At 42.9% G+C, this 144,179-nt stretch overlaps 1 protein-coding gene across 1 annotated transcript; it reads left to right on the top strand.

The window, feature by feature from the left end:
• The first annotated feature begins 27,055 nt into the window (after positions 1-27,055).
• FNDC1 (fibronectin type III domain containing 1) lies at positions 27,056-128,723 on the top strand. The gene is made up of 23 exons (XM_058534059.1): positions 27,056-27,212; positions 53,454-53,672; positions 56,019-56,105; positions 56,537-56,605; positions 72,823-73,029; positions 79,135-79,233; positions 80,810-80,927; positions 82,812-82,999; positions 83,711-83,818; positions 86,697-86,885; positions 88,111-90,819; positions 92,600-92,700; positions 94,971-95,082; positions 96,021-96,425; positions 102,886-102,954; positions 104,356-104,499; positions 106,522-106,752; positions 113,395-113,503; positions 119,235-119,314; positions 122,418-122,447; positions 123,421-123,582; positions 124,935-125,057; positions 127,993-128,723. Exons 1-23 carry the CDS (start codon positions 27,104-27,106, stop codon positions 128,106-128,108), a joined length of 5,784 nt encoding a protein of 1,927 aa, XP_058390042.1. The 5' UTR covers positions 27,056-27,103; the 3' UTR covers positions 128,109-128,723.
• The last annotated feature ends 15,456 nt before the right edge of the window (positions 128,724-144,179 follow it).

The raw sequence follows: 144,179 nt of genomic DNA, 5'->3' as shown, positions 1-144,179 counted from the left end.
TCAATAAATGAAAATGAAGAGAAAATAATAAAAAGAGAAAATCTCTCTTGTTTAAGTAAAAGAGTGAATTTGTATTAGTTGCACACCTATCATATGCGTAGCTGGGTTGAACTATTTCATCTTTGGGACCCACAGGAAGAAAACAATGGTACATACACTATTGTCCCAAGCTCTTTGATGATAGCAAAGAGGCGGCTGTTTCCACGTCGCTCATCTTTACCGTGATGGCTCTCTATTTCCCTCTGGTGGCAGATCCGTGCACTGCAATTGATGTTTCTGAGGTTCCGTTGAGGTTAGATTTGAACAGAATGGACTGTTGAAGCTTGAAGCGTCCTTTAGCGGTTTTTGATTCCAGTATTTCTGAAGCTGGAGTATTGTGACAGATTCTGAAAAGCCTCCGAATTCTCTACAAGATTAAAAATGAGTGTGAATTTTGGTGATAATCTAAAATATAAGCATATTCTGGGTAAGGTGGCTGTCCACTTTCTAATTGAGCACTGACCTGCAATTCTGTTTTCTCATTCACGTTGTGTTTATGGTCAGGCTGGTGCCAAGTATTACTACTTCAGTTGCCAAGGGAGGCCCAGTGAGGTTTAGGCTCCCTGTACCAATACAGGTTTTGCAGTTTGAGAACCGCATGCAGCATACTACAGTATCAGCAAGCCCTGTGCAAAAGGCCTGTGGTCTCAGTACCACACTGGGAGGTGAGGGGAGGTGTAGTTCAGAGACGTGACATTCTCTCTCTCATGTTAGTTTTTCCAGTTGAGTTCTATTGACCTGTAGTGTTATCATTTATTTTTAAAATGTTTTTAAAATGTGTTTTGGTGATACTTAAGCGCTGTAAGCCTGAATAGTTCACACCTTATTTCATAATTGTGTATATTGATGTGTTATTACAGTAACAATGAAGTCATCCAACCGTAGAGGTCTGCAAATTTTCCCTTTAAAAGTGGTCCAGATGTTGCACGTGCTGAGATGCTGCAACTGAGGCCCAGCTGAGTGATGTCATTTTCCCAGCATCACGCAGTTAGTTGATGGCAGAACCAGAAATGCCCACCAGAGATGAAGCTTCCAGGCTCGCAGTCCTGTGTTCTCGCCACCGTGCCACCTGAAGTACCTGGATCTGAAAAGTCTATTTGGATATAAACTCTGCTCTTCGCTTCACTTGGTCAGTGGAGACCTGATCTATAATCATTCAAAAAAAATAGACATTGCAGTATGTTACTCCTTTTCATGCTGATTCAAGACTAACTGTATTTCACATTGTTCATTGCACTCTTCTTAGCACCATAAGAAGTATAACATGCGGTTCTTGCCCAAGAATAGCTTATAATTAAACTTGGAGGAAAGATGTCCATGGAATTTTTAAATAATTGATGATAGTGCCTTACCTTGGTAAGGCATCAAATGAGTGGTAGACTGTCACCTTTTGTCCACTTGCCACGCATTTCTCACCACTGTTTTCCTTCCCTGCACCCCAGCAGTCACCTTTCTGTAGAGTCTCCTCGGAGATCGAGAATGACGCCCGGTCCCCCTTGGTACCTCCGGTGCCTCTGCCGAGGGCTCTGCCCCCCCCCCGCCCCCGTCTTCCGGCAGTGGCCTGGGGGGGAGGTCTACATGTGGGACTGTGGCAGACTGGCCTCCGGTAGGAGTTCCGTCTCTGACCAACACACTGCTCATGAGGTCTTAGCGCCTGAGAGGCTCCTCGGAAAGAATCCAGGTCCCTGTGGTTGAAGGTCTCCTTCCGTCAGCAGTTTCTCTGCCATCGGCACAGCCCAGTTCATCTGGCTGGAAAAGCGGCAAGCTGCCACTGTGGTTGGCCAGTGGCCCCTGTCACCAGTGGGGCTACCTGTGCCAAAAGCACTGATACCACAGATGCGTGTGTGCGTGCACGAGTGTGCACCAATGTGCGCATGTGTGTGTGTGTCTGCGTGTGCACACACGTGCATTTGGATGCATAGGGGGCGTGGCTGGCTTCCAGACACTGTAGGGAGTGGAGAAGCCCTGGGTGAAGTTTGGCTTTTTAAAACAGTGAGTGGTGCTCTGTGGGGGAGCCCAAGTCTGGGGTATTCCTGACTCAGTTTGGACTCTCCAACCAAAATCCCCAAACCCACAGGTGTGGTCTTTCCTAATTCCAGGCTAATTAGCTATAAATCCAGTGAGCGTCCTTTGTAGGTGTGGCCCTATATCTCTAGAGCCTACGGATAAAGGTTCTGTATCTATAACAGAAGGAAATATGTAAGTAAACGTTACAGTTTGAGACAACTAGGATGGTCTCTGTTCCTTTCACATGCAAATTATTAATTCATCCCCAAACAGGAGCATTTTATTATTTCTTACCATTCTGGGTGGGCTAGGCTACTTGGGCTGAGGTTGACAGTGGGACGATGTCATCTCTCATCCTCTGGCAGGCTGGCCTGGGCTTCTTTACACAGTACCTGTCACTTTTGCTGATGTCCCATGGGCCAAGACATGTCACACGGCCGAGCCTAGCTTCAAGGGGGGTGGGGAATAGATTCCATCTCTGGGGCAGGGGGGGCAGGGAGGAGCCTTAAAGTCACCTCTCAAAGGGCGTGTGCTGAGGGTTTGAGGATTTTTGGGGAATCTCCCCCAGACCCAAAGAGCAAAGATGAAGACCCTGTCCCAACCCTCACAGGATTCAGAGTCTGCGTGCCCAGGCAGAGGGGTTATACAGTCCCCATGAGCCAGTGTCAGAGTTGAGTAAGGCCAACAGTGGCCTGCAGTGGGCCCCCGCGGTGGGCGGAGGCCATCGACGGGCTGCACAGGGAAGGTGACTCTGCAAGCCCGTGCCAATGACCCCAGAGGCAGGGCAGGTCTGCTGTCCCCAGCAGCTGCACAGAGCATGAGGCATCTGGGATGCAGGAAGGGGGCTGAGGTGGAGCCTGGCATGGGGCAAGGAGGAGAGGTGGCAGATGAGGCCTCCAATTACAGCGAATTTGACAATATTACAGAAAGGATGGGACCCCATTACTATTATTTCTAGTCAGTCTCACATTCCTGCTCAGGTGACTAGAAATTTTACTTATAATAGCGCTAGCAAGTTTACAGGAAATTTGTACCACTCTTTTTTTTTGGCATTTATTTGTGCAAGTGACACAGTAGAATGTAAAATATGTGGATAAATTTATACTACTGTTCTAAGGATGATTTATTGAATCCTTTTTCAATTTCCGGTGCATGTTGATATTTCTGTGGGCGTTACCTTTCTTATCCCAATTATATGGACAAAGAGAAAACACATTTAAAAATTTGCAGCTGTAGTGGTTGCAACTTCAGCTTTTTGGGTTAAATTTGGCACAAAGATTCTGGCAACATAAAGAGCTGAAATTCCTGGAGATGTATTTATGGTGGCCTGCAGCCACTGTAGCAGAAATGGAATTTCGTTTGAGGTTGAAAAAAGGCTTGAGGATTTATGGAAGTGCAAATTGCCTGGGTATCGCCATAAAGCGGTGTGAAGTATAATCGGGGCCCCAGGTGATGAGGGGTGCCGGGCGGCTGCTCTGTTTTGCTCTCTGCTCCTAAGTGACACAGCCTCTGTGAAAAGCTCCCCTCTTCTTTCCCACTTCCTTTCATTCCCTCTTCCTTCCACTCTCTTCAATTTCCCTCTGGATTCCTTTCCCTCTCTTCTTTCTTGCTTTACCCTAAAAGAGGAAGTAGCCGTTTCTGCATCCTTGTGAGTCCAGTCAGTAAACTCTGAATAGAGTCGTGATGAGACCTGCCCTGCGGTCCAGCTGGGATAGGAAAAATTTTGGGCTACTTTTCCAGAGGGGCAGGCAGGATTTCCCCTCAGGAGACAAAGAGAAAATGAAAGAAGATGGATTAGAAACGGGAGTTTTTAATATAGTCTTTTTCACTGTTGCATTCCCCTCCCGCCTGAGGCCCCCGGCATCTAGGCGTCTATTCCAGGATTTGGCACTGAGTGAGGGGAAGAGGGAGAAAGAAACCTGAGGCAAGGCAGTTCCCTCCTTCTTAAAGCTTCTGTTTGAGGGAGACAGAAAGAGGAGAGGGAAGAGGAGACAGAGAGAGAGAAAGAGAATGAGGGGGAGAACAGAGGGAAGGAGGGAGGGTGTGGGGAGATGCTGGCATAGGAGTAAGGGGTTCTGACATGTGCTCCAGCACGGCACTTTACATGTGGAACTAGGGCTATATAATTTGGGAAGGAGATTTGCAAAATATCTACTCAACTAAGCACACAGAAGCATTAGTACAAGGATGTTCATTGCAGCATGGTTTATAATAGTGAAATGTTAGAAACACTCATATATTCAATAATAAGGCAGTAGTTAAAAATTATGGTTTTTCTTCCAATAGAATACTATGCAGACATTAAAACAATGCAGTAGACCTCTACCTATTGACATTAAAGATATCCATGATGTATTTTTAAATTAAAAAAGCACTTTGCAAAACTTTACAGAACAACACGTCTAGTATGATTTTTTTGTAAAAAAATCATTATATGTATATGAACATAATTATATGTTCATATATGTTCATCCCAAAAAAATCTGGGATGACATGCACTAAAATGTTAACTGTGACTTTTTTCTCAGTGGTAGGATTTGAGGACACGCTACATTCTTCTTTAATTCCTTTCTGTATGTCCTGACATTTTAAAGTAATGAACACGAAAATTTTGGGAGTCAGGAAATCGTTAAAGGTATTGTCATTTTGAAAATAAAAACCCACCCTGTGTATTGCCTCAGTAAGGTTAAGTTTTCTGAGAAACTTAATTTTAAGTTAGTAATTAGAACTTTTTCTTGTGTACTTTTTCCCTTTCTATACCATGAGCTTAAACTCATGTACTTGGTTTTCTAAATCAGTGGTTCTCAAACTTCAGTACGCACCAGAATTGCCTGGAGGCTTGTGAATGCAACTTGCTGGGCCACACCCAGAGTTTCTGCCTCAATTGGTCTGGGGTGGGGCCCGAGAGCTTGCATTTCCAACAAGCTCCCAGGTTAGGCTGATGCAGAACCACGCTTACACTTTTTGAGAACCATTGTTCTAAATAAGGAAAAAGTCGCTTCCAAGTTAGAAGTAATGATCTCCTTTCCAACTTTTCCGAATTTTCTAGAATGTGCTCCTTTAAAAATATCATATACAAAATATTATAAAAGAATTCCTGAATTTTTATGAGACCATTTTTTCCTGAGTCTATATAACACATCTGTATGAATAAATATTATATACATACTACCTCCAAATACCAGTAAATTGAATTTCAGATAATACCAATTCTCTACTGTGTGTTCTAGTACATGCCAACTGATGTTTTGTGTATGTTGACAACTGCTATTTGCACTGTGTGATATTTTTACAGCTCTATTTGATAAATTCTTGGCCTGAAGCCATTGCTCAAAGGTCACACTATTGCTGACGTTACGCATTAAAGAATCTCAGAGAACCAGAGGAATGCAGACACTTGTTTGAAGTTTTTTAAAAAATTTTCTTCTCTTTGCTCTGTTTGCCTTGCGTGTACAGCCAGTGAATCTTGGCCTGCAACAGCGTCCATTCCCCTCAGAACTTGCCTCACCTGTCGGGTCAGTAGGGGGCGCTGTACTGGTCAGTGCCCAGCCTCTGCTCAGATTCCCTTGGACACTTTCTCACCATGTCTGTGTGCTCCTTGCCCCTTTTAAATGGACTGCCCTTGGGCTATGGGAGCAGCATAGCCCAAACACCTAGCTCCGCGGTTCCCTTGGGGACAGCCCTGAGATGTAATTTATCCTCCAGCTTCCTCCGTGGGATCAGGCTGCAGGTACCCTCTGTGGGGCTTTGGCTTGAGACTGGCCCTTGCTGGGCTCCTTGTTCTTGCCTTCCTTACTTCCCTCTTCGCCCTGGGAGCACTGCTTTCATAATCAACACAACATCTGCACATGAATCTCCATCACATGGTCGCTACTGGGGAATTCTGACTTAAAGCATGGGTCCTATGTATGGTGAAAGCCATCAGACATACCTAAATATATGCAATCTACACAGGATTATTATCAACAATAAAAATGTACCAGTGGGTACTCTGCTGACCAGTAAGGACATATAGAGAGATGAGGCACAGTTGATGTCCTGGAGGGAATCAAAATCTTCTTTGGGAGATGTAAAACATGTGGAACAAAGTTTAATAATACATGGGGCAGGATATTATTTGAGATGTATTAGCCCATATTTTCATCTTCAGGTCATTCTTTGTCATCCTCTCCCTCCCATCAGAGGGGTGCTGGAGCAGCCAAATGGTCCTTGTGTCCTAAGTGTGACACAGAAGTCACAGGAAGACCCACCAGTGTGAAGGATAGTGTGGTCAGGAACATGAGATGTCTCAGTGGGGAGTCGTGTGAACAGATGAAATAGGGGCCAGGTGGCAGCTTCCCAAAGGCTCTGCGCCCTCAAAGCTTCCTAGAAGTTAGACACCACTAACAAGCATCTAAGACAGGAGAGGGAGACCTTGAGTTGACTGAGTTACGTTTCTCCTCAACTTGGCAGGATGGATGTCAAAAGAGAAATCCAGTTAGGTACACAAAACAAGGACTGAGATCCATACCCACTACCGACACAGGGATGAGCGCCAAGTGTGGGTTGCGGATGGCAGCCCTATGGCATTGAGCATACAAAACTTTTATGGGTTCAGGGAGGCCCTGCAATGCGTGTGTCTTCTTGTATAAAATCTCTAACATCTTAGACCTCCAGGGAAGTAAAAGAGTTGGTTAAACCAACGAAGAAGAAAATCCTTTTGCAAAATCACACCCTCATTTCATGCATTGCTTTGACTTGCTTTACTTGTAAGCTTGCCCAAGGTCAAGTAATCCCCAATTCAAGGCTGGTTAGAGCTAATCAGAAGAGTTTTGTTTAACAAAGCAGATGGAGGTTAGCCCTTTAACAATAAAACATTCAAGGGATTTCATTTTTGTGAACACAAATGCATCATATTTACTGAGTCCCTAATCTGGCCCAGAGCTGAGGTGGCCCTTTGACCTCTTCAAGATAAACAAGGATGGTTGTTTATTGCGGCTAGTTCCTGCTCCTTCTGTTTCCTTCATGGTAACTCTTGGAGTGAAAGATGGGTATGCCAGATCCTTGCTCCTTAAGGGACTTCCGTGTATCAGTTTCTTTTCCTATTTGTAATATGGGGAGGATTATTTGCCTTGCCAATCATCAAGGCAATAGAAAATACATGAATCCTTTGAAAGACTTTGGCTTGTACAGAGTATGACCTGAGAAAAACCAATGTTTTTATGATAGATAATGTTGACAAGCCCCTTGTATCAGTCAGGATTTGATCAGAGAAGCAGAACCTCTAGGGGGAGATAAATATATCTCCCTGTCTGTCTATTTATCATCTGTCGTCTATCTACAGGTAAAGAGTATTTATCAGGAGGATTACTTTGAAAAGGTATAACACCATTTGTTCTGGGTACCAACCCTGCTTCCTAGGGGTGGGAGCATAGGGAGATTCCCCCTTTATCTCAAGTCAATAGAAGCATTAATAGGGCTGTTCCAAATGCAGGGACTAGCATCTGACCCACAGCTGAGAACGTAAAGAAGAGGCTTTTCCTCTCAGCCCAAGGCAGCTGGGTAGAGTGTACCTGGACGCACTGGAGCTAGTCATGCATGCAGAGATGGCAGGTGGGGCGGGGGATTTAAACTAATTAAAATCAAGTTTAGAATTTTTATTATTATACAGCATTAGACATTTTTAGTTACTGAATTGACACCATGTTTATGACCTAAAGCAATCACAGGATTTGTTTATTACCCATGAGTTCACAGAAGGCTTGACACTGCCAAAGTTTTCTCCCTGAGGCAGAGGAGGAAATTTCCTACTTAAAGGAACAGAGGAAGACAAAAATAAAGAGGTTTTGTTATTAGATATAATGAGTCTTTCCTGTTCCATAAACATCTTTTAAACTTTTACAAGACCATTACCGTACTTGACATACTCTTCCGAAACTTCCTTTTGTTATCTACTGCTAGATATCAGAGATCTTCCCATGTCGGTACAGCCTCACTCCATCGATTTTAGTGGCTGCCTAGAATTCCGCAGTATGGATGTACAATACTTTATTTAACTACTTTCTTATTGATGGGCATTTCTATTATTTTTATTATTTACCATTAAGAGTAACATTGCAAAAACCTTGTTCACCACCTATGTGACACAGATGAATAGATTCTCTGTGTGTTGTGAAACTGCTGTTGCAAAGAGAATGACTATGTGTTGCTTTCATCTATGTATCCTCCATTCTCTTTCTCTCTGATAATAGCACCTCCACTTTCCTTTGGGGAAATGGAGATATAATAAGAAAACATCTCTAATTGTTGTCTTGTGCTGTTATTTTAAAGAACAAATACAATGGGGCCGGTGCTTGCCCTGCCTGAGAAGAGAGCTGCACATCACGTCCTCTTGTGTGGATGTCATGTATCCCAGCTAAGGGTTGGGTCATGTGACCCAACTAAGGGGAGTCAGGTGACCCAACTAAGCCAATCAGATGCTCCCTCCCAAGAACTTGAATCTTGAACAGAGTGATGCAAAAATGGAAAATGGTTGGAGATGAATTGTCCTGATAAGGATGGCTTAAAGACGCTGGCCAAATGTTTCTGCTCTAGAGCTCTCCTGAGTCCTATTTTTCCTGAGACCTTGTTAGTCAGGCTTTTCTTCAATCCAGTGAAATACTTATTCTTCTAATTCTTCTTTTTTTTTTTTTAACTCTTCTTTTTTTTTTTGAGGAAGATTGGCCCTGAGCTAACATCTGTTGCCAATCTTCCTCTTTTTTTGCTTGAGGAAGATTAGCCCTGAGCTAACATCTGTATCCATCTTCCTCCACTTTGTATGTGGGTCGCTGCCACAGCATGGCTGACGAGTGTATAGGTCTGCGCCTAGGATCTGAACTCAAAAACCTGGGCCGCCGAAGTGGAGCGTGTGGAACTTGAACCACTCGGCTATGGCGTTGGCCTGTAACTCTTCTTTTTTAATTGAATCTAGCCTGAGTGTGTCTCTATTGTTTGTCAATGATACAAAGAATATGTGCATTTAACATTTTGACAAATACCTCTGGCTGCCTTCTAATTGGAGGTAGCAGTTTAAACTTCCCCCAACAATTGGAAGCTTCTGGGCTTCATTTTATTTCAGTTTGCTTTAAACAGTTCTGTGGTATTATGCACAGAGATTCTCCTTTTATTCAATTTTCCTAATACAATGCCACTCTGATTTCCTGATGGAGTGATTCTATTTCTAAACGAGTGAAATATTTGCCACAGTGGGTTGACCAACAAATAACTCCCTTATTATTGCTAGAATACAACTGGCTTGTATTAACTTGCCAGAGGTATAGTTGATGAAATGGCCCAGTGTCAAATTAATTTTATTTATAAGTGAGTGATTCACAGGGATATGAGCCACGAACTTGGACTCTAAGTATTTCAAAACTGAGTATTCTCACACTATCACCTTAGCAACTATAAATAATGATGTAATCGTCAAATACCAGCAAGAAGAACGGTCAAGTCTGCTACAAAAAGTTCCTTTAATTAACCTCATTTGCCAATTACTTTATTCTTACTTTCAATAGGTATTAGAAAAACCAGCTGTAGAAGTAGAACAATTTGTGATTTGAATTAAAGACATATGAAAAAAAGCTTGGATTCTCCCACTGGGCAAATACCATTATTAAAAGGAATACATGTAGGGTCACTGCCTTGTGTGAAGAGAAATGTCCAGAAGATTTATGGAAAATGGGAACCAAAAACAAAGGTAAATGATCATACGCATTCAATCACCAAGAATCGTGTGTACCATGGAGAGTATGGAGAAATGAAATCATGTTCACCACCAACTTTTTGAAACATTTCCTACAGCACGAAGAAGAGAAAAAACGTACACGTTTGGTTCTTCTCTCCTCTTCTCACTCCATCTATTTTTGTTGCAACTTAAGGAAGAATAGAAAATGTCCAGAGGAGAGAGAATTATAATGCTGGACCAGGGGCTTCGCAAGGTTTTGCATAAGAGCAGGAGTGCTCTTCAAAATACTTGACAGCCAGTATGGTAATGTATGTTAATGTAAACTAATGTGTAAAGCAAAATTAAATCCATTGCCACTATGCATTTTATAGGATCTTAGAAAGGAAGATTACTTAAGTAAATAAAGTTGTGTTGTTTTGTTACTAAGATACTTGGAAAAGATTGCCTTTCACGTGCCAAGGAGTGCAACCGACAGCAGGAGAAATTGCCAAGTGCCTGAAATAGATAAAGGCTGGTTGCCAGAGCCTGCAGTATAGCAGGCTGATGAGAGTGGACGTCTTGTGCTTCTCATATTTCACAATTAAGGATGGTGTTTGCTGTATGTAGGTCCTTTATAGATACTATTCATCAGTTTATGGAATCTCCTTTGTGTTTTAAGTTTCTTAAGAATTTTTTTTTTAACATAAAGTGATGTTGAATTGTATCTAATACTTTTTATGAGTCAAATGAGAAGACCATATGGTTTTTCTCCTCTAATCTGTTACTGTGGTAAATTACATTTAATGTTAAACCTCCTCTGAATTCCTGGGATAGAGCAAATTTGGACAAGATATATTTTCGTTTTTATACTTGGCTTGATTCAGTTTGTTAATGTTGTTGAGGATTTTTGTATCCATGTTTCCAGTTAGATTGTCTGTAATTTTCTTTCATCATACTGTCTTTGTCTAGTTTTGGCATCAAGGCTATATTATTTGCCAATTACTTTATTCTTACTTTTAATATGTATTAGAAAAACCAGCTGTAGAAGTAGAACAATTTGTGATTTGAATTAAAGGCATATGAAAAAAAGTTCAGATTCTCCAACTGGGCAAATACTATCACTAGAAGGGATACATGTAGGGTCACTGCCTTGTGTGAAGAGAAATGTCCAGGTGATTTATGGAAAATGGGAACCATAAATAAAGATAACTGATTGCGAGAATTCAATCACCAAGAATTGTGTGTGCCAGGGAGAGTATGGTATTAGAATACTATTCTAATGAGGTAGGTAGTAGAATGCTACTGAGGGAGTAATTCCTCATTTTCTATCTTCTAGGAGATTGGAACAATTTTTCTTTGAAAGTTATGTAGAATTTGCTCATAAAATTGGCTGGGCCTGCTGTTTTCTCCATGGAAATATTTTTAACTTCTGATTAAATTTCTTAAATGATTGCAGGACCATTCAGGCATTCTCTTTCTTCTTGAGTCAAGTTTAGTAAGTTATAATTTTTCTTGAATTAATTTATTTCATATGCATTCTCAAATTTGTTAACATAATATTTATGAGCAGATGAAGTAATTATGAGTATATAAAACAATTATGATAATTTATATTTTCTTTTCCCTTTAATATCTGTTTTTTGTAGTTGTGTCTTTTAAAAAATTTTCTATTACTCTTGATTTGTGCCTTCTTTCCTTTTTTCTCGATAAATCTGACTAAAGATGTGATTATTATATTAGTGTTTTCTAAGAACCAATTTCTTTTATTTGCATTTACTCTCTGTTGTACCTCTGTGTGCCTTTTCGTTAATGCGTGTTCATATCTTTATTATCGCCTTCCTTTTCCTTTAAAGAGTTTATTCTTGTGTTTTTCTCCTAATTTCTTAATTAGACGGTCAGCTTATTTTCAATGTGATAATTTTTTTTTTTTTTGTGAGGAAGATCAGCCCTGAGTTAACATGCATGCCAATCCTCCTCTTTTTGCTGAGGAAGACTGGCCCTGGGCTAACATCTGTGCCCATCTTTCTCCACTTTATATGGGATGCCACCACAGCATGGCCTGACAAGTGGTGCATCAGTGCATGCCCGGGATCTGAACCCGGGCCGCCAGCAGTGGAGCATGCGCACTTAACCACTATGCCATGGGGCCAGACCCTCAATGTTATAATTTTAAATACAAGTGTTTAAGGCTATATATATTTTTTTCTCACATATAAATATTTAAGGCTATATATATTCCACTTTTGCCACATCATACAAGGTATGATTTGTACATGATTTATTATTGTTAAATAATTATTATTGAATATTATTATTCAGTTCTGAGCATTTTAAAATTTCAGTTATGATTTTGTCTATATTTAATTTCCAAAAATATATTTTAAAAAGTTATTTTTGATTTTGAGTTCTGACTTCATTGCATTATGGTAAGGGAACGTGGTCTGTATGATATTTATTTTTTTAAAAATTGGATATGACTTCTTTATAGCCTAATTCATGGCCAATTTTTAAACATGTTCCATGTGTGCTCAAGAATAATGTGTATTATATATATTAAATCAAGCTTGATAATTGTATGGTTCAAATTTTCTACGGCTTTACTCCTTTATCTGATTTATCTACCCACAAATGAGGAAGGAATGTTGAAATCTTCCCTTCTGCTACTTTAGAAGCTATACATTCTATATTTTTTAGTTGTTATTCTTAAAATTTTGTCATATGTAATTAAAAAAAAATCCAAATTTAATTTTCCAACCTCCTTCCTGAACAATACAAGTTCATTTTAACCATCTTAACAATGGTTACTGCAATTAGATTTCATTCTTTTCTCATCCAGTATTTCAGTTGTCTTCTCCTTTAACTCCATGATTAGACATTATTTTTATTATATTATACAATTGGTGTTTGTTTAGATTTACCTACATATTTCCAAATTTCTTTGCTCATCATTCCTCTTTGCATCTCAGATCATTATTCTGAGGTCATTCTTTTCTTCCTAAAGTACTTTTAGAAAGTTCCTGTAGGAAAGGTCTGTAGGTAGTGAATACTCTCAAATTTTATCTATCTGAAAATGTCTTTATTTTATTTAATTCTTGAAAGATAAATTTGCTGGGCACACAATTCTAGATTTGCAGTTATTTTCTCTCAAAGTCTGAAGATATTATTCTACCATCTTCAACCTCCTGTTGTTGAGAAGACTGCTGTTTAACTTAGTGCTTTCGAGGTGTTCTCTCACTTATTTCTGGCTGCTTTTAATCATCTCTTTACCTTCTGTGTTCTCAATATCACTACAGTGTACTTAGGTGTGGATTTCTTTGTACTTATCCAGCTTATTATTTGTTGTGCTTCCTATATCAGTGGATTTATATCTTTCATGAATTCTCAACCGTTATGTCTTTGAAGATTACTTCTTCTCTATTCTGTCTATTCTTTTCTTCTGGACTCTTTTTTTCATGTCTTTTTCTTTCTTTATATTTTCCATCTCCTTGTATCTCCATGCTACAGTCTTGGTAATTTCTTCTGACCAGTCTTCCCATTCTCTCATTTTCTCTTCTGCCATGTATAATCTACAATTTAACCATTCACTTGGCTTTTAATATCCATGGTAATATTTTTCATTTATAAGTTATTTTGGCTGTTGTTCAAACCATCATTTGTTTTTATTCTATTTTTATTTCTTTAAACATATCACGTATAATTATTTTATATTTTGAATCTAATAATTCTAATATCTAAAGCACTTGGGAGCCCAAATTTCATTTCTGTTGACTCTTCTCATAGTATTTGTTTCTCTGGGGGTATATGATCTCATATTTGATTGATCTCAAACTGTGGAAATCCTGAGGTTTTGTGTTTGTTCTGCCAGAGACAGACAATGTCTCTGGCCTAGGACCTTCAGGAGCCCAAGTTGATGTAGGGTTGGGGGCACTCAGATTCAATCTCTGCTTTGTGGTAAGCCCAAAGATTAATCATGGGGCCCCTTAAAAGCCCCATTCCCACCACACATACCACAAACCACGTTCTGTGGATTCTACCTCATGGTATTCTGTCTATGAATTCATCTCTCTGCTGAAGCACTCATTCAGGCCCTTCTGGCCTCTCACCTGGGCTATTTCAGTAGCCTCCTAACCGCCTCTCTGCCTTGATTCCTTCCCCATCCAATCAACTCTGCAACTGGCTACCTGATTAATCTTTCACGAGCACAATTCTGATTTTTATAGTGTTAATCCCTTAGGCTTGTATAGCTTGTCTCTTTTTTGAAAATACTGTCACTAGGTTATCTCACTTGTACTTCACAGTAACTTTGTGAAAAACAGCTGATATGCTTTCCTGATCAACAGCTTCCTTTTCCCTCCAGAGTAAATCCCCAGTCCTGCCTTTATGTCCTTCTATTACTAGCTCTATCCTACCTATAACACCGTGACACCTGCTAATCCTGCAGTCCAGCCAACCCGAGCTTCTCAAAGCTCTCCTTTTCCTTCCTCTCATTGGTCCCTCTGGTGAGAATGTCCTGTCATCTGTTTCTACTGACATCTTTCCTTCAAGGTCTGGCTCAAATGCTGACTCTTCCAAGACACCTTTCCTTTGCCTCTTCAGCTGAACATTCTCTGTCTCTTGTGCATTAAGGAGTACACACACAAACACACACACACAGATACATGGAGACAGAGACACACAAACACAGACACATACACAGACACATGCAGGCACAGACACACACAGGCACAGACACACACACACACACACATACACACCTGCAGACACAGACACACATATAGACACACACAAACACACAGTCACACACACACATAGACACACACAGACACAGACACACACGCACACACATGGACAGACAGACAGACACACACAGATCCTTCCCTCAGGAGTTACTCTCTTTGTATTTTGTCTCAGAGTCCCTTTCTCTCTCTTTCCCACTACTCTGAAGCTGCTTTTTTAGGTCAGGTTCTGTTTCATCTTTGTAGCCAATCCTCTGTTTTATCCACTCCAACCCCATCTTTAATAATTCTTCAATATAAAGGTGAAATGTCTTTACAGGATCCTACGTACTGTAAAGACAGCACAGTGGAGACATCCCTGAGAAGACTGTGGTGGTCATAACTGCGCGATGACACCCAGGGGCTCCATGAAGGCTTTCTCGAGGGAGGTTGAGACTGGAAGTGGCATGTGCTCAGTGAATGATTTCAGGGGACTTAACTCTGAAGAGCTAAGAGGCCAAAAAGGCATTCTATGGACTTGTATTTTATACGGAAAAGAGGGGAAAGAAAACCCCAGAGATACAATGGTGAATGAATGATTCAATCTTGAATGAATGAATGGAGCCCAGGGTGGTAGCAGCATCTGCGTTCAGAGGGGCATCAGAGCAAAGGCAGGGGGTAGATGGTGAGGGGGAGTGGGCCCTCAGTCCACCTGACAGAGGATTGTGCTTATCAAGGAGACTCTCCCCCCTCCAGTGAGAACCCTGGAAGTCTCTCTTCCTGGAGAACTTGAAACAGTCAGCTGATTTTGTGGCTGAGCAGTTTCAAGTTTTCCTTGTGATATTTGAAACGTTGTATATTTTCTTTCTTGCAGACGGTTATAACAAGACGTCTTGCTTATAAAAATACACTCCGATGACATTTTCACGATGACATTTTCACGTTAGGTTCTACAACCCAAGATAACAAGTGCCTACAGAGAATACCCAGCTTGATTAATTAGCCTGGTTTAGCAGTTTGCTGACTATCACAATACGCAGAGACCACATTTTTATTGCTACATTTGAACCTCTATTTGATACAAAGTTTATTAAAACATGCAGAGAAATCACACATTAAAGTGAATGATACATGTTTGGAACTTGTGCTTTACTGCTACCAAAATATCATTCTTCTGAAAGATCATTCCAGACTGTGTCTTACTCATGTCTGTGCCTTCAGTATTTATCATAGTGCTTGACATCTAGTAAGTATTATAAATCATCTCATGCAGACCATAAGTGTTAAAGGAATTTTGCAGGCAAAAATTCTTTGAGGGTGTAGATGGGAAAGGCTTCCAGGAGGAGGTGGCATAAGATTTGAATACATGCTGCAAAAACAATTGTTGGAGTGAACTGATTAGGTGAAGGGAAAATGGGTGGGAGCCTTCCAGGTTAAGGGAGGTGTGTGAGAGAGCTCAGAGGAGGGGTGGCCTAGTGAAGCAGTGACGGGGGAAACCCTGCATCACTTCCATCCACAGAATACTGCACAGGGGCCCCATTAAACGCAATGAGGCTGCAAATGGAATCCGTCCTGGATGGGCCACTGCGTAGAATTTATGAGCTGCAATATACGTCATATTTTATAAGCACACAAGGAGTATACGTGCCATAAAAGCAAACCAGAAGGTCATAATCTAGTTTTAAAACATGCTCAGGGACACAGGATAGTGAGAACCACTGACAGACGGCACCAGAGGCAACGGCATAAATAAGAGGAGAAGGCAGTGGGGGGTAGGATGTCGTGTTCTATAATCCTGTAGAGCAGGCATTCTGGGGCAGCATGGCCTCAGCTGGACCAAAAGTGAGTGAGCTTGGAGTAAAGATTCAATGATCTGCACCTCCTGGTATTCATGCCTTCGTGTAGTCCCCTCTCATGTTGAATCAAGGCTGGTCTATGCCACCAGCAGAAGATGATGGAAGTGGTTGTGGATGACTTCTGAGGCTGGTCGTGAAAGGCATTACTGCTTCTGCCTTGGACTCCTGCATTGCCTGCTCCATGGAATGCCAACTGCCATGCTCTGAGGACACTCTGCTCTGTGGGAGGCCCAGAAGGAGAGGAACTGAGGCCCCCATCCAATAGCCAGCATGAACTTCCAGCCACATGAGTGAGTCCCCTTGGAAGTGGGTCCTCCAGCCCCAGTCAAACCTTCAGGTGACAGCAGCCCGAGCCAACATTCTGACTGCAACTCACAAGAGACCTCCAGCTAGAACTGTCCAACCAAGCTGCTTCCGAATGCCTGACCCACAGAATCTGTGAAGGATAATCTATGAGAACTGCTTTAAACCACTAACATTTGGAATAACTGGAACACAATCCTTCTGGAAAAAAAAAATACAAAAAACAAACCTGTCACATCCTTGGGTAATCACTCAGTCATGCACTAGAGGAGAAGGAGATCATCGGAAAGTGTCCCTCATTCTGTGCCTTTCTAATATGACAGTGGTGGTCAAGGTCATCACTGAGTCACGTGAGTCCGGGGACTCCTCCCTGGCAGCAGTGGTTAATGTTGCATTTACCAAACCAGTTGCACCATCTAATTAGGGAAATTAGTGTCTGCAAATCCCAGGGCACTCAATATCTATCTGTTGAATGAACGAAAGAGACAACAAACAGGGTTTGCCACCAATTAGTGAAAAACACTGAATTTGTTACAAAGTTACCTGCTACTCATTCCTTCCCCACCTTGGAAACAATAAATGAGTATATTGTTGCAAATTACTGGACTCACTGCCCGGGTGGTCCAGAATGGGAAATCTAGCATTTTTTTTTTTATTGATGTTTTAATGGTTTCTAACATTGTGAAATTTTGGGTTGTACATTTTTGTTTGTCCATCACCCCATATATGACTCCCTTCACCCCTTGTGCCCACCCCCCACCCCCACTTCCCGGGTAACCACAGTCCAGTTTTCTCTGTCCATGTGTTGGTTTATATTCCACATATGAGTGAGATCATACAGTGTTTGTCTTTCTCTTTCTGGCTTATTTCACTTAACATAATACGCTCCAGGCCCATCCATGTTGTTGCAAATGGGACGATTTTGTCTTTTTTTATGGCTGAGTAGTATTCCATTGTATATATATACCACATTTTCTTAATCCAATCGTCAGTCGAGGGACACTTAGGTTGCTTCCACTTCTTGGCTATGGTGAATAATGCTGCAATGAACATAGGGGTGCATAAGCCTCTTTGGATTGTTGATTTCAGGTGCGTTGGATAGATTCCCAGTAATGGGATGGCTGGATCATAGGGCATCTCTATTTTTAATTCTTTGAGGAATCTCCATACCGTTTTCCATAGAGGCTGCACCAATTTGCATTCCCACCAGCTGTGTATGAGGGTTCCTGTTTCTCCACATCCTCTCCAACATTTGTTGTTTTTTGTCTTGGTGATTATAGCCATTCTAACGGGCGTGAGGTGGTATCTTAGTGTTGTTTTGATTTGCATTTCCCTGATGATTAGTGATGTTGAGCATCTTTTCATGTGCCTATTGGCCATCTGTATATCTTCCTTGGAGAAGTGTCTGTTCATTTCCTCTGCCCATTTTTTGATTGGGTTGTTTGTTTTTTTGTTGTTCAATTGTGTGAGTTCTTTATATATTATGGAGATCAACCCCTTGTCAGATGTATGTTTTGCAAATATTCTCTCCCAGCTGGTTGGTTGTTTGTTCATCTTGATTCTGGTTTCATTTGTCTTATAAAAGCTATTTAGTCTGATAAAGTCCCACTTGTTTATTTTTTCTTTAGTTTCCCTAGTCTGGGAAGGCATGTCATCCGAAAAGATTCCTTTAAAACCAATGTCAAATAGTGTGTTGCCTATATTTTCTTCTATGAGTTTTATAGTTTCAGGTCTCACCTTCAGGTCTTTGATCCATTTTGAGTTAATTTTTGTGAATGGCGATAGCACATGGTCCACTTTCATTCTTTTGCATGTGGCTGTCCAGTTTTCCCAACACCATTTATTGAAGAGACTTTCCTTTCTCCATTGCATGTTCTTAGCACCTTTGTCGAAAATTAGCTGTCCGTATATGTGTGGTTTTATTTCTGGGCTTTCAATTCTGTTCCATTGATCTGTGTGTCTGTTTTTGTACCAGTACCATGCTGTTTTGATTACTATTGCTTTGTAGTATGTTTTGAAGTCAGGGATTGTGATGCCTCCTGCTTTGTTCTTTTTCTTTAGGATTTCTTTAGCTATTCGGGGTCTTTTGTTGCCCCATATAAATTTTAGTATTCTTTTTTCTATTTCTGTGAAGAATGTCATTGGGATTCTGATTGGGATTGCATTGAATCTGTAGATTGCTTTAGGTAATATAGACATTTTAACTATGTTTATTCTTCCAATCCACGTGCATGGGATAAGAAATCTAGCATTTTTAAGTTGTGTTTGTGAGCCACCCCTGATGGCCTAGTGGTTAAAGTTCAGCTTGCTCTGCTTCATTGGCCCGAGTTGAGTTCTCAGGTGTGGAATCACACCACTCGTCTGTCGGTAGCCATGCTGTGGTGGCAGCTCACATAGAAGAATTAGAAGGACCCACAACTAGAATATACAACTATGTACTGATGCTTTGGGGAGGGAAAAAAAAAAAAGAGAGAGAGGAAGATTGGCAACAGATGTTAGCTCAGGGTGATTCTTTCCCAGCAAAAAAAAAAAAAAAAGAAAAAAAAGAAAAGAATCACCATTAAATTGTGTTTGCTGGAGTGTCTCTTGGTCTGAGGATATCTGCTCTGCGGTTCATTGAATCACTGGTTACGCATCGAGGGTGTTCAACACAGTCAGGGTCTGGGTGGGAGTGGAGTGGCAGCAGGGAAGAGGTCCAAGCTGACACTTCCTTCTTGCAGAGGCCAATTCTCTCAAGCTTGCATTACTGAGTACAGAATGTCCTTCAGCCACTCATGCACGCCTACGTGCACTCAACAAATGTCTGCTGTGTGCCTATATGAGTCAGGTCCTATGCTGGGTCCTGGGCTACAGGGTGAGCAAAGCAGACATGGTCTCTGCCCATGTGGAGCTTACAGTCCAGCTGTGGTCACGCACAATGAATAAGCACACAGGTGAATGCAAAAATGCAACCATGAGAAGGATGCAAACAAAAGTTGTACGGTGCTCTGAGTGGGGACAGAGGTGGGATTTTACCAGCTCAGAGGTCAGGGGATACTTTATATGAGCTGAGCTATGAAGGATAGGAAGGAAGGCAGAAAGAAAGAGGGGAGAGGATCAGCTGATGCAAAAGCCCTGTGGGACGAGGCAGCATGGTGACTTTGACTGAAAGATGGTGCTGGAGCACACGGTTACTGCTGCTAGGACTGTGGATGATCTACTGAGATTAGAGAGGGAGAGGAGAAAGGGCTCCGACTGCACAGGAGATGGAGGAGGGATGGTGGGAGACACAGAAGAGGAGCCAGGACAGTAGTGGGTGTCGGGAGCAAAGGGAAGAGTGCTTCCAGAACAAGGAAGAAGTCGTGGGGCTGAATGCAGCTGAGCGGTCACAGAAGTATGGCTGAAGCAGGAACAGAGAAATAACAACACTTCCCAAAACGGAGGTAGCCTAGAGAACAGCTTAAGTACACTTTTTTATTTCAAGAGCATCATCTAAACAATTACTAAGTATAATTCGTGAGTTCTATTAGAGAAGCACACGGATTTGACTGGGACAAAATTATAGAATGTTTCTCCCTGGATGCCAGTTTTTGTGCAGATGCTAAAGGAGGTGGGGAAATTGACTTGCTTTGCTTCTCAGATGTGGCCTGAGAGAATTGGTTATAATGCTGGTGCAGAAAATGGTGACTTTTCTAAAGTCAGGAAGTTCTAAGCAAAAATGAAAGAGGCCCTAGTCCTAAATGCCTCCCTGCCAATATTTTGTTGCTGCTAATTCATTGGAGAATTATTCTTTCCACTGGCCTATAATGCAAAGAGCACTGAGTTTGCAAACAGAGTATCAGGATTTGTCTCTTGGCTCTGACACTTACTAACTGGACAGACATGGGCTGGGCACATAACCTCAGTTTCTACTTCTGTAAAATGGGCATAATAATGTGTCTTCCTCCTTCGTGGTTCATGAGGATGAATGAGATCATGCTTTGTGAATGGAAAAGCACCACACACTTACACATAAGAGTACCTGAAGCCTCATCAGTCGCTCACATCTCAGCTGGGAGGAGGTGATCAGATCCTTCCTCAAAAGAAGGTTTGATGCGTGATGGGTGGGGATGATAGAGTGTCAAAGGGTACTGTGTGCCTGGGTAAATGGTATGAGAGCGGAATGCCACCAGCAGGGAAGGGGCTGGGGGTCACCGAGACATACTGTCCTTTTCATCACCTTCTCCAGGGCTGGTCACGCTGGGCAGCATGTTGCTACCAGCCAGAGGTGGGTGTTCTTTGGGAGAGAAGGATCCTGCTGGGCACCAGCATCTTGCTGGGCCTTTTTGTAGCTTGCCTGCAGGCAGCCCACTGGCTGCTGGTGGCAAATGCCATTTCATAGGTGACCACAGGTCTGTGCCCCCTAATATAGGCCAGCTACGAACTAGGAGCTCATTAAAGGCTTACTGAATAAATAATTAGTTTCCCCATTTCTAGCATGAGTGGCTGTCCACCCGCATGGGGTCTGAGGTGTGTGGCTGGAGTGGCACACTCCACGCACAGCAGCCCTGTGCCCCGTGTCTCTGTAGTACCCCCCAACCTGCGGCCGTGTTCTGCTCTCGATGGGAGGCGGGGTCAGGCAAACGCAGGCTGGAAGGCTTCCAGACATGTGTTTTCCTAGCATAATGCCCGGGCCAACTTCTCAAACTGCCAACTGCAGCTCGAAGACCATGCATTTTGAGGTCTTGTTCCACCGCGACTTACTAACGTCTTCTCCCTAAACTGGGTTCTTTTAATTCCACAAGGTTAGAGTGAATGCACCCCGATGTCTCTCTACAGATAGTAAACCTAGGGTTAAAACTTCCTTGGGGGAGAAAATAAAACAAGGTAAGGGAAGAGATAGGCAACACTTATAACAATTCCTGTAAGTTTCATGGCCTAAATATCACAGCACTCTGGATTATAATTTTCTCTTGGCTTGTTTCTCTCTTCCTTTGATCCTAACATGTTACTTGACACAAAAATAGGTGTTCAACAAAGATCCTGTGGAGGAATAGATTAATGAATGATTTCTTTCGATATAACCCAAGCCCTCTGCCCACTGACAAGCGGTAGATGCTAGAACTGGCATATGCACTGCTTCCATTTGCAGTATGAGTGTCTTCTGACTTGGTCCACTAGACACACTAGGGCCACTTAGGACACAGGTCTGTGGGCTTTTATATCACAGCAATAGAAACATTCTCAATTAGGATCCTTAACAATTCCTAGGCCAGGTTGGGTATCTGACATCTTAATCCTTTATGTTTCCTAATCCCCAGGATATTTGTACAGAAGAGAACTTGCCTTGGCACTGCCTTGCAGCAGAAACAAATTAGAACTTGTGTGCAGAGGAAGCATGTTTCAGGCAACGATGGATTTACGGCAGTTTTTTTAAGGAGCCTGATTTCTTTCCGGCACCTTCCAAACCCCGAGAAGATGAATGATGCAATATTGAGGTCTGGTGTAACTGCTTGCTAAGAAGGGTCGCTCACCATTTGGTGATAAGGAGGAGTCTCTGATAAATCTGTATTGGCCATGGGACATGTAAAATGGACTTTTACTTCTACTTTCTGCCTGGACCCTGAGGCCTTTATTGAAAACCTGATAGAGGACGTTCGGAGGTGCCATAGGGCCATGGAAAAAGATGTGCACTTGGAGTCAGATGGCTTGGGCTGGACCCTCACCCTCACCGGTCACCGGTGTGGGTTGGACAAGCCACACAACGTCTCGAAGGCTTGGTTTGCTCTCTGTAGAATCAGAGTAGTGCTTCTAAGGTTGTCGTGGGAATCAGAACAAAATGGATACTGCTTGAGAAAAGTTCGGTAATGGGGCCACCCTGGTGGCCTAGTGGTTAAGCTCGGCATACTCCAATTCAGTGGCCCGGGTTCGGTTCCCGGGTGCAGACCTACACCACTTGTCAGCAGCCATGCTGTGGGGGCTCACATACAAAACAGGGGAAGATTGGCAACAGAGTGAATCTCCCTCAGCAAAAAAAAAAAAAAAAGTTCGGTAAAGCATTATTTTATGTTATTGTCGGTTAGAAGCAATCTCTATCTTTTTCTCCCGTGTCAAGGTGAAATCTACTGGCTCATCTCCATTTTTTTTTTTCTTTTCCCTTTCCCCTCTCTTTATGGAGTCCTAGAGAATGATGTTTTCCTCCAGATTTGTTGTGCCTGAATTAATGATCTCCCCCAGTCACTCCAAGCACGGTGGATACTCTCTCTTGCTTTCATTCTCCTTCTATAAGGTTGAGTGCACATCACCATTGTGTAATGGGTATAGTATAACATCCTGCTGCTGCCACAGTATAGAAATCTATTCAAATGTGGTGCTTTAAGAGGAATTAAAGAGCCACGTGAGCCAAACTGAAGCCTGAACAAGATTTGATGTCAGATGACGGTATGATTCACGCACCCTCAAAACTCCACTGCAGTTTGTTCTGGATGGTTGTTTGAACTTGGTTTCCATTTACCCACATGAAACATGAGAGTAGCATTTTACTGTACCCCACTACATAGGAATGCCATGACAACGTGCATGGAGAGTGTTGAACTCTTTGAATGTATGGGCATTTAAAAAATAACTAGAACCAGAGATAGCGGATGTGAACACAGATGGATTTGTAAAGCTAGAAATAAACCAGAGAAATAAGTTGGAGGCAGGCTAGGAAAGGATGACGTTTAAATAGCTGATGGTCTGCCTAGCCCAAGAGGGACATCCACTCTGTTTTTTTTTTTTTTTTTTTTTTTTTGTGAGGAGATCAGCCCTGAGCTAACATCCGCCAATCTTCCTCTTTTTTTTTTTTTTTTTTCCCGCTGAGGAAGACGGCCCTGGGCTAACATCGGTGCCCATCTTCCTCCACTTTATATGGGACGCCGCCACAGCATGGCTTACCAAGCAGTGCGTCGGTGCGCGCCCGGGATCCGAACCAGCGAACCCCGGGCCGCCGCAGCGGAGCGCGCGCGCACTTAACCGCTTGCGCCACCAGGCCGGCCCCCACTCTGTTTTGTTTTGATAAAGAAAATAGAAGCAGCAACCAGGAGCTTGAAAAATTATGTTAAAAAACAGTAAAGTCTATTAAGACAATAGTAACGATAGACTGGACTAAAAATTGATTAGAAGGACGAAAACTTCCAAGTGCTTGTATTTTCAGATGATGCCATTCAGGACAGATGATTTTGACTCTTAGGTCAGGTTTTTTGAGGTTTTTTTAGATTTAAAAAAATCTAAAAATAATGAGACCCTTGAGGTTTCTTTTAGGACTTTTTAAATTAAACACACTCTCAAATTTGTAATCAAATCAGAATCTGGGCTCATAAATGTTAGTAATTTCATTTAATATCTAACGGCCCATGGCTGATTATCTGATCTAGCCATCAAAACTCTAGAGTGAGAGGTACTTTTGCATCGTACTTCACTCTGAAATGTCCACATAAGAAAGTTGCTCTAATAGGTAACATACTGGGGAGATAGGAGCATGCACACGCATTTCAGGAGGAAGGAAGGAAATCTCCCTCTGATGAGCTGTCACTGTGAGCTTCTACAGATTATGTCATAGGATAATTGTATTAAAATTAAATGGAAGAGGGAAATCCTGAAATTACAGAAGTCCCGATGGAGGGTTAATGACCAGGGTAAGAACAGTGTGACTTTGTATATTGCCAAGTCTCTTTCTCTTCCCCCCCCCCGCATCCAATTAGTCAGAAAATCATCCCACCCGTACCTTCACACTGTGCCCAGAGTCTCACCAGTTCTCATCCCCTCCATGGCTATGCTTGTGGTTCACGCACCGTGTTCTCTCACCTGGGTCCTAAGAGCCTGCTTACTAGTCTCCCTGCTTCCAGCAGCTCGGCGTGCAAATCTTGGCGTGTCACTCATCTGAGCAGAATCCTCCAGTGTCTCCCACATTCTGTTCAGAATAGGGCTAAGTCCTTACTGTGGCCTGTCAGATCTTCACCACCGCCTTTCCTCATTTCTATTCACTTATCTCCTGCTAAGTTCAATCACAGCTGCTTCTAGTCACTGATCCCCAGTGCCCAGAGCAGAGTCGGGCATGGAGTGGCTACACAAGAAATATTTGTTGAATGAATGAATGAATGGCAATTAACCGATCAGCATTTCCTGGAAGTTACTATGTGCTTGGTACAGTCTTTTGGGTGGCAGATTGGAAATAAAGGTAAATCTTGATTCTCCTCTTAAGGACAGGGAAATGCACTGGTCAGGACTCTGGTTACATGGGCTAGAAATCCCATTCCAACTTAGCAAAATGGAATTTGTTGTCTCCTGGGATCAATCTTTGGGAAGGGCAGGGCTGGAGCTGGGGCCCAGGACGTGCACACCTGCACGACTCTCTCCCTGTTCCGTTGTTCTCCACGTGTTGGCTTCATTCTCTCCAGATGGTGTTCCTTGAGGCTGGAGCCGGAGAACACAGGCCCTCTTGGCTACTACATCAGTTTCCTGTGGCTGCCGTAACAAATTACCACAAACTAGGGAGCTTAAAACCACAGAAATTTATTTTCTCACAGTTCTGGAGGCCCAAAGCCTGAAATTACTTCCACTGGATTGAAATCAAGGTGCCCCCCAGGCTGTGCACCCCACACTGGCTCTAGGGGAGAATCTGCTCCTTGCTGCTTCTAGCTTCTTGTGGCTGCATCACCTCCATCTCCGCCTCTGCACACACGTTGTCTTCTTATCTGTGTATGTCAAATCTCCTTTTCCTCCTTCTTATAAGGATGCAGGAGATGGCAGTTAGGACCCACTCAGATAATCCAGGATAGTGTCTCCATCTCAAGATGCTTAATTTAATCACATCTGCACAGATTCCCCCCCTCCCCCACCCCCCCATTTAAGGTAACATTCTGAGGTTCCAGGGATTAGGACGTGGACATCTTTTGGGGAGGCATATTTCAGCCTACCACAGCTACCATCTTTCAACATCCATGAACGACCTGAGAAAGAAGAGAAGACTTTTCCAGCAGCTCCAGTTGCAAAAGTCCTGACTCTGACCGGGCTTGGGCCACTGGGGATCCTTGGACCAACTGGAGTAGGGAAGAGGGTGGTTGGGAGGGGACAGGCCCCACTGGAGCCATTTGGTTGGAGTGAGGGACGGGGCTACTATTCCCCAAAGAAGAGCAGGGTGGGGAGGCTGCTGGGCAGACGAAATCACAGCTCCATTAAAGGGCGTGTGGGGAAACACTGCAACATTCGGAGTGAGGTAAGAAAGTGTGTATTTAAACATTACAATACTTGCAAACGACACGCGCTCTGGGAGCTCCCAGAGCTTGCAAGATGCATGAAGAACGAACCCTCATTGGGAACCGGGAGGAAGGTTTCCCAAAGGAAGGCTGTAGGATTACGCCTTTCCTGGACGCTCATTGTGCAAGACGCGCCAGCCAGGGTTTAAGGCATAGATGTGTTGTCGTTTTATTTCAGAAAAGAGATACTGTATTTCTCTTTTTCATCAGTCTACAATTCATTTAACAATCCTTTCCTCTCTGCAGAATGACACAAATCTGGTCAACTTTTGGGCCAGATGGAAGCTCACGTTAGGTTGTGAGCTTCAGCCCGATCAGCTCTGCGAAGAAACTGCTCCGCCGCCAGTAGCACCTGGCGCAGGCGTCCTTGTCGCCTCCAGGGGCGCTTCCAGTCCGCCTGGAGCGTCGGCGAGGCTTCCAAGACCAGGAGCTGACCGCAAACAGGTGGGAATCCGGAATAGAGAGACCCTAAGCAGTGTTAACATCACATAAACTGGAGGAAGCCAGGCCGGTCAAGTCGTTAGCCTGGACTCTCCGCGTACTTAACGACGGTTTCCTCTGAAACTAGCCATGCTCTCCACAGAAATGACAGCCAGGAGCAGCGGAGTCTAAGGACACTAACACCCCTCTCCCGGGCGCGCGGGTGGGGGAAGGCCGGGCTGAGCCGCAGGAACCACCGCGATGTGCAGATAGAAGTTAAGGGGCCTGGCTCCGGTCCCCGACGTTGAAACCAGAGGTATTTATGTAAGGGGACATAGGGTATTCCTGGGCTTGGCAACCATTGGACGCGATGGGCCATTTCCCGAGCCAGAAAATGAGAGAGGTTAGACACGGGAGGAACTTCTCAGGCTACTTCGCCGCGGACAGCAGTGACCAAATGTTCCGAACCGCCAAGTGGGGTTCCGGGGCTCTCGGGGCACCCTGAGCCGGGGCCCCGCGCCCCGCCCGCCTCGGCCCCCGCTGCCCCCGCCGCCCCCGCCGCTCCATGCCCCCGCCGCCGGCAGGGGGCGCCCATGCTCGGCTAAAAGGCGCGGCCGGCGGCCGGCGGCCTCAGTGCGGAGCGCGGCGGCCGGTGCGCGGGCCGTGAGCTATCGGCGCGGGGCCGGAGTGCGGCGGGCACGGCGCAGAGCGCGCAAACCCACACGGACGGCGGGATCCGACGGCGGCGCCTCCGCGCTCCCCGACTCCGGCCCAGCGCCCACTGGCCACCCGCCCCGCCCAGCGCGCCGCGCACCCGGGCTCCCGATGGCGCCCGAGGCCGGGGCTCCCCCGCGCGCGCGGCGCCCGCTGCCCTGGGCGGCGCTGCTGCTCCTGGCCGCGCTGCTGCCCGTCGTCTCCTCGGCGGGGGCTCCAGGTACGCGCAGCCCGGGGCTCGGCTGCCCGGCCCTCCGCGCCGCTTCTCTGTCCACCTTCTGTGCACCACCCACCCCGCCTGTCGCTCCGGGGACCGTCGCCCCGCTCTGTGTTGGCTGCGTGTCGTGTCACTAACCTGTGCGTCCTCATCGCTCGCAGGTCGGGGCGCGGAGGGGCAGCTAGGGACGCAGGGTCTGGGTACTTGGCGCCCGCGCGCGGGAGGCGGGCGCGAGGACACCGTTGGTGCCAGGGGAACCCCAGCGCCCTCGGTTTCAACTTTGCCGTCGAACGCCCCGGAGTCGGGATACTGGAGCAGTCTAACTTCCCGGGGAGATTCAGGCAAAGGAGGGAAAAAAAAAAAAAAAAAGGAAAAGAAAAGCGACCTCTAGGCGTTGCGGCGGGGGTGGGGGTGATGTTTTCCTATGACCAGAATTTCTCCGTGGGCATCCTTCTTTCCTCCAGTTCACCTGCCCCGAAGCAGGGATGCCTGCTGGAGGGCAGCCCTCGGGAGACCAGAAGGGAGGCAGAGAGGCAGGATTCTTCTAGAAGCGCACAGGGAAAAGCTGCGAGCTGCCGCGGGGCGGTCGGGTACCCCTGTGCCCAAGGAGAAGCCGTGCTCTCCCGGAGGCCGGTGCATCCCGGCGGGAACTTTGTCTTGAGAGGAGCAAGAGGGAAGTGGGAGAGTCGGCTCGGGAGAAGCTAGGCTGAGGCTGGAGACGGGGACGGATACTTTCTTTGAGGGCTGAAATGTGAGCAATGCTTTCCAGAAAATGCCAGCTTGCTGTTGTCAGATTTCTTGTATGCTTCCCGCACAGGGAGACAAGTTTGTGGTGGTTTTTCATCCCAAAGCCTTTGGCGGCCCTTGTTCCCACCTCCTGTGCAGGCATTTTCACACTTGAAACTGTGAGGCTTTTATTTATATCATCGACTTGTCGGAATCCAAGAAGTCCACATTTTTGTTGATACTGTTAACTCCCAGCTGGGTTATAAAAATTCAAATGAGATTCCAGTGAAGGCTACTTGCTGTATGATGCTATTTAGTGTTTTTATTGCCATCTTACTATGAGGGAAAGGGGGAAAAGTTGGGGGTCACATTGCCATGTGGCTCTTTTTTGTGGGAACATCATACATAATGCTTGCTCAGGTTTACACTAAGCGCCCAGATGCCGAATGCCACTTTTTCACAAAAGGCAGTGCCAGTTGTAGGTTTTGTTTTCTTCTCTGTTAGCGATCTCTAGGAAAGCATTCATGGAATATTTTGTACAGTTCTTAACAAGAATAAAACTATTTTTAAACCGTTCAATTTCCCCACCTACAACTCGTGGCTTTTTTTTTTTCCTTCCAAGTTAAAATTTTCTGATTGTTGAAAGAGTTTTTGTTCCCCAAACGGACTAAAACTGGAAGCAATGCTGAGCTGGCTTTGTGACGATTACAGTTTTATTCTGTTAGATTCCACTGCCACCTGCCCGGTGGGTTAATTTGAGCACATCTGGACTTAGGGATGTTTGTGATAGCTCCCGGAATCCTGCCGGGTTCCGCACTCCTCCTTGTCTTGCCTTCTGCTCTGTAAATCACTGAGCTGTGGAATGTTGGAGCTGGAACGCTTGCTGGCACTTCTCTCTACTCTGGTGACGTGGGACTTGCAGTAAAATGATGACCAGACTAGAAATGGACAAAGGAGGTGAAGCACATTTTGAAATGAATGTCTACTGCATTTAAACGAAATAATAGAAGGAAAGAAACAGACATAACCTGCAGATAGCTCTCTGTGCTGTGAAAGAAATCATGGGGCACATGATTGATTTCATCTGTTCCTCCAAAGGCTTCCTGTCTGTCTTGTTGTACATAGCTACAGTCACCGCTCCGGAATTGTATTCTTGGTCTGACGGCAAGGCCGTGGGCACACTGCTCCCTCTCTGGCTGAATAAATGCATGGGCCAGCAAACTGCTTGAGTCAGGCCCTCCCCTGCCCCCTAACCCTTTGGAGCCAGAATCGCTGTAATGAAGTCACTCAGAACCACATTCATAGTGGCAGACCACCACAGCTCAGAGGGACTTTCCTTAAAACAGAGGTAATTTGCAGGGCGTGCTGAAGGTCTTAAATAAACCCTTCAACTTGGTGGTCAAGTTGAAACATGAAACAAAATAAACAAGTGATGCCCCCCCATCCATTCCTACCATAAACCACTATGAAACCATTGAAATTATGATGGCGCGTGCCAGTCTGATAGGCTACATTTTTCTAACAACATGTGGGGACACACACTCACATACATTTATAGCGGTAATCTTAGGGTGGTTGTGGGTGATTTTAATTTTTTCTTTAAAGACCCTTTCAGGGGGCCGGCCCCGTGGCTTAGCAGTTAAGTGTGCGCCCTCTGCTACTGGCGGCCCGGGTTCGGATCCCGGGCGCGCACCGACGCACCGCTGCTCCGGCCATGCTGAGGCCGCGTCCCACATACAGCAACTAGAAGGATGTGCAACTATGACATACAACTATCTACTGGGGCTTTGGGGAAAAAAAAAAAAGAAGGAGGATTGGCAATAGATGTTAGCTCAGAGCCGGTCTTCCTCAGCAAAAAGAGGAGGATTAGCATGGATGTTAGCTCAGGGCTGATCTTCCTCACACAAAAAAAAAAAAAAAGACCCTTTCAGGGAATCCACAAGGTCAAAACTATTTTCAAAGTAATGCTAAGATACTGTTTGCCTTTGTCACCATGTTGACATTTGCAGCGAGAGTGCAAAATCTTGGTGGGTAAAACTTCTGGTTCTTTAGCAAGAATCAGGGCACTGGCACCATAATGAACTAGTGGTCATTGAATTTTTTGGGCCTTTGAAGTTAAGATATGCCAGTTTCAATTAAGAATGTCCTTGGTTCAACAGTAAAAATTATTATATTTTACCAATCTCTGCCGTTGAATGCGTGTCTTTTTAATGTTCTGTGTGAAGACATGAGAAAGGCACATAAACTTCTACCCACATTCAACAGTAATCCTGGGGAAAAGCACTTGTGTGGTAGTTTGAGCTGTGACGTGGACTAGCTGCTTTTTTCATGGAACATCTTCACCAGAAAGAATGACTATAGACGAACTAGTTATTCTGACCTGGGAATTTCGCTGACATCTTCTCAAAAATGAACCAAGAGGGCCCACCCTTTGTAAAATAACTTCAGTATACGCTAGTATACTGTCTCGCTGTGATAAAATTTGAGATTTCAAGTGAAAATTAGAATTGTGCCAAGTCATCTCCAGCAGCGTAAGCTTGAAAGTTGCCCAATACTTAAAATTTTTTCTCACAAGATCAGTGGTGATATAAATGAATGTGATTTTAAAATACTGCATTATAAAATGTGTCAACATTTAGATAATCTGCATAACCAAGTGAACCAGTAAGTCCAAGTGACCGATGCAGAGGGTTACAAAATCTTGCCTGGCTAAAAGATCCAGCCAGAATGCAAGGTAGCCCAATGGATCCTTAATGTAACAAAATATGAAAAATTCTTTATGTGGTTTCAGATTTTACATTGTAATCAACCTGCTACTTGATGAGTTTTGGTGTAGTATCAAAGCTCCATAAGGCTATTAAAATACTTTTTCAACTATGTGCCTGTGTGAGGCCAGATTTTCTTCAGGTACTTCAACCAAAACAACCCACGGCAATAGACTGAAGGCACAAGCGGGGAGGAGATCTCGCTCTCTTCTGTTGAAGAGATTTGCCAAAATGCAAAATGATGGCACTCTTCTCGCTATTGCTTTTTGTTTTGGAAAAGTTATTTTCCATAAACTCCAGTTTTTTATGTCAATGTGTCATGGTTTACTACTGCTATTTTAAAATGAATTAATAAATACATAGTTTAACCTCTTCCTAGTTTTAATTTCTGGTCAGTAGATGTCAATAGAAAAAACCCACATAAATGTAATCTCTGTGGATCCTCATCAACTTAAGAGTAGAAAGGAATCAGAGAACATAAAGTTTGATAACCACTGGCATGTAGACGGGCAGTAGGTTCAACATCAAGATGCCCGGGTTTGAGTCTCAGTGCTGTCATTCACCCGCTGTGTGGCCTTGGGCCAGTTAGTCAATCTCCACTAGACCAAGCGAATGGAAAGAGTCCTTCCATCTCACAAGAGCTTTCCTGTGACCCAGTCCACCTCCAGCTCTGAGAGTTTCCCTCCTACTTCTGCCCTCTTTGAGAGGAGGAGATGAATATACCCTTTCCTTTTATCTTGTGCATTGGAGCCCAGTCAGATGAAAGAACTCTTTTATTCATCAACTGAGCACACAGTTCATTACTATGGAATTAGAGGTTGTAATAAAATGGCAGAGTGACAATTCACGCCCCTGGAAAGTTATCACCGGATAGTGCCAGAGCATTATCAACATGTCTTACCAAGGCCACTCATATCTCTGTTTAAGTCATAAAAGCCATTCCCTGAAAACAGGCGGGGGGGGGTTGAGGAGTAGAGGGGTATATTAGTTTCCTGTGGCTGTTGTAACAAATCACCACCAACTTAGTGGCTTAAAACAACACCAATTTATTATCTTACAGTTCTCGAGGCCAGAAGTCCGCAGTGGGTCTCACTGGGCTAAAATCAAGGGCTGTGCTTCTTCTGCAGGTTCTAGGGGAGAATCTGGTCCCTGCCCTTTTCAGCTTCTAGGGGCGCCTGTGTTCCTCGGTTCGTGGACCCTTCCAGCAATCGCATCACTCTGCTTTCCTCCTCACATCACCTTCGCTGACTCTGACCGTCCTGTCTCCTCCTTTCACTTACAAGGACCCTTGTGATTACATTGGATCCACTGGCACAGTCCAGGATAATCTCTCCATCTGCAGATCCTTAACTTAATCACATCTGCAAAATCTTCTTTGCCGTGCGAGGTCACGTACTCACAGGTTCTGGGGATTGGGATGTGCACGTCTTTGGGGGCTGCTATGCTGCTACTGCAAAAGATGAGGGTGGGGGTGGGGGGACCCTAGACGCAAACATTTCAGGAAGGTCCTCACCACCCTTCACCAGTTAAGATGCAGGCCTGTCTTCATTGTTCCCCATGGAACTTAGGGATTTTTTGGGTTATAATTAAACCTCCTGTCAGGAGCTTTTATTTCAGTTAGAAAATATAGAGGTCAGTATTTAAAAGTATAATAATAAAGGAGAGAAAAGAATATATATGTATGTGTATTTATTTGTTAATATATAGACTATTTATGTTAGGATACATCCGAAACTGAAATCTTGGGTGCTGCCTTTGGGGAGAACTGGGTACCTGGGGGCAGGGATGGATATTGTTTCATTAGTTCTTTTACCAATTTTAGTAGACACATATTAGAGCATTTGGAGTCAGAGAGGCATTGGTTATACATGTGAGCTAACATCCTCTTTTCCTTCCTTCCAGAAGTTATTCTTGTCTTAGTTACAAAGAATATGAATTTAATTCAATTCTGGGGAATTGTGTTACTATTATTATTTTATTAAGGCATATTCCTCAATATGGAGCAGATGGTTAAAATTTAGAAGTTCTGAATAAGGAATGTTTGTGCCACTGAGTATTGGATGACGTCACGTGGAAGACGCATTTTTCTCCCCGTTCCTTTTCCGCTCTCAGCCCCGCGGGCGGCCGCGCTTGCGCTCCGCGGCCCGTAGAGGGCGCTCCTGGCCTGCCCGCGGCGTTTCCGGCGCCCGCCGGCCGCTTGCCTTCCCGCCCCAGGAGCTGTGGCTGCATAGAGATAAGAAAATTAGGACAAACGTTCAGTTTTCTGCTTTGGTGTTCCCTTAGTGTTTGCCTTTTTGCAATTTTGCTGTTCTTTGGAGCTTCCTTCATATATGAAGTCAGGAAAGGCAAACGACTCGTTAAGAGTGGAAGCGACTCCATGTTGGTAATTTTCAACTGATCATTGGTGAGAAAGCACTTTGAAGCCTAAACCTCAGCTGGAGTCTTAGCAAATTCTAAGGCAGATTTATAAACGTAGCAAAATAATTGGAGAGCTGTCAGTGTTGGTTACTCACATTTTTCTACTGTGGTCCTTGTATGTGGAGGAAATGATTAAGTGACACTATCATCATAATCTATAAAGTACAATCTACATCATTCTGTTTTCATCTTTATGAGTTCTTAGGTGTGCATTTTCGTTTCCTGTTAATAATAACTGGTAGTTAAAAGTGCCACAGAGTTAACTGTTTCCCCGTGTGTCATTTCCTTTAATTTTCACAGCAACCTTGTGAAGTTGGTGGAATCCTCATCTTACTATGAGGGACCCGGGTTCAGAGGGATTAACTCATTTTCCCAGAGTCAGTAAGCTAGTAGGTGGTAGTCCCGGGATTTGGACCCCAATCTTCTGGATGCAAATCCCATGTTCTGCCTGCAGCATATCCTGGCTCCCGTTGGTTTGGAGGTTTCCTTTATTTCTTTTGTTTCCTTCTTTAGGTCAGGGTGGGAGCCGGCACCGCCATTTCTGATTTGCTAGGATGCCCGTCTCAGTCTACACTCGGATACCATCGCTGTGGGCTGTTGAGAAATGATCTGTCACACACCAAAGCGTGTTGAACTCGAGTAGGGTTTAACTTAAGATGAAGTTGCTGCGAATCGTGTTCCCTGTTACAAATATATTTGGCATTTGGATATCAGCAAGATCCTCTCTGTGGGAAGTGCCCTTTATGAGTGGGTCCTGTTAAAACTTGCCCTTGAGGCCAGTGCTGTGCATCTAGTTTGTTCCACAGACCCTTCAATGTTTAATGCAGTGGTTGGTTCCCTGTGAATGTTTGATCCTTACAATGGAATTCACAACCTCGAACCTGTCAGCCTTGTATTTTAACCAGAAGACTCCCGCAATTCAAGTTTGTTTACAGCGGACCATTTAAATCAAGGAATGATGCTGAGAAATGTTAGTTGCTAACCTGTGGGGTTGCCAGATCCCTCCCTCTCATCGAGGTGGAGAGACTGGAATAGTAATGACATTAAAGTGGTTTGAACTTCTCAGAAGAAACGTGTCATTTAAATGCTGGGGTTTGTCTTTAGGGATTATCTTGTAGTGTCATCTCTTCCTCCACTTCTCTAGCGCTGACCCGGTTGCTGATTTGCACTGCCTGACCTTGGGCAGACTCTTCAGGCCTGAGTTTTCTCATCTGCAGAATGAGGGGACTGGACTATAGACATGGCGGTGGGCCCCGTCCAGCTCGAACTTTGTGTGGCTCTCTATTTGAAGGCCATCCATTCATTCATTCATTCAGTCAGTCAGCAAATGTTAGTGTGTGTCAGATGCAGAGATACAAAGTCCCATAAACACAGTGCCCATGTGAGAGAATGCACAGGCAGGGGCGGGGGTGGGGGACGAGGATACAGATAGTGTGGTACATGTTAGGACAGTCCCTGGGGATAATCAGCCTGCAAGGTCCAGGACAACCATATCTGAGCTGGGTTCTGAAGAGGGAGTGGGCGTCAGTTAGAGAAGGAAGGCAAGGAAGGACATTTCAGGTGGAGGAACAGACCACGCTGCACATGAGAAGGTGTGGAGGCAAGAAGCATTGTGGCGCAGAAACATGAGTGTTCTGGGTGGCTCTTGCAAAATGGTTCCCTGGAGGAATGGTGGCATGCAGGGTTGGAGGGGTCAGCAGAAGCCAGCTCAGGAAAGTCCTGGAGTTTGACCATAATCCAAAAAACCTATGGCCATTGAAGGAGTGTCCACGGTGCAGCACGTCACTGGGTCTGCGGGATCTTGCACCGGCAGCCGAGTGGAGGACGGCACTGGAGTCGGGCCAGGTGGGGCAGTTGATGCTTCCATTCATTGTGGTTGGGCATTCTTTTACATCTGCTTATTTATCTGGGGCTTTGGGAGTTTCTTCATTATAATATAGACCAAGCTGACAGCTCCTAACTACTGTCTTTACCTTCAGTCCTATCTGACGTGACTCGTAGGTTCTAGAACAATGTCATTTTGGAACGGGTTCCAGGGTACCCGGAGTCTCATGCATTCACCTGTGGGCAGATTGGTAGGCTTTAGTGAAGGCAGTCGGGTCCTCTGCCATGGAGGGGAAGGCTGCCTCAGTGGCACAGTCTCATGAGGGCAGTGCCGTCTCATCGTCAGAGTGGGTTTTTTTTTTCAGTTAATGTATTGTGGTCATATTGGTTTATAACATTGTGAAATTTCAGGTGTACATTATTATTTATCAGTTTCTGTATAGACTGCCCCGTGCTCACCACCAATAGTCTAATTTTTATCCGTCACCATATATATGTGCCCCTTTACCCCTTTCACCCACCCTCAAACCCCCTTCCCCTCTGGTAACCACTTATCTGTTCCCTTTATCTATGTGTTAGTTTATCTTCAGCATATGAGTGAAGTCATGCAATGTTTGTCTTTCTCTGTCTGGCTTATTTTGCTTGACATCATACCTTTAAGGTCCATCCATGTTTTTGCAAATGGGACGATTTTGTCTTTTTTTATGGCTGAGTAGTATTCCATTGTATATATATACCACATCTTCTTTATCCGTTTGTCAGTCAATGGGCACTTGCTTCCACATCTTGGCTATTGTAAATAATGCTGCGATGAACACAAGGGTGCATAGATCTCTTTGAATTGTTGATTTCAAGTTCTTTGGATAAATACCCAGTAGTGGGATAGCTGGATCATATGGTATTTCTATTTTTAACTTTTGAGGAATCTCCGTACTGTTTTCTCGCAGTGTTTTATAGAATAACGTTCCCCTGCAGAGAAGGCCCAGCCTTTCCGGACCAGTGGTGGCACAGCTGTGTAGCCGTCACTGTGATGCTTCCGCTCAGCAAACGGAGAGGTCAGGTGTGCCTCTCACACAGAAGGCGGGTGGTGTGTTGTGTTTCATGCGGCTCAGTTTCAAAGAATGCTTTAAGTGATCATTTATCAGGAGTCTCCTGTCATGTGACTTTTTCCCAAGCATAAAGGTCGGGGTTTTAGACTTCACTATTGGCATAAAGACTATTTTTTAATCGTTTTTAAAAGTTTTTAGTTTTTTAGTAGATTCACAAGCAATTGGAAGAAATAACGCCGAGATCCCACGTGCCCTTCACACAGTTTCTCCCACAGTAACATCTTGCTTAGCTGTGGGTGCAGGCTCCCAGTCCGGAATCTGACGTGGGCACAATCCAACGTGTGTGTGTATGTGTGTGTGTTTCTATGTAATTTTATCACGTGTGTAGATTGTGCGACCACCACAGTCGAGATACAGAATGTTCCATCAGAGGGATCCTCGTGCTGCTCGTTTATAGAAACATTCACCTTCCTTCTTCTCCTCCACCTCAATCCTTGGCAACCGCTGATCCATTCTCCATCTCTATAATTTTGTCATTGAAGAATGTTATATACATGGAGTTGTACAATATGTAACCTTTTGAGATTGGTAAAAGCCTATTTTTCAAGAGTATTTATTTTTGCCATTTCTGCTTGAGATCATTACAGTTAGCGTGCAGGTGTGTGATTTGGCAAAGCAGGGAAGTATGGCTACTGCCCTGGTCCAAGCCTCCTTACCTGGATTATTGCAATCACCTCACTGGTCTCCTTGCTCCTGCCCTCTCACCTACACTCTATTCTCAAAGCAGCAGCCGTGGTGATTCTCACGATGCATGAAGTCACAGAACCTTCCAATAGCTCATCATCTCTCTCAGATAAAAACCAAAATCCTAACATGTTTTCGAGGCTGCACATGGTCATCTTCAACACCATGCCTTCCCTCACTATCAGCTGCAGTCCCCGGGCCTCCTTGCTCGTTCTCTAATGTGGTAGGCACCTTCCACCCCAGTGCCTTTGCACTTACTGTTTCCTTTGCCTGAACAATTTTCTGTATACATCTATGGATTGATCCCTCACCATCTTTAGGTTCTTCATGCAACATCACCTTCACCTGAGGCCTTAGCTGACCACTTGCCACCATTATAACAGTGTAATCCTATCCCTCCCCCAGCACATCTTATCCTGGCTTCATTTTTCCCCACAACCTTTATCACCACCTGCTAGTTTGCGTATTTCACTTTTGTGTTTGATAATTGTTTGTCTTCCTCCACTGGAATGTAAGCCCCATGAGGGCGGGGCATTTTGTGAGTTTTCTTCACTGAAGTCTCCTCATTGCCTAGAATGCTGCCTGCAAATAGTAGATGCTAAGTACGTATTTGCTGAATGATTGGATGTGCTTTCTTTGATATTAATTACATATGATAGACATTAAATGCATTTGTCTATGTTGACCTGACACCAGCAGGATATGTGGGCGTGGTGAGTGTGGGACAGTCCCCTGCGTCCCTCTCACGCTAACCCTGTGGGGTCAACACATGAGTTTTGAAGAGCATTGGCCTGTGTTGGAAGTCGGGTCTTCAGCTGGAGTGAAGAGTTATGCTTACATGGTGTACGAGTTTCCTAGTGCTGCTGTAACAAAGGACCACAGACTGGGTGGCTTTAAACAACAGGAATTTATTCTCTCATAGTTCTGGAGACTAGAAATCCAAAATCTGTAGGGCAGAGTCATACTCCATCTGAAGGCTCTAGAGAAGACTCCTTGCTTGTCTCTTCTTAGCTTCTGGTGGTTTCCGACAATCCTTGCTGTGTCTTGGCTTGTAGACGCGTCACTCCAGTCTCTGTCTCCGTTGTCACGTGGCATTCTCCCTGTGTGTCCTCTTATAAGGACACTGGTCATATTTGATTAAGGCCAACCCTAATCAAGCATGACCTCATCTTAACTTGATTACATCTGCAAAGACCCTATTTCCAAATCACATTCACAGGTACTGGGGGTTAGGACTCAACATATCTTTTTGAGGGACACAATTCAACCCACAGCACATGGTATGCCTACCAACATGATTCCTTTTCAGTAGGTGAAAGAATTCATGCAGCTTCCAACACTGGGCCATAGTTGAGATGTGGGAAGACGTGAGTCACTGTGTTGCATTGTGTGTGTTGAACTGTCAACCCAGAGTTCCAAAGACCTACGCACATTCAGTGGGCCTGATTCATAGAGCAAGCCTGGCTAGGTCTTTCATTCATAAAGTAAGTAATTAAGTAATTAACTCAGATCTTCTATAGGCTCTGAGGCAGAGGCAACAAAGACTTAATAATAAAGAAGTTGGGATTGATATAACAATAAATAATGATATGGAATGTGATAAGTGTAGCAATATAGGATCATCTAGGACTTTCTAATCAACGTCTACTTGCCAGATATGGTGTTAAGTTCTGAATGTTTCTACATTGATGCACATAGAATTGTCAGATCAGCAAGAGAAATCACCAAATTTGTCTGCGGATTTTGCCTGGAGAGCGCGCCTTGATGTGGATCCAATCTACATTTTTCCCCTATTCAGTAAAATCTGGGAGGCACCACTGTCTTTCTTTTATCTAGTTTGTGTTCTCTAGTTGAGACTTCCAGGTGATGAGATGAAGCGGCCTTGCCCTCCCACTGGATGTCGGACTCTCTTTGACGTTTGTGTTATGGAAAGCCGCCATGTTCTCTTTCTGCTGTAACACGTGGCCTGGCCCTGCTCTGTTTTTTAATACCATTTTCCACCCCACTCAACAATTTCCCTCTATTGTTTTCTGATAGACTGGGAGAATTGAAGCATCTTCTTGTGGTGAATAACTCTCAGAATCCACGTGTACCTACAGATATCCCAGCAAACCACAGCCAAAGGGAAGAGAAAGGAGGGGCAGAGAACACCAAGCTCCTTGACTTCCCTGAGACCTGGGCTGCTTATTTTACAGGCTAATCTGATTTAAATGTAAATGAGATTTTGACTCTAACACCTAGGGAGGAAGAGGTCTGGGAGAGGAGACACAGGCTATGGTCTGAGCAGATTGCATGTCTCTCTTGTGCAACAGGAGAGTTTTGACTTGGGGTCTCTGGGATGAGTTCCATAGGGTCCACTGATGCTCTGAAATTGTAATGAGTTTTCATTTCAGGAAGCCATTCAGAGCATTCTGAGGGGTGAAGGGTAGGCTCGGGTAGAGTCGCAGAGAGGGCTTGATTAAATGGCCTCTTAGAATTCAAGTCGTAGAGGGCAGTGGCCAGTGCTTCCACACATGTGAGAAATCTCTAGCCAAGGCCCTCCATGAATCCCACCAATGCCATACTTTGTTCTCTGCTCACTCTAGCTTGAGGAGGACTTCTTTTCCTCACCCTTCTGAGCCCTGATAATGTTTGTTATTGGTATAGCACTCAGCTGATATTAAATGTCTGATATCCTAACTCTCCTTTTCATGTGCCAATATAGTGCTTCCCTTGGGAGCCTGGAGACCATTGCCTTTCTTATGGATCTGTGAATTAATTCACTTATAGTCCCCGGGCAGCGCCTTGCTGGTAACTGCGTCACCCAATGAGCAACCCCTTCCTAGACATTTACCTTTGAAGGTGGGGAAATGTGTTGGAATCTGAGTAGAACTACTTAGTCATGGAAAGTATTGAAGACCATTTTAGACACACAGTCGATAGGCCGATTGAGGAGGGGAAGTTGGATCAGATTACCCAAGCTTCCTTTCAACTTTCAAGATTTAAAAATTCTAAGTCAAAGTGTATTTCCCAAGATTGAGGAAAATGAGGACTCCAAGCCCAGTCCTGCTGTGTGAGGAAGGAGAACTGGCCGGGAGCCCAGGGTCCGGGAATCCTGCGGGGTCATCTTCTGTTGGGTGTTAAGGACATCAGCCCTTCCGATGCTCTTCTTCCTACTACCGTCTCTCACATTTGTTGAGTGCTTTGTGATTTTCTTTCACGTTTTATTCTGACATCAATCCTTTGAGGGTAGCTGTAGAAAAGGAACTGATTAAGTTCGATATTTGCAGAGAGAGACTTTAGTGGCCTATTTGCTTTGTTTGGGGGCCTTGAATGGGAGTGGATGTGTCCTAATTACAAGGGGAGAAAAATGGACTCTTCTCAGCCTTTATTTCACTGGACACTGATGGACATTCCCTTCTACCTGAAAATCTCTCCATTCCTGTCTTCCCTGAGGCAACTTGTTTCCTGGCTCTCCTCTTTATCACCGGTATTTCAGACTTAAAAGGTCTTCTCCCAGCCATCCTTCAGACACCTGTGGTCTTCAGGTCCCCCTGGAGATGTCCTGTAGACAGTTGGGCACAATGGAGCTCAGAGAAAAAGCCAGGGCTGGAGTTATGAATTTGGGGGCCATCAGCATATGGACAGTATCTGCAATCATGGGAGTAGATGTGCTAACTTATGGAGACCGACAGAGGGAGGGCATGCAGGGAAGAGGGAGGCCAGAGGCTGGGCTCTGAAGCACTCTAACCTTTGAGTTCTGGCAAAGGGGGGGGAGCTGGCAAGGGAGACCAGTGATGTGGAAGAGAAACCAGGGAGTATGGTGTCCCAGAAGGAGGAGACTCTGGGGTCAGGGAAGACGGGAGAAGAGGTGCTTCCAGGAGGAGCAGCGCTCAGCTGATGTGGAAGTAAAGTAAGTCGAGGGCCGAGAGATGAGGATTTGGTAACATGGAGCCCTCGTGGCATTGACAAGAGCTCGTTCAGTGCAATGAGCTCATGTAGCCTTGTGAATTCAGCTTCCACTGATGGCTTTCAGTTTTAGACCTTTGGTCCTGATTTCTCTCCTGCCAACATTTATCCCTTTTAGTTATGATTACAGCTGAGAGGGAACAAAGCATAGCAGAAAGAGCGTGGTCTCTGGTTTTGGATGGGTCTGGGTTTGACCACCATCATTTACTAGCTGTGTGCCCTTGGCCAGTCACTGAACTTTCTAAGACTCAGTTTCCTCATTTATAAAAATGGGGATACCAAAGCACAGTTCACAGGGTTTTTATGCAGGCTCAAGAGCTAGTAGTTATGATAATGTATAATAATTACAAGATAACTCTTTTAATCACCTCTGGATCCCCAGTGCCTAGGTCAGAATCTGACACATAGTAGGTACTCAATGAATACCTGTTGCAGAAGTAAATTATGGCTGAGACTCGGTAGGTATACAACAATTGTTCATTTCCTTTCTTCTCCTTTACATCTCTATGTAATTTTTCTTTATCACAAATGGCCCCACTGCAAAACTTAAATTCTTTGCTCATTAGGTGTTGTGCATTTTTTCCTCTCCATTGATAGATTATTTGCCTATGCCCGTTTGTAACCACTAAGTGATTATCTGAAATATTAAATATTAAAAAATAGTTTAAAAAGTGATTATCAATTGCAATCTGGGTTGTCAGTGGTTCCATGTGGTAGCTGGCTTCTGGTCATGTCTGCCTCCTTTACCCTGTTTCCTACCTACCTCTCCATAACATTTACTAGGCCTGACTTCTAAGGGTATTTTTCAGGGAGCTTTCTGAGTAAGATGAGTGGTGATTTCAGCGACAGTAATGCCCAAGTATTTAACATAGCTAGACAATGACTTTCACATTTTGGGAAAAGGAATGAATTTTCAGGGAGTTTTTTTTGGCTGGCATATCCAGCAGTTTATAGTAGGCTGAATTTAAGCTGGACCAGCTAACAATGGTTATTCTTTAAGAAACTATTTCTCAGTTGCGAATTGAATTTGAAGAATGTGCAAAAGATCCCACAAAAACCTGGAAAGCACTGGGTTTTAGTAGGGTCTCTGATGCCGGTCAACAGCAGGCGTGAATCCTGTATTCCCTTCCCATCCTTAGGCATTTTCTCTTTAGGGTTCCTTGTTTTCTTATTGTTGTTATAAGTAAATATATCTATGGACTCCCTTCAATTCCATGTCTCTAAACTATTCTGGAAAGTGGTTTAGATGGGGAAGAATTCTTGTTTTTTCTCTGGAACAGTAAATTGTAGCTTTTGCTTACATAGGTTCCTGAATAAAATGGCCAAGAGCTTTAAATCCTAATGATCAAATTCTGCCAGCTCTGCTGGTTAAGTTCTCTCTAATTTCTGGCTGCATCATTTTCTGGACAGATGTACGTACTCAAGTCCATGACATCCTGACAAATAAAGCATTGACACTGTCAAAATTAAGTTCCCAGAATGGATCCCTTAAAAACAACAAACAGAAAGAGATTAAAGTTGGAACAAAGCAACTCGCATTTAGAAATCAAGAGAAAAAGTGACTTGATTTTATGGATCCAGAAGTGATGATATCAGGTGGCAATGGAGTGGGCTGCTGATAACACAATATCTGATGAACAGGTAAAGGAACTGTTTCTCTCACCAACCAATAAACTGGGGAGCAGAGAGGCTATCAGGGACCCAGGGTCTTTTTATTTTTCGATTCTGCCATCCCTAGCCAGGTCCTCATTCTTGGCTTGTCACTTCATGTTCCAAGATGGCTGCTGAACCTCTAGGTATCATGTTGACATCCCGGGGGGGAAACAAGGAGGAAGATACAAAACGCCAAAAGCACATGACAGCAAATCCTGACCCCTTTACAGTGCTTTCCTGGAAGTGGCAGCAGTAACTTCCTCATATGTCTCATTGGCTAGAATTGATCACATGACCACCCTAGCTGCAAGAGAAGTGGAAGGGTCATGAATATTTAGTATCCCAGCTTCCATTGTAGAAGAAAGCAAGGGAGGAAGAAGAAGCTGGAAAGGATTCTTGGGCACCCAACTCACAGTATCTGCCACAACAGTTCTGAATTCAGTGCAAGCTGCTGAAATGTTATAAACTGGTTGGGAAACTTGACTTGAATGGCACTAATAAAAATTCAACTTAAAATGTCTCAGAAAACATCTTGAAAGAGCAGGCAGATTCATTTTAAGAGTATCTTTTTGGGCTTGAGAATTTGATTATAGTTTTGCCACTTGCTCTTTGTTTTGAAAAGAATTCCTTGCTCCTTCATTTTATTGTCCGTTTTTGTATTTTTATGCTTTGTAGATCCTTCCCAAGTTAGAGGAGGTGGGAAGGAAAGAAAGAAGGTAATTAAGGGGACTAATGTGAGGTAAACTATATTAACAAATATTCTGTCTTTCTCTCTTCACCAGTTTCCTCCCAAATATAAATAAACAAACAACCTAGAATCTAGAACAGTCTAGGCAAACTTTGTCTGAAGGGAGCCATTAACCCTTTGGTTAAAGGCTGATGAAAGCATTTGAATGACAGTCTTTGTTTACCAGCATCACAGGATTGTGGCTGCACTGAGAGTGCAAGTGGCCTTGGGTGGGAGGTTGGGGGTCAACTCCTGAGGAGAAGGGGCAAAGGAGAGGAATCACTGTCCGTGGAGCATCTGGGCTCTTTCCTTGGGAAGTCCCCATGTGCTGGCTGGAGGCTGGTGGCTTCAGGTGTGACCAGCTTATGTGCAGCATCCAGGGGGAACAGTTTACTGAAGCCAAGTGTGAGGATCACCTCTTTTCCTGACACATGGCCACCTGAAATGCCCAACGTGGAGAATCCTTGCACAGGGACGGATGAGGGTGGTGGTGGTGCTGACATCTGAATAGGATAGAAATGGACTCAGACAAACTCTACTTAAAGATTAGCCAGTGGCTCCAATTTTTAGATTTGGATGGCTTCACCATTTGGCTTCTTTGAGCTGATGGAGAAAAAATGTGATTCACAATTGTATTCAGTGACCATCTAGTGCCCTTATCAGCACATTGGCATGTATGCATGTGATTTTGGCCTTATTGTCTGAATAAAATGATGCTTTGTTGTTATCAAAATACTGGAAAATGCCCGAGGGACCAGGGACAGCTGCAGGGAACTCAGGTTTAGCGGAGGCCGAGGGAGAGGCGAGCAGGAGCGTACTGGGAGCCCAGTGGTCCCGCTGGCCCCTCTGTTCATTAGGAAATGCTGAGAGTGATGGGCTCAATCGCTGAGAGTGACGGGTGCTCCAGCCACATGCGAGAGCAGCCAGGGGCATTTCAAGTCTCTTAGCTTCTCACTCTACTCGAGTACACCCTCATCAGGTAAATATGACAGGACACTTTGGGTTTGGGGGTACAATCCAATAAGTCACTGTGACATTGGGAAGTTGATTGGGTTTTGAGGCATGTGAACATGTCAACCAGGGATCAAGTCTGGGGAGCTCTGGCTGCCTTGCTCTCCCAAGGGACCCAGGACATCTGCTTGCCTTAGAGTTTCTGATGTGAGGACAGCGCTGTGTGACTTCTCTGTGGTGGGGTCAAAGTTTCTGTTTGCAAAGCTCTTTAGCTCCCTGGAGTGTTTTTTGAGTTTAAAGGCTCCAAAGACCTACAGTTTGGTTTCATTTTTTATACAGTTATTCCTAGAGAACCATGCCAACGGTGGAAAACACTTTTATTGAACCCCGTGCATATTGTGAAATGTCAGAAGAGCAGCCAGGCCATTATTTTAATACACAGACTGTGTCCACCCAACCCCAGCCTTCCAGGTGGAAACTGCAATCCAACCTTCTGTAAATTTTACTAGAATGTATCAGTTTTACTTCACACAGTTGCAAAACAACCTGTACTTTCTCTGTTGTTTTTTTGGAGGCAAGGGTCATAATTATTTGGCAAATATAATTCCAACATCCATTTGAAAAATTATTTACAACTCAGCCATTTCAGTGTTTTGCCCGCATGTTGCCAACCATCTGGATGTTTCCACATTTCTGAATATTCCTGTACTGTGTGGTGTTATGGACAATAGCTGCATTTTCCCACCTTTTCTCGGAATCGTAGCCTCAAAATTGTATATCACGTTGATTCCTGCTCCCAAGCTATACTGCGATTTTAGTATGTCCTAACCTTTTCTGGCTTATCGACTGGGTTTTTGGTCAAACACCCGTGGTTACACTGAGATCTGTGTTTTCTTCATTTCAGAGTCTGGGAAATATTTGGCGGTTTCCAGTGGAAAGTAAAACTTGAATTTCAAACAAAGATGAAGTGGGGAGACTTACATAAACATGAAGGTTTTGTTGTATTAAAGAGCAATCCTTGGTATACTTAAGAAATAATTTTAGCATTTTTGGGGTTTTAAGGGACTGGTTTATTTCAAAAGCCTGTAACATTCCTTTGGGGGTTTTCTTCTTAACCAAGGTTGTCCGTTCCTGCTCCCAGGCGTTGGCTGCCAGGCTGGGTGGGCTGCACGGAGCACTCAGCTGGGAACGGCAGCCATTCCTCGGCTGATAGTTGCCTGAATTTCTTTGGGTGTGTCTGCTCTGGCAGCCTGTTGTGACCAAATGTACTGGCTGCCGGGGTAGCTTCAAAAGTTATTTTTGACTTTCATAGAAGATCTTGATTAATAGTCTCTTCATCCATCAGAGTCTGATGGCAAAAACCCAACTTGAACTAATTTAAATCCCAGAATTCATTGGCTTGCGGAGCCGTACACTAGGAAGCGCAGGGACTGAGCTGGCCTTAGGGATGCCTGGAACCAGGGCTCTAACTGCCCCCAGACTCTCTTTCCATCTGTGGTCTCTTCACCACATGACAGCGAGAGCCGGTGACCAGCAATTCCAGGATTCTCCCATCACAGCCTCATGACCAGAAAGCAAAGGCGGTGCCCAGTGTCCAGCTTCAGTTAGAACAATTCTGATGAAGTCTCCTGGACTGGCTGGGGTCAGAGGTTACCAGAAGAACTGGGGAAGGCCTCACTGGGTAGACAAAATAATACGTGTCCTTTACACAGCACGTTTTGGATTCGCTGCCTTATAGAGATTTGAGAGTCTTGCAACTCTTTAAGAATTTAGAGTCTGGGAGACTTTGGATTCAATTACTTTTACTTCAGGGAATCCTGAAGAATCTATACCAATTCTAGTGAAAGATGGCAGAGACTTCCGTTGCTGAGGAAATCCTGACCCCATCTGGGCATTTGAATGAATCTCCTCTGGCTGAAGCTAAACAGAATAAGAAGTAAGAAAGGAAAGAATTGTGGGCTTCAATTTCTTTAGATTTTAAGTTATAAGACCTAGAAGGCTTCACTCTTAGACTTTAAATTTTCCCTGGGAATTTTGTAATAGAAGGGACTTATACTGAAATGGGGACATTTTTATACTACTGGCATTGTATTATCAGAATATCTTTATGCTGTCATTTCGTCTCATTACCTAAACTGGTGGGCTATTTGGGACAGCATGAGCTGAGCAAAATTTGGGATTGGAATAGGACAGGTCAGGAGTGGGTTTTCAGCCGTGAGGTCAACATGGCTTTGAGTTGGCTAAAGAATGAGCCTTCCTCATTTCAGAGCCCTTTGGAGATGGGTGTGGGATCCCTACCTGTAACCCCAGGAGGATACACGGCTGGACAGTGAGTAGTACTGGGGGAGATTCCTGAAGGTGGGCAAATGGTCCTGATCCTTGCCTTGAAGAGGCAGGCGCAGCTTGACCTCAGGTTGATGGTCATGCCCAGTGGGGTCAGGGAACAACCTGCATGTTAAAGGGACTTCCACTTTCTTCTCCTCATGTTTTGCTTCTGGCATCTGGCCTCATCCCATACTCCCTCCCCTCCACGAGGCAAGCTGTACCTGAGGGGTGAATGGAAGAGCCCAGTCTCCATGGGTCTACTTTCTCTACCTGGTGGCGTTAACGAATTAGAAGACACAGACAGTGAGTCTCCGCTTGCACTCCGCACCCCACCTGTGAGGCAGCGGTCCTGAGGTGGCGTGCTCTGCAGGCTCAGCTCTCCCTTCTGTGTTCACCCGAGGGTCAAGATTGGAGAGTGGAGGGGGGACAGGAAGCATGATGGTGATCACCATGAGATCCACCTTCTCCAGTTCAGCCTTATCAGTAATAAACATGACAGTTCCATTTCTGACTCCTTTATCTATTTTCTCAAATTAGTTTTGAACTCAGATGTTCATAATGAGCACTTCTGTGCCCCATGCTTCAAATTCAGGAACAGCTGCTTCATATATTTAGTAAGATAAAATAAAATTGATATGCAATTTATTATTTATCAGCTCAATAGAAATATGTAGGCCCTTTTATATTGCTTGTCCAAATAGATCCCCTTTGCTATTTAAGATATAATTTAAGAGTCTATGAATTGTGTAGCACAGTATAATCATGAGTTTTGAGATCCAAATCTATTTTTCAAATTTGATTTTCAAATCAAATCAAACTGATATTTAATTACTTGGATAATTTTCTTCAGTAAGCACACAGTAGAAAAATCAAAGAAGAAATAATATTTATTTTTCTTGAACCTATTGCATCCGTTATGGCCTCGGAAAATATTTGGTTCTGCCTGTTCAACATTTTATTAGCGGATTTTCCGACCTCAGCTGTGTGTTCTGGCTTCATTGTTTGCCATGATTATGTACTCTGTTCAGTGCAATCACAGAAATTAAAAGATTTAAGTGTGTTTATGAGCTGATGTCTTATTTCTAGATGGTAGGTTGACTGTAAATCAAACAGAGCATTCATTCATTCATCTAATATTTATTGAATTCTGACTACATGCCAAAACTTTCAGTGACATAGCATATTTGACTAAAATCAGTCAACTTCAAGAGTTATAATGGAACAAAGGCAAAGGAAGCATGCCAAGGAGGAGGAGGTTCCTTTTTTGTTTCTTCCTCGGTTAATTGTGCTCTCATAACTTCTCTCTCTCTCTCACATCAACCATCCACCTGTCATCCTTTCTATTTTTGCCTATCTGGATAATATAATGAAGTAACTGTAGGTTATTTTTAAAAAGTTAAACAAAGCAAACAAGCAAAAACAACACTTTAGATCCAGAAAGATTCAGTTACTATCTTGAATCACAGTGTTCTAAGCATAATTTCTCCATGAAGTGTGTCATTTTTGGATTACTTTTACCATTGATTCATTTTATTAACTGATTTTGAACTTCCCTTACTTTTCTTCCGAGACATAGCCCTTGACAGAATTTCCTTTCTAGGAGTATATTTATTTTCGTCTATTGTGGATACGCCTGTGCACTTAAGGAGGGGTGGTGATGTCTGAACCAAGATCGTGAGCAGTAAGCTCGTTTGGAACTCACATGGGACTATCAAACAGTCACTAGGGACTCTTGGTTTGGAATGGTTAGGCCAGAGCGAGATGTGTGAAAGTCGTCAGTTTTGCTAGTAGTTGAAGCCTGTATAGCATCCCACATGTCCCTCCCCAAAGCCATCCTTGGATGGATCTTCCTTACTTCTTTGGAGCCCAGGCCAGTTTTTTCAGAGCCTTTAGGTCTCTCAGTGAAGGGAGGGAGGTCTGGAGGCGGGATGTGAGTCCTCCAACAGATTTGTATGTAAAGCCTTCAGCGGCTGGGGTAGCTCTCATTCTGGTTCTTCTTCAGACTTGGGCATTCATCTAGACCTGTAGACCTTCCTCATGAACCCAGACTCCCACAGGAGTCTTAGAATTGAAATAGGACATTGGGAAGTTGTTTGGATCAGCAACTGAAGGGTTTCTCCTGGAGTTAAAGTAGAGGTCACCGACTGGCCACTGATGGACTGAGTCTGGCCAGCTGATGTGTGTGTGTGTGATTCCTCACATAGTGTTTTTTAAAAGTCGAATTACCAACTGGTATAAAATTGGGAGATTTCACACAAAAATCAGAATTTATAGCTTTGTAGAAAACCCCCCAGAATATCAGACAGTATGGGGCCTGAATTACTTTTTGTCAATAGGTGCCTGAAACTAAATTGTGCCTTTAGATGGAATGTACACTCCTTAATATGTCTTCAAATAATTGCTTGATCTTCCTGGTCCTCGGAGTGTTTGGGTTGGAGACCTTGGTGGACCTCATTAGTCTAAACCCTCCTTACATCTTTTTCTTCAATCTGTTAGCCATTTAAGTGAGCACTGAGTGTGTGGTTGGTACCCAGTGCCAAGTGAGTTGCCAGGAAGCGGCATGTGAGGTATTATACCCTTGTCCATGATGCTGAGTGGCCGCACACATGTTGGTCAGGCCAGGCTGGCTCTGGGGACCTGGCTCTGGATCCAGGCTTCCTGATGGTGTTTGTCAGCACTGGAGAATCCCTTGAGGCCACTCTGCAGAAGCTGAAGACCCTCCAAGGACAGACATTGCAGAGCCCTTGGAATCTTGGTATCTATCCTTGAGCAGACGTGGATCCATACTTGGACCCTTGAACCAAACTTGGCCTTCTAGGGCTCTCTTAGAAAGACCTGGAGTTTGGAGCTATACCAAAGTAACAACTCCAGGTGCTGACTGTGCCCTTATTTTCCATTCCCAGACAGACCAATAGAGGTCTTGTGGGAGCCATGGCATGAAAATGCCTAGCCTGGCTGTTGCCAGGTATCTGAAAGATCACCAAAATATTTTGCCACTTAGTACCTGGAAAATCACTCTTGAATTTGGATAAAGTTTGCTGGTATGAGCTATGGAAGTGACTTTGAGTCAAAGCAGACTCTACTGGCTTTCTTCTCTGTCTGGAGCACCTTACCATCTGTCTCCATCAAAAGACAGCTTTGAATGGGGAGTGATGGGGAAGGACACAGACAGGAAATTCTTTTCGCTTAAACTAAACCCTTAGGCTGCAACTTAAAAGCTCATTTTGCATCCTGTGCAGATGAGAAAACAGCTTGTCATGGCCCTAACCTGGCATGCATGCTCTGTGAGTTTCCCTCCCAATGTTCCGTCTATTGGGCTGTATAATTCCTGTTGTATTGACTTTGGGTTTGTCCTTTTTCTATTTAGAGAGGCAGTTCATGGGATATGTAGCTTTGAAGAATGTACCCAGTATCATCTTTATTAGATGAAAATACTGAAACTGTTACAAAAGGTTTTCATTTATCTAGCAGAGAGGATGGTCTGTCCTAAGTTAAGAACACAAAAATAAATAAGGAACCACTTTGTCATAGTTCTTCTTTATCAGAATGCTGATCCTACGACACAAGACCCAGAATACAGTCTGCAGAACCTGAAATGAATTTCATACTCTTTATGCTTTTACTTTTCATTTAAGGAATGAAGTCATGAGACCTACAGAACGATGATCAGGGATAGAACAAACTGGTGTGTTTCTAGCCCCAAGAACTAGCTTTCTGTCAAGGAATCCAAGTTCACACACATTGATGTGTGCCTACCTGGAGCAGGTGTTCCTTAGATAGAGGCTGATTTGATGGATTCACTCAGAGCTCAGACAATGGGGGGTCAGGGGTGGGGCTGGAATATCAAACAAGATTGCCTTTCCTTTAGCCATCCTGGTGTTCTTTTTGTTCCAATTCTTTCTGAGCGAGGCGTGGATGCTGTTCACTATGAAGCATCAAAAACGACAGCAGTTTTAAATATCAAAGTTGATGAGAATCCAGAGGATGAGAATATCTCCTAATCAAGTCACTGTAGTGTTCTGTTTAATTGGCCCAATTTGCGTGTTGGGGGGTCGGGTGGGAGGAGAAGGTTGTAGTATATTGGCCTAAGGACTTTGGAGAACCTTGAATTCAGGACTGATCTTATGAGGAGATTGACCCTAAGGCTACCTTGAAGGTATGATTTCAGGGACTTTGTGTTCAAAAATGACCTTCATTAGGTAACTCTAAGGCTGAAAATGTCGCTGTTGGAAAGTCATTCTTCTGGTTTAAGGTTTTGTTGTCAGAATGCAAATATCCCTGAGAGCACATCATTCACTTATTTGTTCCTTCCAGAGAGTGGGAGGATGAAGACAGCCAGTAGGAGATAAAGTGGGACTGCGGGTGGGGCAGAAGTGGCCCCCAGAGAGGAAACGGCATGGGGGTGGGGTGTAGATGCTGGAGGAAGCAGTAAACACAACCATGGAGGCCTCATAAATTGTCTTAGGAGAGTAGTGGCTCCTAAATTAATTAATTTTCAATGGACGTGGTCAAGGGTCATTTATGAGCAGGGATGGATTCTGAGGGTCCGTGAGCCGTGGGAAGAGCCTGGCTTCGGAGTTAAACAAAGCAGGGTTTGCATTTGCCTCCAGTACTGGTGCAGCTGTGTGACTCTGGGCAGCTCTCCTAACCTCTCTGCTCCAGGCCTTGCTTTCCTCATCTGGATTAGGGAGGGAGTGAATAACACCTCCCAGGTTGGGTGTGTTATGAGCATCATGTGATGTAAGTTTAAGTACTTAGAGCAGTGTGGGCAGATGGTAGGCATTCTGTAAGCCCCCTTTTCCTGTCTATTTCACTCTCCCATTTTTTATACTTGAGAGTAGATATACATGATATGGCCTTTTCCTTAACATACAAACGCTGGCACAGGCAATTACTGAGTTGAGACACATGTTTCATGGTACTCAGTCATTGGCAAGAGGAGAACAAACAAACCCATGCATGGCCACACTTGGAAACTGATTGCATAAGCAGAATGCAATGACATTCGTTAGGTTTTGGCAACCAGAGGTACTTGCCCCTTGCCTTTCTTTACTTTGTTCATCTGATTGGCTCTCCTTGAAGGTTTTGAGTGTTTCCCTTTATGCTGGGCTGATGCAACCATTTGAACGTGGATTCTCATGTGAATTAGGAATTATTCTATGCTCCGTCCAAGGTGGATGCAAGGCAAAGCAGGGAAGAACAGTGAGTATGTTTATAAACTGTTCCACTTTTTAGATATCAGTAAATCATTTTCAGGCCTAGGCCGCTGTGTCTTAATTGAATTGACAGTGCCCAGCAGAAAATGGGGTGGTATTTTGGTTTCACAGGCTCTCATTTCAGACTGACTGTCCAGGATGGAACTTTTCTTGAGGGAGTTTTGGAATCAAACTGAAGAAAAGCTTTATTCACATATTCATTCATTCATTCATTCGTTTTCTTCCTGGGGAGAATCGCCCAACCATGAGCTTCCCTTTGCACATTTGGAGACCTTGCTTTGTATCCGCCGACCTTTAGCTCAGTGTGAAATATCAGATTCTGGGCATGATTTCTGCTGTTGTGGGAAATAGGGATTGCAGTTAGCAAAACCTAGTCAAATAGATGGCAGAGAAGGAGGGGAGGTTTTGTAGTGAAGCCTTGGGAGAAATAAACGCAACTGAGGGAAGGGAACCCCAGTCCTCTGGCAAAGAAGTTTCTGAGAAGTTTCTCATAGGTGAGGAAGGGCAAATGAGAATTATTGAAAAGTAGCCATGAGTGCTCGTTGTAAATGTACAGAAAGTCACTGCTGTCTTGATAGTCTCCTCAGCTCACAATTTCCCAGATGGCCTTAGGCTCCTTGTCCGTGATTTCTCCCATCACGAGATCACAGGAGGCTCACCTATGAGACTGAGGAGGAAAGGCTTTGTGGATTTCAGTCTGTGCCCATGGTCTGACATCACGCTTTTGTCTCCAAATGGGCATTCCTTCTCTAACGCTTCGAAAGTCATTGTCTTCATACTCTTTATTTCATTTGTTGAATTTCTCTAAGCAGAATCTCAGGAGTTCTTTCCTTTGCTAAATCATTTTACTCCAGATGCAGTGGGGCAATTTTGGGAGGAATAAGTGATGTATGTTAGAGTCATCTGTACTTATTCTGTTCAGAATTTTCATTCAGTATTAAAATCACGTACTAACCAATCTATATGTCATCACAAAACATTGTCCTTTTTCTTCTTCCATGAGATTCCAAATTCATTTTTCATAATGTTACTAAGTTTAAAGATTTCTGGGTTTTTTTTTAGGTTACTTTTCTCTTTCCTGTGAGCACCTTGCGTCATGGAATAATCAGTGTCAGATCCAAGTTTGCCTAAAATGTGTTTGACTGTTGCGTGAATATTTAGCATGTATTTATGTTATGTTACAATGCATTATTAGTTACATCATGAGCTGAGAGATTTTGTTTGACAAAATGTTATGTTTCATTTTGGTTATTTTTGAAAATCAAGAATACTTTTTTGGAACCTCGTAACTGAAGATGAAAATGTAACTGTGCTTCTTTATAACTTACTTTTCTTCTTCTGGGACAAAATATGGAAATGTTTAAATTAGCTATATGTAGATAAACCAGAGGTTTACCTCCGTTTTAAAGTGTTGATGATCTTGGTTTGTTTTCTTTGTGGAAATGAGTGCTTCTGTTATCTCACTTTGGAGACGATGGATATTCTTCCCGATCATGAGAGTTTTATGTTATTCTTCTCAGAGGTGTTTTAAAGATTGTCCAACTGCGCCACACAAAATCCTAAGAGCTTGTTTAATACATGAATGCCTTTGGAGACTATGTCAGATTACTAATAAGTTATTCTTGCACTAGCAAGGTAACATAATCAAGCCAGAGAATGCCTAGAGTTTATTTTGATTTGTTTCACTTTGGTTTAAATTTATCAACCACAGTTATCCAGATACATAAGAGCTTGTGGCTTTGGTATGTTTGTTTTGCTGTCATACTGTAAAGATGTCCAAACACGACTGTACTTAAAGGCTTTGGGATCAGACAGATTAAAAGTCATTTGCTCTTTTGCTAACAATATCAAAGAACAATGGAAAAAAATTCATTTTCCCAACCTGCCCTTCCTGTAAGTTGATAGTTGCGCTGTTTGCATGGCTGACCACCCACTGAAGCCAAGGCACGTGAAACTGCTGTCCACTAAAATGGGCCTGAAAGTCATGTGGGACCCACCCAAAGATGCTACCAGTAGACCTGTGGAGTATTACAACATTGCCTATGGGAAGTCACTGAAAAGTCTTAAATACATCAAGGTGAATGCGGAGACACACTCCTTCCTTATTGAGGATGTGGGTAAGTGACGCTGTGGTCTTGTTCCCCATCAGCACTGACTGTACATCAACATTCTCAGTTTCATTCTTAGGTTGACTATTTGTGAGACAAAGTGTGGCCAGGCTTAGGGTACCGAGTGGTTGTTTGGGAATGGGTAGCCAAGGTCATGAAGCTGTTGCTTAACAGCTTTCATCCTGCCCCTGGGCTTCCCCATTCTGCAGTGGAGCTCCAGTATTCTTGGATATCTCTCCAAATTGATGTAGGAAACAATTTTTAGTTTCTGAATGTGCTTTGGGAAAATATGTTGATCCTTTATATGTCTCACTGAAGCTTGACTACTGGACAACTTTTTAGCCTAATCTTGAGATTTCTAATTTATAAACCATTTTATAATTGGAGATTACTCATAATATGTCCCTGTAAAGGTGTGTGTGATATGTCATACTTAGCCACATCTGGTTCAATGATGTAACATTTCTCTCCATTAAGTTTGACTCTGTAAGTTTGGAGTATTTAAAATTTTTCCTAATATATTGTTTTATAAGTACAGATGTGGGTGGTTTTGAATTTAGGCTTTGAGCTGCTTCCTAGGGATCTTCTATCTTCTGCTTTTTTGATCCCAGTAGCCTGGAACTCCATTTAGTCTACAATCATCTCATGTTCCAACCTTAAGATGGGTCTTAAGGAAGGAACAGAAGTCGGCGTCTATGACAATCAGGTCTCCCTGTGCCAGGTTGCCATTTTGCTGCCTTCCTTTGGTGGATCAAAATCAACTTGTGGCTCCTCAGAGTCCTTGCCATGGTCTACCACGCTTCTTCCTTTCCCATTTCCTGCATTGTAATGTTAGGCTTTCTAGGTAAGAGAGCAGAAAGCGTATAGAAGGGCGATAAAGGGGGCCAGATTCCCTTCCTCATGTTCCATGTAAATATACATTTCTCTGAATCTTTTCCACAGCAGCGTGGCCCCACAAAGTCTGACTGTGAGGTTAAATGGAGATTATGTTGGACCAAAGGCATGAGCAGGGTCATATTTGCTTGTTGAAACCTTGGGTTGTTATGATTACTGCAGAGAAGAAAAACATGCAAAAAGAGAGCCCTAGAACTCACTGAAAAACAAATTGTGTCTCCCAAGCAACTTTCTGATGAGTTAACTGAGCGGGAATCAGAGACATGTGGATTAAATTTCTTTGAAATACGAATAAGCTCAGAATGAAGAGAGAAAGTGCCCGGCCAAGCATGATTTTGCATTCTGTCTGAACCTAGAGCATTTCCCTGTTAGTCGGCAGGTCGTACCAGACCATAAATCCCACCAGGCCCTGCCGTTGTCAGACAGAAGTCATACCAGTCTTGAGCACAGCGGGCATCCCAGATGGTGTGGGCTGTGTCACTGTTCCTGGGCCTCTGGCTTGAGAACTGAAGTTTTGTTAAAGGAATGCTCCTCACTTTGAGAAATGGAATTACCATTATTGCCTTTGACAGAACTAACTCTTACTTCTCCAACTCTTTGTCCCCTGAAATGCCCTCAAACTTTCATCTCTTCAAGGAGTTGGCACCTTTACTTACCTTTCACAAGATAATAATTCATTTTGAGGAAGACCAGCACTACTAGAGTTTTGCTTTTCAAAGCTGCCAGTTCAGGGTAAACTCTCTTTGTAACATGGCGTCTTGGTTTACTCTATCCCAACAACTTCAGGAGCTCAATCAAAGGGACCTCTGCTACTTGACCTTGACCCCTAGATACAAGTCAAAAAGTGAAGCCCAGTTATTTCAAGATAAGCTTTTCCAAGATTCCAGGAACTATTTTTCTAGATTTTTGTCGAATTAGTCAAAGTCAATGTGCAGACATAGTAAGGGGAATATTTTATTGTGAAAAGTAGAAAATTTCCTGAAGCTTTACGTATTGCAATGAAGATTTCCCATGTGCCAGCTTTTATGAATTACATTGACATTTTCTTACTATTTTTTGGAGATTTCCATTTGGAGCTTCTATGGGGAAATATTATTCGTAGTTACTGACACCATAGGTTAAAAAAAACACCTATTTAGTGGGCAATGTATTCCTATTTCCTACATTGATTTCACATTAAAAAGCTTTTTTTTGTTGACTGCTCATGAATCCAGATTTGTTACACATGCCATGTACTTTGTACTAAATAAGTTCTGTGTTCTTTTGGTCAGGTGTATTTTAGTGGCATGAGAGGAGTGTTAGTGATTTTGATTTTTAAAAAATAGAAAGCTATAGTTAGACTTGTCACTTAATTCAGATTTTCATATTTGGTTATAACTGGTATAAGGAAGACAGTTTATGAATCAAACTGTCATTCCTGGAGCTTTGAAACGGTGGCTTGATATAAACCATATATTTCAGAACCGGGGGTAGTGTACTTTGTGCTGGTTACTGCAGAAAACCGCAATGGAGTGAGCCGTCCAGTTTACAGAGCTGAAAGCCCACCTGGTAAGTCTTATCTAGAATTGGAGACTGTATTTTTGTTACTTAGATTAGGGGAAACATCCCTTCTTGCTTCTTCAGGTCAATACAAATTTAGAATCATTAAAGAGTTTGTGAACAAGGAATTTTTAGACTTGTATAGCAAGCTGAAAGATTGAAAACTAGGAGAGATTTATCCTTTCTTTTAAAGTAATTTTAATGTAGGTTATTAGCACTTTGCCCTAAATTTTTGAGTGCTTATTAGCATAAACCATGTGCAAAAGACCCAAAATATGTATTGTCCATAAAGCTTAGGTGCCTAGTCAGCTAAATGGCCTGAGCAGATCCCTTTGAAGACTGTTGAAAAGACCATTTAAATATACGTTAGGGATGCACTGAAATGTGGAAAATCCAATAGCCCTCCTTTCTAACTATCAAGTTGCATTTTCCTAATTTAGGAGGTGAATGGATCAAGATTGATGGTTTTCCCATTAAGGGTCCAGGACCATTTAATGAAACCGTCACAGGTACTATTTGCTCATTCGGTTCATGTCTTCACTGAAGCACCATCTTGCAAGAGGGTTGTGCTTCTGTCACACACATGTGCTCACAAACCTTCATTTAGTTCCCATCGCTAAACTAACACACACGCCACAGTTTTGGTCAATCTGCTCTCCACCTGATGGACCAGACTACAGCCAGCGTTCTTCATTTCTCACTGTTCTTTCATGTTCTGGTGTGGGGAAGTGTCTTTGTCTACATCTGGGGATACTGTTGCACTGTTAACAGGCAAATATGGTGGTTGAGATGGCAGTCCCGGCCTGATGAGGTTATTTATGCTCTTTTACCTGTGGATGGCATAACTGAAGGGGAGCCACCAAACAGTGGCTTTTATTGGCTAATATGCAGCATCAAGTCTTTCTCTCTTTTCTTATAACCACGAGATATTTTGTGATATGTTAGATAACCTGCCTTCCATCTCTGCTCCATATTTGTGTGTATGTATGTTTTATCATTTGGATGTTAATGTTGTCTGGTCATATTGTTTTGCTTGTTGAGCGAAGTGTTGACATTTCTTGTGTGTTTCTTGAAGATAATAAATTAATGGTGAAAAAATAATGAATGCAGTTATTTCAGAGTGTGGTTGGGTAATAGCCCAAAGGCAATACGGCGAGGAGCTGTGTTTTGTTTTTTTTTTTTGAACCATGTTTTTAAATACGTCAGTCTGGTATGGTTGAGAGGAAGGTGAGTATGTTGAAAACAATGATTATAATCTGCTTCTCAGATCAGATTTCATGAGTGTAGACAGTTTTCAAATTTTCTTTTATGTGTAAAGGGAATAGAAGAACAAAACAACCAGAAAAAGAAACTGGCTTTCGAGGAAAGGTGATATGTTCTTGTTCAAATGTATTGGACTTTAAATGACCATGGGGCATTGTCATGGAGATCTTGTAGGCGATTGGAGATAAGGGAGTGAACTTTGGAAGAGAGAAGTAAGAGGTAGACATGGATTTAGGAGTCATGCTGTAGTGTGAGAGCAGAAGTAGAGAGAGCATGAGTGAGCGAGAATTAGGAAAGACAAGAGTGGAAGGCCAAGGATCGAATCTTGGAAGACATTGGCAGTAAAATAATCAAGAAGGTAGTACACCTAGAGAATGTGCAAAATAGGAAAGGATGTTTATTTTGGGGGTTGTCTACCCCTGAAGACACACATCTCAACATTCACAGGTATGCATAAACCTTTTACTGACAGATGTACTGTGCCTTGCATTTGAGTCCTATATTTTGTGTTTTAAATGACCATTGTATTTTTGTAATCTTCCTGATAAGGTTTTCTGAATGACAGTAATTTTAGAACAAGTAATTTTCTTGCTTATTCTTAAGTAATTAATTTATTATGCCTTCTTTGATAGAAATGTATGTGTGTGTGTGACCTTTCTGAGTAAGCATGGGTTACAGAAACCCTGGGAATCAGGAATCAGAGACAATCACATCCCATCTCATTATTGGTGTGGTGTACTGTGAGATCATTGAACCTCTCCCTGCAGGACCCTTGGTAGGCCCTGGTTGCCAGAGAGCCCTCTGTCATAACACATGATGCTACATTTGTCTACATTATGATAAAAAAGAACTGGACGAAATTGCTAAAGAAAACCATTTGCAGCAGATAATATAAAGCAGAACTTAAAACAAAAAACAGAAAAACGTATATGTAGAATGCATAGACTTGGTTATAGTGCTCTGGGAAAAAATTACATTTCATGCTTAATAAAAATAATGAGAATAATTGATGAGAAATTATCAATAAGTAGTCAACATTTATACCTTTTTATGAGGCTTGGAAAATATGCTATGCTCTTGTTCTGAGGAATGGTTAATATGAGATAATTCTGTCAAACAAAAGAAGTATTCTGAGTTCCAGTGTCTTCATTCGAAGGAAGGAATTTGTCCTCAAAATGCGGGTATTAGCATCAGCTCCTGGTGTGAGGCCCCCAGGGTTCACTCTAATGCTTTGACTGATATCACCTCATGTTCTTCCAGTGTTTTATTTGAAACCAGAGGAAAATCCATTCTTTTATTCTGCTAGAAACAGTAGTTTCAGTTCAAAGTCCAGAAGGCCTCCTTTTGCTGGCTAGGACCTGTCTGGACCTCATTGTCTTTACTTAAATCGGACTTTAATTATTCAGTTAATTCATTCAGGGCCTGTGGTTTTCCAGGCACAGGTCTACGTGCTTAAGATACAATGTAGAATAAAACACACAAGGGCTTGCCTTCATGAAGATTATATTCTAGTGGGAAGGAAAGACAATAAACAAGCAAGCGAAAAATAATGCATATAGGTAATCTGTATTAGTTTGCTAGGGCTGCTGTGTCTTAAATTATAGAAATTTATTTTCTCACAGTTCTGGAGGCTGGGATTCCAAGATCAAGGTGTCGGCAAGTTTGATTTCTCCTGAGGCCTCTCTCTTTCGCTTTTCCCCCCTCTGTGGGCACACATCCTTAGTGTCTCTTTGTGTGTCCAAATTTCCCCTCCTTATAAGGACACCAGTCATATTTAGATTAGGGCCTGCCCTAAGGGCCTCATTAACTTAATCACATCTGAAAAGGCCCAATCTCCAAATACAGTCACATTCTTTGGTAACTTGGGGTTAGGACTTTAACATATGAATTTTGGGGGGATAAATTCAGCCTGTAACATAATCATAAATTCTCTGAAAAATAAGCAGCACTGTGACATACAACAGGCAGGATGGGGGAGCCTGGGAGATGCTGATAAGATGGCGGCACCAGGCTGAGCCCATATGGGGACCGTATGGGTGAAGCCATGTGAGGAGGAGGAAGGATGTGCCAGGGAGTCCTAGAGGCGGGCAGGACTTGAGTGATTCTCAGACCTGTCATTCATCCAAATATGAAAACTCTTAGGACTCAGAAAATGACAGGACTAAGCAAAAATGCAATTTTGGGGCAGAAGTTTTGGCTTCCTCTTTGGGTAGCTCATCTCACATCTTTTGGTTAGAAAGTGTTCTTTGTATTTAAATTTAAAATTCCTCCTGTTGAGATGTAAACCATATCCTTTTGTTTTGTCCCCAGGGAAGAGATGTCACAAGTCCCTTCACATATTGGCATTCTATTATTTAGCTTTCCTGCAGACTTCCATTCTCAAATTGTTGTAGCTTTTTCTGTGACTGGATCTGGGGTAATCTGGCATGCGCAGAGCCAGGCACTGGGGATCAGGACAAGGACCACGGCCCAACTCTGCTTCCAACCAGCCCAGGGACTCAGCAGGCAGTTAATCTGCTTCTGCCCAGCTCTTCATTTTAGCTTTCAATAGGATCGTATGTATTTTTAATAATGTTATGATTTTCTAAAAATGTACTCCTATCTGCATTTCTTAAGCCATGGAGCCCAAACTAGACATAGTAATGAAATAAAAGTCTGATTTATGCCTCATATTTTCTTTACATTATGTTTTAGTTCATGAAGCTTGCTCATTTTTTGACAGTTAAATTATAGCCCAGACTCAAGTTCAGCATAGAGTTCACAATTCTCCCAGGCCATTTTCAACCAATACTGGCATGATACCTGCGGTCCAGCCATTCCCTTCTTTGTCAAGGTCACTCCCTGACCTCCAAGTTTCTCCCTCAATCCAAATAGCGTGCAGGGCCTCGGCTCATAATGTGCCTCTCCACCCCGGCGTTCTGGACTATGTCAGCCTCCAGGATGAAGACCCATCTGATAGTCCCATCTCGTGGTTTCTAACTGCCGCCTCCTGTCACTTATGATAGAATTGTTCCCCTCGGAAATCTAGAGTTATGAAATTTCCAATCATCTCATTTCTTCAATGCCCTCATTGTCATAAGCTTGCTTTCAGACTTAATCATTTCCGGAGTCCAGAAGCTGTCTCCTGGCTCTTTTCTTCCTGACTTTATCCGGGTCCCAGCATGTCAACCACACTCGTGTTTTCCCTTCTACATGCTGATTGCTGAGCCTTGTGGGAGAAATAAAGAGCTGAGCTGATCTGCATCGTTATAACTCCTTATAGCTGGTTTTCTCACTTCATCTGGGTCCTTGGCACTGCTTGGCAATGATTCTATTTGTCCTTGCTCAGTTTCCTTCGCTTCTTCCACAATGGCTAGTCCAGAATTTTGCCACTTTGCTCAGGCTTCTTCCTCTGCCTGCTTCCTCTCATCTCTAGCAGGTGACCTTGCTTCCTGCCTCCCTGGGAAATGAAGGTCATCAGGGTGACATTTCTCATCTTCCCTTTCTTGGCTTCTAACCTCTATCTCTCCCGTCCCTCCTCCTGACTGTAAGGAGAGGTTGTTGTCACCACTTCTCTTGAAGGCTGACTCCATATACAGAAAGCTCCTTTGCAAGCAGGGTTAGACCCCAGGGCAGGTCTGGGTTGGATTCATCTCGGGAGCCCCCTCCCCCATAGTACCTGGCTCAAAAAGCTGATACCTGCTGTTGAACAGGTGTCGAATTATTTGACACTGAAACAGTGACACTAGGAAACCATGACAACAAAGTTTGGCGCTTTTACTTTCTTACCTGGCACTCCTTTCATAGGCAATATCTATGGATATGAGAAATGGATGCCCCAAGCATGCAATTCATCCTTTTCTATGAATAGTTCATCAAAATGAGCACTGATCTTCAGGTATATTTTCTTGCCAGTTTGTTTATTTAAACGTGACTGATGTGGAATTTGAAAACTCTAACCCTAGTGTCTTGAGATGGGCTCCTTCCCTATTCTGTTGATTGAAGAGCATAATTAACCCATCAAACCATATCATCCTCACTGTTCGCTTCTGCATGCCTGGCTTGGGCTCCAGCCTCAGGCCTTGACAGGCACTCAGCATCAGGAAGAGCCAGTCTTCTCAGCGCCTTAGGTTTCTCAGCTGTAACATGCTGGGTGGGACTTGACAAGAAGGTTGTAGACTTCACAGGTTCTAAGATTCATTCTAAGGTTCTAGGGTTCCTTTCAGCTTTGAAATGTCATGAATTTATGACACTAAGTGGGCCAATTCCACCACTTTTAGTGAGTCATCCTAAGCTTTGCAAGTATTGGGAACCATTTGTATTCCTGAAAAATGGCTATTTGCCTTTTTCTCCATTCTAATGTGAGTGTTTTAGGTCAGCATATCCAAAAATCTTATTAGAGAAAGAAGAAACACTGAATTATAGTTTCCGGGTGATGTGTTTGTGACTGAACACACAGAGTGCACAGAATAAAGAATTGTCTCCACTGATGCACTGGAAGTACCTCTCCCAACGGCCACTTAGTTGGTGCTGCCCTCCCCTTCTCTATGTGCAGTGGCAAGAATTCTGCCAAATGAGCCAAGGAAACAGCTGTGTTAACTTGCTGATAGTGTCAATGTCACTCTGGGTAAATGGTGCCAGCCAGCGCAAATCACATAGTACAGTACTGCTGCCTCAGGCACGCCATCAGATAGTACTAGAGCCCCATCATCGGGCTGCTGCGTGCCAGACTTGTGCGTAAAGTCTACCCCAATTCAAAAATCTTAAATCAATTATGAATCAAAGACTGTCCTCTTTTTACTTACCAGTTTCAATTAAAGTCTTTGGCCAATGGGGAATTAATAAAGTCTGTGGCATTATTTTCTCAGTAGCTTTCTCACACAATTGTTAGCTTTTTTAAGTGTGCAATTTGCAGGGCAAAATTCAGTTTCTGGTTCATGGCCTGGATGATGAGCTCCTCAAGGTCAGGGCACCATGATTTGCTTGTCTTTGTATTTCCAGAGCCTGGGCCAAGCACACAGTAGGTCCTCAATAAATGTTTGTTGAGGGAGATGCATTGGGAGGCTGCTTCTGCTCCACGTCTGTGCCCTGGGAGGAAATGAGCTTTGACAAGAGCTGGGCTCTGGGTGCTGCAGAGCTGTCTGTCAGCAGGTCAAGGTCGCCTCTGTCTAGGTCAGCCGCTCATTCTGAGGATGGTCCTGGGCAGGCCAGTTTGTCGGCCACAGAGTGGTGCTGTCATTAATCAGAGATCCTAATTCTTGCCTCCTGTTTCTTGGAGGGGCCTGGGTGAAGAATGGCATTGAATGCATTTGTAGATTGGAATTCTTCAAGGCTAGCTGCTCTGTAACGAGGAGGCATTTATGCAGTCAGATCCATCTGCTGTGAGGTTGCCTACCTCCCATGCAGGCCCTAACAAGCACCTTCATCCTGGGGGCTCAGATCTCTTTACCTGAGTGCCTATTTCAAAGCCACCTCTCATATTAGAATATAGTTAGACTTCACCAGTCTGAAAGCCCATTCTTTAATAATAAAAAGTAGGCCATAGAGGCTTGTGTGTGGAGCTGTTGAACTTCATTTAGCCAAATGTTCTTAGGTAGGAGCAAACAATTCGGGAGTTCCAGCCCATGCAGAAATGCCACGGAAGGGACTCAGGAACCATCAGCCAACTAGAAGAGGCAACAGTTGAGGGCAGCCTTCTCAGGCACCAGGACCTAAACCAACATTTTGTGTTGTTTCATCTACATTGATGAATGTAACTCTCTGCTCTTCGATTTTCCCTTCAGTGAATTCTTAGGAAGCAAGCGACTGGAGGTGAGGCCCTTTCCTCGGCTGTCAGGGTGGGCGCTTCTTTCAGAGGCTGATGAGTGGCTGTCCCCAGTGGGAGGGCGAGGGGCTGTTGAAAGCTGGAGAGATGAGCTGTCCCCACGTGTGTGGCCTTGAATGGAATGTTTGCTGACTTTGCCTTCGTGTCCTGGACGATCCTGCAGTAGTTAATAAACCTGATGCTTCCGATGAGGTCAGCGTCTTGGGGGCTGGATGTCACTTTCTCACTGCATATCCATCACAGGCTTTCCTTTTGAGGTCTGAGTGAAGAAGAGGGCAGGCCTGGGGCTGTGATATCACTCAACAGGAATGCACCTTCTTAAACAGGATCCCTGCAAATGCAGATATTAGGCCTGAAAGAAAACACTTTCTTTTTAAAGTTATCAAGCTATTCATATATTGTAATTGGATCTTTCATTTGCAAGTGGTATATTGGACAAGAGTAAAAAATTGAAATAATCAATAGCCATTCAACAAAACAAAGTCTTTCATTGCCAGAAAACAGGAGCATTACTTACTATTCTACTCCCAAATGAAACAAATGCAGAAGAGCTTTAGATTAAAACAAATAAACCAAACCAAAAAAACCTTTGAATCAAGCCATAATTTTCCTTAGAATATTTAACCCTCCTTCCTCTTAGCTTCCATAGTCTATGTTACATTGTGGAATAAGGAAATGCAGATGTCTGCATGTCAACCACTAACGAGATTAGAGAAAGATTATTGCTTCCTTGCTTTCTATGGCCCTCATGAGTCCTTGGGAAGTTCAACGGAAAACTACCGCATCACCAGATGAATCTAGAGCAGATGCTTCTAACAACTGCACCTTCACATCACTAGTGGAGGAAATCTTCACAGGTGGTCCCCTGGAGAAGCTCCCTGATCCTTCCACGCTGTGTCAGTTGGGGCTGGACCAAGGAAGGGCTCACCCCAATCTCCTGTTGCAGGTGGCTGAGGACATTGGTGACTGGTATTGTCTTCCAGGCTTATTGATAAGCCACTGCCATGAGTAGGACACAGAGACCCTTACTCTGCCTACACAGTCGTGGAGTAAGACTATTGGCTTAATGTAGGGAGAGATTCCCCTCAAAAAGGGTTATGATCTGTAAAAACTGAGGGATATGTCCGTGCAAGCCATTGTAGAACCTTTTCATTCTTGAGCTGGTAGCAGGGCTTCATTGCCAACTTATGCAGACTTCTCTAGTGTCATTAATGTAGTGCTGACCGCCATCTTGGGGTGACTTGACATTTTGCAGCCTCAGTGCTGTGTGGTGAAACCGATGGCATGAAGTAGTTTTCACTGATATTCTTAGCACACTGGGGTCAAAGTCAGCCACCGACTGACATTTTAGATGGCATCCTGAAGCTGCTGACAAACCAGTGATTCTCAGGGCTTCTCGAACTGGGGTTTTCAGAACTTGGGAGAACATGGCACTGCCAGAAGTTCATGAAGGTGTAAGATAAACTGGCCACATCCAACAGGAAGCATTGTCTTGACAGTCATTTAAAATGTGACTTTTTACTTGAAAACAAGCACCAAAATTTTATGGAGTCATCTACAAATTCAAATGCGATTTTGAGATAAAACCAAGATTGTGAATAAATTACCATGCTCCAGGCTTTTCAGCACTGAGTTCATTTTCTCTGCTGTTAGGTAAACTTTGGTGAAAAGTTTGAGGAGCTCCATTAGATGATAAAGCGATCCAGCACTTTTGTGAAACAAACAAAACAAAAGGGTTGAAACCAAGTGGTCCCAGGATGGCTAGAGGTATTTGCTTTGTTTCTGAGACAGTCCTACTGGATTTGAGAACCATATTTTGGGGCACAAATGCTAGCAGCCTTATGCCAGCCCGTAGGATTGGCCTCTGACCACACCGTCCCTTTCTATACTCCATTCGAGTAGGATACCCCGTGGCTTCCTCATCTGGTGACAGCCCGATGTGACCTCATGATCTTAGAAAGCAGGAAAGCGGAGTCTCTGTGGAGAACTGGACAGGTCCAGTGGGCAGCAGAAGTCTTGAACTGAAGGCACTTAGGTTTGTTTGTTTTAAAGGTTAGCTTTAAATGCTTTATACAGGCTTCCACAATCTGTAACATTATTAGTCATTGGCATTGATTAGCTTTGGAGAGATCAAGGTTCTATTTCATTGTTGTTTTTTCTTTTAAGACCTTCTCTCTTCTCCCAACCCCTGAAAAGCAGCAAGGATTTACTGGCTCCGGGCACTAGCTTAAGACTGCTGTTCTAGTATCTCTGAAAGATGGTGAGATGTGTGCATGTCATGTTAATTCTCTCCTCAGTGTCCCACCTGCTTCCCAGTCAGGCAACCAGGCCATTGGTGTGGCTAACCAGGTACTTGGCTCTTTATTAGATGGTTTTTCCTTGGAGCACTGAAACATCTGTGAATGTGAGGGGAATAGTGTGATGAGTGGATCCTGATGGGACAAATGGACTGACTTCCCCTGAAGAGCAACGAGGCCCTTAGGAACTTAGCTGACATTTTATGTGAGTGGGTGTACTCATGGCATGAATGTCTTGGACAGTGAAACCAGATGCTGCAGACCAGATCCTTCACCAGAGGTGTCTGTGAGGCACCAAGGGGACCTTTTCCCAGAGGAGGCACAGGGCTGATGCCACCACATGGCTGCTGACGACACCAACTCTGCAGCCACCATGCTGCCACTTCCGAACAAGAGTGAAGTGGAAAGAAAAGGGCTGCAGATTCCATAGACCTGGGTTCCACTTCCAGCAGTAGGGGAGGAAGAAATCTGCCTCTATCCTCTAGGTTCTTCTGGCTCATCTAAGAATTAAATTGACATGAGACAGAATAACAGGAGAAAATCAAACAAATTTAATAACATGTATACATGGGAGAAACCCAGGAAAACTGAGTAACGGGGGTAATGGTTTTGAAATTCAAAGGGGAGGAAGGCAATTCACATGGAGATGGAAAAGCAAATGTTTGGTAAACAAATGTTTGCCATGCCTTGCAGAGACAATGAGACATGGAGAGGACTTTGATCAAACGGGCCTTGCTAGGTTGCTCCCTGTCTACCACACCTAGTTCATATTATACTGTAGTTATCTATGGTGAGAGTTCCTTCCTGGAACAGGCCTTCTATCTTAAATTTTTAAGCAGTTAGGGAGAAGGTCAAAGTTTCTTTCTGAGTCTTTTGTTCTTAAAAATTATCAAGCCAAAGAGACACATTTTGGGGTGACAAATTCTGATCCCCCACACAGCTTAGTGCCTACTGTTGTCTGTCTTTGAAATTCTCCCTTAACCTTTCTGAGCCTCCCTTTCCTTGTCTGTGAACGGGGTGTTATTGGGTTATTGTGAGGATATTTGTCAAATGCCTTACCCTAGTAGGGCTCCAATAAATTGTGAAGGTTGGTGACACTGACAGACACTGTTCCAAAATGAAGAAACTGACCCAAATATCATACAAAAACTCAGTAAATGATTGAAAGCATTAAGATCGTTTATTGGAGAGGAAAATGGGGCATTAAACAGAGACTTTAGAGTAAGTATTGCAAATACTGAGTGTGTGGAAGAAGAGTTGTATGCATCATTCAGAGGTGTTTCAGTAGGATTATGTGTCAGAGCTCTCCCAGAAAAGAGCCCTTGGCAGATAGAGGCGCTTGCTAGCCTACCTTGGCAGACGTCAGTCAGCACTGGGCCTGGACCTGTGTCAGAAGCAGAATGGGGACAGCAAAGCACATGTCCTGTCTCTATTTGGCTGCCCACATTCACCTTCACCCCTCTCTAATGCATCTTCCCTCCCTTTCCTGTCCCCCCCTCCACTTCTTTATCAGGCTTATTCATCAAAAGTGCACATGGCCCCATAGAGGAAGGAGACCAGGGCACGTTTTCATGAGCCCTCCAGGTGATTCTGAGGACCACCGCTCTAGCCTCATGGCTGGACTCCCTCTAGTCCTACAGACCACTGTCCCTGGTTGCCTTGAGGGCTGATGTTTGGGGATGGTGGGGAGGCTGCCTGGGGCAGAGGATGGGCAAGCAGAAGGCCAGTGAGCCCACATCCCTGCTCTTTCAGGCCATGGGGACTAGGGGAAGGGCCATCTTGTGAAGCCTGGAGGTCAGTGCAGTGGGGCATCAGGTTGGTCAGTGAAACAAACCACTTACTCTTCAAAGCTGTAGACTGAGTGATACCTCACATTGTGCTGGAAAATGAAAATGACCTGCTAGCTGAGATGGGGCCAAAGAAAGTGGTCACTAGACATCAGTGGCTGTATGTTTTTATGCCAACGAAGAGTAGGGATCCACTCAGAGTGATTGAAAACTGTTAGATGTTGATGAAGACAATGAATAGTGCTTTCAGTTTATGGTGCCAAAAGAGTCATCTGGATAGAGACAGCCTCGTATTTGAGAAGAATTTCCATGTAAAGAGTCTTTGACAACAAGTCCATCTCCTTTGCTCATGTCCGGTTCTTTGAAACACATTTTTTCAGTGCCCCTGGTATGTGCAAGTCACCATGGTAGGCTCTGGGATGCAATCCTGGCTCATGTTCTGGAGGGAAATGCCCACCCATCCAATAAATCTGATAAATGGAAGATTTCATTTTTATCAGGACCACAAATACAGTTGGCAATTAATGCATGCTTAACATATGCCAGTTACTGTAGCAAACGCATTACCTGGATTATATTACAAAACCCGATACGTATGCACTACTTTACAGAAAAGGAAACTGAGGTTCAGCGAAGATTCTCAAAGTCACGTAGATAGTGAGTATTAGATTCAGATCCTGACCCTAGAGCCTGTGGAAGCCCAATTCAGAAGCTACCATGTTTAACCAGCATCAAATTCCAAATGGGCAACGTGTCTTGTTGAGTTTTGGACTTTTTTTTGTGAGAAGAACAGATTTTGACTCCACACAATTTCAGAATATTTGCCAATTTGCATGGCTGGTGATACAAATCAGGAGAGATGTTCTCATCCTGTCTGGTTCTCTGGTGTCTGCTATAGTCTAGATGGTAATTATTTCACCCTGCTGACCTGCCATGTGGATGGTGTGTAATTAATTGCGGTAGGTCTTCTGTTATTGACTAGTCCTGAGTAAGATCTACCTGATTGTGTTGTACCAAGAGCAATGGGGGGAATGTGTCCAGCCAAGTTTAAAATACACTTGGCACTGGTGGAAGTGTACGTGATTACTCTTGGCAACTGTGACTTCTTGTTTTCAAGATAAAAGACTTACAGAGATTTATTAGAAAATGTTCAGAGGACTTCTGGGAGGCTATCACGAACAGCATAAAGAAAACACTTAATTTCACTGCAAGTGAATTTGAACCATATGGATAGTTTCTCTTAATGTGCACATCATCTTAAAAGAGGATTACCAGAGGATCTATAAAAGATCTATAAAAGATGCTTGATGGTATGTATAACCCAGAATATTAAAGAAAAGAAATTTTCAAAATACTTGAAAAAAATTGTGGTTGGCTTTTCTAAACCCAGAGATTGGAAAAATAGAGGGCTGTGTTGAGAGGATTGGCATTCTCCCTTCACTCTGTGGTTTTCAGAGTCAGTAACCTCTGTGCAGTCTGGAAACTGTTCTCTGGTGCAGTCTTTGGGGAGAGGCCTTCTCTTGTTCATTTGCTACTTGCTGAGTGTACTGTCTGGTCCATTTGAAAAAAGATACACACACATATAAATGTAATGCCTGCTGTGCAAGACATTATGCTCACACTCTGACGAGGGCCTGTCCGGCTCAGAATGCTTGTTCTGCGTTCATTAGCAGAAGGGTTAGGTGGTTGGTGGGACAGCACATGGGATGAGGGGAGAGCGTAAGTGGAAGGGCCCTAGTTGGATGAGAACAGAACTTGGTGTCAGAACGGTGGAATTCAGGTCCCTGCTTGGCACTTAGCAGCTGTGTGAGCTGGGGTCAGTTACTTGACCTCTTTGAACCTCGTTTTTTCGTGGGGATTACCTCATCTATCCTACTTACCTGGGAGCTGTTGTAAGGACAATTAAAATAAACCATATGACAGCTTGTGACAAACTGTAAAGTTCTATATAAAGTGGGCAACATGGTTGGTTGTAAGGGTTCGCCTCAGCCCTGTTTCCACAGCTTGCTCAGCAGGCCTGGCCTCATTCTTGCACCCTGGTGTGGAGTGGTTAGGCAGCGGGTCAGAGCCTGGGGTGAAAGCCTGGACAGTCCAAGGGTGCAGCTACTGTCCCTGCCACTGGGCGGTGTGGCTGATGTTTAGTGGGCCTGGCATGGGTCAGGACAGGGCCACGATGTGGGCACCTCGGACTGCAAACTTGTGCTGCTGAGACCGAGCTCCTTGTCCTCAGAACTTCACTCCTTCCTCCCCGTCAGGGACCCCACCACTTTAGGAAATTCCAGTGGTCTTTTTCCTCGTTACTGTTTTTTCAGTATCTTTGCTATTGAGTGTCGGGGTTGTTTGTCCTGGAGCAGAGACCTGGAGCACTCCCCACTGCCCAGCGGTGACCGTGCGCTTTCCACCAACACTGTTTCCCCTGTACGATGCATGGCTGGAAGGGTCCCAGGACTCTCCCAGAACCATGGGGCAGAGAACACCATTTCTGTTCCATCATTTATTTTTAGCTGACTCCTATAAGACTTGTGTGTTGTTTTCAGTAGATTTACCTGTTTTGCTGGCGATCACCCCAGAACTCCCATGCTGAGTGTTGCTTTCTGTAGTGGAGGGGAGAGTTGTTGTGGGCCACAAATGGCTTTAGAACAAGAGCTGTGGAGGGTAGCACTGAGGCCAGTCAAGTTGATGACAGCACCAGGGACATTGTCCCATTTACTGCTGCCCATCGGGAAATAGACTGTGGTGGCCATGTCGGTTGGGTGGTCACCCTGCCAGCGTGACCTGAGAAACAAGCTATGCAAATGGCCTGTGGCTGCTTGAGTAGGAGTCATTCCTCAACCTCACATCACTGAGGTTCCCTGGAGGAAGTATACACTTTTTATAAAAGTAAAATAAACATCATATGTTGTTGGCAGAGATTATTTTCATCTTATAGACTTTTTTTTAATGACAGACCTGACCCCTGCCCTAAGGTGGGCATGCCATGAAATCAAACCCGGATCTCAGATGGTTCACCCCCAGAGTCTGTGACATCACTCATGAGAGGGTCTTCTGTTAAAACTGAATTTTTTTTCTGAGGAAGATTTGGCCTGAGCTAACATCCATGCCAGTCCTCTTCTATTTTTTATATGTGGGTCACTGCCACAGTGTGGCTGATGAGTGGTATAGGTCTGAGCCTGGGATCAAGACCCGTGAATCTGGGCCACCAAAGCAGAGCATGTGAGCTTAACCACTAGTCCATGGGGCTGGCCCCAAAACTGAATTTTTTTGTGTAGTGATAGTTTGTATTGGAGGCTAATGGAGGAAAAAAATGACTTAGAAGATGTAAAGAGAAAATGAAGCAAAGTTTTTTGCTTCCTTTAACATTTTCTCTCTCAATCTCTATTTCCATGCTCATGGCTCATGGAAAGTTTATTTCCTAACTTTGCATAAATCTGAAAATAACACAAACACTGTTCTTGAAAAATTAAACTTGGTTATGTATTTTGCTCTAATGAATGTCCTCCAAAAATCTGCTAAAACTTTAAAAAACAAACCAAAGCTTCCTTGTTGATAAATGAGACTAAACATGCTGCTCCCAGTCCAGATTTTGCTTTTCCTAAGTAGTTTTTATAAGATTTTTTTCCCCAGTATTTTCAAAAAAATTATTCTTACCCTAGCTCCATACAAGGTCTATTCAGCAGCCACACACACTGATGAAGGGAATTCATGTCCAATTCTGTGACACAGTCACCCACGGACAACTCACACTTAACAAGATTTGGCAGCCTGGATCTTTCTGGAAACATTGGACGTCAAAATGTTATGAGTATCAAGCAACAGATCCCCAATGGGAACTCATCAGAATGATCAACTCATAGGATTGATATAGGAACTCATAAGATTAGTCAATGCTGTGCCATTAATACATTGGACTATTAGTACTGAACGCTTTCAGAAAATTACTTTCTTTTGAACTATATAAATGAACATATTTGTCATTTCCATAATCACTTGGTGGTCCCTGACTTTTACAGAAGCTAGGCCTTGAAATTGAGAGCTCATCTCATAACTTGGAACAAAACTGAGATCAGTTCAGTATGACCCAGTGGAAGTGGTTACACTCTTACCACCAGGATGCAAGGTGATGTTGTATGTAGTTAGTCCATTCGCTATGCTATTGGATTAAAAACAAAAAATCTTAATAATTAGTACTTTATATATTGGGGAAAATATTTGTTGAACCATTACATAGTATTCTCTTAGTAGCCTTTAGAAATGGGGTGCCCAGTAACTGATAGGTAACTCCAGCTAATGTACAAATAGATATTCCTTTTGGTTAGATTTAGAACATTGGAGCCAAGTGTCTGCTTTTCAGAATAACCATCTCCAATGGCTGTTTATAGTCATGCGCTGATAATGACGTTTCCATCAACAACGAACCTCATATAGGATGGTGGTCCCATAACGTTAGTACCCTGTAGCCTGGGTGTGTAGTAGGCTGTACCATCTAGGTTCGTGTAAGTACACTCTATGATGTTTGCACAATGACAAAATCACCTAATGACACATTTCTCAGACCGTATCCTTGTTGTTAAGCGACGCATGGCTGTATTTATTGTGTTATTGAAGATCACACTAACTCATGACATTAGTCTTTGTTTTTATGTCTTAGCTTAGCTGGGAATTTTCCAGTCTAATAAACTTAGTCAGAATTGATGATGGAGTTAATGTAGATAGTGGAGGAAGAATGTCTGGGAAGTAACCAGCATGTAACCACAGAGACACTCATTACCCTAACTGGATCCCAAAATGAGTGCTAGAATGTGGCCCACTATTAGAAATGGGCAAGGTAGTTGTCACACGGTCCCTTGTTCCCAAGTTTATCAGCTCTTAATTGATGTCAAAGCAAAACTTTGAACACTAAGTATTGGCCACCAGAATGCACTGCTTTGAAAAAGCTAACAATGGAGCATTTCTTGAGATTGATCAGTTGAGCAAGAAGATTTCTTGAAACTGATTTAGCAGCAAGGAAACAACAGAGACTGAGGAGAGCAACAGGATTTGTCTGGAGGGGCAAGACAGACATGTAAGGAAAATTAAGATCAAAACCAGAAATCAGTTTATATTTAGCTCTTAGTGATTCACCATAAATGCCAGGAAAGCCCATCTTTTCAACCTGACAGTGAAAAAGCTTCCTGGAGGACAGTTATAAATAGCATATAAGAGTGTTTGCTATATTTTTACACCGACCTTTACGTCTCACCTGAGAATATATAGTTTTGTCTTTAAGAGGGCAAAAGGAAATAGATGAAAAAGAACGTTGTAAAACATCCAAGATTTCTGGCTGGCATCTCACACACGGTATGTTTTCATTTTAAGTTCTTAAGACCTCTTGGTCTGAAATATGGGGAAGAACATGTGCACGGAGTGTCGATACCCTTGGGGAAAAAACGCTCTTACTGGAATTGATTACCAAAAATGGATGTTTTAAGCCCAGCTGCTAATTGTTGCGGCTCAGTCTTTGGAAAGACTTTATACACCCAACAGTAAACTCTAAGGGGTGTACTGTTTAATGGTTTCTGTGTCGTGTCCTCTTTAAGAAAAGGAAGTGCCAAACAAGCCCTTGCGTGTCCGCGTCCGATCCTCAGATGACCGGCTGTCTGTTGCGTGGAAGGCACCACGTCTGTCTGGAGCCAAGAGTCCACGCAGATCGCGGGGTTTTCTTCTGGGCTACGGGGAAAGTGGCCGGAAGATGAATTATGTTCCACTGACAAGAGATGAACGAACACACGAAATTAAAAAGCTAGGTAAGTTCAGTGTTATTTGGTATTCAATGTTTGGTGATCTTTCCCATCAGTTCAATATTTAGAAGCTCGTTCATGACAGAAAATAGTATTTTAGTTGTAATATTCTTTTTCCAGGTTTTACAATTATTTGAAATTTTGCTCTTTGTTCTATCCTCCCTCTGTGCCTCCATCTTTTTAACCTTCAGTTAGTGGCAGGACAAGACTGCCCTTCAGGTGCCCATCAGCTGCTTCCTGCCCCGACAACACCGATTCCTTGAATTGGGCCATATTTCTGGACGTGGCAGGAATGGAGGGCTAATGCTTTTCCCATCTCAGCTCTGCTTTCATTTTGTTCTTTAAGCTTTGTCTTAGATCCTAGGACACTGGACCTTGAGTCTTATCGAGATGAAATGTAGTGGCAGCCAAGTGAAGCCTGCAAATCGGCCCTGCCCTCCTTCCTCTTTCCAAACCCTTACTGGGTGAAGGAAGCATTGGCCGTGGAAGGCTGAAGGGCACATTTGCTGTGACTGGGAGAGAGTATGTGCATCGTTCTAGCCTAGATGGAGGCCTGACCTTTGTTGGCCCTATTCATTGGCAGGCCTGGACAGTGGACACTGGCCATGTTCCTCGAGGGGCAATGCCTGTCCCTCACGCCTGGCACTTCCTTGGTGTGGAGTCAGTGCCAGTGGCTGCAACTCTCCTGCTTTTCTCCGCCTTCCCTCACACCCTCTTATCTACTTGATGAGTTTGGCAGGAGACACTGGCTCACCGTGGCTCGGTCCCTTCGTATCTCCTCTTCCTGGGAGGAAGCTGGGCTGTAGAAGGCACACGTTCTGCTCAGCGCCTCTGTGCCCCAGTCCTGGAGGGCCCAGGGCTGCTGAGCAGTGAAGTCTGTCTACTTCTGAGGTTCAGTATTAGAAAGTACGTGTGTCCCCATGTTCTGCAACTTAGTGTGTACCAGCAATGAATATTTTCTTTCTTTCTTTTTTTTTTTTTGTGAGGAAGATCAGCCCTGAGCTAACATCCATGCCAATCCTCCTCTTTTTGCTGAGGAAGACTGGCCCTGAGCTAACATCCGGGGCCATCTTCCTCTACTTTATATGGGACGCCGCCACAGCATGACCTGGCAATCAGCGCGTCAGTGCGCGCCCGGGATCTGAACCTGTGAACCCTGGGCCGCAGAAGTGGAGTGCGCGCACTTAACTGCTTGCGCCACCGGGCCGGCCCCAGCAATAAATATTTTGGCCCCCACTGCTTACTCTTCCTTCATTTCCTAATTGGATCAGTACTCAGGCAAGGAAGAGGGTGTGGCTTATTGGGCCCTTCTGGAAGCCTCCAGTAGGATCCAGTGGTCCCTCCCTCACATGGTAGTCAGGTGTTGTTCAGCTTCCAGCACACGTGATGATGGACTGGAGATGGAAAGAGGAATGGCTCGAGGCAAAATAGCGGAGAAGGGCAGACAGAGAAGGTCTGTGTGATGTGAGTGGAGTCACTAATGAGAAGGCAGAATGGCACCCATTGGCACCTATGTAAGTATAAAAAATAAGATCTTCTCTCAGACCCAGTGAGGGATGAGCAAACGGCAGGAACTGAGACTGGCTAGAGACAAGACGGAGGAATGGTAGAAGGAAGGGGGAGAAGAGAACCCAGGAGCGAGAGCTGCCAGGGCCGCAGCAGCAATTAACAGTGGTTTGGAGCTCAGCCCAAGGCAAGAATGGTGGTGGTACAAACAGGTCTGCTTGTGGGAAGAAGGCCTGGTGGGCCCACGCTCCTCAGGTGCTCTGAGAACAAGATCTGCTTTGCTAAAGGCATGACCACACAACATTTTGAAGTCTGGACAAGCAGCTCCAAGTTCCTCAGGACTCCCAAGGCTGGCTCCCTGGGCTGCATGACAGGCACTGACTAGGCCGTATTGATCTGGTAGAGACACTGAGTGGAAGGCCAGGCTGGATTTCCTCCCTGAAATACACTCGGAAGTCACCGTTCTATTTGCTACTCTGTTCAGCCACCTGCTGAAGACTCTTTTGGAAAAGTCTGTTGGGTGTTCATGGCACAGAGTCAGCTGTGGCATTCTGTGGGCTTTACTTGGTCTCCCTGTGGTGGCCCAGGCAGCAGTGAGCCAGGCATAGCATTGAAGCCATTTCAAAATACAGATTGCAGACCTTTTCCAGCCGAAATAGACTAGCTGCCTCTCTGCTCCAATGCCACATGAAACCACGAGGGATGGCAGAAGAAAATGGAGAAATCTGAGCTGTCAGTGCTTTGTGAAGCCTGGTTTCCGTCTTAGCAGTGAGACCTGGAGCTAGAGGCTCAGTCAATGAAGCCACCGAATCATTTGGAAACTCTTCAGTCATTCATTCCCGAATAGTTGTACCATGCAGGTTAAATGGCTCTGTTGTGGTGATGTGGGCCAAATGCTACCCACAATATCAGCAGAGGAGAAGAACCACTATTTTTGCATTTTTGATACTGCAGGAGAGCATTTTTTAGGTGGAAAGTTTTCATTGTTCTGAGTCTTTCATAGACACCTCACATTAAAATGTTATTTAGTAGTGATAAGTTTCTCATCTGACTGGTGCTATCTTTTCATTTCCTCAGTAGTGAACCGCTGGCTCACCTGAGGATAGCAGAAGGATTTTTTTTGCTGTTGGAACTGAGGTGGGGTTGGGGGGGAGCTCCAGTCCCAGCCTGAATGAACAGCGCAGGCCTCTTGGGATTCTGCTACAACGTGCTAGCTTTTGAATTTCCACCACGTAAAAAGCGTTGGACTTGCCATCGTGAATGATCTGAGAGGCTACCATGAGGAGGAGGACGTCTCACTGGACACTTGCTCCATCGTGGCGGGGAGGACGGGATGAAGTGAATTCCCTGGAGATGTCGGAGTGGGCCTGCTGTGTTATGGGACGCCTTTCTCCGGGTTTTATCCTGCATAGGAGTTTAATTCTGTTTATAACCAAGATGCCATTGAAAGTGTGGCACTGCAGAGAATGGTCAGACATTAAAGGAACTTGGAGAAAAGAGGGCCTGAGGTCCAGGAAACCCCACCCTCCGAGTCATTCATTAACCACGTCTTATTGGGCATCTTCTATGTCAGTCACCACCCCAGGTACTGGGACCCCAGCAGTTGCTCATGAAGACAATCAACAGAGTGAATAGAGCTCCCTATGGTGAAAGTGGCCTGGAGTCAATAAAGCAGGCCCAGGAGGCAGGAAGTGCTGAGCGCCAGTGTTGAGTCCCAAGGTCAAAGGAGGCCCACAGGGAGTGTGAGGGGACCCTGGGAATGTGGAGGGGACAGGAGCTAGCAAGCCCCAGGACATGAAGTGGGAGCGGGATGGTAATGAAGAATGAGGGCGTTTCAGTTTGGACTCCTTCAGAAAGCTACGACAGTCCTTCAGAAGTCGAGACACTCGGAGTTTCTCGCACATCACACACTCGAGGTCCACTTGAGGTCAGGGAAGTGAGCAAAAGTGTTGGCTCTGACAATGGGGGGGTGCCTGGGGTCACTGGGCTGGTGATGCTGGGGTCATTTCGGTAATTTTATTTCCACTTTTTATTCAATAATCAGGAGCACAGAAAGAAGTGTGTTTTTATACCATTGTATGTGCTACATTATCTCTCTATGAAGAAGAGGTGGACTGCGGCCTATCCAGGTGTCAGGCACTTTCTGGGCCCTGGGGGCTGGTGTTACTGCCCAAGGTGGGGGTCGTCTGCCTGACGCAAGACATGCCAACAGTCAAGAGGCAAGGCGATAGGAGAGAAAGGACTTTATTACAGCTTGCTAGCAAGGGGGAAGATGGCCGACTAATGTCTGAAAGAACTAGCTTACAGAACAAAGACCACAGGCCAGGTATATAGAGGGGTGGTCTCCGGGTGGGGGCAGACATCTATCCTATCAGGAACTATAGTCTTTTGTTTTACTGGATATGCATCAGAGACCAGAGCAATGCCCTATACCCAGATCTTTCAGTTGTCATTGATGATGGCTCTCAGCATAGGCTCTCTGCCTGGGTGTCATCACATTCTTAAGGAACTCAAAAGAACAAAGTTATCAACTTATAGCAGCTGGGAGGGGCCATAAAATCCACAGAGCATGTCCGGGTTAGTTAGTCAGAAATCATTCAAAGTTACGATATGGTTTCTTTCCTACAACATGGCATCCCTTATGTCAACCTTATGTTGAGCCAGTATCACTGGTGCTCCTTTATTTCTGGACCCTGCTCCCTCCTCACCTGCATCATAAGAGCCTGGGGCTTGGAGCCACACAGAACTGAGTGTGAGACTTGGCCCTGCCACTCAGACCATGACCTTGAGTGGGTCATCTCACCCCTCTGAGCCTGCTTCCTCATCTGAAATGGAGACAATGAGAGTAACTTCCTCATGAGCTTTGTTGGGACTAAATGAAGAATTGATGTGCAATGCTTAACACAGCGAAGAGACTTGACTCCATATATGTGAGCTGTTATTCTAGTTCACTGCAGTACAAAGCTCTTGCTTCACGATAATCTTGGGCCAAGTTTAATTTGGAGAACTCAGCAAATCAAGAATCTGGGCATAAACAAAATCAAAGAACTTTAAGAATTCCATTGTAAATATGTAAAAATGTCAATTGTGGGAAATTATTCATTTCTGGGTGGTTCTTGATAAATGATGGGCCACTGCTTTTCACGTTGGGTATTTATTCATGTTTCTGGATGGTGAAGTTGAATGGCAGAGTTTTTTCTTTCTTGTCTTCTGGCGTGTGTCGATTGTCAACAGCACTGAGAAGTGAACAGATCTGAAGTAACTCCTCTGTTTAGAAGCTTATTTGATGTTCTATGAGTCCAAGTGTTACAAACTTGATTCCTCCCTTTTACAAAACCTGCATTTCATGAGTCTCTGGTAGGATAAGATGTGAGAGCCTGAGCCTAAATAATTTACTCATGGCACAGCGTGAGTTTCACCTGCCCTGTATATAGAGAGAGAGCAGGTTGTCAAATATTATCTCTTTCCCTTGAAATCTGATTAGTCTACAGCAGTTTACTTTACATAAATAGGGCTCTCTGTGTGGGGTTTTTGAACACGGGTCTCCTTTTATGTTTAATTCAACATGCTGTTTGTAAAAACAAAATGTTTATTTTCCCACTGCCACATGAAACTTTGCAATTCCTGAAGGAAGGATTCCAGTGTTATAACTTTCCTTTAGGATCTTAGCGTCACCTCTATTAATTTTCTTAGGTATTACCTGATGATATAACTATGTGCATTAGAAATATATCAGGTTGCCTCATTTTTATTCTGGAATTGATTAAGACTGCTACAGGAAGCTCAGTCAATAGAGACTAGAGTTAGGCATCAACAACCTTGGGTAAAGGGAAGATCATGAGTCCCTCTTAGGGGCATGACCTTGGGCAAGTCAATCAATTTTTATGACTTTATGTCCTTATTTGTAAAATAAGAAGGTCAAATTGGAAGATAACCAAGGTTTCACCTGGGTCTCAGACTCTATGATTCCATAGTACTCAGGAATTACAAGTTTTATTTCATCATTGTAAATTTTTTTTCAAATAAAGTGTTCAAGTTTAGGTTAAGTTGAATACTAGTGGGCCCAAAGTGCATTTTAGGGGGCTGTGGGGGGAACTAACTGAAAGAACAATCCAGAAATAAAGGATATGTTTAAACTCTTCCATTCCGAGGATTTTAGTTTCGAAGGGCACAGCATCACATCTGGGCTGCTAACCTGGCCCACTGGCTGTTCTTGTCTCTCTCTCTTCTTTTTGATGAAAGATATAACCAGAGTCACCCCTTTTTTATTTTGGAAATAAAAAGAAATTGGGGGAGTTATGTGGGTAAACATGCTATTCTTTTATTTCTTAAACATTATTATCTTTCTTTGTTGCTGATGAGCTAGAAATCCATTTCATTTTCAAGACTATAGGTAAAAATCACTTCCACATTTTCTAACATAATACTGTTCTTGAGTTTAGTTCCTGTAGTGCTTGGTCTCATCTTGAGTTGTCCTGAGGAAGTGGGAATGCCCCAGAAAGATGAGATGGGAAGGAGGGAAGGTGGGAGGAACGCAGACAACTAGGGATGTGTGTTCAGGGAACACCAACCGCAGAGCCTCATCCCTTGCTCGTTGGTCCACAGCCTCCGAGTCAGTGTATGTGGTCTCCCTGCAGTCCATGAACTCCCAGGGGCGGAGTCAGCCAGTCTACAGGGCTGCCCTAACGAAGCGGAAGATTTCAGGTATGTTTCTGAGGATGCTTCTGGTCAAGCCGTGGTCTAGGTGTGAATGCAGTGTTGTTTCCAAGTGATGCTGACGGGGTGATGAATTACATGGATTTTATTGAGTATAAAGGAAACAATGGGGCCGACTTGGTCATTTTGGACGCAAGCGTGTTTCTTTTATGTTCAGAGGCTAGAGTGTTCTTGTGATGAAATGTATTTCTCTGTATGTTTTGAATGGCTTTACTGTGCTGTAGGTTTGCCAAGATAGGAGCAGCCAAGTACTTATTCCATTTAGGCACAGTCTGATCCATGCATAAATTGGCCTCGGTAACAGACTGTGAACAAAGAGAAACAACAGTGGGTGTAGAAGAGGTGGCATGCAAGATATGCACTCAAACTTTATTTCAGCTAAAATTGTGTAAAAATGGCATTGAGAAGAGAGAGCAGAAGGTGGCAGTGGCTTGCTGATAGCCTGATCATCGGTCACTTACTAAGGGATACTTTTTTCCACATCCGTTCACAGATATTTTTTGTATTACTTATATTTTAACAAATTACATATGCCTTTTCTGGATCATGTGCCTTAATTTAAAGAGGCAACCTATAGCATAATTATTTTCACGAATTCACAATTTATTTGTGGATTATAATTTTATATAATATGTGTTATTATATTATTACATATATTTGTATATTATAATTTTATATTTTTAATTCTTATAATTTTTTACATTGTATAACAGAAGTCTCACATACATGTTGTTTCACTTTTATTATTCATTAATTGCTGCTATCGAAGAAGTCCATATCACTTTTCTAACAGGCTAAATAATTCCACCCTCCCCTTCCTGTAGTAAAAGCCACATCTTTTTGAAACATGGTCCCTGAAAGGTGAAAAGAAAAAACGAAACACACAAAAAACAAAACAGAAAACCCAAGAGACTAAAAAGCAAAATTAAAGACATCTTGTGAGTATTTAAGTTAGAGATTGAACAAAAACTATAAGCTTAATGACAATGATGTATCCTGTTGGAAGTCGGCAAACTGAATTCTATTTTATATCTGAATATAACGTGTAATCTGCCTCAGAATCACATGTTCTAAAATGTGAGGACATTGAACTCAATGTGATTTGTGCAGTTGTTTGAATCAGAATTTTCGTTTCATGCCACAAGGGCCAAGGAAATGCTCTGATTTGAGCTTTTCTTCCCCTAAACTTCTGCTTCCTGTAAAAATTGCATTATTTCCCAGGAAATTACAGTGCATACTGGCAAAACACTGAGTTACTTGGAGTATCTTTGGCCAAGGCTAAGTATACCTCTGGGACTGTTCTTTATGTCAGTTGAGTTGGGCAGCTTTTAAATCTCCTGCCAATTTCTCAGACTGTGTGAGAAGAGCAAGAGGAGAGACTAGGATTTTCTACATCGACCAATCAAATAATTGCTTCACTTTCTGTTCTTTTCATGTTATCTACATTAAGCATAAGCAATTAAAAAATTATACAGGGTGAATAATAAACTCTGGGGGCCCAAGGAACTCAGGGCAGAGCCTGTTGTTAGAGACAGCCTTTCCATGTGTCCCATTGTCGTTTCAGAAGAGGATGAAATGGACATGCCTGAAGACATCAACGTCCGGGTTATGTCATCCCAATCTGTGCTTGTAGCCTGGCTGGATCCTGTTTTGGAAAAACAGAAGAAAGCTGTTGCGTCAAGGTACTTTTCCTTGTTTCTTTGTCTTTATGTGTGAGACGTGTTTTTTCTGGCCCTGGAGAGACATGTATTTATTTGAATGATCGTATCTTCTGGCATATATGAAACCTGGCCTCTTCTGTAGCTGAACGGCAGACTACTCCATGACAATCTAGCTGATCCCGAGTGTGGCCACTCATCTCCCGCAGATCAGGTGTTACCAGGGCCTCGTGTGATGCACACAGCAGGCCTGCACATCTCACTTGCTCAAATCTTGTGTCTGGAAATTTCCTAGATATTGTTTCTTTCTTTGTTGCTATTTGTGTTTTGCTTTGTCTCATTCATGATCTGTTCCCATGCAGAGGATGTGAGTCCATCCTGGGAGGAGTCTTACCGTTCCTCCTGTTATCGGGGAAGAGTGGCAGTAGGAAGGATTTTTATGTAGAGTGGTGAACGTTTGTCTAATGCCTTGCACATGGAATTCCTCTTTTAGACATTCTTCAAACACTGACTTGCTTCATGTCCAGCTCATTTGTGCATAACAAAATGCACCGTATTTTCTCTTAAGCCATGACGTTATATTATTCCGTTTTTTACATTGATTTGCAAGAGCAATAGATGAAAAACCAATCATGAGGTTAAAATAATTTTTGTGTTAAAGAGGCCACTGGCGAATACCATTTCCAGTTAGTGGCAGACTAATATAGTCATCAAAATTTTTTGTGTTAAATGACTGAATAGTTTATATAGCCAAGAGAAAGCCAAAGGTTTGGTGGCCTAGTCACTACGTCTTAATTTTTGAACCTATCTGCAACCAGGAAAAGTGAATATACTTTAAAAAAACGAAGGAAATATAATGCTGAGATTTTATATATATATATGCTGTTATTTGGATTAGATATAGTTTCTGTCACTGTCTGCTAGTGAAAAAAAGACATCTGCTTCTTTTGAAAGACTTTGGAAGGTTCATAGTGATTCTCTCCCTGGCCAGATGGTCTCCCCCAACATGAAGTGTTCCTGATTACCATTGGACTTTGATTTCCAACCTCTTGAAGAAAACAAAAGAGGGTTTGAGTTTTCTTAGCACAACTCTTGTGTTAATTGGTGTGCCATGCCTGCAACTGAAGTCTTATCCTGACTTATTAAACATCATAATGAATAGCACATTTTTATTGCATCCAATGCTTTCTATTGAAAGGCGGTCTCAAAGAAAATTTCTTGGAAAAGAAATGCAGTAAATGGCATTTGCAAGTCGTAGAGTGTTGAGGATGTCTCCTGTCTGCGATTGTTGAATATTACCATGTTAGGGCACACCATGTTTCTCTCCCTGATAATCACACACACGAGTTCCTTTTATAAGCAACTCTGTCCTGCTCTCTTTGTTACTCATTTTTGTTCCTTCTTATAAGGTAGTAAGGCTACTCAAAACCACACGTCGCCTTTCCTCTAGAACCTATGGAAAACAAGCCTGCTTTGCCATGAAATGAGTCTTCTTGTCTTTCTATTCTAGAAAGCCAAGATACTTTGGGCCAATTCTGGTTCGTAATACTGCCCTTTCCACACCACATGCATACACAAACATACACGCACACATCCCTGATAAGGTACTTGCCTTCTCTCCCTTCCCTTCTTAGTCTCTGCTTGAGCTTTTGAGCAGTAAGACTTTTTGGTCTTGAAAAGACACTAAGCTCCATCTTTCCTAGCCTACTTCAGATGCCTTTCCCTGGAACTTAAGTCGATTCTTTGAGCCCATAACATAGGCAGAAATTTAGATTTTTCTCCTCTTTGATTTCTCTACTTACCTCCAGAAGTCATCACTTATGGGGAAGGAAAAACAGCAAGGAATCTAGTGTTCAATTGCGGAGAATTGGTCAACTGGGTGCACTGTTGCCTTGCCTTTTCTTCTAGACAGTACACTGTGCGCTATCGAGAAAAGGGGGAGTCAGCAAGGTGGGATTACAAGCAGATCTCCAACAGACGCGTGTTGATCGAGAACCTGATTCCAGACACCATGTATGAATTTGCAGTCCGTATTTCACAGGGTGAAAGAGATGGCAAGTGGAGTACCTCTGTCTTCCAGAGAACGCCAGAATCTGGTCTGTATTTAAAATGGGCTTTGGTTTTTCAACTTGGGAATTACCCCTGAAATAAGATTTAAAGACAGTTTAATAAGCCAATAGTGATAGAGGCATTTTTTAAAGCAACGTTAACCCTAAATCTTGGAAGTGTTTATATGAACGCAAAGAACCTTCCTTGGGCCCATGTTTTATCCTTCACTGGCCGTTTTCATTAGCATGTTATTCTGACATGCGGAGCACATTAAATCGCAGCGTGGAGTATTCATAAATCACCCATGTGTGTGGATGCCCCTGAGTAATGCACAGCTCTGGAGTGGAGGAGAAACCCTTCTTTCCTAAGGCTGAGGTTGTGTTTGATTCTTGGCGAGAATTTGACTCTATTCAAGGCTACAATTATTTTCTTTTAAACTATGTCTTTAAAAGCTTTATTAAAAAGAAGTGGGAGCTGGATTTGAATGTTCTTTGTATATTTCAATATTCAGCAATGAAAGAAATTCTGAATTCCTAAAAGCATTTCCCTAGATATGTCTAAACTCACTATATGAGTTGGTAGAACTGTCATAAATCACTATATTGCACAAAGAGCAAGTGAAGAATTTTCTGTCATGTATAATAAAACTTAACACAGTAGCTCTTTAATAAAAAATGTGTATGGAGGGACCATAGGTCATATACTTTTAGAGTATCCACAAGGGCATTTTTAAACCTTGGATCCTGGTCCTTTTGTAGCTCCTACCACAGCTCCTGAAAACTTGAACGTCTGGCCAGTCAATGGCAAAGCCACGGCTGTCACCGTAGCTTGGGATGCGCTGCCTGAGACCGAGGGGAAAGTGAAAGGTAAGAACCTCCTTCCTTAAAGTAGAAGGTGCACACGGGAGTGAAATGGCCCAAAGAGAGATGGTACCTTGACTCTGATAAACGCTGGTTCTAATGGCAGGTTTAGTGACTGCAGAAGCAATAAAGAAACAACATATGTATATGGGGTGCTAACTCAACGGACAAGGAGATTTCATGCAGAGTTTTCATTGTCAGGAAGATCCAGGTTGTCTTGAAGATGACTTTTCATCTTCCCTGTACACAGGGATTTTGGTGCTGCTATCAGAAGGGGTGTTTTTAATTGTATGGGTGTGACATCTTACCCTTTACCCATACAAATGACACCTTGTTATTATGCTATGGGTCATTTCATTGTGCTAGTAAGATGATGGAAAGTAGGAGTGAGCAGGAACCCCGTGGAACCATAAATGTCTTAAACGGGGCCATAAATATTTAATGGGTTTGAAAATCAAGTCCTGTAATAAAATAAAATGGAAAATGGATTTTTTCCCCTATTCGTCAGCCTTTTTAATTAATTATTTTTTTGGTTGAGGAAAATATGACAAAATAGAAAAAAATATTGTAGATTTAAAAACGGAAAATAGAATAAAATAATCACTAGTTAAATTTAAAAATAGTCTGCTGAGAATATTAAATAAAAGCACAAATCATTTCTTTTTAATGTGAAAACATTCAAGAACCTTTCAGAAGTCTGTTTGGAGATATTTTAAAGGGCCATATTGAGGTTTTCCCCTGACATTGTCTATACAAATGTACCCTAAGGGTATTATTGTTACTCGATTTTGGAAGACAATTTTAATATGTCCAGAAACTGTGAACAGTTTGTGTAAGCTTAATGAAATCCAGAAGATTATCACTAGTCTCCTTTGAGAATTTCTTAATTGAAAAAATTGAATCATTCTCTTTTGTATTCAACTGTAAGTCATCTTTGCTGGACTGTAAGAATGTCTTTTGACGGAACAATAGAAGTTAAGGAAGGTAGATGTGAAATAGTATTTTCTAAACAATGCTTTCTCATTTTCAAGATTTTTGGGAATATATTGTACTATTCTTGCTCATTTTTTCAGTGAAATAAATGAGAAACAAACGAAGAGAAGAAATATTTAGTTGGCCCCTTTAGTCATTCTTTTTATGACGATTTGAACATTGGCTCCTTCTGTATTATTGTTGTGATTCTGAAAAGCCTTCTGAAAATTGAATGAAGACATTTTTTGGCTGACGACTTTTTTTAGTTATAAAAAAGTCAGTTAGAGGCTGGCCTGGTGGCATAGTGGTTAAATCCCCGTGCTCAGCTTCAGTGGCCTGGGGCTCGTGGGTTCAGATCCTGGGCTTAGACCTACGTACCACTCATCAAGCCATGCTGTGGCAGTGTCCCACATACAAAATAGAGGAAGATTGGCATAGATGTTAGCTCAGGGACAATCTTCCTCACCAAAAAAAAAAAAAAAAAAAAAGTCAGTTATTGCTCCTTTAGTGACTTTATTACCATGCTACTTATTTTTTTTCTTTCCTTCTCTCACATCTTAGTTTATATTTATAGCTGTTTCATGAAAGGAGCTCCCTGGTAGTCAATTAAATATTGCCAGATATAATAATAGCTACCGAATTTTTATGTCCAAAAGAACTCACATGTCTTAATCCTGCTTGGGTAGTAAGTGGTGGGATTGAAAATTTATAATTATACTAGGGCATTTTTTATGTATGAGAAATATAAAACATAATAGAAAAATATCCTTTGACATGGTTAAATTTTTTCCAGATGAATTGAATCCATAAAAAAATCTGAATTACAAAATTTTATAGACAGTGGGCTCTCCTAATTCTTACTTTTGACCACCACAAATGACTAGTTTGTTCATTTTCAAAGGGAAAAGAATACTGTGTTTTTTTTCGGACAAATGCTGCAAAAGCATTTTTGGTTGAAAGTTTTAAAATTAATGTCCTTTTTAAAGATTAGATCTTAGAGAAAAGAAAAGATCTTCCATGCTCCCCTAGGAAGTATGATAATTGTTTGGCTTTACTGTAACTCAAATTATTTTTCTTGATAAGTTTTGTAAATCTTGAGCTCATTGGGAGGAAGATAGGCATGACAGTTTTTAGTTGAGGCTGAAAATTATGCCTTGAAACATGGCTTCCTTATGTTACAGTATTTCCATATAAGCATAGACATATATTAGCTCCTTGGACTGAATTTGCTATGATTTTCAAAGTTGAAGGGTATTATATGTCTACAGATATAGCCAATTAAAGATGGAAACATTAGACAACGCATAAATCTATTACTTAGCAATTTTTCCTCTCAGTTTTAAATACTGTGAACTTTCCTATATGCTTATATTCAGTAAGAACTTTTATAATTCCTACAAAAGTGAAATTATATTCAAAAGATGGAATTTATCTGGCTTAATATGCAAATAAAAATAGCCCAGATTAATAAATTGAAACTCTTGAAGGTGTCAGCAGCTCTTCAGAATTAATTCCTAGCAGCTGTCATTTCTTTTTCCATGGTTTCTTCTACTCAGGATGTTTTAATTCTGTCATAGTAAATTGGTAAATAAATACAATGAAGAAAAAACCCAAACGCAGTGTAAATATTTTTGGTAAATTGTAGGAAGATTGGGCTCCCAGGTTCCATATGTTTCATTTGCTGAAATAGAAACTTGCCAGCTGATGAACTCTGTAGCCCTGTCTGGTGGCCTGAATGAATCCTGGTTCACCTTCTATTGCGTCTTTACGCTCCAGCTGCTGACTTGGCGTGCATTGCTGAGTATTAATTTTAGTAATGCACGTTCTAATTCATCCTGCCCATACAGTCTGTCTGCTGGACACAGGACTGTTTTCAGTTTCCTCCTTCCAACCGTCTGCCAAATCATTTCAGAATACATTCTTTCATACGCCCCGGCTCTCAAACCATTTGGAGCAAAGTCCCTCACCTATCCTGGCGACACTACTTCTGCCCTAGTGGACGGTCTGCAGCCTGGGGAACGCTATCTTTTCAAAATCCGGGCCGCTAACAGGAGAGGAATGGGGCCTCACTCCAAAGCCTTCATTGTCGCTATGCCAACAAGTAAGCGTTGTATATTTGTGGCTCTTTTTCTCTCTCTCTTCATTATTGCTAATTGTGGTGTGTTACTTTGAATCATGCTTTTGAGTTTAGAACTGCTAAATGATTTTTGGGATAAGTTTGCATATTGATTTCTAAAATATTTTGGGGGTCCATTTAGAAATTAGTCTCCCCAAAGACTAAAATGATATTGATGCTAATAACATTAATTACTATGACAAATTACAATAACATGATATGTATTCATTATGTGATTAATCTTATGTCCCTGTGTAATTTGGGTTTATGATGACAGGGAAAGAACATTTTTACACGTGTAATGTGACATTTTTAATTGTTAGCTCTTCAATTTCTAAATAGCATTAAAAATGTTTAGTTTGTATTCCATGATTTTGGAGGGCAGCTTTACTCAGAGGAATTTCAATTACCTTGTTTATCTGATCAGTATCAAAACCAAGCAGATTAATAAAATGCAAAACTGGAGTGGGATGTTTTTGGACTGTGTTTTCTTTTCTGCTTCCCCACATTTCCAGCAGATACTGGTAGCTCTCTCCTTCATTATGTACCATGAGGATCCAGAGTATACTGCAATATGAAACAGTTCTGTCCTGAAGAAACTGAAATCGATGAAGTTTGCTCCCTCTGGATTCCCCATTGCTATATAAATTCCCCTCCCCTTACAGCATCCTTCCTGCATTCACTCTTGCTCTCAAGAATGGGTAAATTGTAGGGTACAAGTGATACAATGCTTTACCTACCCTGGGAGTCTTTTTATTTTAGGCCTTATTTTGGAATTACAAATGTCTCCATTATTAAAGGGATTTCAGGAATAAGGGGGAAGCAAGTAAGGACATACTGGGGCGATAGAGAACTCTTTGGAATGGCTCAAAAATTACAAATTTGTTACTCGCCCCAGTCACTTGCAAGTCACACACAACACATCTCCATATAGTTTTGAATATAGATCATTCAGCATTTTGTACCAGTCTTATATGTATTTCTTGCGGACATTGTTAAGAATGACTATATCTATTACTTAAAGCAAAACAGAACGTTAAAGGAGACTGCTATAATTGGGAAAATAAATGTCCAATATCTAAAGAATGAGAAATTATCAATTATAATTACTAATTTTAAATGCCTCCATACTGCCATTTAAATCCTTACTTTCTGTTGCACAGCTTTCCAATTTCTTCTTTGACGGCAAATTCTCTAAAATCTGTTACAGCCGGGACCAGTGGGTCTGACATTGAGCAGAAAGCAGACGTGGAGGATGATTCCAAACCTGAAAAACCCAAGCCTTCTTCACCCTCTCAGAAAGCTCCAAGTTCCTCAAAACACATGCATTTGCCTGTTTCTCCCCGGGGCAGAAATGTCAACAATCAGCTTCTTGACTTGAAGAACAAAATATTGGCTAACGGTGGGCTGCCCCAGCTTCCCCCCAGGAAAACTGAAAGGTTGGATCTTCAGTCGACAGAACTCACCGATGAGGAGGAGCTGGATTCCCCAGGGGACCCACCGCCATCGCCCTCGGAGACCCAGGACCAGAAGCCACAGCAGAGGACACCAAGTAGATCTGTCCACCCAGTCTTTGCCCCTGGAAGGACTCCAATGAGAGCCCGAACGCCAGTACTGCCCCGAAAGGAAGGCGTAGATAAGCGTGGCTCCTTGGTGGCCTCCCACCCTCGTCCAGGGGCGTCCCCCTCGGCCTCGGCCTCTTCTGTCCCCCACACACCCACTGAGGGCAGTCCTCGCCGCCCTTCTGGGGGGCCCTCTACCAACCCGCCTTCCAGCTCTATTGACAATGACTCCCTGGGCCCAGAGGAGGAAGAGCCAGCCGCAGGCTCCCGGCACCCCAAGGACGCGGTCTCCCAGCAGCTGCCTCCCAAGAGCGCAGCGCACTCGAGACCAGCCCTGTCGTCCAGCCGCCAGTCGGCCTGGAACGCCATGCGGGACAGGGGCTCCGCGCCCCACAGCGCAAAACCAGCCTTGCCAGCTCGGAGGGCACCCTCTTCTGAGGATGGGGAGGAAAATTTGAGTGCTCCAGCCCCACCCTTGAGACTTTCTCCACCCTATGGGGGGTCCTCTCGGCTGCTGCCCACCGAACCACACCCAGGGTCTCCGCTCTCCAGGGGCTGGAAGGATGGGCAAGCTACCAAGTTCAGTGCGCCATCGCAGTCTTCCAAGTTTTCCTCGGTCTCTTCTCATCTCTCCTCCAGGGCACAGGTCTCTGAGGGAGCGGATGCGTCTGATGGCGATGACAATGGCGATGACAATGATGCAGAAGATAAAAGGAGGCAGGCCGAGGCTACGGCCCCGACGTTTCGGGCCCGGCTGCCCGCAGGTCCGCCTGTCTCTGGACATTTCAGTTTGCTCAGAAACAAGCCCTTTGCCGCCCATGGCAGATACCCAAACAGGTTTGGCAATGGCCGAGGACTCCGGTTGCAGCCCTCCAGCTCCCCGCCATCCACGGTGTCCCCCCGAGTTCATTCGAAGGTGAGTTCTCACCCAGCTTCTGACCATAGGCGTGGCTCCGATATCCATGAAGACAGTAAGGAGAGGGAGGCAGAAGACGAAACGCCACTTCCTGCCACCGTGGTGAATGACCACGTGCCTTCCTCCTCCAGGCAGCCTGCCTTCCGGGGCGTGGACCACCTAAGAAGAGGCCCCCAGAGAGGGGCGAGCCTTCAGCGGAAGGAGTCCCTGGCAGAGATCCCCAAATCCGCCGGGACTTGGGCGGATGCGCATCCTCAGGGCAAATCTGTGTCAAAGGCGCAGGAGGTTCAACAGAGCACCGACGTGGGCGTGGAGGGCGGTTCCCCCAAAACACAATCGTCCCCTGCTCGGCCGTCCACGGCACGGTCACAGCAACACCCCGGGTCCAGCGTGCCCAAAAGGATGGGTGCTGGGGCTGCCGCTCCGGAAAAGCAGCCTTCTTCAGCCATCTCCGTGTCCCAGCAGCAGCCCCGCGGCCCCCAGAGCAAAGAAGTGGGGCGTCCGCCTTCCAAGCCTGCTCTCCCCCAGGCTGGGCGTCCCCACCCCACGTTGCAGGAAAGCGCCTCCTTCTCGGACCCTTATACGTCCAGAGACAGTCAGTCGCCACTCACAGCAAGCTCCCGAGGAGTGCTCCCCACGACTCCCCAGAATCAGAATGGGGATTCTGACAGCACAGAAGCAGAGGCCAGAGGTGTCCGGGCGCCCGCACACTCGGCCCGAGCCAAGGACGCCACCCCGTCCCTTCCCAAGCACCGCCAGGTGGAGGCTCAGACAGGAAGCGCGGGCGACAGTCATCTCCGCAGAGCCCCAGGCTCATCCCCGAGGCCCAGCAGGCCCAGCAGCCCCCACCCCTACGCCCGCCCCAGGGCCCCGGGCAGAGCAGGGCCCCAGGCGGTGGGGAAGAAGGACGGCGCGTCCCAGGCCACGCCATCCAAAAAGGAGCCGCTGACGTCTAAATCTCAGCAGTCGGTCTCGGCCGAGGATGATGAAAACGCGGGGTTTTTTAAAGGAGGGAAGGACGAGGACCCTCTGTCTTCCTCTGTTCCAAAGTGGCCCTCCTCCTCCATCCCCAGGAGCAGCAAATATGCCGATGGGAACATTGCTAAAGAGGAGAAGGAGCCAACCATCGTGCTTGCGCCTCCCAAAGTGGGCTCCTTCCAGGACGAGAACGACACCCCAGTGAAGCGCCCTCCTCCTCCTCCACCTCCTCCTCCTCCAGGCAGCTCTCCGAGAGCTTCGCACCTCCCGCCCAGACAGCCCCCTGGCAGCCCTGCCACCCCAAGTCCCACCGTGGGCCCCCCCGCCTGGCCGCGGTCCACCACCCGCGCCCCTCTTATCTATTCCTCCACCACCCCGATGCTCTCCTTGCGCCAGCGCATGATGAACTCCAGATTCCGGAACCCTCTCTCACGCCAACCTGTGAGACCCCCTTTCAGACAAGGTAATTTGTTTTTACAAATAGTCACTTAACATTTTCTTGACTGTTCTCAGTAGTGTTCATAGCAATTCCTGGAAGGATCACATTTTATTTTATTGAGCATCTGCTATGTCTAAGCACTGTGTTAAGAGCTGTGCAGATGGAACATGATTTCATCCTTTTACCATCTCATAGGGTTTGCATTGTTTCTCCTGGTTTTCAGATGAGGAAGCTGGGGCTTAGGGATCTGAGTCGTTTGGCCGAGGTCAGACAGCTATGAAGTGACTGAGCTGCCATTCCAATCTCAGACACTAATTCCACAGCCCTCTGTCATTCCACCATCCCATACTGCCTCTTTGAATCCTTAACATATGCTCTTAATCTGTGAACATGTGTCACCACCATGATGCCAAACTCAGCTTCCTGTATTTTAGGTTATGTTTAGTTGTTCATATGCCAGGGTATATTTAAGGAATCCACAGTAAGAAATACAATACCTATGTAGGCTGGATCTTGTTCTTGTTGATTCTGCATATGGAACTCTCAACTGAACATACCCCGGGACAAACTCAAATGTCTTGGGTGTGAATTGCTTAGACATTGCAATCAGTGAATGTTATTTAAAAACTCCAGAAAATGCATGTTAAAGATGCTTGTCACACAGAGGAGTAACAGGCAGATGTGTGACTTACACTTAGGATGGGACATAGCTATGAATGGAGTCTAAGCTATGAAATGGAGTCTACGCTATGAACTGGAGTCTACATGGACTCCAGGGCAGGATCTAAGATATTTATCCTAACTCTGCATTTGGTTAAGTGGTGCCTTGCACTCTGCTTGCATGGAATTGGTAATGAACATTCTTAAATGAATGTATCTAGTATTTCTTAATCTGTACGGTGTGTTATCAGTTTAGCCCAATGTAAAGACATAAAATAACACCCCACATTGAGCTCAGTTTTCCCTTAAAATTGACTATTTTAAGCAAACCTAAGACCCTGATAATAGATATAAAACCCACATTCCCTTGTACATAGTAGAAACTCAATAAATATTTAATTCCCATTAGCTATTTGAGTGAGAGAATTAAGTCTCTGACCTCCAAATAGTTGTCAGAAAACCCAAACACTTTACCGCTGGGTAAGGCCAGACCACAGAGCATGCCCAGTAGAGGCCTCATACGAAGTGTAGCTGATCAGAGATGGCATGAGGTGAAGAGAAAGGGCAGGTGAAAGGAAGAGGCAGAAACAGAAACTGGAAGGGAGACCAGCTGGATCCTCTACTTCCTCTCTGAGCAAATTCTTCTCAAGCGGCCCCACAGAGTTCAGCAAGCTTGAGTCAGCACTGTGCGGTTCTACTTGGCAATTGAGGATCGGGACCTGAGTCAGCTAGAAATAGAAATAGTCCGCTGAGACGAGCAGGACAGCAGCTACCACGTTTTAGAGATAATTTTCTCCATGCTCCCAACCCTCCCTCCCTCCCTCCACCTTCCAACTGGCTAAAATAAAGCTACAACTACTAAGGTCTTAAGATTTATCTGGAAAATTTACTTCATGCTGAAGACTCTCATCCCCCCAATATTGTCAGAAAACAGACCTTACCGTGTTCTTAACAGATTTGTCATGTAGAAGTCACAAGTCAAGACTATCATTATCTAATATATATGAGCTATTGGTTTAAAATTCTGTTTAATGTTTCTGCCTGAAGTGATATGTTACTACTTATAGACTGGTATGAAGCCAACTTTCCAGGAATGTTGAATTTGCCAGGTTCTGTTTTTATTGATTTATTTTGTACTGTGCAGGTTATAACGGCAGACCAAACGTAGAAGGGAAAGTACTTCCTGGTGGTAATGGAAAACTCAATGGACAAAGAATTATCAATGGCCCTCAAGGAACAAAGTGGGTAGGGTAAACCTCTTTACACATACCAGTTGTTTTCATGCTGTTGGGAAGAGAAAAATGATGGGCGTTGTGTGATAATACATGAAGCAGTCTTTTTTTCTTTCTTCTCTATTTTTAACCACTCAGATGGCAATATACTTGTATATTGTTTCCTTCAGTGCTCAGAAAAATCTTTGATTCTCCTGAGTAGGTAGTTTGTTTTCTTCTAATAGCTAATCAGATAAGGCATGGGCCCTTGTTTCCCATTTGCCTTGACTGGTTAGAAAGCTCACACAAAGGGTATGGCCCAACCACAGCAATGACGTACAACCTGATGGATGGCCTCTCAAATGAACTTCTATTTTCCCAGTCCTGGGAGCTTTATTTTTTATTTTTTATTTATGGTTTGGTTAAATAGTACAAGTATTTTCTGTAAATTGTCACAAATCCTTTGTCAAAGGAAGCGGGGTGAAAACAAACAAATAAAAAACCCTGAATCAAATTGGCAGTTTTTATCAGATCACCTTTTGAATCCTCCAACAATCGTTGGAAGTTGTTTGTCCAAAATAAAAAGTAAGTATTGGTACTTTATGAATGTTTAAGCTAAATGACTTTAACCTTCAGGGGTTAAGATAAAAGTTTAGGCGTTTTTGGTGGGTTGAGGGTAATGGGCAGAACACTTGACAATGTTCAAGCTTTGAAATATTTCTTCCAAGAATCAACACATTTATAGTGGACTTCCCAGTCAAAACTTCCCATTTATAACAATAAAGTTCAGGAAAACATACTGAAGGAAATTTCATGAAATTTTCAGACACAGGTGATCTAAAGATACGTTTCATCATTTCTAGAAGCAACAGAAATTTATAATAGGAGGAATGCATATTAAAGCAAAATATCACTGTAAACAATTTTGAATTGAAACTATATGGAGTAGATTTCAAAACTAGGGTTTATATAAATAAGTTTTATTTAAATTACTGAGACAGCATCTAACAAAGTCGCCTGCTTGCAGGGGTTCATCCAGTGGCCTGATCGTGCAGAGTGGTGGTTCTCAACTTTAGTGAGCATCAGAATCAGGGGGTGGGAGGGGCTTGTCAAATGCGGTGTGGGGTAAGGCCAGGTAATTTGCATATCTGACAATATATGATGCCCAGGTGATGCTGAGGCTGCTGGTCCAGGGCCACACTTTGAGAAACACCAGTGTAGAGCATGAGCTTGTTCCTTAACAGAGATAATAACAGCTTTTTTCAAGTTTTATAATTCCTCAGAATATGAACTTTTTGCATGTATACTATATTAGACAATTTAATTACAAATTAAATCATTTTTGTTATAGCAACTTTGATTTTTAACATTAACAGCAAAATGGAAACATTTTGCATTTTTAATATACTAGCAATACATGTTCATTGCAAGAAGCTGAAACAGTTCAGATAGAAATGAAAAAGATAGTAAGCATCTCAAACTACTTCTCAGAGACAACCACTGTTAATAGTTTGGGATATATTTGTCCAGATGTTTTTCTCTGCAGTTTTAAGCTTATAGACAAAAATGAATATATTTTTATTTTTGCAAAATAATCAGTTCTGTAATCTGAGTTCACATTGGTATATGTCAATATATGTAGCATTTCCAAATCCTTTTCATTGGCTGCATAGTATTCCACTGTCTGAATGGGCCATAGTTTTTTAAATCTCTTCCCTCCATGGATGTACACTTAGATTATTTCCTACTTTTCAGCATTATACACAACAAACTAAATGATAAAAATATTTTGAGCATCTTTTGTATACTTGAGGAACTTACAACAATTTACATATTGTATGGGTAAGCAATTATAATATAAAATATGACTGTTTTGGGGCAGGCCTGGTGGCATAGTGGTTAAGTGCATGCGTTCTGCTTTGGTGGCCCGGGGTTCACCAGTTCGGATCCTGGGCGCGGACCTGCTTACACCGCTCATCAAGCCATGCTGAGCAGGCGTCCCACGTAGAAGAACTAGAAAGACCTACAACTAGGATATACAGCTATGTCCTGGGGCTTTGGGGAGAAAAAAGTAAAAGAGGATGATTGGTAACAGATGTTAGGTCAGGGCCCAGCTTCCTCAAAAAAAAAAAATGATTGATTTGTACTTTATTATTAAATCTTATGAGTGATGCTGACAAAAATAATGTTTCCTACTCACATGATGGTTTCCTGTGGAGGCTTCATTCATATATTCATGTAGTTCAAATAATGTGAACATTTTGAAATGTCCAATATGTTCTTTAATCTATGTTGTGGATTTAGGTTGTGGATCTTGACCGTGGGTTAGTATTGAATGCAGAAGGAAGGCACCTCCAAGATTCTCACGGAAATCCTCTTCGGGTTAAGCTAGGAGGAGATGGTCGAACCATTGTGGGTAAGTGAGGATGGTTTTTAAGGAACGGAAGTGTCTTGGATTAGTCTAGAATAACACCTTCTCTCTTCCTCCTCTGCCTGATTTTTATGGGGGCCCTTGCTCCAATTACTTTTAACCATACGGAAGAAGATGCCTCAAAAGAGGCAGAATTTAGCTTTTCCCCTGATACAACTGTAGTTATAATTTTCCTACATACTCCACCCTCTAGGAAAGATGGCGCTCGACTTCTGCTTCATTCTTGACATTGGGCAACCAGGAGCAGAGATCAGCAAACTACAGCCCTCGGGCCAGACCCTGTCTGCTGCCTGTTTTTGTACAGCCTGTGAGCTCAGAATAGTTTTTTACATTTTTAAATGATTGCAAAAAAAAAAAAATCAAAGAATAATAATATTTGTGATGTGAAAATTGTATGGAATTCACATTTCAGTGTCCATCCACAAAGTTTTAGTGGAACATAGAAACACTCATTTGTGTCCCGTCTATGGCTTTTTTGCCCTATAATGGCAGAGTTGAGTGGTTGCAACAGAGACTGTGTGACCCATGAAGTTTAAAATATCTACTCTGGCCCTTTACAGAAAAAGTTTGCCACACCTGGTCCAAAGTAACATTTTCCTCTTTAAATGTAGGAATGAGGAAGAGGAAAGAATTACTTTCCTTACTAGAGACTAAGAGTTATTTCAGGGTAATGGGACATATTGATGAAACATTTATATATTTATGTAAGGTAATACAGAGTAATGGACTATATAATAAGTCCAGAAATTTCTGGAAAGCAGCAGATATTGCTAACTCAGCTGGTATCCTTTTAATTATTTCTTTGCCCTTTACTGATTAAAATGTAGGAATACATAAGCTTTGAGAAGACACTTTTCACTTGCTTTTTACTTTCTCTGGAATGTTTCACCTTGTTGCACAGCTTGTGTTTGATTTTGTTTCAGATCTGGGAGGGACCCCCGTGGTGAGCCCTGATGGCCTCCCCCTCTTCGGGCAGGGGCGGCAAGGCAAACCTCTGGCCATTGCCCAGGATAAGCCCATTTTGAGTCTTGGAGGGAAGCCCCTGGTGGGCTTGGAGGTCATCAGAACAACCACTCTTTCCCCCATCACAACCCCACGACCCACCACTACCACGACCCCGAGGCCCACCACGACGACCCCGAGGCCCACGACCACCACCAAACGCCCAACGACCACCATCCGAACCACTACGCAGACAACCACCACCACCACCCCTCAACCCACCACCCCCATCCCCACCTGTCCCCCTGGGACCCTGGAGCGGCATGACGAAGCTGGCAACCTCATAATGGGCTCCAGTGGGGTCCCGGAGTGCTATCCTGAAGAAGGTAACTGTCTTTGTTCTAACGGAGGCACACGTAACTAGCATGCTGCATTTCTGAGTAGAGTCCCAGAGGCAGCAGGGAGGGGTAAGTAGGGTGCACAGCAGACCAGTAACTAGAGGCATTCCTAATCCCACAAGGCTTGTTCGACAGTACTGAGTCACAACTAGGGTTGTCAGATTTAGGAAATAAAAATTTTGCATGGGATATGCTTATATGAAAAATTATTTGCTGTTTATCTAAAATTCAGATCTAAGTAGGTGTCCTGTGTTTTATCTAGCAACTTTGTCACAACCCAAGTCAAAAATGTAGTTGAAGCAAGGGACATTATTAGCTTGGACTAGTGTTTCCCAAAGTGTGTTCCACTGGGTATTAGTAGATTGGTACTTATTATATATGTATATATTTTTAAAAAAAGATTCTGTGATTAGCTATGTGATTTAAACACAGTTGAATGAATTTCTTACTGTTGGATCCTTCAGATCATTGAATAGTCTCGTTGCGAATTTCCAAGAAAAGTAGAGTTTCCTGAGCACGTTGGGCAGCTGAATGCTTTTTTGATCACCTCTTCCTTTGGAAAAGGCTAATCCTTGCTTGGCTGGGCTCTCATGGCAGCAGGGGCCTTCCATTGGGTGGGACGGGGCCATTTCCCTGCTTTGGGATACCCCATCAGGGCTAGCCTCTTCCCCTGCCATGTCTTCCTACTGGGAACGGCCCATTGTCCCTAAAGAATGGCAGCTAGGTCACTTCCGGTCAGGTCCCGGTGGAGCTGAGATCTCATCATCTTTTCTACTCAGTCCCTGTCAAGCTGCTTTGGAAGAGGTCATCCTGTATTTGCATCAGGCTCGGAAGAGGCAAATTCATCTTCTTTCCCCAGGTTGAAATGAATTGCCATGTCGACTGTAAAGCTTATGTCTTTTTAAGCTAATGCAGAGTGGAGACCCTTCATTTCAGGAATTATCTGCATGCCCTGAGTTTGTACACAGCATTGTTGACCATGATAAGCCTAATTGATTTGAACTTGAATGCTGTATCCAAAATAGGAATTCTGTTTGAAGTCAGTCTTTCCATGGAAAAATTCCAAATAAACAGGAACATTTGACACATCTGACAAATTCACACCAAAAAATAAGGAAACCTACTGAGGAAGAGGACCACTGAGAAGAAAATTCTCACAAGATCAATGTACCCAGTGAGTACAAATAGGAATTTATGTTTGGATTTCTGGAATGAAAATATTATGTTCTTTCCTTGACCTCTTACTTCTGCATACATTAATGTGTTTATTTAAAAAAATTGAAATATTATTAGAATAGATATTTACTTAATAATTGGTTACAGAATAATTAACAGAAGAGTGACTATTTTAGATTTGGTTTTAATTACTATTATTAATATTTTGCATTTTCTTTTGTCTGCTTTTATATAGGCTTGATAGCTTGTTCTTTTCTTTTTCTTTTTGGACTTTTATTTGGCATGAAAGTCAATATTTTTCTTGGCTTGTTTGTTTCTTCTTTTCTTTGTGAATCATAACATATATATGTATTATATATATGTCTTTTGCATCGCTCATGTCCATTCTTCTGATTTCCTAGTATCCAAGTGTTACTAATAATTGGCCTCTAGGCAGCATTTTGAAATCAATACAAATCAATACAAAGTCTTAGGAAAACATTAAATTTGGGGAGAACAGCATATCATCCTTAAACAATATTTAATGTACTATAATTTATTATTTTAAAAGTACTTCTGTGTGGCCTATCTTTCTTTTTTATTTCTAGTGCTCCACTAATAACTTTATTAAACATTTTCTTCCTCGTATTAATTCTAATTGTAGTTTTTATTTTTAAATTTTTAATTTATTGAGATATAATTCACATACCATGAAGTTCACCCTTTTAAAGTGTACAGTTTAATGATTTTTAGTGTATTCACAGAGTTGTGCAAGCATCATCACTATCAAATTCCAGAACATTCTCACAGCCCCCAAAAGAAACTCCATACCCATAAGCAGTCAGTCCCCATTCACCACTCCTCCCAACCCCTGGAAACCACTAATCTACTTTCTGCCTCTTTATATTTATCTATTCTGGACATTTCATTCTTCAGAAATAAGTGGCTTCTTTCACTTGGCGTAATTTGTTTTTAAGTTTATCCACATTGTGGAGTATATCTGTACTTCATTCCTTTTATTGCTGATTAATATTCCATTGTGTGGCTATGCCACATTTTATCCATTCATCAGTTGTTGGACATTTGGGTTGTTTCCGCCTTTTGGCTCTGATGAATAATGCTGCTATGAACATTTGTATACAAGTATTTTTTAACACCTATTTTCAGTTCTCTCAGGTATATACTTGGTAGTAGAGTTGCTGTGTCCAATAGTAACTCTATGTTAACTTTTTGAGGAACTGCCAAACTGTTTTCCATAGTGACTGTACCATCTTACGTTCCTACCAGTAAGGTACAAGGCTTCCGATTTCTCTGCATCTTCACCAACACTTGTTATTATCTGTCTTTTTAGTTCTAGCCATCCTAGTGGGTGTGAAGTGGTATCTCATTGAGGTTTTGATTTACAGTTCCCTAATAACTGATGATATTGACATAGGTATTTTTTATACTTTCAGTTTACAGTTTCTGAAAGTGAAAGTGAGTGTGATTAAGTTCTGTGTCTAAGATAAGCCCTGATTTAGAACTGAGTAAATTCATTTGATGAACGTTTTTTTATCTTTATCCTTGGGACAATGATTTCATTATGAGAAAACCCATGTTGTAATTTAAAGAGGATGGAGTAGCTCTTGTTTTTGTTTTTCTGGCTTTATTAATAATTTTTTAAAATAAAATAAAACCAGCAAATGATCATTAATCATCTACTCTGCATGGATCGGGTTCTATGGGAGATACAGAAAAGTAGATGGCATGGCTCTGCCTCTGAAGGGCTTACAATCAAACTGAAATCCCAGTAGATAGAAACAGCTCACTCTCTTATCAGAAAACCAAAATGTTCATCTTTAAAACAGGGCAAGACAGGATAAGGATGATTTCACAATAACGCACAGAGTTCTCCAGGCCTGAAGCCTTAGTGTCCCTTTTGGCTTCTTTTGCTCTCTCATCTCCATTGTCAGGTCTCATCAATTCTCACTGATTCTTCCTCCATCATATTTATTAGATTTGCTTCATTCTCTCCATCTCTTGGCTGGCCCTACTGGCCCAACAGTCAAATTACTATTCCTTATTGGACTTCCTTACCCAGCTTCTACTTACCTCCTCTCCAGATGTCCACTTCAACACACATTTATTGAATGTTACTGTGAGCCCGGCACTGTGCTTGCCTTGGGAATACAAAGCATAGCCCCTGCTTCGTCCATCATTGGAATGGAACACGTCAGGCCTAGTGATGGACAGAGGCATAGAAGTGAGCATTGTGGGTGGGCATTAGCTTCTAAAGATGGCTTGTAATTTGAAAATCAGAGTCAAAATTACTCTTGAAAATCCTACGCACTGTCTAAAAAACTCTGTCTATAACAGAGTTTGCCATTTCTTGGTTGAACACCTTGTAGTAGTCTTGATGTGCAAAAATGCATTCTGTAAGTGCTGTAATAACACTCAGGTCAGAGAGATGCTTTCAATAAGAGACTCTGATGTCAGCTGAGAGACCGTCCCACATCTCCCCCTCACACGTCATCCACAGAACTACCTGTACCGTGTTTCCCTGCCTCTTGCTCTGCTCTCGAGTTTGTGTTTTCTCTCATGCACCTTCTCTTTTGTTGTATTAAGTGTAGTTCAGTCCGTAATGTACACTCACACGTGCTGGGGCTCCATGCGTATACAACCAGTATTGACAAAGTGACATTTTGGCCATGGCACTTTGCAGCCTAGTGGCCTGAAATGTTTGTTGCTGTAGTGATTATGATTTAGAACCTGCATTAGTGGTCACTCAATGAATACCTGCCCTTCCAAGACTCCCCTCTCTGCAACCCCCATCCAGTCAACCATTTGTCATTACATTCCATTGGCAAAGTCCTATAATTTTGTTTCTAGCCCTCCAATTTTAAAATCACCTTTTCAAATCCCAAAATCTTGGCTCCCCTGGTTAAATACTGCCCCCCCTTCATTAAAACACAGTTTTAAAATAATCTTCTAGGAATAACCTTGTATCATTCAATCATTCCACTAATTCAGGCAGTATTGAGGCACTTCCTCATTTGTTATGGATGCCATACTTGTATGTACATTCCTGTAAGCATAGATGCATATTATATGCTTATTTTGTGTATTGTTTCCTTTACTCCTCTCTGTCTCTTTCCACACACACACAGACACATACACACAGACACACACATATTTTTTTGCTTGATCTGACTTCCCCATTAAATAATAAACTCCTTGCAGTAGAGACAGTGTCTTCTGCTTTATGTCAAATTCCTCATGGTGCCTAAATATGCATCTTTGAATATCAAAATACCTTAAGCTATAGGCATTCTCTTTTTTCTAACTGAGAAGTAAAAGCCAGTGATCCTTCTTTTTCAGGTTCCGTTTCTATAGCGAATCTGATGCTGTGGTGTGTATTTGGAAAATTACGAGCCAGCTGAACATCTTTAACGATTTGTAACCTGATCCTGGGGCATGTCTCAGAAAAACATCAGTTATTATGGAAAACGGTTCCACCCTGCCACAGCTCGCTCTCAAGACAGAAGATACAAGGAGAATAATTGAAAATTCACTTGAGCTGGACGAACTGTATGATTTGCAAATGTTGTTGGGTTTCAAATGGCTGTCATTTACCTTCTCTCTACACTTCTCCTGAGAATATTTTTTATAGTTTTTTAAATATCTCAAGAGCTAAGGCTTTAATTCTTTGGTGATATTTTGCACTCATTTTTTCATGACCATTTGGATAAACCAATCAAGAGAATAAACCATACCACGATGGTTGGTGGTTGGTAACTACTTTTTATGAAGAGTTGGAAGCTTTTGACATTGATGCTGACCTGACTTATAAAACATTCAGTTTTACATAGTTCCAAATGCTTCAAAATGGTGTTCAAGTGGGACAGATTCCCATTGTCAGCTTTTTAAAAAAATTGTAAATATACTACATTACATCTGGAAGTTACTTTTACTTGGAGTCAAGATGGTGCTATGATGCCATATTAAAAAAACTGTGCCTGAATTTATTTGGTCTTAAAAGAAAAAAGAACACTAAATCACTCAGTAGGATGTTTACTTTTGCCAGAAGGCTTAACTGTCATTCAAGAAGTGATTCCAGTTTGCAGGTAAAAGCCATCATTTCTGTGGCCTGCTACACGTGACGGAGTATTTCAGCACCTCAAGGAATTACACTCAACACCAAGAATCCATAAAGGAAATGCTATACGTTTCCCTTTTCTTGTTCCCTCTGGGATGCAAAAGTTGTAGAATTGATTCATTTTTGACCTGGCTAAAAATAATGATGAAAAGAAATGAATCTGAACCAATAATGAGGAAAAACAAGGCTACGTTGGCAAGGGAAAGAAAATGGTAGTCTGGGAAGAAACGGCAAGCTAGCCTCAAACTTTGGGTGGTGTGAACTTGAAAACTGTCTGATTTGAACCAGCCCAGAAGTAATTCCTCCTGGATCCAGGCATATTGACATTGGAATGACCTAAGGAAAAATTATGTCGAATAGTTTTTCTTGAAATGACCATCCTGACCGCTGTAGGGTGGATAATAATTTACAGCTTCTCTCTTGTTGACATTCATGGCCCCCTCAGAATGCACTCAGGGTCACCACATCAATGGCGAAGTGGGTACCGGGGCATCTCACAGGCCTCTGGTGGCTTGCGAGCTCTTCACTAGAGAGGGTGGGAGGCTAGCAGGGAGAGTGAAGCACAGGCAACTCACGGCAGTGTGGTTTGCCAAGTTAGAAGTAGGAGGGGCAGGAAGTCACCCTGCTTCTAGAACATGCGAGCAGCAAGGTGGAGGGGGTGGGATGAATAAAGGAGCTCACAGATGGAGGGATTTTTGCACCGTCCTGAGCACCAACTGCCCACTCTGCTTGCTGCTTTCTGAGAATACCTGTTCTCAGGCCTGTGACATGATGGCCAGGGCACCTGCCCTCAGCATCTCGAGAGCTGCCTGGGCAGGCAGGGTGCGTGGGCACCGAGGTGGCGGGGTGGGGGTGGTGGTGGTGGGGAGGGTGATGTCAGAAACTCGCTGTGCTGGAGAGTCCGCATGATGCGGAGGTGTCTTTCCTTTGATCCCTGGAGGGCATCTTGAGTGCCATTTTCTGAGCACAAAGGAGAGGAAATCCGGGTTCCACCTCAGTGTTCTCACGCTCCTCCTTCTGAGAAAGCTGAGGAGGCCTGGCATTGGCGACTTATTCCCATGAAAGGGTCATGCGGAATGAATCATGGCACCATTCTGAGAGAGGGACTGAGAAGCAACCCTGTGGCATTTGATGACCCTTTCTCCCCTCCTCCACTAGATGAGTTCTCAGGATTGGAGACCGACACAGCCATACCCACGGAAGAGGCGTACGTGATCTATGATGAAGGTACTAACTGATTTTAAACACATTATTTGAACAATTTCTTTCCCCATCGGAGAGTCTTATTTTAATTACTAAGTGAATGATCTCAATTGCATTTTCCTTCAGAACTCTGAGCTGGGTGGCAATGCGTAGGGAAGGGTGCTTGTACCCCACCCCTCCAAGTTACCCCCCAATACATGTTTGATCCAGAGATAAACAGTGTGCTTGAGATGCAAAGGCAACTTCCAGATGAATCCCCTGTGCTCCCCATTCTCTCCCTCCCAAGCCCTCCCTCCTCTAGAAATTCTGGAGCTGCTTCCGCCTGGGCCTCTGCCTTCCACCACTGTTTGTACCAATGTCTCAGCTTCTTTTCTTGGCTGCTCTCATTTTTGTTCTTCCCTTTTCTCTCCTTTTCTAGTTACATAAAAAATGCAATGCTATAAGTGTGTTGATTTTTTTATCATAGACTCTTTTCAAGTAAGGGTGAGTTTAGAAGATTAAGAATACAAAATGCCTTGGATAGAATCTGGAGCAGCAGTTGATAAATGGTAACTAATGCTGTTACTGCACTTACCACCCTGTGGCTGCTCTGGGTGTCTTATAAGTTGCCTCTGCAGTTGAAGAACTTCACGTGGGCATCTTGTCCCCACCCCAGAGTCCCTTTGACGCTCGGGGTGGCCTCACTTTTGTGCTTCACCTTGCTTGCTATTATCTGTAGCTCCAATGGCCTTAAATGCCGAATGTGGGAATAATGTCACGTTTGATGCGATCGTAATAAAGTTTGATGTAGTGGTTTAATCCCACAGTTTTCAAACAAAAACTGACTTAGAAGAAGAACAGCAGATGTCAGAAAGCAAAGGAAGGTTTCTTAGCTCCTTTGAAAATACTAAGCACCTTTCTTATTGTCTTTGAGCTGTTGAAAAGGGAGCAGTTTTATTTTCTTTTTTACATGTTAAAGGATTAGTTCTCTTAATAGGATTAAACTCACCTCCTCCCCAGAAAAAAGCTCATGCACAGAAGATATATTTTTTTTAAATTAAGTTTATTTTCTGATGTGAATCTTTTATGGCTCTAAAAGGCAAAATTATTTAGGCAGAGAACGGCCTTGGACCAGTAAAAAGAATGTGGTAAACTGGATGAGTTGTAAGGTTCTGTCCAGCTTTGATTCTGAAATCTCATTTTTCTGGTCATATGTGTTTCTTTTTACCATTCCTTTCTTTTCTCCTCAGCTGCTTTTCAGGGGGGACTGAAATGCGGGGAAATACTGTTTTATTAGAAACAAAGTATGTTTAGGCATAGCACTTATTTTAGGATGTGTGTGTACGCACGCTGTAGTCGAGTTGAATCTTAAGAAGGTACCTTTTGACTGCAGACAGTGCCCCTTTTCTGGAAGTGCCCAATTACACAGCCTTCCTATCATTTCAGATTATGAATTTGAGACCTCGAGGCCACCAACCACCACCACGCCCTCCACTACGGCTGCCACACCCAAGGTCATCTCACCAGAAGGCTCCATTAGTTCCTTTCCTGAAGAAGAATTTGATCTGGCTGGAAAGAAACGATTTGTTGGTAAATAGAACTTGCTTAATCAGAGAAACATGGGTTTTTAACTTTTGTTCTTTGAAGAAGAGCATAACTAATCTCTTGGCCTGGCCAAGGCGGTACAATTGGGGCAGAAACTTTCCCAGAGTGAAGTTTCCATCTGGTGTGATTCAGTGAGTCAGTCCTGTTGAGATGCAGATTAACTTGCTTTCTGCAGAAGTCGGGAGAGGAGAGTGTGCCGGAGAACATTTGGTATCTGACAGAGTAGAGTTTAGAGAGGCTGCTTTGTGTAAATTAAGAAGAAGAAACACTTAAAAATCATCAGGACCAGGGAACATGAGTGTTTTTATTGTATCCCACTCTTCTAAGGTGAGACTTACCACCAGGCCTTGCCTGCACATTGCTTGTTAATTTCTTCCTACAAGATGAGCAGTTTACTGAACTGAACTACTAGTATCACAGAGCCAAAGCTGTTTTTCTTCAGTTATCCCCTATAATTTTCATTAGCCTCAAGGATGTTTTTCTCACTTACTAAAACAATTTCAAGAGGAAATTTGATTTCACTAAACTGTGTTTCATTCCCTCTGCGAGTCTTCTTTTCCCATGCCCCTAATGAACTTCACTAATGAGACAGTTAGATTAACATATTACTAAGTGGAAAAAAGATAATATATTACGAAGTGGAGACAGGCAACAGCTTAAACTAATATCACACTTTTCTGCTTCCAAAATAAATGTTCTGCCATAAGCAGAGAACAACTCTTGCCAGTCAAGACGTAGTGTGGAGTGTCTAAACCACACATACTTGAAGAACAAGGATATTAGCTTGATGTAGCATTCCTGAGGCAAATGCTGATGCTGGCCCATGGCACGCAGCAGCCTGGCTGAATTCACTGAATGTTCTGACTTTTCTCTCTATGGTTCCATGGCAGAAATTGAAATGCTTTTTATTATTAGCTGTTCCAAAGAACTCTTCTGAAGACTGAAAGGCTTACTGTTGCCTGGCTATTTTCGTAGTCTAATGCTCTATAAAGTATAGTGGATTACTCCCCAAAACTTCCTGATGAGATCCATGGACAAACTCTAAAGGCCTAAATTTATACAATTATTGGAAAATAGAGGAGCTAAAAATTGCTGTTAGTCGTAACGGCCACTGAGAACGAGAACCTAGTGCCAAAAGATGCAAGGGAACATTTATTAAGTACCAGAAATTGTTACTTTAGAGCACAGGGAAGTCTTGTGTGTATAAAGCTCCAACTGCAATTCCTTGGCTTGTCTGACTTCTTATAGAGTGTAGATAATAGAAAGGGCTGTGGGCTGGAGGTAGTCTCCTGTTTGACCCTTGCTTTGTGGGCCCCCCTTAGGGTCAGTAGGCTCTGCTGGAAGATGGGGTATCAGTCCATGTCCTGCCTTATTCCCAGGCCCCATATCCACTGAGATAATGTGTGTAGAAACCTTGAACCTGTCCATAAATGTGAATAGCTATTATTGTACTGAGCAGTAATGTTGTAGAAGGCTGTTCAGGCCTGGCCTTGTGCAGATATTCCGGATGGTTATGGGGCTCCCTGAAGCCCTAGGGAAGGCCACCCAGGCTTGAAGGCTAGAGGCTGTCCATCTCGAGCAGTGTATATTTTTTTCTGGTCCCAAGGCAGTCTAGGGAATGAACTGTGTTGAGAGAGCTCTACTTAAGTGTCAGCTGGGCCTGATTCACACTTTTCCAAATGTTGGGGTGTAGGAATGGCAGAATGCTGCAGACTTATACTACATTGAATTATAGTCCGGGGATCTTTCAAAATTACTTTGAGGGCATAATCGTTGATGTTGATGGGGCAATACGATCTTTTGAAACCAGCAGATTGAAAGATGTAAATGCGTGGATCCATTAAGGAGAGGTAGGAATGTGCTTCTGAGTTTGGCGTCAGGGCTCATGGCCCTGGAACCTCTGTCTAGCAGGGAGAGACTGAATGGTGAGTCTACTCCATGGGGCAGACATTATGTCTCCAGAGAAAGCTTTCAGCAGTCCCATTGGGTGTCTCTGTTCTTTTCCAGCTCCTTATGTGACGTACCTAAATAAAGACCCATCAGCCCCGTGCTCTCTGACTGATGCTCTGGACCATTTCCAAGTGGAAAGCCTGGATGAAATCATCCCAAATGAGCTGAAGAAGAGTGACCTGCCTCCTCAGCATGCCCCCCGCAACATCACTGTGGTCGCTGTGGAAGGCTGCCACTCATTTGTCATTGTGGATTGGGACAAAGCATCCCCAGGAGATGTGGTAACAGGTGTGTTCAAGGCATATGCTCAGAGTTCCCATCGACCTGGAGGTGGGAAATACAGACAATAAGGATGGATGGGTGATGGATGAGTGGATGGATAGATGGATGAATGATGGATGGTTGGATGAAGGATGGATGGATAGATGAGTGGGTGAATGGGTGGATGAATGGATGATGGATGGATAGATGGATGGATGGATCAGGTGGATGGATAGATGGATGAATGATGGATGGTTGGATGAAGGATGGATGGATAGATGAGTGGGTGAATGGATGGATGAATGGATGATGGATGGATAGATGGATGGATGGATCAGATGGATGGTTGATGGATGAATGCATTGATGGATGGATGGATGGATGGATAGATGGATGCATGAATAGCTTGGATGGATGAATAAGATGTCTTCTTTCAAAACGATGAAATATAGGCAACAAGGGAAGCCTTGTGGGGTAGTATGAAGAGCACTGGGTGGAAGTTAGAAGTCTTGAATCCTAGTCCTAGATGGGTTTGTATGACCTTGAGCTAGCTACTTTATCTTCCTGGACCTTGGTTTCCTCATATGCAAAATATCATTACATCTCTAACATTCTATGATCCTGCAAATGGCCAGAGAGTCCACCATAGCCACTTTTAAGATCAGATCCTGCAGCACAGGTGATGAAAGAGCTCCTACTGTGTGCTGCCCCATGTCAGAGTCAACCCTGAGATCATGACTCTGCCTCTTCCCTTCTTTCCATGCCTGCTGAGTGCTTCCAAACCAGTCTGGGTGCTTCTGAATTCCTTATGTGGGAATTGGATGTGATGGAAAAATGCCCAGGATTCTTGAGCCTCCTAGGTCTTGGCCTGTGAGATGTTCATGAGTTCATTTGACTCTGCCAAGGATATATTTGAGGCTAAATATGTTGAAATGAGTTCTTACAGAAAAGAATTGGTGTTTTCTTTGAATAGATCCTTCCTTTGCAAATGATTCCTTCTGGGCCTGCAAGTTGTGTAACAGGAAGGCATATGTGTGTCTGTGTCTGTGTGTGTGTCTTGGGGCTGGGGGAGGTTGGTGGTATAGGTTGGATTTTGACATATTATCTGTTACTATTAAGTTAGTATAGTTCATAGAATTGAAAATGTCTAGGCTTTTGCTTTATGTCCAATATTATCTCTTAAAATGAGAAAAAATGTCCAAGAACATTCAAAGATTGACTTTTCTTATGGAGTTTGCACAGTGGCCCAAAAGCCAGAATAAGGGACACAGGAAAGAATGCCCCTGGGTATTGCGCCAGGTGAGGTTGAAGGGCCCAGAGAGCTGGTGGGGTGCTGGTGGGATGGAGGAGTCTGAGTCTTTGGTGTAACTAAAAGGACTGGTCCCTCCAGTGTGTGTGCTGCACTGGCTGCTGAGACCAGTTTCTGTGAAGTCCAGTAAGTTCCTAATAGAAAGCAAATACATCAGTGGAAGGAGGAAAGCTTGTAGTCAAAACAGCCACAAAATCCTTTTATTAATTGAATATGATTTTATGAATGGCAATTTTTAAAAGCAAGCAAGCATACAGAAAAAATAATTGAAAACCTTATTTTAAGCTATTTAGCTTTTGATCTCTTATGTAATAAATGTTACTTAACATAAATATACCGCTGCGCCCTGAGCCTTGGGGCATCTGAGAAGCATTGGCTGCAGCATGAGAGCCCTGGCCACACTAAACGTGCCTCAAGGCCTGGTGTAGTAAGGAGCCTTTGGAGAATTCCCAGTAAGTGACTTAACTCAGACGCGATCCCTGTGTTATCCTGTAGAGGGCGTGCTTCTGAAACACGTGCTTTTGTTAACTTTGCGTCCCAAGTTGTCCAAGGATCTCCGGAGCCTTTGATGTCATCACATCATCACATACCCTACACCTAACCCAAAACCAAACCTCAGTGCCCTAATCACAAGCACTCAGGCCACTAGTGTAAATAACGTGGATGAGCTATTTATAGGGACTTGGATACTCCCAATATAAAGTTGTGCCAACTCCTGCCAAGCTGATTACCGTAGAACATTTCAGCACATGACAGCCTTGCATGGAAAAGCAGCAGACCCCAAAAGACTGAAAGTGAAAATAGTGGGAGCTCTTCATCAGCCAGTGAATCAGCTGGTGCTTGATACCCACATGAAAATGAAGCGAAGTGGATACATGGATACATCCTAAACCTAAACAGAACATCACACTTTTGGACCCACTGCACAGCATCTGGATTCTTAGCTGTGTGAGATGTTGAGTACTCTGCTGATTCTTACCAGCTGTTCTTTCTTTCACCAGCAGTCAAGTCAACGTGTAACAAGGTGGTATCCAACAATATGAAACTCCTGCAGAGTAAATAGGCCTGCGACCAGTTGCTTTCCCTAATCACTCCTAGTAAAAGAAGTGGTGACACCATTAGGAGTGTTGCCATGGGAAATCACCAATTTGATGGCCCCTTAGTTTTTCAGGACTAGCTCATCAGTCTTTCAGGACTGGTTTTGAGAAGAACAACAGAGAAGTCAGGAGTTACATGTGCTCAGCAAGTACATATCAAAACCCTGAAGCCCTCACAATCCAGACACGAGGATGAGCAGAGAAACCGCACCACCTGGGAAGAAGCACAGGGTTCTGGTGAAAGTCGGAGATCAAAGAGGATCAAAGAGCCATGCCGAGCCCGTCAAAGCCAGGGTTCCTAGAGCACACATGTGAGCCAGATCCATCACTGGGTGGGCCATTGTTACATACAGCATCACTGTAAGCACATATGGCTTGACATCACTGTCGTCAGAGGAGGAGGGAATCCTATGGAGAGAGCAGCAACACTTCACAGGTTCTCACACAATATTTGTAGAAAACAGAGAAGAATGAATTCGTCCAGGGAGCAGTGTGGAGAGGGCTTCAGAGCCCAGTGCACCTGCTTCTAGTTCCAGCGTGCCCATTGGCTAGCTGTGTGCCTCTAATCCACTCTTTCTGTGTCACCTAAATAGCTCTTGTGAAGGTAATCAGCCATCAGAGGTTGCTAAATGAAGTACTTTGCCTCTTAGATGCTGTTGATCTCCTCTTCCTTGACTTGTGATCTGATTCTCTCAACCCCTGAGTCTCTCTTACAGGCTCACCCTCTTCATCCCAACATTGAGTGTTGAGATTTCTCAAGGCTTGGTCTCAAGTCCTTTTTTCTTCTTGCTTTATCATCTCTCCCTTCAGGCCCTCACCCAGGCACATGGTTTTAATTCATCTTGGAGGTGAGTCATTGATTTGTAGCTCAAGGCCAAGCCTGCCTTTCCTCTGAGCCTCAAACAGTAAAATCAGATGTCCATTGGGTATTGCCACCAGCATGTTTCCAAAGCATCTCAGACTCAGCGTATCCAAAATCAGACTCAGGACACAGATCCCCAAACCTGCTCATCTGTGTTTCCTATCTCAAAGAGTGATCCCACTTCCCACCCATTTTTGAAAGCCCGAAGCTTTGGGGTCATCTTCAGATCTTCTATTATTTTCCCTCCATATTCAGTTCATCATGAAATCCTGTGAATTTTACCTTCCAGGTTTCTCTTGAACCCATCCATTTCTCTCCATTAACGACCACATTAACCTGAGTTGTTGCCACCTCCCACCTAGATATTGCACTAGCCATGTAGCTAGACCACCCCACCCATAGCCCAAACCCGATCTTTTCTCCACCCTGTACCAGAGAGAGGCACGGAAGGCAGTCTGAAAAGCAAAAGACTGTATGACCTAAAGGCACTGCACATTTGTTCCATTCTGTGCTTCTTTAGTCTCATCTCATGCTGTCCCCCACCCTGCCACTCCAAGGCTCCTCCTTCTCCTGGTCCCTCCCTCTTGAGTGTCTTTGCTCAGGTATCCTCTCTACCTGGAGTCCTTCCCACCTCCTACCATGCACCTTAACTTCCCATCCTTCACTTATCCATCCCATTTTCCTGACCCCAGGGAAGCTCTCCCTACACACTCCCTCCAAGCACCTGGGCTGCTTCTTCATAGTTCCAGTCACAGCTGGGTAATTCTGTTTGTCTGTCTGCCTTACCGCTTCTTGAGTTGTAGATAAAATGAGTCACCATTTTATCTCCAGCACTTAGTACAGTGTCTGACAAATAGTAGGCACACAATGAATATCTGTTGAATGAATTAATGAATGTGAACTTGGACAAGATATTTAACCCCAGTCTAAGACTCAGTTTCCTCATGTGTCAAAATGGGGGTGGCAAAGCCTACGTACTAGTATCAGGAGAATTAATCAAATTAAAACAATTGAAAGTGTTTTGCTGGAACAACAAAAGACTCCGAAAAGCTAAAGGGATCCTGAGAAAAAAGAACAAAGCTGGAGGTATCACACTCCTTGACTTTAAAATATACTACGAAGCTATAGTAACCAAAACTGCATGGTGCTGGCACAAAAACAGACACACAGATCAGTGGAATAGAAACGAAAGCCCAGAAATAAACCCACACATCTATGGACAGCTAATCTTCGACAAAGGAGCCAAGAACATACAATGGAGAATGGAAAGTCTCTTCAACAAATGGTGTTGGGAAAACTGGACAGCCACATGCAAAAGAATGAAAGTAGACCCTTACCCTACACCATACACAAAAATTAACTCAAAATGGATTAAAGACTTGAATGTAAGACCTGAAACCATGAAACTTCTAGAAGAAAACATAGGAAGTATGCTCTTCGACATTGGTCTTAGCAACATGTTTTCAAGCACCATGTCTGACCGAGCAAGAGAAACAATATAAAAAATAAACAAATGGGACTACATCAAACTAAAAAGCTTCTGCACAGCAAAGGAAACCATCAACAAAACAAAAACACAACCTAACAATCGGGAGAAGATATTTGCAAACCATATATCTGATAAGGGGTTAATCTCCAAAATATGTAAAGAACTCATGCATCTCAACAACAAAAAAACTAACAACCCAATTAAAAAATGGGCAACAGACCTGAACAGACATTTCTCCAAAGAAGATGAACAGATGGCCAACAGACACATGAAAAGATGTTCAAAATCACTAACTATCAGGGAAATGCAAATCAAAACTACAATGAGATATCACCTCACGCCCGTCAGAATGGCTATAATTAACAAGACAGGAAACAACAAGCGTTGGAGAGGATGTGGAGAGAAGGGAACTCTCATACACTGCTGGTGGGAGTGCAAACTGGTGCAGCCATTATGGAAAACAGTATGGAGATTCCTCAAAAAATCAAGGATAGAACTACCATACGATCCAGCTATTCCACTGCTGGGTATTTACCCAAAGAACATGAAAACACCAATGCGTAAAGATACATGCACCCCTGTGTTCATTGCAGCTTTATTCACAATAGCCAAGACTTGGAAGAAACCTAAGTGCCCATCAAGGAATGAATGGATAAAGAAGATGTGGTATATATACACAATGGAATACTACTCAGCCGTAAGAAACGATGAAATCCAGCCATTTGTGACAACATGGATGGACATTGAGAGTATTATGCAAAGTGAAATAAGTCAGAGGGAGAAGGTCAAATACCATATGATCTCACTTATTAAGTAGTAGATAATAAGAACAACAAACAAACACATAGAGACAGAGCTTGGATTGGTGGTCACCAGAGGGGGTCGGGGGGAGGAGGGCAAAAGGGATGATTAGGCACATGTGTGTGGAGATGGATTGTAATTAGTATTTGGGTGGTGCACATGAGAACATGATGTAGTGCATGCAGAAATAGAAGTAATGATGTACACCTGAAATTTATACAATGTTATAAAGCAATGTTGCCACAATAAACAAAAAAAATTTTAAAAATTTAAAAAAAGAGAAATCTTGATAAACAAACAAAAAAAGAAAGTGTTTTGCATAATGTTTGGCACATAGGAAGTGCTGGACAAATGTTTTCTTCCTTTGTGTATGACATGAGAGACCTAGTGTAAAGGATGTGCTGAGCTGTGACATGAACTTCACTGGGCCTTCTGAGGCAGGCTGGAAGGCTGGGCAGGTGTCAGGGCTGAGGGCCCGCCCGCTGACGTCTGTTAACAGCAGCTAAGGCAGAAAGAAGAGCTGCCTGACTGCCGTCATTAGACATCAAGGTCAAGGGCAGGCACACCTATGCAGCAACTAGAAACCAAAGGAGAGCCTTCACCCAGCGGGTGAGGAGATCACTGTGAGTCCAGGGTCTTTCAGCCACACACGTGCGCACACACTCACACACACATCACCACCAGCAGTTTCTTCATTTCATGTGAAGGACAGTTGTATATGTCTGCCAGGAAATTCTTAAATACTTGTGTGGAGGTCACTGCTCTTTTCTTCTGCTGCCTTTTTCTCTGTGCAGTCAAGGTTAGATGTGATTGGTTCTGAGAAGATAGGGAAGGCCAGGGAATGTGGGGGATAAGGAGCAGGAAGAGAAGTAGGGAAGCAGCAGTCATCAAGAAGTGTCTTTAATTTTATTATCCACATCTGGATTCACCAGAAGGTCCCAACATCATACCCCATCCTGACCCAGCACGCAGCTGGCTCCCACTCTTAGACCTCTCCCACTGGGCTGCCTCTATGCCATTGCCTCATCTCCATCCTCTTCCACTGGGTTGTGCCTCTTGTGTGATGTGGTTCCTTGATGCTCATTGGATTCTTCCTTATTTCCACTTGTAGGTTACTTGGTTTACAGTGCATCCTATGAAGACTTCATCAGGAACAAGTGGTCCACTCAGTCTTCATCAGTAACTCATTTGCCCATTGAGAATCTGAAGCCAAACACAAGGTATGATGTGTCAGTCATTTAAAAACAAAAAAATGAAACCTGTGTGCATGGTCACAGATATCTTTAGGTTGAAAATGAAAGGATTAATCGAAATGTTTTTATGATTTCTTTCTTTTTATTTTTTGCATTCTCTGTTTGGTTCTCATAGAATTTCAATGAACACTTACCATATGTCATGTATTTTTCTTAGAAGAAATCACTGTAAGGATTGTAATTGTCTCTATTTTGTTTATATTTTGTTCTCTATTTTCCAGACTAAACACTACCTGCCACTGGGTAAAGAAAGGTTGTTCTGTGTGTTGAAAGGGAATCAATCTGTTTGTAGTAACCCATGTGGTGGCATTAGGCAGCACAACCTTCGTACATGAACTGGGACTCAGGCTCTATGATGTAGAAGTGAAGACTATTCAAAAAGATGCATTTTACACATTAATACAGGTTACAAGCATGTGTTTGCAAACTGGGCAGTGGCTGGCTGGCCAGAGGGCCATCTGGGACCCAGAGTTTATAGTCCTCAGTGTGAAATATGCAAAACTTCTTCTCAAGGGTACAAAGAGGATGAGTGGGCATTTCCTCTTTTATACTATCTGGTTTTGATGGTAACGATCATCAGAAAGGCTTCCCTGGTGGGTAAACATGGGGAAAACAAGCATGTGATGGCGGAGCAGTGGTGTGCTTATAAACTGGCTCTCTGGGGGAAAAAAAAAATCCCTGGTTTATAGTGTTCGCCAATTTCTGTAGTGTAAATACTCCCACCGTGGCCAATTTCAAGCTACCAGTGGGCCTGCAGAATTCCTGAATGTTTAACAATCAGCTCTCTCAACCCCATGCAAATGGCTCCAGCACACCGTTGTCATGTCAAGCCACTGTATTTACGTAGCAAAGAGCCCTAAGTGATGTGACGGTGGGCCCCATTTTCTGCAGCCAGAGGAACACGGAGAAGGCTGGAACAAAATACTCTCCATAAACAGATATGTGCTGAGGGGATAGAAACTGGACAATAACTGGGTTACCGCACAAAGTGCACCATCTGCTCACCATGAGACAAAAGCTAATCATCAAGCGGCAAGATAGTGGAAGAGAAAGAGTGGTTTATTACATCTTGCTAGCAAGGGGGAAGATGGCCAACTCATGTCTCAGAGAACCATCTTAAGGGGACACAAAAGCTTACAGCAGTTATATAGGCCAGTGGGTTATAGGGGAGGGGGTCAGGAATGTTGACCCTCTGCTGTTACAGACTGGGAGTGCCACACCAGATCTTTCAGTTTTCACTGATGATGGTTATCAGCATAGACTCTCTGTTCAAGGGTCATCACATTCCTAAGGAACTCAAAAGAACAAAGTTATCTTATTGCAGCTGGGAGGTATGTGCACAAACAAGGGGTTGTAAAATCTACAGAGCAGTTAGATCTCCTGGAGGGTGCATATCCAGCTGGGTTAGTTAGTCAGAGGTCATTCAAAGTTACAATAGGGTTTCTTTTCTATGATATGGCTTCCCTTATGTCAACCTTGTCTTGAGCCGGTATCAGCCATGGGTATTGAGAAACTTCTGAACTAGCTGAGAACTTTCCTCAGGGCATTTTAAGGTGCCATTTGGGCTCCCCTGAACTGAGCTTTTCATAAACTATTATGAGTTTCAGGATTTGACAGATAAGAAACAAGTAGCAAAACAGGAAACTGAGAAAGCACTTTATTTTTCCCTAATAGTAATGAAAAATTGATTAATTAAAACAAAAATAACCAAACTAAAGGTAACGTGATCCACATCCAATGTTCGTATTGTGTGCAGAGTGCCAATGCTTTTATAGCACAGCCACAGTGTCAGAAAGCTGAAAGAGCCCTTAGGGATGTTTTCACATAGCCACTTGCAGTCGAGTTTGAATCTCAGTCTCTCGTGCGCCACCCCCACCTCAAGTCCAATATTCTTTCCAGAACTTTTGCAGCCAGGCTGATGTTGAGTTTTGAATAATATCAGGAGATGGTTATGTAGGATGAAGGTTTATTCATTCTTTAAACAGGTATGAAGGTGTGCCCACGGTTCATTCAGTAAGTGCTTACTGAGTGTTTGCTCAAGGCCAGGCCCATGTGGTGCACTAAGGGTAGAAGTGGAGGGCAGGGTGGGGGCAGGGTGGGCTAGGAGTGGGGGAGGGGCATAAAATACACCATGGCCCTGTCCTCGTGGGGCTCACAGTCTGGTCAAGGAAACAGATTGCTCATAAACAACATAAATATAAACTTTCACCGGTCAGAATCCTGCGGGAGAAGTATGCCGTGCTATGAGTGTATAACAGGGGACTTTTTCCTGAGCCTGGGGGTAGAGGGGCAGTCAAGTAAGCTTCTCTGGGGAAGGAAGATAAGCAGCATTTAACCTGGAGAAGGTGGGTGGGGCGAGGCCAAGTTGTTCCAGGCAGAAAGCATGTTCAAACGTGGGCTGCATTTGAAGAAGGAGAGAAGACCAATAGGGCGGGAGGGGGTGAGGAGGCTGGATGCTGGACAGACCGGTCCCAGAGGGCCTTGGAGATCCCTTGTGGCTTCTGTCCTCCCCTTCACTCACATTCAGCCCCCTGATAGACAGGCTGGGAGCAGCAGCTGCTATTGGAGCCTTCTCCCCAGGATGCCCCCAGGATGATTCTTCTGATGGAGTGCTGGCTAGGACGCACAGCATGTGTGCCTCCTTCTACGCAGATTTCCTCAAAACCCCTCTGAACAGTTGCTAAATTTCTACAGCTGGAAAAGTGTGACTGTGATGTGAGGACGCTCATTGTTTCCCTGCATCTCTGGTGGACTCACTTGAGGAGTCCTCGTGCTTGTTTCCCAGAGGGTGCATTTCCCATCCTCGTCACAGTCCTCAGGGCTTCTCAGGAACCATCCTCAGAGTGCATGTCCGAGACACAAGAATCAGTCAACTCAAGAGGAGCCACGGAGTAAAATCCAGCTTTGGTTCTTTATAACTGAATCTTGTATTTCTTTCTTTTTGTTTTGGTGAGGAAGGTTGTCGCTGAGCTAACATCTGTGCCCATCTTCCTCAATTTTTTGTTTTGGCAAGGAAGGTTGTCGCTGAGCTAACATCTGTGCCCACCTTCCTCAATTTTTTGTTTTGGTGAGGAAGGTTGTCACTGAGCTAACATCTGTGCCCATCTTCCTCAATTTTGTATATGGGACGCTGCCACAACATGGCTTGACGAGCAGCGTGTAGGTCCATGCCTGGGATCCAAACCCGTGAACCATGGGCTGCTGAAGCAGATCATGTGAACTTAACCACTACGCCACTGGCCCAGCCCCAGCTGAATCTTGTTTTTGACATCATGTGGACATTGTCCACCTGATTCACCCAACTCAGCGCCCAGTCACTCTCTGGTGTCTGCGTATTTTAATCCATACTTAAAATACACAGATTTGTCACTGTGGAGGCTATTCAGAGGAAGGTGCCAAAAACTTATGTACGAAGGCAAGGCATGGCTTGCTCTGATTACTTGGGTGAGGCAGAGACTATTCAGAATATGAAATATATATTTAGTTCACAGAAAAAGTTTAACGTGGTTTTTGAAAATAGGAACTTTACTTTTTTCATAATTCTGTATTTTTTAGCTCAGCATATTTAAATTTACTTTGACACATTAGGTGAAGTTCAAATGGAATTATCTCCTTGGAATTGGGCCATATGGGCTTTGTGGAGAGGATAGAATCATTGTGTGGACAGGGAAGGTAGATTTGGAGAATCCTTCGATTTTGGTGGTAAGATAAATAGAACAAAGACATTGGAATGGTCTGTCTTAGCCACCTGGCCATCCCTTTTGCCATCTCCTGAGCTGCATGGCTGTGCTTCCCTCTGAAGCTTGGGAAGTGGCATCAGGGTGGCTCCAGTGATGGCTTGAGAAACATTCAGCAGAAATGTCCCATGTAGCCTCTGTACGTAAGTGTCATTCCTTAGGTTTTGCTTGCCTTTTCTTAAGGGAAAAAAAAGCATCTGTAAAGTTTGACCAGTATCATTGACAGATGCCAAACCCACTGCTTGAACTGCCTGCAGAGTTTTGCCTTAAATAACTCCACAACCACCAAATAAAAGTATGCATCTTGGGAAAACACGAACTGCTGAATGAATTGAGATTTAGAAACTCATATGTTCTTAATTGTGCATATCTTTTTTTAAAAAAGAAATTAAAAAAGGATTCTCTGCTAAATGAGATGTGAATTGGAAGATTTAAAAGAAAACTAATTTACCGAATGGGCTTTTGTTTGTTCTCTGTTTAATCAAACCCAAAGACACATATCTCTGTGTAACTGTGAGGCTAGAGGCTCCCTTGGTGATCTCAGAAGCTCAGAAGCCTTGGTGCCAGGACAGTGGTGCAACAATAGGCCTTCGCTCTCTGAATGTAAATAATTCACCTCTTAAAAATCAGTCAGGGCCCAGCCTGGTGATGGAGTGGTCAAGTTCATGTGCTCTGCTTCTGCTGCCCAGGATTCACAGGTTTGGATCCGGGTGCGGACCTACATACAGCTCATCAAGCCATGCTGTAGCAGCGTCCCACATACAAAATAGAGGAAGATGGGCTCAGATGTGAGCTCAGGACCAATTTTCCTCAAGCAAAAAGAGGATGATTGGCAACAGATGTTAGCCCAGGGCGAATCTTCCTCACCAAACAAACAAAAAAATCAGTGCATTTTTATTAGTGCATATAATCTGTGTGCCTAACTTAATCAAATAAAGAATTTTGTAACATTGAAATGTAGCTCCTGTTGGCCAGAAGCCATGAGAAAAAGCTCTTTACAAACTCTGTAAAATGGCAGAGGGATTTTTTACTCCCCTTCTTCACCTGTTAGTAGCTAAGGACTAAGAGAGCGCAGGTAATATCTGGAATTTCAAAGATAAGGAGAACACAGAGATTAACAATAGGTATAGCGGCTCATAACTCTGGTATTGAGCTGTAGTATTTTCTAGCCACCACTTTTTGTCTTGTAGCTTATGAGAGTGCAAAGCGAGATGTTTTGGAACTCCCAACCTACTTGGCTTATCAGTCTCCCTCTAGACGAAGTAGCTGATTCAGACAATGTGCTTTCTAGCACATTCTCTGTTCCAAGATTTCCTTCTCTTTTCTTGAGGCACAGAAATTTGAAACTCAGTGACTTTTGAAGCTTCAGAGCCAACCACAGCACTTGTCATGCGCCCAAAACATCGTTGTCATGTTAGTTCCACTGAGGAGGCCAGCCTCTGGTCTGGTTCAGCTTCGCTCTGCCAACAACGAGTCGCGTCATTATTGGGTCAAATATCCTGCTTTTTCACGGGGAGTCCAGTGATAAGAATTAGGTTGAAACTTGAATTCTGCTCTGTGAGTGTTCTGCTGCTCCGACTTCTCCCTCTCAAGTTGTGAAACTCAAGCTGCGACGAGAGCAGGACAAGAGAGGAGCATTTCATCCAGGGACCAGCCTGCACGGGGCTGTACAACCCTTATGCACTAAGAGACACACACTCTCTAGGTGACTTATTTGCCCAATATGCCGCTTCTCTTCCCATTAACCACACGTCTTTGCTGTTAATTGTATTATTTTGAAAGGTTATTTGAAATTGAGAAAATTCAGAAAAAATATGAAGACATAGCTGTGATGTATGCATTTGTAAAAGTTAGGACTCAGACCCTGCCACAGAGTAGGTGCTCAACAGTTTGGGAATCTGTCTTATGACATAGAAATTAAACAAGCTTCCCTTTCAAAAAATATTTGCTTCCAATTTCAGGTATTATTTTAAAGTTCAAGCCCAAAATCCTCATGGCCCTGGACCTACCAGCCCTTCAGTCTCATTTGTTACAGAATCAGGTATGGGCGACTTCACATTCTCATTTCTTTCCTTTTCTCAAAAACAAATAATTTGGAATAGTGACTATTATAAAATAAAAACTGAAGAAGTAAAATCTTTACTTTTCTATTTAATGAATTCACCTTGGCTATCACTTTATAATAAACAGTTTCTGTCTGCTAGCTTAAAACTTGCATAATAAAATTAAAAGTAGTCTTCCTTGGAACTACCTAGAAGGTGGAAAGGTCAAATTCCAATGAAAGGGAAAAAGTCTAATTTTCAACCGTGTAAGAAAGTTAAGTTTGAATCTATCCGTAAAAGATTTAGTTGCAGAAATAATTTTTGTTTTTATTGCAAACAGCTGAAAAGCATCAGTTTCCTGGGCCTGAGAGGCCGTTTCTTCTTCTAATTAGTCACATCTCTAAGAGGCTTCCTTTACTAGGAGACGAAGATGTCTTTACTTAATATGAGGAGTTTAATTAAAATACTATTCAATCTTGCAAGCAATATCACTCAGAGGATGTCCCTACATTTGCAAACGCTGGCATGCAGAGCTCTCAGGCCCTTCAGAAGAATATTCCTGTGGTCATGGTCTGAAGCAGTACACACAGAGTTGTGTGAATGGTGTGTGTGAACTGTGTGAACGGTGACAGTTCCTCGGTGAGCAACCTTTCCATATAGGAAGGCACACTGGAGGGTTGGTACCTGCAGCTCCAAGCCAGGCCACCTTCAGAAGCCCAGCTCTGTGCTAAAATAGCTCTAGCTTCTATTTGGTTAGATTATTTCCTACACGTAGCTGGATCCCAGAGCGTTTATCATTGGAAGATATTTTTAAGTGTAATGATTTGAAATCTACTGAAACAAAATATGTGGAAAAAATAAATCTTTTATGAGAATATGCTTTTGCAGGAAATGTGGGCAAAGGACCTCAAAAGTGTTTTCCCCTATTTCATCTAAGGAGTGTGTTTTTCATTGGTAATTAAGAAAGAGTAAGAGAAAACCATTATTAGTAGTTAATTTGCTAAAGTAAAGAATTTGTCTATACTTATGGCTGCATTTGCTAAAAATAGAATGGACCTTTGGCAACTATCAGAATTAACATGATAGAGGTTGTAGGAAAAAAACCAAAATAATTCAAATCTAAAAAGCTATCAAGAAATTCAGGTCTGAAATCTATCTGAGAAGAGAAAGTGATATAAATGTAATTTCTGAGGCTGCAGTGTACAGTTTGGAAAAGACAGCTCTCTGCTACCCTCTTCCCAAGAAAAGTCCTACCGTGCTCTCACCCTATCCTTTGTGGCCTCCAGGGAGTGAGTGATGAAAATCCAGGGCCCACCGAGACTTCTAAGTAAGACTCTCTTGGGTGACACCACGGAAGCTCACTTTCAGTAGGCTTCCAGGAGATCCTCACGCACATGGAAATTTGACAATTATTTGCTCTGGCCATCTTCACTTTATTCAGTCAGTTTATTCAAATCTCTCCTTCATTTTGTATGACCTGCTGAAAGCGGTTAGATTAACAACAAATTATCAAGTAATTGAATTATGACACTTGCCAAATGTAAAAACTAATATATGAACTAAATATACCTGTGTAACACAGGCTGCACCGTGAGGGAAAGCTCTCTTGTTTTGTATTGTTCTGCTCCATCCCGCCCTGGAGTGTTTGAGACTTTTTTCATCAGACTATTGACACTTAAGAACAGGAGAGCAAAACAAGCATTTACACTTACAACTAATGGTATGTCCCTTTATTTTGTGGATGGTGGATGAGGTTAAAATGAATGGTATGTACAAAGGGTCAATACGAAGGAGATTTGGGGTGATGGAAATATCCTGATTGTGATTGTGATAGGGTTCCAGGAATCTACACGTGTTGAAATTCGTACGATGTTTACCCTAAAAGAGCAACTTTATGATAATTTTTTAAAAATAAAAAAAAGAGAGAATGGCCTGTGTTTACCTAGCCCATGAAATTTTATAAAAATGAACTTTTTTAAAAGCAGAATTCCTTAAAAAGCTAGGTTCATATGTTCTTAAGTGGCATTATTTGGACTAAGATATAGACATGTTTTAAAAACAGCTTTATTGAGGTATAAATGGCATACAATAAACTGCACGTAATTAAAGTGTACAACTGAATAAGTGTTGAGGTGTTTTTATACCCTTGAAGCCATCACCACAGTCAGGCTAGTGAACATCGCTATCACCCCAACACATACCTCCTGCTGCTCTGCAGTCCAGATATATTTATATCTGGATTATATACATTTATAAATATATTTACTTCTCCTGCCCCTCACCACGTGCTCATCTTCTCCCCAGTTTCCAGGCAACCACTCATCTGCTTTCTGTCACTATAGATTAGTTTTCACTTTCTAGAATTTTATATAAATGGAATCATACAGTATGAACTCTTTTGTCTGGCTTCTTTCACTCAGCATAATCATTTTGAGATCCATCCATATTGTTGTATGTATCAATAGTTCATTCTCTTTTATTACTTAGCAATATTCCATTGTATGGCTGTACCACAATTTGTTTATCCATTCATCTGTTAATAGACATGGGTTGTTTCTACTTTTTGGCTATTACAAATAAAGCTGCTATGAACATTCATGGACAAGTGTTTGTATGGACATATGTTTTAATTTCTTTTGGGTAAATACTTAAGAGTGAAATGGATAGGTCATATAATAGGTGTATGTTTACCTTTTAAAGAAACCTCCAAACTGTTTTCCCAAGATAAGCACATTTTTAAAAATAATTGAATTATTTTGTAGTACCCAAAGTCAAAATCTTACTATATTCAGGGACCCACAGCTTCTGTATAAATAACATGGCAATATAACTAGAAAAGAGTATTTCTTAAAAGGAAATGCTTAGAAAGGAAAAACTGAGGAAAAACATTGGCATCTATCAAATAAACCTTACATTTTTCCTTATCTATTCCAGATAGATCTTTGGTTAGCTCTTTCAATTAAAATAAACATTTTAACAGTTGCATGAAATCTTTCATGCAACTTTGCAATTCAGAAACTTTGAAATCACATATGTGATTTACTCCTCAAAATATGATAGTGAAATATGATAGTGAAATCTATTTTTTTTTTCATTCTACAGACAATCCTCTGCTTGTTGTGAGGCCGCCAGGTAAGTTTCTCTTCTTGATAAATGTGACATTCTAGTAATCAAGTTGAATATTGAATATGCAATTGCTACGATTAATCACAAGAAGAAATGCTGGACCATGTTTGCATTTTCATAATTTTCTGACAACTTCTATGATTTCCTTGCACCCTTCATCCCGATCTAGGAAAAGAATGATCTGGGAAGTTTTTAAAGATTTTATTTATTTATTTTTCGCCCCCAAAGCCCCAGTAGATAGTTGTATGTCATAGTTGCACATCCTTCTAGTTGCTGTATGTGGGAGGCGGCCTCAGCATGGCTGGAGAAGCGGTGCATCGGTGCGCGCCCAGGATCCGAACCGGGGCCGCCAGCAGCCGAGCACGCACACTTAACCACTAAGCCACGGGGCCAGCCTGGGAAGTTTTTAATAGGGCCATAGCAGCCAATATTTATAAAAAACCCATTATGGGATGGTTATGAAATAGATAACTTTATTTACATAACCCCTTTGAATATTTTAAATTGCTGAAAAGATAGCAAAAAAGCATTAAGTGTCCAACAGATTTTTACTTTGTTTTTCAAACAAACTGTGAAAGCTCTATTGCTTAAGCTTAAGACAGGTCTTATGAGTGACAAGAACAGTAGGAGTCTGTGCTTTTGGTGTGCCCCAAAAGATCAAATATGTCATTATAGCTTATTTTCCTTGAGGCTTAAAGATTTTTTCTTACTCCAAGAATCCCTTACAGAAAAGAATCCCTTAAAGAAATGCAAATACCTTAAATATGTCCAGGTAAAAGGAACTCCCCAACTGTACTTTAGTGCTAAGAAAGAAGAGGAAAGAGAAAGAGGGTGCCCTCTGAGGAAGTGGGAAAACTTTGCTTAGAAAAGCCTGAGAGGAGGGGAAGGCCCAGTGGACAAGTCAAATTTTCTGATACCTTGTGCAAGAATAGACATTGTGGAACATCATGACTTAGAGGGTGTGTTTTGTGTTGTCAAGGCGGTGAGCCCATCTGGATCCCGTTTACTTTCAAACATGATCCTGGCTACACGGACTGCCACGGTCGGCAATATGTGAAGCGGACCTGGTATAGAAAGTTTGTGGGAGTCGTTCTTTGTAATTCACTGCGGTATAAGATCTACCTCAGTGACAACCTGAAAGGTAGGTCTCTGAGGATGGTGTGCTTTGGGAAGGTATGCAAAGTTTTTATTTTATCAGGTACTAACTTGACATCCAAGTGCATCAGAATGTATTTGAGGTGTGGACCCATTATGTCTCACTCTGGCTCAGATACAAACCAGTTCTGCAGGTTCTCCTTTGGAGTTACTAGTTTTTACATCGGCATCCAGAAATATGTATATATATATACATTTCAAATCTACTACATTTTAGGAATTAAGTCCAAAATCCTGTTAGAAATTTAAAGGCCAATTTTCTTTGCCATTAATTCGATAATAATAGGTGTGAGTGTAAGCTGGAAGTATTGAGGAAACTGCCCCCTCCAGTCCCTGCCGTTGCTACAACCTTACAAAGGAAAAAATGTAGATGGTGAAACATATATCACCAGTATTATTTGTTCTGTGTCTGAATAAAAATTACATTGTTTCCATCAGGGTAGGGGATTAAAACAAAAAATACCATAAGTACCTTGAACTACTAACATTTCAAAATGTCATTTCTACCCAGCTGGCTCTGACTCACCCATCTACAGAAACTTGTTTTTCATTTCAAAACTTGCACAACTTTTAACTTTTAGTACACACATTTTTTTAACTTTCCCTCAGCTGGTCTATATTTTGTCATGGGTCATTTTTTTTTTTTTTCTTGCTAGTGGTGATCATTTAAAGACGATGTCAAAACTAAGTGTTCCCTACCATCCCCCACTCTGGCAGTCTCTCAGTGTATATGCCTCTCCCAACATTCACCGTCTATTTGTTTCTTTCTGCTCTTTCTTTTCTCTTCTGCCACCACACTTTTCCTCTGCTTCTTTAGAATTCCTGGGAGAGGTTGCACAGCTGTCTCCAGTATCCCAGGGTTGAGAGAACAACTTTGCCCTACTGTGCAGCTGTGTTTCAGCACCACGGACAGCGTCTCATGCCACAGACGCACACCCTACTTCTAGTTATGTGTGAAAATAGGTTCTTCTGTTTTGATAGATCTTTATACCTTTCATAATTGTTTCATAATATATTCTATGAATATCTTAGTTTCCTCTATTCCTTTCTTTAAATCAAGGAGTAAAAAAGGCTTACAATTTACTGGCTGAAACTGCCTATGATATTAATAGTTTCCATTTATTGAACACTTGTGAAGTATTTAGCACACATGATCTTGCTGAATTCTTACAACACTTATGAAGTCTGTGCCATTATCACAATTTTTTAAATATGGAAAGTATGACACAGAGTTTAAGTGAAGTACCCAATTCAAATGGTCTCCAAAGCTTGTGTAAACTCCTAAACCAGTGGTGGCATTTTTGACCAGTCACTGACCCATTATATTCCTTTATGCAGATACATTCTACAGCATTGGGGACAGCTGGGGAAGAGGCGAAGACCATTGTCAATTTGTGGATTCACACCTTGATGGAAGAACAGGGCCTCAGTCGTACGTAGAAGCCCTCCCTACCATTCAAGGTAATGTGAGCAAAGGCTTGATTATATTAAAATGAGGGGTGGGAGAGGATGGCTAATATAAGGAGAAATTCACCATACCTCTGCCTTTGGTTTACCATTTGAAGATGGATGTTGGCAGTATTTTGGATCATAAAAATAAGGAATCAGCAAAATACCTCTACCATGTGCTGGAGTTGGGGTGAACCTAGGGGAGGTAGGGATACAAAGGAATATAAGACCTTATCCCTGCTCTCAGGAACATGCTCCATAACTTGGAACAGAAAATAAATATGTGAAAGGTAACTGAGAATGAACAACTTCAAGTACAGGATAATGTACTTTAAGTACATTATGACAAGATAATGACAAGAGTTAGGTCACATGATTGTCCTATTGTCAGGTAATTGTGCAGATTATAGTCACTGAGTTCAACGGAGGCAGGCTGTCAGGGGAGGTTTTCAGAAGAGTCATAAAGATACCTAGATATGCAAAGATTGGAAAGCCTGCCAAGTGGAGAGTGGCATAGACAAAAGTACAGAGAAGAAAAAAATAAACATGCAAACCAACCATATACCTACTTCATATACTTCAAGAGATAATGTATCAACTATTTGATTATGTCATCGTAAGCTGAGAACAAGTATATTAATCTCAAAGGTTAACAACTTGTTACTAACTCTCCCAATCCCACAAACAAACAAACAAACAAACAAATAGAACAGCTGAATGAAGTCCATCACTTTTTCCTTTATGCACTCAACTCTTAGTGATCTGGCATTCTCAAGACATGAAATGTTCTGATCTATCAAGTTTTTTAGTTTGGAAAAAAAATACCATAGGCTGGTATACAAGTTACCCGTTTTCAAAGAATTAAGATACAGTAAAATACACAATACAGTAAAATAAGTATATTAGTCAGAATTCTCCAGAGAAACAGAACCAATAAGAGAAAAAGAAAGAGGAGAGAGATTTTAAGGAATTGGCTCATACGATTGTAGAGGCTGGCAAGTCCAGCAGGGTAGACCAGCAGGCCGGAGACCTAGCGAAGAGTCCATGTTGCAGTTTGAGTCTGAAAGCAGTCTGCTGGCAGAATACCCCCATTTTCAAGGGAAGTCAGTCTTTTACTATTAGGGCCTTCAACTGATGGGATGAGGCCCACTCACATTATAGAGAGTAATCTTCTTTACTGAAAGTACGCGGATTTAAACGTTAATCTCATCGAAAAAATACTTTCACAGAAACATCTAGAATAATATTTGACCAACTATCTGGGTACCGTGGCCTAGCCAAGTTGACATATAAAATTAACCATCACAATAAATGTACAAAATATATCACATTTCTTCATTTTTTCAGGATCTTGCATTGCCCCAGGGTTACTATGCATTATTTGTATTTCACTGTGTTTCTGCAGCTGTGGTCATGGTTTTGGCTCTGAACAGAGGTGCTGGTTAATCAGTACACTCACTGGTAGAATGACAGGTAGCCTTTCATCTGACAAGAGTGAAAGGGACAAAGGGATGAGAGTAGCTGTTGAGTTGCCAGAAAAATTTTTTTGAGTTTGGGGCATCACTTCTATTTCAAGAGAGAAGTGGTCAGAAATGCTGCAGCATTCTTCCCTTGGAGACATTTACTTGAAAGATCTAAAAGTCTACCACAGATTCCAAGAATTAAACCTTGGAGGCTGGAGTTCTAGGCAAGTCTGGAGGCCTTAAGTTCGGTGAGGACCAGGTGGGAATCTTGCTTACAGTTATTTGCCCAGCTCAGGGCCTGCGCACCGTGAGGGCTCCATAGCGATTGGCTAAAATGATCTTCTTTTGTGGAGAGAGAGAAATAGAAGGGACTAATGAACACTCTCTTCTACCTGTGTCACACACTTGTGTGGGGACTGGGTTATCCCCACAATTCATGCCTGGTATAAACCTCAGAGGCTGTTGTGACCCCACACAAAAATGGTTGTGTTTATTTGGAAGTAACATTTGTCATAAGAACAAATTCTCAGAGGTCTTCTGTCTGAATGGAGGTTGTAAGGATGAGAATTTTCCTGTTGGTTCAGGCACTTTGGATGCTACGATTCTACACCAGTTCCGAGTGTGGGTTTTTTCCCCCACACCAACAAGCAATTTTCTGACACCAGTTGGTGTCAGCTACGATTCAAATCAATTCTGACACTGTCTACCCAGAGATAACATCAGATCCCAGAGGGTAAGGGAACAAACCCACAAGACTGCACCCCCTCCCCTCCACTTTACACACCAATCACAAGTCCAGGTTGTTGCCTGTGCTTCTGGCCTATTGGCTACAGATTGGAGGTTCCAACTACCCGCTCCTTGGGTTGGATTAATTTGCTAGAGTGGCTCACAGAACTCAGAGAGACATTTTACTTAGTAGATTACTGGTTTGTTGTGAAAGGATATAACTCAGGAACAGCCAGAGGGAAGAGAAGCCTAGGGCAAAGTATGGGGAAAGGGTGCAGAGCTTCCATGCCCTCTCTGGGCATGCCATTCTCCCAGCATCTTCACGTATTCATCAACCCAGAACTTTCTAAACCACCTCCTTTTGGGTTTTTATGGGGGCTTCATTACATAGGCATGATTGATTAAATCATTGGCCGTTGGTGATTGAATTCAATCTCTAGCCTCTCTCCCCTCCCCAGAGGTCAGGAGGTGGGACCAAAAGTCTCAACCCTCTACTCCTATGGTTGGTTCTTCTGGTAACCAGCCCCCACCCTTAGGTGCTTTCCAAAAGTCACCTTATTAACATAGACTCAAATGTAGTCAAAAGAGGTTTGTTATGAATGTCAAGACACCTTTATGGTTCTTATCACTTAAGAAATTCCAAGGCTTTAGGAATTCTGTGCCAAGAATGGGGATGAAGACCATATATATATTTCTCATTATAAATCGCAATATCACAGATGCATTTTCTTCCCCTCTCTTTCCTTCTACCCTTCCAGGCTACCATCGCCAGTATCGCCAGGAGCCAGTCAGCTTTGGCAACATTGGTTATGGAACACCCTACTACTATGTGGGCTGGTACGAATGTGGCGTCTCCATTCCAGGGAAGTGGTAACCACAGGAGGATCATGCTGAAAGCTCGCCCTGCCTGGCCCCCTTGACTAACTTGCACTAGGGGTGTGAGCAGGAAAAGGAAGATGGTGTCCCAAGCCCTACTGTCCCTGGATGTCAGCAAGGCTACATGATGGACACTGGACATTTTGAGCATCTTCAGTCTGGAACTCAGTCCTACTTCTTGGTCTGGACTACACACAGGATCAATGTTGCTGTTAACTTTGCTTCTCCACACCTTTTGCTTGTAGTAGCACATCCCAGAGACAGCAGAAACACACAGCTACAGGGGCTGCCCACTGATTCCAGGGGACAGCATAAATATGCTGTGCTTGCTTCATGGAACGCTACACGCTTTCTTTTTTTTCATTGGACTCCTCCAAAACTAGCTGTGTTTAGGCGTCAGATCTTTTTCTGTGCAGTAGAACTGAATTACTAAGAACACCATCAAAGGAAATATATCCTACTCAAGATTTATTCCATGGACTTACCCACTGCTAGACCAAATGTACCAAATCTTATTTGTAAATTCTCAATTTTGATATATATATGTATATATGCATATACATATCCACACTTTTCTGCAAGAACATTGATTAAAATTGCTAAATTTGTACTTTTTCACTCCATAAATGTGTATGGGACTTTTTTGGGGCAAAGGTGCTGTTTGTTAACACATTTTAGAAGTGTCCAGAGAATACGTACTCTACATAATATGACAACAATGGAAAGGTGTTCTTCCTGTGAATGCTACTGAACTATGGAAATGATTGGGATGCTGTGAAACTAGCAATGAACTAGTTGCAAACTGAGTGCTTTCTACCAAAGGAGACCATCTTTCCATACCCGTGGGAAAAACGGACTGTTTGCCTCTCTGGGGATGTATCCAGTATATTGCCAGATTAATTAAGATTTTAAGTCCCAAATGATTTTAAAATCTAGTTCTTTTTAAAAAAATCTCCTTTGCCCTTTCCTGCCTATCTCAGTATTTACTCCTCAAAATATAAGCATCTTACCTCTCTTGAGTGTAGCACAAGAAGGTTTATTTAAAGACACTTTAATTCTAGTTACTTTTAAGACATGATGTCCTTTCCATGTACTTGGCTCCTCTGTGCCCTCAGGCAGCTCTCTGGAATGAAGGGTTTGTCTTCTCTCATAAAGGTTCCAGCCTAAGAGAAGCAGTGGTGGGAATGAGGTAGAGACAAAAGCTTTTCTGGGGCCCACAGGCTGTACCTCTGTGTAAATGATTTAATGGCAGAATGCAGTCCAGGCTCCTGGAATCAATTATTTTCATGTCAGTACTATGTCCAGGTGAAACCTGATGTATCTGATGGGTTTAAAGTTGAAACTTACAAGGAAACAAGTAACTTTGCAGGGTCCTTGTGATGGTGCTGTGATATCTGACATTTTCCTCAAATTCTACAATTCCCTTTCTACAGTAAACAAAAGTGAAGAAAATGCAAGTGTTCTGACAGCCTGGGAAAAATCTTAGAATTTCTTAGGAGAACAGATCAGATACCCAGTTCATATGTTATTCACATTTTAGTTTGCAAAATAGGATAGGACTCTTTAAGTAGCTTTTAGGGCTCTGGTACATGAAAGAGGGATTATTTAAAAAGGGATGTTTAAAAAACACCTTATTTTTCACACTAACATTTAAATGTGCTTCACGATGCCAAGCCAAAGATAAGATGTTTAAATATAAGTGAATTTTCCTAATAAGCACATAATTTGCTTCCTTTATTTCTCCCACCTCCCCTCCAAATTTCTTTCTGGTTTCAGCATCCACTGGCCTGCAATTGGAGACCAGAGAAAGAGGCCAAAATGAGACCCTTGCGGGGGAAAGCACCAGCAAACTCACATTTCCTGCAAGTCTTTCCTCGGTATAAATAATTCATTAGCGTGTACAAGAGAAGAACCATTTGGTCTGTTCCACAAACCTGTCTTGGTTATGGGGCCTCTTTTGGAAGAGCTGGAGATCCAGGTCAACAGAGATGCAGGCAACCTCCTCTTCACAACTCACACTCTTCATACACTATACGGCATGTTTCCTGCCTCACCCCTCGAAGGGTTTTATGCTCCTTTAAAATACTAAAGGGCTTATTTCCCTCAGAACAATTTTATGCTCACTTCACAGAAATACAAAGAATTCACTGATGCAATGATTTTCAAGCCCTGCCTGGAACCTTAGACTGTATTTGATTATAGAAACCTGAACTTTCATTAAAAATAAATGTTTGCAATTTTGATGGAAATTACTACAAACCCCAGATGACAGAGCAGCCAAAACAAAAACAACACTGACTCTAAACATAGGTGGTATTATTACCAATATTCTGTCCAAATTAGGTTACATAATAGTTCAAATGAGTCCACAGTGGTCACATTAAGTTTCTAGAACTGTATAAATTCTGGATGTCAAGTTTTACAAACCCCATGGGTGTGAAAACCACTTCATATCAAGTTAGGAGGAAATCACTGGGACTGTTTTCCTAAGAAGACTTCATCTATTTCAAGGGCTCTGAGGAAGAAGAGAGTTGGCCAACTCTTGAGGTCAGAAGTAGACCCAGGTGGGAATTAAAGGAAAGGAAAATTTGGCTCAATACGACAAAGAGTTTTAGAAGAGTCCAACTATCAAATGAGCCTTATTGGACAACAGTGAGAGGTCCATCACTGAAAAATCTTAAATAACTGGAAATGTCTAAACTTGCAATTGGAGGCTCCAGCCTGTTTTTACATGGCCTGTGAGCTCAGAATAGTTTCTATGTGTTAACGGTTGTAAATAAAGACACAAGCAAAAAACCAATAACGTGCAAGAGAGACCATATGTGGTTCACAAGGCCTAAAATATTTACCATCTCATCTTGTAAGAAAAAGTTTGCTTACCCAAGGATTAGTTTTCACTTGAGGTTTAAGGAAAGTTTAAGCAAAGTCCTAATTTAAAAACTAGCACATATTACTTTTCTCTTACTTGAGTTATATTTATTTCCTGACCATCTCCAGTGCCTACAACCTGAACTCTGTTCAGTGGTTGGATCCCCAGTTCCCAAGTTTCCCGTTTGGCAAGCCTTCTGTTTGTGCTGTGCTCATGAAGTATTATGCTCTTTAGGAGGCTCCATGCATATTTAATATTACCATTTGGTTAAAATAATTTCCAGATTTTACCAGACGAGTTTTGACTTCTTTTTTCCCCTTCGACCTATTCAAGCCGCATATCTGGGTCAGCTCAGGAGGATGGGGAATTTGAGAAGGTGATGATGAATGGGGTTAGGGTGGGTTTGCCTCTCTTGGCATGAACATAGGTCTTAGTCACTATGCATAATTATAAAATGATTCCACTGGTAGAATCAGCCCATGTTTGTATAACATCTTACATGTTGTAGGTGCCTTAAAATCATCTCCTTGAGATGTAACTATCTTGCAAGTGCAGATAAGAAGTGAGTTTAAAAAGTAAAATATCTTCCCAACCATCCCTTGTCCCAATTCTCAGTAAAATTATATGGAAACACAGAGTGAAGGGTTATGAATGGAGGTGTGGTTTTCAATCTTAGTTGTAAGATTATTAATGTACAAAATTTAAAAATCATAATGAGAGCTAAGCACATAAGGGTTTATGATGAAACTGAAATAAAATTGATGTAGAATTAGAAGCCTATATATTTAGCACAAAAAAAATTCTTGCTCCAAATCAGGAAAGCAATAATCTCTCAGGCAGAGATTATTTAATGGCCAAGAACAGAAATGCCTCGAGTGTTAAGTAAATGATTTACGTAAGGTCATGCAATCTTAGGACAGGAAATAATGTGTGGGCGGTGGTGCTGGGTGATGGAGAACGACATGTTAGCAAGGTTGCCTCCTTTTCCCTCTAGTCTATTCTCTCTCTCTCCTGTTCTCCATGCATGGCTCCATTCTCCTCCTTGTAGATTGGCTTTCTCTGGGCACACATGGCCTAAATGACCACCAACCCCTAGACTTCATGCAGGGCTGCTGTATACAACTGTGCCATGTCCAGCTGCCATAACTATATGCAGCTATCTGTCTACAAGACCTTGTAACTCAACCAACTCTCCAAGGCTCTCAGTGCCCAGATCCAAAGGTCTGGGACCAGGCTCTGATTGGCTATCTTGGGGCAAGTGTCTACACTTTGGTCCAATCAGCTATTCCATGTGGGGGTGTCACTTGGTAGAAACACGGCTCCCTACACCTGCCCTGTGAGCAAGGGCTGTTTGTATGTGGAAAGAGATAATGAGCGACATCTCTAGGACAAATACCCATAGGTGAGTGAGAAAGAAAATAATATGAACAATAAGTCATTTTATAAGGTGACTGATAATTTTTAGATAACTTCACTTAGGATATACTGAAAGTTTCATGTTTGTTCACTACAAGACTTTATATTTTCTGTGCTCCAGCCTTTCTAGCTACCACCAGAGTGGCTTTCCTTCTGAAACTAAAAGAAGTTTGAGAACTATTTCAAATATTTACAATTAAGTCATGGGCTAGATTCACTCTACCACACCTATGTTTTTAAAGAAAAAATAAGTGCATTCCTTTTACTGTCTGAGATGCTCTAGGAAAATTCTTAATTTTGAACAGAAATAAGAAAGCAATCAAATATACAAAGTCTTTCTGCAGCTTTTTGTTATCTGGCCAACTATGAAATGAATAACAAGATACAATAGATTAGCTAGAGACGGAAAATTCTTGAACGCCATGGCAAGTAACTGACCCTGAACACTCATGGTGGGAAGTGGAGTGTCTTTGGAGGAACCTGGGGATGCACTTCCTTGGGAGCTCTCAGATATCCAGCTCCCTCAGAGTAAAATCCTAAGTCTTTCCCACAGCCTCCAAGGTCCTCCATGATCTGGTCACCCTCCTGCCCCAGTTCACACCAACAACCCCACCACCATGCTGGCCTACTGTCTCCCCACCACCCTCCCTCCTCTTCTGCTCCTGCCTGTCACAGACCCTGCACAGAGTAGGTCCACAGTAAATATTCGTCAAATGGGTAAATGTATGGCTAAGAATATAGATAGGAATTAAAAAGGCAAAGTTTTTAAATCCCAGATTATCAATGAGCAAAAGGTGCCCCTCCAGCCTACCAGCCCATGTATGATTCCCTCTCAACTCTCTGAGGTTTTCCACAATGGTTTGTCAAACTGTCCCCACGGTTGGTCCTCACACTCTACTCTCCATGGACTCTCACCACCATCCTCCACTTCCCCTCTCCCTTCAGGAGATGACACCTCATTTTACAGGGCAGATGGAGCCATCAGATGGCATATCTACCCACACACCTGCATCGACTCCCATCCTGTTACCCTTACGAAGAACTGCCCCCTCAGGCTCAAGACCAGTGCTCGACTCTCATCTCCTGTGACCGCGGTGTCTGCCTCTTGAAAGATTCTTCTCCAACATTTAGACATGCTCTGGTCTGTCCTCATCTTGAAAAAAATTTTTTTTAATTTAAATTAAAAAATATTTTTTCCATCACCTCAGGTCCCTCTTCAGCCATTCCCATCACACTTTGCTACACTTTGAGCTGAGTTCCTGAATTAATCACCCCTATTCCATGTCCTTGCCCTCCTCCTCATACCCATGCATTCCTCATGCCTCCGTAACCCAGCTTCTGTGACTACTATCTCACACACGCAGCTCTCCCAGGTCCCAATCTCTCCTGGTGGCTCAGTCCAGTGGACACTGGTCAGTCTTTTTCCGTTTTGATCTTCTGCCACTACTTGACAGTCTTTACCAGCTTGTCCTCCTTGAGCCATTCCCCTCCATGATTTTTCCCTTCCGAGCTCCAAAATGGCAGTCAGGTCTTCTAGTTCCCTGGTTAAGAGGGTTTGGTGTTTCATGGTGAACAAAGACAGACGTGAAGGCAACTTTCTCCCCTGGCATTTCTTTCAAACGCTTAAACACACTAAAGCGATTATGCGAGGGTGGTGTGGGGTGGGGGGACGTGAGTGCTTTTGGGGTTATTGTGGAGTTGAGGGAAGACGTGCAAAGAGCAGTGGAGGAGACATTTCCCCCAAGATAGTGGAGTGGATGCTAGTTGGGGGTCTGTGAGGAGCAGAGCCCTGTAGTCCACTCCTTCCCTGTCACCTCAGAGTTGTGGTGGAGTGAGGATGACTGTGGTGAACAGATGAGGCTGGACCTGGGCACATGGAGGCTTCCAGCTCACTCCATCCTGAGCCTGATCCCACCCTCGCACAGCACGGAGAAGGAGGGTGATCACCTTCAGGGGCCATGGAGGCCTGGGCAGTGAACACAGGGTTAGTGACAAGTCACTCTTTCTGTTATTTACTCAAGAAAAGTCAATTGAATCCAAAACATGTGCTGGACACTCTTCTAGATATGGTGGCTAAAGGGGGACCAAAGTACACATGGTCACTGCCCTCGTGGAGATGGTATCCTAGCGGAGCAGACAGAAAACACGCAAACAAGTCCACCAGATTTTAGCTGATGAAAGTGATTGGACACAAAAGGAGCAGATGATCGTGTCATGGGCAAGTGGGGACTGAAGACAGCGAAGAGGCCCCTCAAATGCTCGGTTCTCAGAAAGACCTGGACACCATATGGCCGGAGAGAAGGGATGGAGGGAGCCAATAATGCCAGACCCTGAAGGGTTTCTACTTTGACATATGGGATCTCAGACTTGACTTTTAAAAGCAATAATAAAAGAATGCTCATTTCCTGATTTTTGAACTCAGTAGGACTAACGTAGTTGACCCATTATGTTGCTGTGACCACATAAAGGAGAGCGTCTTCGTCCTGTCCCACAAGGGACTGCTGACCCCAATCCAAGTCCACCGTCCAACTAGTCACCCATCTTCAAGCTCCAGACATCAACAGGGGAGAGGAGAGGGACAGCAAGACTCTTCTACCCAGAGTCACTCAACCAGACCTCGTCCTTCCTCCCAAACAGTGATGTGCACTTACTTTATGTTTGAGTAAAAAAAGTGCCTTTTTTGTGATTTTCCCAGAACAAAGAGTATCTAACCCAAGATGAGCTGAAATCTTCCTTCCAGCAGAAAAATTAATTGATGTCCATTGTTTTTGGAAACTTGCCATACCAATTTCCACTGCCCACTGTATCATAAATGTCATGAAGGCAGAGGCCACATTTGTTATTTTGTTTACCATCATATCCTGGCATCTAACACAGAACCTGGCCCAAAGCAGATGTTCAATAAACAACTCTTGAATGCAAGAATGAACGAGTAAATGAATAACTGAATGAATACTCTGCTAGTCTCCTTGATGGCATTTCTTCTAGGTATCCTACTGGGTTCAATCTGCTGGCCCTGTTCACTTTGTTTCAAAGGACAGAGCATTTGAGGCCAGGATCATTTTCTCAAGGAAGTCCCATTGGCATGGAGAAATTCCTCCAGTGTCTGATAATGGTCTTCGGTTAGCTTATTTCCAGTTCTGTGACAAAGTTCTTCGTTTTTGTGATTTTTTCCATGTAGAAATTGGAGACCTGATACCTGAGATACGTTGTATGCCATTGTAACATAGAACCTAGAATATAAAATTTTGGTAACTCAAGGATATTACCCTTTTTTTCCTTTTTGTTGAAAAGTAAGAGAACTTGAAATTAGGGGCAAAAAATTGAGCAAGGGAGGAAAAACCCATGCAAATAGGAGCTCCAAGAAGTCTCCTTCCCCTGGTCTTCCAGAAGGCCAGTTGACATGAGGTAGTGGAAGGGCGTGGGTGGGAGCCTGTGTCTTAGGCTAGGGAAGGGGTGGTGGAAAGCATTGTAAGGGTGGATCTCTGTATTGACTGCTTGCCTTCCCACCCCTCCCCTGGCCTATTCTTCCTGTATTTCATCTGCTTGGACTGGACAGTTCAGGACTCCTCAAAACACCTGCAAGTTACGCTTCCATCTGCTGTCCCTTTCTGAGAAAAGCAGCTTTTTGTTTTTGTTTTTGTTCTGTTTTGTTTTGTTTATTGCAGTAACATTGGTTTATAACATTGTATAAATTTCAGGTGTACATCATTATACTTCTGTTTCTGCATAGATTACATCATGTTCACCACTCAAATACTAAGTACAACCCATCACCACACACATGTCCCGAATTATCCCTTTCGCCCTCCTCCCTCCCCCCCTTCCCCTCTGGTAACCATCAATCCAATCTCTGTCTCTATGTGTTTGTTTGTTGTTCTTATTATCTACTACTTAATAAGTGAGATCATATGGTATTTGACCTTCTCCCTCTGACTTATTTCACTTTGCATAATACCCTCAATGTCCATCCATGTTGTCACAAATGGCTGGATTTCATCGTTTCTTGTGGCTGAGTAGTATTCCATTGTGTATATATACCACAGCTTCTTTATCCATTCATCCCTTGATGGGCACTTAGGTTTCTTCCAAGTCTTGGCTATTGTGAATAAAGCTGCAATGAACACAGGGGTGCATGTATCTTTATGCATTGGTGTTTTCATGTTCTTTGGGTAAATACCAGCAGTGGAATAGCTGGATCATATGGTAGTTCTATCCTTGATTTTTTGAGGAATCTCCATACTGTTTTCCATAGTGGCTGCACCAGTTTGCACTCCCACCAGCAGTGTATGACAGGTCCCTTCTCTCCACATCCTCTCCAACACTTGTTGTTTCCTGTCTTGTTAATTATAGCCATTCTGACGGGCGTGAGGTGATATCTCATTGTAGTTTTGATTTGCATTTCCCTGATAGTTAATGATTTTGAACATCTTTTCATGTGTGTGTTGGCCATCTGTATATCTTCTTTGAAGAAATGTCTGTTCAGGTCTTTTGCCCATTTTTTAATTGGGTTCTTAGTTTTTTTGTTGTTGAGATGCATGTGTTCTTTATATATTTTGTAGATTAACCCCTTATCAGATGTACAGTTTGCAAATATCTTCTCCCAGTTGTTAGGTTGTGTTTTTGTTTTGTTGATGGTTTCCTTTGCTGTGCAGAAGCTTTTTAGTTTGATGTAGTCCCATTTGTTTATTTTTTCTATTGTTTCTCTTGCCCGGTCAGACATGGTGCTTGAAAATATGTTGCTAAGACCGATGTCAAAGAGCGTACTGTCTATGTTTTCTTCTAGAAGTTTCATAGTTTCAGGTCTTACATTCAAGTCTTTAATCCATTTGGAGTTAATTTTTGTGTATGGTGTAAGGTAAGGGTCTACTTTCATTTTTTTGCATGTGGCTATCCGGTTTTCCCAACACCATTTGTTGAAGAGACTTTCTTTTCTCCATTGTATGTTCTTGGCTCCTTTGTCAAAGATTAGCTGTCCATAGATGTGTGGGTTTATTTCTGGGCTTTCGATTCTATTCCATTGATCTGTGTCTGTTTTTGTGCCAGTACCATGCTGTTTTGGTTACTATAGCTTAGTATATTTACTAAGCTAAATACTAATATTTATTTATATAGGTAGTATATTTTGAAATCAGGGAGTGTGATACCACCAGCTTTGTTCTTTTTTCTCAGGATTCCTTTAGCTATTTGGGGTCTTTTGTTGTTCCATATAAATTTTAGGATTCTTTGTTCTATTTCTGTGAAAAATGTTGTTGGAACTTTGATAGGGATTGCATTGAATCTATAGATGGCTTTAGGAACTATGGACATCTTAACCATGTTAATTCTTCCAATCAAGAGCACGGAATATCTTTCCATTTCTTTGTCTTCTTCAATTTCTTTCAGCAATGTTTTATAGTTTTCGGTGTACAGATCTTTCACCTCTTTGGTTAAGTTTATTCCTAGATATTTTATTCTTTTTGCTGCAATTGTAAATGAGATGGTATTCTTAATTTCTCTTTCTGCTACTTCGTCGTTAATGTATAGAAATGCAACTGATTTTTGTATGTTGATTTTGTATCCTGCAACTTTACCGTATTCGTTTATTACTTCTAAAAGTTTTCTGGTGGATTCTTTAGGGTTTTCTATATATAAAATCATGTCATCTGCAAATAGTGACAGTTTCACTTCTTCCTTTCCAATTTGGATCCATTTTATTTCTTTTTCTTGCCTGATTGCTCTGGCTAGGACTTCCAGTACTATGTTAAATAGGAGTGGTGACAGTGGGCATCCTTGTCTGGTTCCTGTTCTTAGAGGGATAGGTTTCAGTTTTTCACCACTGGGGATGATATTAGCTGTGGGTTTGTCATATATGGCCTTTATTATGTTGAGGTACTTTCCTTCTATACCCATTTTATTCAGAGTTTTTATCATAAATGGATGCTGTATCTTGTCAAATGCTTTCTCTGCATCTATTGAGATGATCATGTGATTTTTATTCTTCATTTTATTAATGTGGTGTATTATGTTGATTGATTTGCGAATGTTGAACCATCCCTGCATACCTGGAATAAATCCCACTTGATCATGGTGTATAATCTTTTTAATGTATTGTTGTATGTGATTTGCTAGTATTTTGTTGAGGATTTTTGCATCGATGTTCATCAGTGATATTGGCCTGTAATTTTCTTTTTTTTGTGTTGTCCTTGTCTGGTTTTGGTATCAGGGTAATGTTGGCTTCGTAGAATGAGTTAGGGAGCTTCCCTGCCGCCTCAATTTTTTGGAAGAGTTTGAGAAGGATATGTATTAAGTCTTCTTTGAATGTTTGGTAGAATTCACCAGGGAAGCTGTCTGGTCCTGGACTTTTATTTTTGGGAGGTTTTTGATTACTGTTTCGATCTCCTTACTGGTGATTGGTCTATTCAAATTCTCTACTTCTTCTTGATCCAGTTTTGGAAGGTTGTATGATTCTAAGAATTTATCCATTTCTTCCAGATTGTCCAATTGGTTGGCATATAGCTTTTCATAGTATTCTCTTATAATCTTTTGTATTTCTGAGGTGTCTGTTGTAATTTCTCCTCTTTCATTTCTGATTTTACTTATTTGTGCCTTCTCTCTTTTTTTCTTGGTGAGTCTAGCTAAAAGTTTGTCAATTTTGTTCATCTTTTCAAAGAACCAGCTCTTGGTTTTATTAATTTTTTCTATTGTTTTTTTAGTCTCTATTTCATTTATTTCTGCTCTGATTTTTATTATTTCCCTTCTTCTACTGATTTTGGGCTTTGTTTGGTCTTCTTTTTCCAGTTTCTTTAGGTGCATGGCTGGATTGTTTATTTGAGATTTTTCTTGTTTGTTGAGATAGGCCTGTATTGCTATAAACTTCCCTCTTAGAACCGCTTTTGCTGTATCCCATAAATTCTGGCATGTCGTATTTTCATTTTCATTTGTCTCCAAGTATTTTTTGATTTCTTCTTTGATTTCTTCGTTGACCCAGTCGTTGTTCAGTAGCATTTTGTTTAATCTCCACGTATTTGTGGCCTTTCTGATTTTCTTCCTATAGTTGATTTCCAGTTTCATACTGTTGTGGTCAGAAAAGATGCTTGGTATTATTTCAATCTTCTTAAATTTATGGAGACTCGTTTTGTGGCCTAATATGTGATCAATCTTGGAAAATGTTCCACGTGCATTTGAAAAGCACGTGTATTCTTCGGTTCTTGGATGGAATGCTCTGTACATATCTACTAGGTCCATCTGTTCTAGTGTGTCATTTAAGGCCAATGTTTCCTTATTGATCTTCTGTTTGGATGATCTATCCATTGGTGTAAGTGGAGTGTTAAAGTCCCCTACTATTATTGTGTTACTGTCTATTTCTGTTTTTATGTCTGTTAATAATTGCTTTATATATTTTGGTGCACCTACATTGGGTGCGTAGATATTTACAAGTGTTATATCCTCTTGTTGGATTGTTCCCTTGATCATTATGTAATGCCCTTCTTTGTTTCTTTTTACTGTTTTTGTTTTAAAGTCTATTTTATCTGATATGAGTACTGCTACCCCAGCTTTCTTTTCATTGCCATTTGCGTGGAGTATCTTTTTCCATCCCTTCACTTTCAGTTTGTGAGTGTCTTTAGGTCTGAAGTGTGTCTCTTGTATGCAGCATATATATGGGTCTTGGTGTTTTATCCAATCAGCCACCCTATGCCTTTTAATTGGGGCATTTAGTCCATTGAAGTTAAAGTAGCTATTGATAAGTACGTACTTACCGCCATTTTTAAACTTTTTTTCTCAGTGTTTTAGTAGTCCTTCTCTGTTCCTTTCTCCTTCTACACAGAATTGATGGTCTCTTTAGTTTGACCTCTGTCTGAAAGCTGTATTCTTTAACTCCCCTCCTCCCTCCTTTTATGTTTTTGATATCATATCTAACCTCTTTTTTGGGCATTTGTATCCATTGCCCTCTTATCATGGAAATAGATAATTTTTCCTATTTGTGGTCTTCTATTTCCCCTTAAATCAGTCCCTTTAACATTTCTTGTAGCACTGGTTTCTTGGCGACAAACTCCTTTAATTTTTGCTTGTCTAGGAAATTTTTGATCTCTCCTTCCATTTTTAATGATAATCTTGCTGGGTAGAGTATTCTTGGCTGTAAGTTTTTTCCTTTTAGCACTTTAAATATATCATGCCACTCTCTTCTAGCCTGTAAGGTTTCTGCTGAGAAGTCAGCTGATAGCCTTATGCGGTTTCCTTTGTATGTAACTTGTCTTTCTCTGGCAGCTTTTAGGATTCTCTCTTTATCTTTAATTCTAGACATTTTGATTATGATGTGTCTTGGTGTGGGCCTCTTTGGGTTTATCTTGTTTGGGGCTCTCTGTGATTCCTGTACCTGGATGTCTGCTTCCTTCCTTAGGTTAGGGAAGTTTTCAGCTATTATTTCTTGAAATAGATTCTCTGCCCCTTTGTCTCATTCTTCTCCTTCCAGGACACCTACAACACGGATGTTAGTGTGCTTGATGTTGTCCCAGAGGTCCCTTAGACTGTCCTCACTCTTTTTAATTCTTTTCTCTTTTACCTGTTCAGCTTGGGTAATTTCTTCTAGTCTTTCATCCAGCTCACAGATCCGTTCTTCTGTATCCTCTACTCTGCTTTTGAGTCCCTCTAGTGAATTTTTCATTTCCAGTATCATATTCTTCATTTCTGATTGGTTCTTTTTTATATCTTCCATTTCTTTGTTGACATTCTCACTGAGTTCATCTATTCTTCTCCCCACATCAGTGAGCATCCTTAACACTCTTAGTTTGAACTCTCTGTCAGGTAGGTTGCTCATTTCTGTTTCATTTAGTTCCTTTTCTGGAGTTTTATCCTGTTCCCTTACTTGGAATGTTTTCCTTTGCCACCTCATTTTGCCTCTTTCCCTGTGCTTGTGACTACGTATTAGGTAGGTCAGCTACATCTCCTGCTCTTGGATAGGTGACCTTATATAGGTGATGCCTTAGGAGGCCTGCAGTGTGCTTCCCTCAGTTCTCAATGTTCCAGGGGTGACCCCTATGTGGGCTACGTGTGTCTTTCTGTTGTGGCCTGTTTGCTCTCCCTGTATGTGCCCAGGTAGGCCAAGTTATGCTCCTAGACAGCTGTTGTAATGCTCAGTTGTTTGTAGTTGTTGTGGGCCCTTCAGTCTCTTTATCAGGTGTGAGGAGCCCCAGCACAGTTGGCTGCAAGTTCTAATACCACATTTGTGTTGCAGTATTTCTTTTAAGTGAGTAGGCCCCCAGAGTGGCAGGTTGTTAGGCTCAGGGCCTTACAATTGCTATAAGCCTCCAGGCTTTAGGTCTCTTGTCAGCTCTCTGAGGATTGCAGCTGGGTGGGGCTGGCCTCAGGCACAGGAGCACCCAATTGTTTCAGACTTGGGAAGGTGGGGCAAACCCCCTATGTGGGTCTTTGAGAAGCACAAGTCTTCTGCAGCTGACAAGCCCTGCCGCCCACAGGTCCACACACATAGTCAACATAGTCCTGCCCCGTGTGTGCGCCCTGACCTCCCGACGACGACCCAGTCTCTCCAAGGCGAGAGCCCCACACACTCCACCACTGCCCCACGCTCTCCACCCACTGCTTGTGCACGCCCTGCCCCACTGAAGTCGGCTCAGTTGCCAGGCTGCAGAGAATCCAGTCACCAATCTATGCAGGCCCACAAGTTGCCTGAGGGCTAGTTGCTGGGTAGGACCAGTCTCTAGGGTGGGCTGCCCGCCCTGGCTGAGCTGGATTAAATCGGTGCTCCAGTGGGTGGGGCAGACCTGGGCTAGCAGGCCCCAGGGAGAACTCCAATGGCGTCTGTGTCAGCATGCCCACACCAGGCCACAACAATGGCCGCCGCCAATGTCCCAGTCCCTGGAGAGGGCTCACCTCTCACCGAGATGCACTCAGGGCCTATCAGGTGAGTCTCTTTTCACCAAAGCACTATGCACCTTTCTTTCTGGTGATTTTAGGATGCTTTCTGAAATGGGTGAGTTTGCGCGCCGGCCCTTTAAGAGCCGGTTTTAGTTTCTTTGTGAACCAGGTTTTCTGGGAGAACTCCCCAATGTTTTAGTGGCAGGCAAAGTCAGATATTATGCCACTGGTCTCGATTGTGCTGGGTCCAGAAAATGCCCACAGCAGGGGGGCTCCCCGGCTCAGGGCCCTGCTCCTCCAGGGAGGCTGCGGACCTGTGGGCTGCTTCCCGGTGGCTGTGAAGCTGATGGCTTGTGAAGGCGGCGTTTTTCCTCTCCAGAAGGGAGCCTCTGCCTCTTCCACCTCAATCAGGATTGTCCCTTGTTGCAGGAGTTCCTCTTATCCAGTTTTCAGTTCTGTCTCAGGGGTAATTTTTCCAAGAGTAGTTGTAAATTGGCTGTGTCTGCGGGAGGAGGTGAGTTCAGAGTCTGCCTACGCTGCCATCTTGACTCCCTTCGAAAAGCAGCTTTTTGAAGGAGGAAAAGTTGGCTACCCTATCCAAGACTCACTGGATAAGAATGATGCTGGAACTGGAGGGTGACTGTAGGGACACTCCAGATGCATCCATCAGAACATCCCTTTAGGGAAATGACTGGTAGATAAAGATGATGATGATGATGATAGATAGATAGATAGATAGATCAGGGAGAGTAAAATCTGCCAAGATTTCAACAGTAATACCGAGAGAGAGGCTTCGAGAGCAAGAGACACGTGGGAAGAGACAAGGTGGTCCAACGCACTGCATCCTTCTGTTTGGTCAGGATGACTACACTCATTCAGAAATCTTGATTTCTGCCACATAATTCTTCTCTATCCTTGCTATCCACAACACTTGTCAGACTTCTTCACAGATGATACAGCCATCTGAGTAGATATAGACCTTATACATACTTCATTAATTAAGTAAACATTTATTATTTACTAACTTGTACAAGGCATTGCAATGGTGGATCAGCATCCCAACAGTAAACAGATGTCACTTTCAAATTAGGATAATTTAAGGGGGTTTGAGAAAGGGACTATTTATGTAGGTGCAGGTGGGGACCACAGGAATACTGCATCAGTGGACAGTTACTAACCAAGAGCCTGGAGGGCCAGAGGGAGGAGTGGTTAGCAGAATCCAGAAGAAGAGTCTCATAGAGCAGTCCAGTTTTAGAGAAGCAACGACTTCACTCAAGGGACCAAGGCAACCCTGCAGGGAGGGAGCTTGGCTTTCTCCTTCTCACTCTCCTCCCTTCCTTTTCCCTTCCCCTGCCTCCTCTCCTATTTCCTGCCAAGGTCCCCATTGCCCAAACTCATCTGGAAGCCAGGTGGCAAGGAGGCTAGTTGATGAAGTAAAACAGATCAGCCCCCACAGCAGAGAGCAGGGTGAAAAAAAGGGAGAGAGCAGATCTGGAGAGACAAAATTAGACGCATCCACCACACCCAGGAAATTGATAATGCACTGTTCACAATCATTCGCTACTTTTAGCACATTATCATATCATTAGCAAAAATGAGCTCAGGAAATTTTTGGAGAGCTCATTTAAATAGAAAGGGCCTCAGACTCCCTTCTCTTCCTGGAGCTGGTAGAGACTTTAAAGGGCATTTAGTTGAAATCATTATATAGTTGAGACCCTGAAAGCTGAAATAACCTGCCTAAGCCACATATCCAGTTACAGGCCCTGCTCTTCCCACCATCAGGAATGAGAGTATGAGCATGCAGACCACCACTCCTCTTGCCCTGACTGGTGACAGACATTGCTAATCAATCAGGGAGGTTTTTTTGCCCGTGGCATCTGCATTTGACTACAGCATCACCGTCAGCACTGACCTCTCTCGGCAGTCTTA

The sequence above is a fragment of the Diceros bicornis genome, chromosome 39 (assembly GCF_020826845.1).
Source record: "Diceros bicornis minor isolate mBicDic1 chromosome 39, mDicBic1.mat.cur, whole genome shotgun sequence".
Classification (NCBI taxonomy): domain Eukaryota; kingdom Metazoa; phylum Chordata; class Mammalia; order Perissodactyla; family Rhinocerotidae; genus Diceros; species Diceros bicornis.
The sequence above is the reverse complement of the archived record's forward strand: the minus strand, read 5'-3'. Positions and strand labels throughout refer to the sequence as shown.

Excerpts from the sequence above, each read along its gene's own strand:
- FNDC1 (XM_058534059.1), top strand. The coding sequence starts at position 27,104 with ATGGCGCCCGAGGCCGGGGCTCCCCCGCGCGCGCGGCGCCCGCTGCCC. Across the intron at positions 86,886-88,110 it reads CATTGTCGCTATGCCAACAA|CCGGGACCAGTGGGTCTGAC; the intron begins GTAAGCGTTGTA and ends AATCTGTTACAG. Across the intron at positions 90,820-92,599 it reads GAGACCCCCTTTCAGACAAG|GTTATAACGGCAGACCAAAC; the intron begins GTAATTTGTTTT and ends TGTACTGTGCAG.